The sequence below is a fragment of the Silene latifolia genome, chromosome 4, assembly GCF_048544455.1.
Source record: "Silene latifolia isolate original U9 population chromosome 4, ASM4854445v1, whole genome shotgun sequence".
NCBI lineage: Eukaryota > Viridiplantae > Streptophyta > Magnoliopsida > Caryophyllales > Caryophyllaceae > Silene > Silene latifolia.
In genome coordinates, this window is record NC_133529.1 from 580,883 (window position 1) to 721,440 (window position 140,558).

The 140,558-nt window shown below is 36.7% G+C and overlaps 17 protein-coding genes, 1 non-coding gene and 1 pseudogene across 25 annotated transcripts in view; 10 read left to right on the forward strand and 9 right to left on the reverse strand.

Moving 5' to 3' along the window:
• Positions 1-6,576: 6,576 nt before the first annotated feature.
• Positions 6,577-10,955, reverse strand: LOC141652446 (dihydroorotase, mitochondrial-like). Its single transcript, XM_074459912.1, has 9 exons — positions 10,752-10,955; positions 10,297-10,373; positions 9,731-9,876; positions 9,451-9,632; positions 8,516-8,652; positions 7,611-7,776; positions 7,381-7,497; positions 7,039-7,199; positions 6,577-6,921 (listed from the first exon to the last, which is right to left on the reverse strand). The coding sequence occupies exons 2-9, from the start codon at positions 10,324-10,326 to the stop codon at positions 6,730-6,732; spliced, it is 1,131 nt and encodes a 376-aa protein (XP_074316013.1). The 5' UTR covers positions 10,327-10,373; positions 10,752-10,955; the 3' UTR covers positions 6,577-6,729.
• A 1,309-nt stretch (positions 10,956-12,264) lies between these two features.
• On the forward strand, positions 12,265-17,052 carry LOC141652445 (uncharacterized). Its single transcript, XM_074459911.1, has 4 exons — positions 12,265-12,418; positions 13,002-14,045; positions 15,261-15,338; positions 15,575-17,052. Exons 2-4 carry the CDS (start codon positions 13,176-13,178, stop codon positions 16,793-16,795), a joined length of 2,169 nt encoding a protein of 722 aa, XP_074316012.1. The 5' UTR covers positions 12,265-12,418; positions 13,002-13,175; the 3' UTR covers positions 16,796-17,052.
• Positions 17,053-20,351: 3,299 nt separating this feature from the next.
• Positions 20,352-24,714, forward strand: LOC141652447 (peptidyl-prolyl cis-trans isomerase CYP21-4-like). Its single transcript, XM_074459914.1, has 8 exons — positions 20,352-20,611; positions 20,836-21,030; positions 21,900-21,939; positions 22,124-22,165; positions 22,354-22,439; positions 23,440-23,577; positions 23,675-23,825; positions 24,211-24,714. The coding sequence occupies exons 2-8, from the start codon at positions 20,879-20,881 to the stop codon at positions 24,298-24,300; spliced, it is 699 nt and encodes a 232-aa protein (XP_074316015.1). The 5' UTR covers positions 20,352-20,611; positions 20,836-20,878; the 3' UTR covers positions 24,301-24,714.
• Positions 24,715-26,237: 1,523 nt separating this feature from the next.
• Positions 26,238-29,155, forward strand: LOC141652449 (zinc transporter 6, chloroplastic). The gene is made up of 2 exons (XM_074459916.1): positions 26,238-27,063; positions 28,669-29,155. Exons 1-2 carry the CDS (start codon positions 26,386-26,388, stop codon positions 28,981-28,983), a joined length of 993 nt encoding a protein of 330 aa, XP_074316017.1. The 5' UTR covers positions 26,238-26,385; the 3' UTR covers positions 28,984-29,155.
• Positions 29,135-32,520, reverse strand: LOC141652448 (pentatricopeptide repeat-containing protein At1g02370, mitochondrial-like). Of its 2 annotated transcripts, XR_012547204.1 has the most exons (3): positions 32,166-32,520; positions 30,169-31,478; positions 29,135-29,463 (listed from the first exon to the last, which is right to left on the reverse strand). XR_012547204.1 is itself a non-coding variant. In XM_074459915.1 (2 exons), exons 1-2 carry the CDS (start codon positions 32,448-32,450, stop codon positions 30,249-30,251), a joined length of 1,515 nt encoding a protein of 504 aa, XP_074316016.1. In that variant the 5' UTR covers positions 32,451-32,520; the 3' UTR covers positions 29,966-30,248. The 2 variants fall into 2 exon arrangements, 1 of the variants encoding a protein (XP_074316016.1); XM_074459915.1 differs by lacking the exon at positions 29,135-29,463 and having other exon boundaries at positions 29,966-31,478.
• A 6,452-nt stretch (positions 32,521-38,972) lies between these two features.
• LOC141653867 (sugar carrier protein C-like) lies at positions 38,973-41,947 on the forward strand (annotated as a pseudogene).
• Positions 41,948-42,625: 678 nt separating this feature from the next.
• Positions 42,626-46,946, reverse strand: LOC141652450 (pentatricopeptide repeat-containing protein At4g01990, mitochondrial-like). Of its 3 annotated transcripts, none has more exons than XR_012547206.1 (3): positions 46,569-46,946; positions 43,840-45,147; positions 42,626-43,038 (listed from the first exon to the last, which is right to left on the reverse strand). XR_012547206.1 is itself a non-coding variant. In XM_074459917.1 (2 exons), the coding sequence occupies exons 1-2, from the start codon at positions 46,851-46,853 to the stop codon at positions 43,918-43,920; spliced, it is 1,515 nt and encodes a 504-aa protein (XP_074316018.1). In that variant the 5' UTR covers positions 46,854-46,946; the 3' UTR covers positions 43,649-43,917. The 3 variants fall into 3 exon arrangements, 1 of the variants encoding a protein (XP_074316018.1); XR_012547205.1 differs by having other exon boundaries at positions 42,626-43,305; positions 46,569-46,945; XM_074459917.1 differs by lacking the exon at positions 42,626-43,038 and having other exon boundaries at positions 43,649-45,147.
• Positions 46,947-47,038: 92 nt separating this feature from the next.
• TRNAK-UUU (transfer RNA lysine (anticodon UUU)) lies at positions 47,039-47,110 on the reverse strand. Its single transcript has one exon. It is a non-coding gene; the product is annotated as a tRNA-Lys (tRNA).
• Positions 47,111-52,245: 5,135 nt separating this feature from the next.
• LOC141651960 (membrane protein PM19L) lies at positions 52,246-53,531 on the forward strand. Its single transcript, XM_074459646.1, has 4 exons — positions 52,246-52,514; positions 52,664-52,883; positions 52,992-53,037; positions 53,243-53,531. Exons 1-4 carry the CDS (start codon positions 52,388-52,390, stop codon positions 53,363-53,365), a joined length of 516 nt encoding a protein of 171 aa, XP_074315747.1. The 5' UTR covers positions 52,246-52,387; the 3' UTR covers positions 53,366-53,531.
• A 1,277-nt stretch (positions 53,532-54,808) lies between these two features.
• On the forward strand, positions 54,809-59,563 carry LOC141652453 (uncharacterized). 2 transcript variants are annotated; one of them, XM_074459921.1, is made up of 7 exons: positions 54,809-55,138; positions 56,293-56,955; positions 57,410-58,046; positions 58,298-58,398; positions 58,498-58,587; positions 58,675-58,802; positions 59,089-59,563. In XM_074459921.1, the coding sequence occupies exons 2-7, from the start codon at positions 56,359-56,361 to the stop codon at positions 59,234-59,236; spliced, it is 1,701 nt and encodes a 566-aa protein (XP_074316022.1). In that variant the 5' UTR covers positions 54,809-55,138; positions 56,293-56,358; the 3' UTR covers positions 59,237-59,563. The 2 variants fall into 2 exon arrangements, with proteins under 2 accessions (XP_074316022.1, XP_074316023.1); XM_074459922.1 differs by having other exon boundaries at positions 55,103-55,950; positions 56,160-56,955.
• Positions 59,564-63,473: 3,910 nt separating this feature from the next.
• LOC141652455 (uncharacterized) lies at positions 63,474-64,567 on the forward strand. The gene has a single exon (XM_074459924.1). The coding sequence runs from the start codon at positions 63,563-63,565 to the stop codon at positions 64,403-64,405; it is 843 nt and encodes a 280-aa protein (XP_074316025.1). The 5' UTR covers positions 63,474-63,562; the 3' UTR covers positions 64,406-64,567.
• Positions 64,568-65,230: 663 nt separating this feature from the next.
• On the reverse strand, positions 65,231-67,545 carry LOC141652454 (uncharacterized). The gene is made up of 2 exons (XM_074459923.1): positions 66,866-67,545; positions 65,231-65,931 (listed from the first exon to the last, which is right to left on the reverse strand). Exons 1-2 carry the CDS (start codon positions 67,314-67,316, stop codon positions 65,381-65,383), a joined length of 1,002 nt encoding a protein of 333 aa, XP_074316024.1. The 5' UTR covers positions 67,317-67,545; the 3' UTR covers positions 65,231-65,380.
• Positions 67,546-68,691: 1,146 nt separating this feature from the next.
• On the forward strand, positions 68,692-69,287 carry LOC141652451 (calvin cycle protein CP12-1, chloroplastic-like). Its single transcript, XM_074459918.1, has one exon. The coding sequence runs from the start codon at positions 68,763-68,765 to the stop codon at positions 69,126-69,128; it is 366 nt and encodes a 121-aa protein (XP_074316019.1). The 5' UTR covers positions 68,692-68,762; the 3' UTR covers positions 69,129-69,287.
• Positions 69,288-70,559: 1,272 nt separating this feature from the next.
• Positions 70,560-70,922, reverse strand: LOC141653868 (bZIP transcription factor 53-like). Its single transcript, XM_074461736.1, has one exon. It carries the CDS (start codon positions 70,920-70,922, stop codon positions 70,560-70,562), a length of 363 nt encoding a protein of 120 aa, XP_074317837.1.
• Positions 70,923-75,096: 4,174 nt separating this feature from the next.
• On the reverse strand, positions 75,097-83,721 carry LOC141652452 (pleiotropic drug resistance protein 1-like). 2 transcript variants are annotated; one of them, XM_074459920.1, is made up of 24 exons: positions 83,304-83,721; positions 82,601-82,721; positions 82,397-82,485; positions 82,202-82,286; positions 81,941-82,100; positions 81,770-81,846; positions 81,584-81,637; positions 81,395-81,485; positions 80,851-81,152; positions 80,397-80,678; positions 79,990-80,309; positions 79,566-79,726; positions 79,350-79,453; positions 79,095-79,251; positions 78,920-79,015; positions 78,526-78,644; positions 78,021-78,353; positions 77,524-77,814; positions 77,365-77,448; positions 77,144-77,277; positions 76,827-77,054; positions 76,540-76,711; positions 75,863-76,117; positions 75,097-75,418 (listed from the first exon to the last, which is right to left on the reverse strand). In XM_074459920.1, the coding sequence occupies exons 1-24, from the start codon at positions 83,618-83,620 to the stop codon at positions 75,155-75,157; spliced, it is 4,296 nt and encodes a 1,431-aa protein (XP_074316021.1). In that variant the 5' UTR covers positions 83,621-83,721; the 3' UTR covers positions 75,097-75,154. The 2 variants fall into 2 exon arrangements, with proteins under 2 accessions (XP_074316021.1, XP_074316020.1); XM_074459919.1 differs by having other exon boundaries at positions 78,526-78,656; positions 78,902-79,015; positions 83,304-83,699.
• Positions 83,722-89,439: 5,718 nt separating this feature from the next.
• On the forward strand, positions 89,440-92,132 carry LOC141651961 (sphinganine C4-monooxygenase 1-like). The gene is made up of 2 exons (XM_074459647.1): positions 89,440-89,798; positions 91,457-92,132. Exons 1-2 carry the CDS (start codon positions 89,568-89,570, stop codon positions 92,021-92,023), a joined length of 798 nt encoding a protein of 265 aa, XP_074315748.1. The 5' UTR covers positions 89,440-89,567; the 3' UTR covers positions 92,024-92,132.
• Positions 92,133-103,335: 11,203 nt separating this feature from the next.
• On the forward strand, positions 103,336-113,388 carry LOC141652456 (vacuolar protein sorting-associated protein 51 homolog). Its single transcript, XM_074459925.1, has 20 exons — positions 103,336-103,739; positions 105,144-105,283; positions 105,592-105,646; positions 105,755-105,862; positions 106,594-106,692; positions 106,804-106,881; positions 107,678-107,755; positions 107,871-108,020; positions 108,669-108,769; positions 108,881-108,948; positions 109,552-109,625; positions 109,760-109,826; positions 110,228-110,346; positions 110,456-110,722; positions 110,803-110,919; positions 111,301-111,372; positions 111,469-111,519; positions 111,912-112,145; positions 112,223-112,399; positions 112,948-113,388. The coding sequence occupies exons 1-20, from the start codon at positions 103,557-103,559 to the stop codon at positions 113,065-113,067; spliced, it is 2,358 nt and encodes a 785-aa protein (XP_074316026.1). The 5' UTR covers positions 103,336-103,556; the 3' UTR covers positions 113,068-113,388.
• Positions 113,389-113,890: 502 nt separating this feature from the next.
• Positions 113,891-120,609, reverse strand: LOC141652457 (DNA replication licensing factor MCM7). Of its 2 annotated transcripts, XM_074459926.1 has the most exons (15): positions 120,419-120,609; positions 120,253-120,320; positions 120,067-120,126; positions 119,614-119,837; positions 118,028-118,205; positions 117,775-117,897; positions 117,519-117,608; positions 117,109-117,251; positions 116,723-116,900; positions 116,055-116,246; positions 115,718-115,890; positions 115,406-115,609; positions 114,910-115,075; positions 114,558-114,779; positions 113,891-114,254 (listed from the first exon to the last, which is right to left on the reverse strand). In XM_074459926.1, the coding sequence occupies exons 1-15, from the start codon at positions 120,459-120,461 to the stop codon at positions 114,150-114,152; spliced, it is 2,169 nt and encodes a 722-aa protein (XP_074316027.1). In that variant the 5' UTR covers positions 120,462-120,609; the 3' UTR covers positions 113,891-114,149. The 2 variants fall into 2 exon arrangements, with proteins under 2 accessions (XP_074316027.1, XP_074316028.1); XM_074459927.1 differs by lacking the exon at positions 116,055-116,246 and having other exon boundaries at positions 120,419-120,578.
• A 19,722-nt stretch (positions 120,610-140,331) lies between these two features.
• The window catches only part of LOC141651962 (uncharacterized), a 1,899-nt gene continuing 1,672 nt past the window's right edge, over positions 140,332-140,558 (reverse strand). For both annotated transcript variants that reach the window (XM_074459649.1, XM_074459648.1), the window contains one exon: positions 140,332-140,558. This exon is cut by the window's right edge and continues 211 nt beyond it. The gene's annotated coding sequence lies outside the window, so the exon portion shown is untranslated.

Genomic DNA, 140,558 nt, shown 5'->3' on the forward strand with positions numbered 1-140,558 from the left:
TCTAGATTCTTAGCGTATGTAGTTATTGACCAAGAATAAAGAAAACAAAGGTAGTAGAAAACAAAAAAAATAATGTAAGGTAGTCTTTTTACAAATACCCTTAAATATAAGGTAGTTTTTGACAAAAAATCCTAAAAATATAAGGAACAATAAAATTAGAATAAAAAATATTAGTTTTAAGCAAACTATTAATTCATTTAACTGGGCCGGATATACAACTTAATCCATAGTCCATTATTATACCATATAGCAACTCATTTATATAGATCTGCATCACTCATAATTTAAAACCTTAAAAGTGTGTTTGGATTGAGGGATTTGAAGGAAAAATAAAGGAAGGGAGAGTAGAGGATTTAAAATCCCTTATTTGGATAGAGAATGGAGGGAAATGGAGGGGGAGAGATTTGGAGGGATTCAATTTCCCTCTTCTAAGCCTAATCAAAATCTCTCCACAATAGGCAAGATTTGGAGAGAAATTGTATCCAAACAACCACACCTCATTCCCCCTCCCCTTCCCTTCTCTCCCTTTCCCTTCCCTCCTTCCCCCTCCCCTTCTTTTCCTTCCACTTTTGCTATCCAAACAAACCCTAAAGCTTCTTCACCTACGACACCATTTTTTCCATATGCTAGCTACATGCCTCTCTCATACCCCTCTTCCTTCATCAGTTCATCACTACATCATCTTTATAGAAATCTTAAACCAATCAGCCAATGTCATTTACATCTTTAATGCAATCTCCAACTTTTTTTTTTAATTTAGTTTTACAATTTCTTAAACACAAATGATATTGGTATAAGTTCTATTCCCAAACAGTGATAATCTACAACCTTTTTTCCAGAACCAATAAATATTATTGTTGTGATTTTTTTCCCGATTTTGATATGATTCTCTTAATATCGATTTCTCAAGTTTTTTTTTTTCTATTTATCATATAAATATATGATTAATTTTTTAAAAATTTAAATAATTTCTTAAAATATATAAATGCCAAATTTTTAAGGATATATTTGTTTTCAAACTTTGGATTGAAGTGGTTTTGTTCTAGTTCAAGTACAAACACACTTATACACTAAATTTAATTTTATCAAGTTTTTCCTTTTCGTTTTTATTTCTTTTACAAAAATTTTAGGTATCTGAATTTATTATTTTTAAATTTTAATTTTATTATTTATAGGAAAGAATTATACTATAAATTTCAATTTTATGTACTACTCTCACAATTTATGAAATGAATTGTATTTACGTTGAATTGTATTTACGTGAAATTTGATACAGAGTAATCAAATAAGTATGAAAACATGGAGGGTCCTACCTAAAAAACACTTTTGCAAGCCCTAAAAATCAGGAGCCAATGATAAACCAGGAAAAAACCTAGCTTTTATACTATGTAGATAGTTCATCTTAACTTAACTTAAATCTATACACTAATTAAGCTAAATTCAATGTAGTTAAGATAAATTCAATTTAATTTCATTAAGTTAACCTTAGTTTAAATTTAGTTCTGTTAAGTTTAATTATGTTTTATTCACCTTAGCTTCATTTCATCAACCCAAAAGACCGTTTGTATGTTGCTAAAAAGTTGGTATTTGGAATAACATTTTACTTTAGACTCTATTTGGTAAGATATTTTAGGTAGTTTATTTAACCAAAAATTTATTTACATAATTTTCTCGTAAGTGTTTGACAAGTAGCTTCTTTAACCAAATAAGTTATAAAAAATAAAATTTTATACTTCGTATAAGTATATGGTAGCATTTGAAAAATAAGATATCTTGTTTATGTTTTTTTTCGTTTTTCAAATTATTATGTGGAAGATAGAGTTAGTAAGTGAGTGATCGCTTGAGTTTGAATTTGTTGATCAAGTTGATATGTATCTTAACCAGTTTGTATAAATTATTAAACTCGTTTATGAGCATGTATCGCGTGCGCCGAGTAGGAGAGAGTGTCTTCCACATAAGTTAAAAAGGAAAAAAAAAAAAAAATAAACAAAAGAGATTACCACTACCACAAAAAATAAAGTAAAACATGTTCATAAAAAAGCAATAACACAAAAATATACCTACAAATCTAATCATCAACACAATTAAAAAAAAATACTTTCTTGTCTTCCCAAATAAACAAGAGGGCCATAGACTATCATTTTTTCTACCATCCACATTCAAGATAAATTCAAAGAAAACTAAGATAGTATAATCTTGAACAAATAATCATACAAATGAATAATATTGTATGAGGATACTCTATCAAGCTTTACAAACAATTATGAGAAGAACGAAAAAAACAAATTTAAAAAATTAATTTATGTCCTCTCGAGAAGAGCATGCCAAAACATCAACCATAACTTGCATGACCCTAACCCTCATTTGTAAGGACATAATGTAGGTTGCTGCATCTTTGAACATTTCATCCAAACCTTGTGTTTTGCGATTTGGGATCAACCTCTTTAGGGTTCGAATCCTCTTCTCGATCCCATTATCGTTCCTTAAACCTTGTCTTCGACGAGTTATTCTCCTTCTTTTCATCATCAATACCCTTTTGTTCTTCTTCATGTGCATCTGTTTCTTCTTCCTTTGCCTTAAGTTTTCCCTTTGAGTTTCCATTACATTACTATTCCATAATGTACCATTGATACTATTATGTGACAAAATGGTACTTCTACTAATTTTAGTAGTTGTATTTTGTGCTTCATTATTTTCTAAGACCATGTTCTTTTTACCAAGGGAAGCAAATTGAGAATGTGAAGGTGCTCCCATAGTAATAAGCACTTTCTCCGTCTTAATCAAATCAAAAGTTATCTCTGTTTGAAATTCTCTTCACTTAAAAGTCAAATAGATAACTCTTAACTGAGATAGAGAAACTAGTAATAACTCGATATATATGATAATAATTTGATAAATTGAGAAGGATACACTTTGATGACTTATTGAGTTGGTTTATATGAGTTGAGAGGAAGCTAAAATGAGGTGATTTTATAGGAGTGCATGGGTAGTGAGTTAGTGAGTAATGATTAATGAGTTGTAGGTAATTATGGATAAACATGAGGGGGACCCGTATAATGAAATGGTTCATATAATGGAGCTTCCACGAAAATAGGATAAAACAATGAAAATATGCCATGTGTATATAATTAGAGTAAAATTTTATAAAGTTAAGGATGTGGATTCTATTTTATTTCTATAGTTTTGCTTTAAGAGGTTTGGGCATGTTCTCCAACTCTAGACCACATGCTTCCACATGAAATAGCTTCACTTGTACAACTTAAAACGTACTTAAGCACCACTCCTTCGCAAGCCTACTTCTTTAGCATTAGCCACCTTCATCATCTCATTGAAACACCCTGGATTATTCCCTTTAACACTTCCATATTCATTGCATATACATCTTCACATTCAAGAGGAGATGGATTTTCTTTTCTAATCAACCATTGATTAATTGAGAATATATATACCTCGTATTAGGTTTGCCGGTTAGAGATATATGTAATTGTATTATACATATGCGAATGCGACTGCAAAACATGCAAGGCAATATGCATGTTCTTTTCAGCTAAAACAAACATAATTGAACTGAACCAAATAGAGTGAAGTTGAATTAACTGAATTAAACTGCACGAAGCTTAATTGAGCAGGACCGAACTGAATGGAGCTCCACACTATAGAGCCAAATTAACTAGAGCTAAGCAACACTAAATTGAACTAAATAGAGTTAAACTGAACTAAACCAACTATATTAAACTAAAATGAAGCTACAATAAACATGCCCTAATAAGCTAAGACAAGCTAATAAGTCAAGCATGACGGGAGAATGAAATGTAAGTCCCAATAAGTAATACTCCCATACCTAAATACGGAGTCAAATTTATGGTACGTATATGATTTCGTTGACATTATTTTTAAGATTGTGTTTATAACTTCTTTTTACGCCAAGAAAATTACACCTAGTTAAATTAAAAACTCATAAATATCAAATGATCAAACATCAAAGTCATAATTAGATCAAAATACTCTCATTAGGATATCAAATAATCAACAACTTTATTAAATAAAAGGAATGGAGAAGATAAGATATTATAACATGCATGGTACACTAGCTAGTAATGTAAAAGTACAGTAGTTAATATTATGGAAGTGTCTTGTATTATACGTTGCATGGCAAAAATGTCAGAGTTGATCAGAAATGTATCAACAAAATGATGGGCGTATTAAGGAATTCCATATCTCTTCTTTTTTTTCTTTTTGTCTTTAGATAAGGAAGATAAGATACTGATCCTCTAATTAATGAAATACATTCATGAACCCGTACGTTGATCTTGACATACATTTTTTTTCCTTCAAAATTTGTATACCCTACTTCATCTAACTTCTTACCAACTTCATTGATTGCAATCATTTATCATCATATCATGTTTCGACATTAGTAGTGAAATACTATTATCATGACCATTGACATACAATCTTACAACCCATATTTGTTTTATGTTCTCATTTATGCTTAATATAATATTACCGAGTAATTAATTGATCAATTATATATGAGAATTAAAACCTTGAAATCTGGTTGATAATGTGTGAAAATTTTGCTCTTTTGTGTCGAATAGTCTTAATTGAGTGATAACCAAACAAACTCTATTTCGATAATAATTTTTTTTTTTCCAATATTATTTAGAAAAAAAGGTTCCAATATAAAGTATGTATCCCACTTATCTTGGGATGCTTGTTTCTTAGCAAATTGGGGGCTTACGTAGAAATGATTTGTTTTTGTCAAAAATACAAAAGCGTTTTGCTTCAAGTCACAAACATGCAAGCGACTTGTCACTTAACATGTCTCCCAAGTTTTAGAGCGAAAGAACATGCAAGCACATGCTCAACATACATTTGTATATTCATTAATTATGCATGTAACATATGTGCTCAACTTTGATCATGAACATTAAAACTTCAATCATCAATGTGCAACCACGACAAATGAATATACATTACGGCCGAATTAAAAAAAATTATCTCTTTTTTTTTTTTTTTTTTTTTTTTTTCGGCTGTAAATTAAAGTTGCACAAAAGAGTTTGATGCTAACGTGTTTGAAACCCGAAATATGAGTAAGGCGGCCATGTAAAGTAAAATTACTACTTTGTTCGATATTAAATGTCTTTAAAATGTTAAATTGATACCCATCTTTCATAAACGGGTGTAAAACCACGATATTTTACTATAATAATTCCATATATATAAATGAAGTATGTAGAAATAAATATACTTCTGAAAAGTGAATACATGAATAAAATATCATAGTTTCACAATTAATTATACTACACGACTCCTTGAGTAATTCATAAATTCTCATTTAAGATGGTACTATTCTTCTTAACTTACGACAGATCAAGTATCCTAGCATTTATATATTAGTGTCGTCTTAAAGGAGACGTATTGTGCTTTGTTTGGGGCCGGGGTATATCATATATGAGAGAAGATTTTAGGAGTAATAAAGGGAGTAGTTAAGTAGGAAAGGTTGGAGTGGAAGAAGAAGTGACGGGCTTTAGAAAGCAAGGCCCATAAATTGGTTACCTAAAATAGGAGAGGGAAGTTGGTGGTTAGTAAGTCTAATAGTAGGGCTGCTGCTGCTGAAATAAGGAAATAAGGGAAATAAGGAAATAGTGGTGCAGCAATTACAGAGAAGTAAGATTCCAGGTTTGTGCGGGAATCTAACGCCTCTCTTCTCCATCTCCATCTCCATCTCCAGCTCTATCTCTTCTATACTGTGGAATTATGGATGGATCATGGATGTTGTTGGAAAAGCTCTTCTTAGATTCACGCACAAACTCGCAATCTCTCTTCTCTTTTCAATTCTTGTTTTTTATCATTTCCATTCACCGACCAACAAGGATTTGCCGTTAGGAGGTGAACATTTCCAGGTGGGCCAATTCTTAATTGTTCACCCTTGCTAGCCCTCCTTAATCTCACCACTCTTTCCACTTGGTTGTCATTCTTATTATTCAATTCCTTATCTTTATTTTTCAACGTCTCATTTCCAGAGTTGGCTTCATCATTGTTCTTCATTTCTGGTTTGGATGCTAAAATTCAAATGCTATATTATGCTTATCTAATATTATTCTTATTCATCGCAGCTTTCGTTTCATGTTTTAACTAATCTACCCACATCTCCAAATGCTACCTAACTAAATTGCGACTCAGGTTGAGTCATAGATCTGTGAGATGTAAGGTGATTTATCAAACAAGTCACTGTATTCAATGTTCCATCTGCCTTCGTCTATGGCTATGCTGCCGTTTGAAGGAATACTGGCATGCTCTTTTATCAGCCCTTAAAAAGGAATACTGGCATGCTTTTTTTGATAGATGAACCATCTCAACCAAAACCTAAGGCCCAACTATTATAAATATTCCTATTATTTTTATCATGGTTTCTTGTCTTTCTTATTTGACCACAGTTTACATCTTGATTTAATCTCAGAAACTCTCTCCAAAACCAGGGCAGGGATCTTCCACAATTCCCTGAATAGTTTGGTTTAATGTAGAAAAGAATAAGACCATCCAGTTCCTTGATGGGAATCAGAAAGAATCCTAGCCTCAAAAAACACGACTTTCATCGATACCATTGGAATTTGGAAGTAAGGCAGCCTTAAAAAATCATACAGATTCTGTAATTTAATGATTCAAGGAGCTACAATATCCTCAGGCATTCAACAACTATGGAAGTAAGGAATGAGCCTTAAAGAATCAAGAAGATGTTTGCCAGTCAAGTGTTTCCCCAGCAGACATGGGTACAATCTCTCCAAAATTAAAACCCAAATGCTCCGGTACCTTCCACGGTTGTTTGGCTAACGTCACCTTGCTTGTATTCCGTGGAAGACCGTAGAAGTCTGGTCCATTGAAGCTTGTAAATGCTTCTAACTTGTCAAGTGCACCAGCCTATATTATCAAATTAAGCAACATAACATCCGTTAATGCTATGACAAACAAACTAATGAAGATGCTGTTACAAAATCAAAGCACTTTTACTAGTTACCAGCATTCCTCAAAAATTACCTCTTCAAATATTTGGGCATATAATGATAAAGCAACAGGAGCATTGAAAATTCCTGCACATCCACATGAAGATTCTTTCCGCCGTCTCTCATGAGGTGCACTATCAGTCCCAAGAAAATACTGTTTACTCCCACTCGTCACCGCTGACACAATTGCCTGTCCTACATGAGCCAGAACCATGTACAATTAATTCATGCAAAAATTAAAAAGTTATGATCCACGGCGGTCTTACTTAAGTATTATTGTACTACGACAATGCTGATAGATCGAAATATCCTGTACAAGTGTCTTATTTTATGGTTTTACATAAGGCTGACTTGTTAAGGTTGTCTGGCAACATACTGTGAGTTTCTCTTTTGAGCACAGGAAGACAGTAGTTGTGCGGCTGTAACCCGCCTTGGAAGAGAGAATTCCTATTAAGAATGAGGTGTTGCGGCGTCACAGTTGCAGCTACATTTCCTGAGAGTAATGGGATGTCCATATCATACACTGAAAGCCAAAGGGGCTGGGGAAGAAACTAAACTAAACCAAAAGGCTAGATGTCAGTAAGAAATTAGTCCGTAAAAATTTACCTTGTGTGCATGATTCAATAAAATTGACAGCATCAGCTGTAGTGATATGCTCCATCACAATTTTCAGTTGTGGGAGCCTTTGGATCAAGGGTTGTAAAACTGTTTCAATAAATACCTTTTCGCGATCAAATATATCGACATTAGAATCTGTAACTTCACCGTGGACCTGTATCGATAATACAAAGATCATCAGTCTGAGGTTCGACTCAATCAGTAAGAGTAGATTTGGATGTCTAGAAAAGGTAACTTTGTCAATCATCTAAAAATTACAAGCCCGTGACTTATTTTTAAAGAACATACTCCTGTGCAGGCATGAGTAGTTGATGACAGTCATCACAAATGTGTCATCAAAGCAAAATAGAGGTTTCACTACGCAGTAATCCGTATAAACAGTGGTCACTTTGGGAAGTGACTAACAATCACTCCGTTGTTTGTCCCTTATCAAGTTATAGGTGCACCAAATAATAATTAAAAGATTCAAAACCCTAACCACATGACAAACATCTTTCATGGTTGAACAAAAAGAGTCCATCAGCCATGTCTTGAAAGGGGAGAATGAAGACACCCGCAGTGAGGCATAAAACAAGGGACATGAGTACAACAGAGAAGATCAAAATATTGGATAATGATGATGAATGTCAAGTATATACAGGTCAATAAGTCACCATTTAATTGCAATTTGCAGTTAAGAAGCCCGTGACAAAAACTAGGGAAGTATACAGATGTTAAACATCCCAATGTTTGAGGTCCAATATTAACATGTAAAGAGGTAATAACAGACAAAATGTGTGTGGAGTTTGAGTAATAAAAGAACAGTCAAGGGGAGAGACAATGCTAAAGAATGATGACAGATGGAGCTGATAAAAATTCTCATCAGTTGAAGAAAGAAGACATTAAGAACTTACCAACAATGGCATATTTTGCTCAGCCATCTCTTCGAGTACAGGTAAACATTTTCCGAAAAGATCCGTAACACCATCTTGTGAATTAGTTGTTGCCCCAGCAGGGTACAATTTGACAGCGTAAACTACGCCACTTTCTCCTGTCAAAATAAAATTTTGTACATTGAGGCCATTGAGCATAACTGCAGAGTACAGTTTGGTTGATCATAACTACTTATAAAAGGTCTCTTTATCACTCCTACAAAAATGTGCTGAGTACAATTGATGGAAGGCATTTGTTTCACTGGCATTGAGCTTGTAGACCAAGATACTATTTTCCTGCGAGACACTATTTACCTATGAGGCACTCTTTACCTTTATTTGTTTTCTTGGTATTAAAATGTTACAGTGAAAAATTTAGCAGGTGGATGAAGAGACAGATTGAGAGTTAGAGTTAATGACAGTAATTTAAGTAGTACTCCCTCTGCCCCGGTCATTTGTTGTCCTTTTCCATTTCGGGGTGTCTCAGTCAATTATTGTCCTTTCTATTTTAAGAATGAACTTGATGAACAATTTGATCATTGACACTCAATTTATTCCACTTGTCATTTAATAATTGCCTCTCTCCTCTTTCCTTAATTTTTGTGCCAAAACCAAAGGACAACAATCGACCGGGACGGAGGGAGTATAATAATAGAACACGATATAGGGGATTGTAAACTAAAAATCTATAGTTGAATTTGCTCCAGCATCTAGAAGTCTAGAACTAAGGAGTACTGAGGTAGTATGTATAGTTAGCGTTCCCTCCCCTTCCCTTTCCTGCAACCCAACCTCGCTAGACACCACCAAGAAGAAGATATAGAAAGAGGTAATTTTACCCTTTGACATACAAGAAGCAGCAAATTAGTCTGAAGAACATGGTCAATAAACTTTTAGCTTAAACTAAAAGTCACACTTACTCGCAAGTTTGATCTCATCAGGGCTCATCTTATCAGTCAAATAGAGGGTCATAAGGGGATTGAAGTCACTCCCACCAGGCACGACCTTCATGATTGATTCTCGGTAAGCGACAGCAGCCGTTGTAGTGGTAACAGGCGGCCTCAGATTTGGCATGATAATTGCTCTTCCAAAATGTTTAGCACTGAACAGGAGAAGGATACAACACGTCTTACATAAGCTATAAGCTACATTAGTCTAGTACACATAGCAAGGTCCATCATTCTTCCTATCATGAGTTACCTGTAAGGAGCAACTGCAGCTAGAAGGTCTCCATCACGAAGATGCAGATGCCAATCATCAGGACGTGTTAATGTGAGTTCCATCTTTTCTGCCCCAAAGTTTGTCTTGCTAGACCTCGGAATTTTGAGGATGGGGTAACTTGATACCTAAAGAAGTTACCAGGAGATGAGCCGTAAACTTTAGTTGGAATTATAGGTATAGAATGAAGAATGAAGATCAATAGGTAAGATACAGTGAAATCAGGTGTCAGTAACTTGATACAAGTATGACTACAAATTCTCAATCCCTTGAGCTCACAACCAAAGTTTCCGCCTACAAAGTTACTATCTTTCTCAACCAAAAACTATATATCCGACAAACCCAATTTTTATGGAACTCCGAAATAACAAAAGCTGTTCCCTTGAAAATCACATTAATAGACCCTCTTACAGAAATTGTCTCTGAGACATATTCATCATGAAAGAAGATACTCTACATACAGTCTACACTACAACAATGTCATTCTGTGAATTACGCCATTAAAAGTTCAAGAAATCAGCAAAAGAGTATAAGCAGGTATGGCTTACTTTGCATGACAAGACGGAAGCGTTTATCATCTGCAAATGCTTGCAAACCCAATGCAAATGCGATCAGAAATATCCTCCTACAGAAGCAAGTGTACACATTAAGCTAAAATTACAAATATAAATCCCACTCTAATTGACATCAAAATTTGTCAAAGGTGAAATGTAAAGATAACCAAAAATTCATAACCCAAAATATCAACGATTTCATATCATTACTCAAATATCTAGAATGAATTTCCTGGTATTAATCAATTGACAGAAATCCAGAATCAAAACAAAAACAATGGTAAAACCAGGAATGACACAGTACCGCAACTAAAATGAGAAAATTCAAGATTACAGGAGAAAGAATTGATCTTTGATAAGAAATGAAGAAAGTTGGGTGCATTGGTTGAAAGCCCCATTTGCAAACACCTTAATAACAGCCATCAAAATTGAAAAGAGAAGAAACATACCCCGTTAAGTAGGCAAGGTTGAGGTACTGCAGTACTGCTGCACTGGAGTTTTCACGCTATGTTTTTGGGACAGATGCTTCCAAGCAACTCTGTATGTGTATTAAAGGAGTTTCGAACCCAGATCTAATAATCACGCTACTTTTGATTAATTACTTACGGAGACCTAGACACACAAGGTGTTCAAATACACATAGGCACGATCATAATTCCTTGATAATTAAAGCCGTTCTATAAAATACTAGCTAATAAAAATGCACAAATTCTCATTTAAGAGTTAAGGCGGGTACTATGTTTGTCCCGCTCATTTGTTGTCATTTTCCATTTTGCGTGTCTCAGTCAATTGTTGTCCTTTCTATTTTAAGAATGCATTTGATGAACAGTTTGGTTATTCACACTCAATTTGGTCAACATGTCATTTAGTTATTGACCCTCTCCTCTTTCCTTGGTCTTTGTGCCAAAACCAAAGGACAACAAATAACCGGACGGAGGGAGTATCAAAAGTTTTTGTCTTTATTACTACCACGTGGCAGTATTTATTATTCGTCTTAAAACTTAGTAAATACCAAAAAATTTGTTTTTACTATATATAATACGGGATAATATTTAACCAATTTTAAGATTTAACACCAATACTAGTTTTACAACCGTGCAAAAAAATGCACGGGTCGTAACAACAGATGTTAAGTGTTCAATATCGTAATAATATAAATTGTCCATAGAGACGGTATCGAATTTAATCGGGCCTCTTATTTATTATTGTAACCACATATAATGAATTGAGCTTCTTTATTCAAATGTTAAATTCAAATGACGGTATTGAAATTGTAAATATGATATTGTAGATGCCTGATTACTAAATAAATGTTTTTGTCTCATAATAATGCTTTGTAAGACTTCTGTTTTTTTTTAAGATAAGAAAATTAGTGCTGGTACTTTTTTATAATCATTAAAATCTTTATCATGTGTATTTTTTTTAACATTATAATTATATGAATCTTTTTCAAATTTTGCTAAATTTTGTATATTTCTTAACATTATGAATTATAATTATATGAATGTGCTTTAATTCTTATCGAGACTTGCATTTTTTTTTGTATAAGAATGTTATTTGGGTGCCTATCAATAAGAAAACCAGTACAAATAATTTGTAATTTTATTCATTTTGTATTTTTTTAATTGTTTTCGTTCAGATGTATTCCTAACATTTTAGGAAAATATATATGTATAATATGTATATGTAATTATAAAAAAAAAGTTAAAACTAAAATTAAAATATCATAAACTCAGTAGTATGAAAAGGAGTAAAAGAAGAACAAATCAAATCAAATATAGGAGAGAGGGTTATTAAATGTGTAGGATGAACATGGAGAGTCCTACCTTAATTTTTTTTCTTTTTAATCTTTAAAACCATGGACCAATAAAAGAGCTTTATTGGCTTCAGCTTTTATAGATAAAGGATTCCATCTTAACTCATCTTTGGTGCCAATTAGCAAACATAGGTCAATAGTAAAGTATGACCTTACCGACCGTAGTGTAGTACGCGCTCTTGTGTGTCAACTGTTAATACTGCAGCCCTAAAGTAAGAGCTAGACAACACAGAAGTACACAATACCTTCGTCAAAGAAAGCTCTCTTTGTAAACGCCTCCTTCTTTGCCCCCATTAACAGGTACTTCTTCTTCTTCTTTCTTCTTCTTCTTCTTCTTCTTCACTTTTACTGTCTCCATTTCTCTTTTCTTTTCCTCTTCTTTTTTCTTTTACTTTTTGTGTTTCTACTTGTTTTATATTCTGTTTGCTTTTATCTTTTGAATATTCTGTTGTCATACCATGTTTCACTAGTTCAACACATATACTAGAATATACTAGAATTATTTTGTCTAGAGGCTTATATGAAAACACAGTGTTTCCTGCAAACTGTGACAGAGTCAAGATTCGATGTTTAGAGCTGAAATATTGGTAATGCAATTGAGAGACTTTGAAACAATATCAAATACAAATGTTACTCCATCCGTCCCAATCATTTATTTACCTTTGATTATTTAAACTTCATTCTAGCCTTCTTGGTTTCACCTTTTGTCTGTAAAGATGTTAACTTTAATTGGATATCGAATGCTATTCAACTCTCTTTATGTCCAAGGTTGGCTTGGCTCTTTCAATACTGTATCCTTCTTGGTGCACTTTCCCGAATTGTAGTGGTAGAAAGATTAAATCTTGCCCCTCAAAATCTAATTGGGTGTTTTTGGAGATGATAGGTTTTTTTCTGTGAATCTGCTGGTGAAGAGACAGACGGAGTCGTTGACCATCTGAAGAGCAAAACGTCAGACTAATCAGAAAGATATTAGTTTAGTCGTGACAGTGTTCGTTTCTCACTTGCATCTATTGAACCCTTTGTAGATTTTGACTGCATTAAGGATTCAGTCAAAGAAATGGACGCTCCTGATAGTATAGAGCGCAACAAAGCTGAAATTGGAAGTAATCTTGCTGACAATGGTTGTTTTGCAAATCCAATTGACAAACTTTCAGCTCAAGATATGAATGAGAAGGAAAATTCAGAATCTTTGAAAGTTGAATGTTGTGGAACAGATGGGCTTGTAGTGGAACATAGGGATGGACCAGTTAGTATAGTGAAATCAAATGGATTAGAAGATTCTAGTATGCTTAGTTTCATAAATACTGATTTAGGCAGTGCTGAAACCAAAGACAATCTAGACCCAGGTGTCATAACCTCAAGTGACAAAGTTCAAAATGGGTTTGGCGGTGGCATAGTTGATGATAAGAGTTGTGGCAAATTGGGGAGTCTGAGTTGCTCTATTGAGAAAGGCCTGGAGAAAGTTTCTTTGGTTGCTGAGGATAGGTCGGCTGCTGGAAGGGACTTGAAGCTGAACTCCAGTATTGTCAGTGATGATCCGGAGTCAAATTCAGAGTCAGAATCCGAGTCTGAGAGTGAAACCTCTTCATCATCAGCAGCGTCATCTTCTTCTTCGTCTGCAGCGTCCTCGAGTAGCAGTGGAAGTGACGATGACAAAGATGAGTTAGTTAAAAAGGAGGCACTTTGTAATTTTAAGCAAGATGGCATTGAGCCGAAAGGTGATGTGCAAATAGGTGAAGTATTGGATACTGATGTAGAGAAAATGGTTTCTTGGACGGGTGCCAAGAGTGATGACGATGACGATGACAGTGACGATGATGTGAATCAGGAAGATATTGCAGCTGGGTATTGTCATGATTTAGAACTTGGAAATGATATTGATGACGATTTGCCCAAGGAACCTATCAGGTCAAAGAATGAACTACAGGTAACCTAAGTGTTCTTTTCATTCTTTGCTTTTGTTCTTTTTGCCCCATCAATGATGAATGCTTGTTCAGAAACCTTAGCTCAATAGCTTCAGTTTATTCTAAAAGAATGTACAACTCGTCCAGGAGTTTTATTTACCACCTGCATATTCCATATTAGTTTTAAGAGATGAAAATAAATATGAATAATTCAAAAGAATGTACTACTCGTCTAGGAGTTTTATTTACCACCTGCATATTCCATAGTAGTTTTAAGAGATGAAAATACATATGTGAATAATTTGCTGTATAAGAGCAAAAAGTTCTGTTTTTTTTCCTTTTTACTGCGCCTGCTAAGTGGTGAAGGCTCTATAAGATAAAATAATTTGTGTTCAGAATAATATTTACCCTCTGAAATATGTGCATTAATATCCAGTTTATGTATATGTAATTCTATATTAGTCCGCAAACTTCTCATATGGTTCACCTAGTCCGTTGATTCAATGTATGATTTGGTACACGTACATTATTTATTAATTTGCTGTGACTTGTCGTACTGTTTAACAATAATCACGGAGAGGGGAAAAAATATCGTTTTTCTTCTGAACATTTCCTGATCAGCCCTGAGTCCCCTGAGTCCTGACCATACTGCCGGAGCATACTTCGCAAGCTCTTCATCAAGAAGGATCTCCTTTCATCATTTGTGTGGCCATGTCTCCAGACTTTGTTCTAATGTTTACTTTTTATCACGAAACTTGATTAGTTTTCTGTATTTGTTTAATACTTGTGACACTACCAGAAAAAAACTTGACTCAATTGCTAGTTTCAGATAACCTGCAGAGCTCTGTGCCTATTGAAAGTTTCTGTTTTCTTCTGATTGTAGACCTGGAAAACTTGATTGCCTTGCTCAGATTTTGTCTTAAATTCTTCATGCAGGATACTTGCACCCATCCTTGATGCGTCTCTCTCTTACTGTTCCTTTTTCTGTAGATTGATTTTTAGTTTGCTATCAAATTTCTATTTGGATTTATTTGGTGCATAAAGTTTAATGTCAGCCCCTTTGCCGGTCTTCTGGAAACAGGCTGTTGTCTTGTATGGGGCTGCATATATTTTGTTATGGAATGTACTGATGTGTGACCGTTTCTAATCCAGTTACATAGGTTATATGATTTTATTTTTCTTAAAACATTCATGATTGTCCTAAAGACTTCGAAATTGGTTTTTATTCTTGATTTCAGGTTCTTCCTCCAGTTCCTCAAGTCACAGTCAGTTTGCAGCCAGACCACCAAATATTGCCTGTGGGAGTTGTCTTATCGGTAAGATTCACAAGTCCTAACCTTTGATGTGACCTAGATTTTAGCTGTATGTATACTAGGAGTCTGGTACAAGTGTACAACAGTTCCATACTATGATTCTTGTTAGCCGAGCCTAAATCGTCTTCGACTAAGGCTTGTTATTGTTGTTATGTGTAATGGCATATTTTTATCCCTTCTATCTCCCAGCTTCAGTTATTGTCCCCCTACTAAATGTAGTTGTGTCTAACATTTGTCAGGTTTTGGGTACTCAAGTAATTGTTGAAGGATCAGAAAAGCACAATCCGCTTAGTGAAGGGTCAATATTATGGATAGCTGAGAGAAGGTTGCCGCTAGGCATAGTAGACGAAATATTCGGGCCTGTGAAAACTCCATACTATATCATTCGTTATAATTCAGAAAGTGAAGTTCCCTCTGATATTCAAAATGGCTTGACGATAGGTTTTGTCCCGGAGTTTGTTGACCATATACTCAATGACAAGAATCTTTATAGGAAAGGATATGATGCTTCTGGTGAAAATGATGAAGAAATATGTGATGAGACAGAGTTCTCTGATGACGAGAAGGAGGCTGAATACAAGAAAATGTTGAAGAAGTCCAAGAGAGAGAACAACAACGAGAGTGAACGGCCAGGGAACAAGAAGAACACCAAAAGTAGAGAAAACTCGTCGACTAATAATAATCAACCGTTTATCTCTCAGCCTCCTACAGTCAGACATCCACAGCCTAACCAATTGCAGCAGCAGTTGAGGCCTCCATCACCGTTCTTCAGTCAGGGTAATCAGTCCGGTAGACCCACCTTTGTGCAAGGATTTTCTGGTGGGCCTTGTGCACAGTCCTTAGGTCACGGCAATCAACAGAGCCCTGTTTTTCTTGGTGGGTCTAACGCAACTCCTCAGATGCCACCGCTAGCTCAGCTTCTGTTAAATAGCAATTGGGGAAATGGGATGCCATCACATCACCCAAATATGGCCATGGCCTTACCTAATGGCTTTCAACCCAATTGTATGCCATGGCTACAACAAAACCAACAAATGTTCCCTACAGGAAATCCGGGACAATTTCAGCAACAGTTTGATTTCAGCAGCAGTCAATTAGTGACTGGAAATAATGGTTCCTCTTTTGGTCCTATGAATTTCAATGCCGGTGCCCCAAATTCACCTTGGCCAGGCATGATGGGTGCAAATCCTTCTTTTCAGGCTCCATTTATGGCCGGTGCTCCAAATTTCAATGCCGTTGCTCCAAATGTTCAGTTACCCATGTTCCCAGGATTCTTACCTAACGGACCACAACAACCAACGAGGCCAGGCTCTAATTTTTCCCCAGCAACTAGTTTTCCTGGAAATGAAGAGGCTTCCTCACAAACTCGCCAAGGTGCCTCTCCTGGCAGAGGCCGAGGAAGGACGTCTTTTCAACACAGAGGAGGCCGTTTCGGAGGTGGAAGAGGTCGACAGAAATAAAGTTGACTGCCGTTCACCATGTTTGAAGCTGTGACATGTTTAATGTGCCTTGCAATTTTGTCAAAATAGAATTGTACTATTGGCAGAATAGCTGCAGTTTGTGTTTCTAGTGTATTTTCAACGTTGGCGTTGGCACAAGTCCTGAACTTTCTATTGCAGCCCTTTTTGTATGGTTTTGTGCTCTGCGACTGTTTAGATGTCTCAACTTATTTGCTATTCCGTATTGTATCCATATATATTCATAGACCTTTTGGATCTGTTTGTATGCAAGCACATCAAAATGGAGCAGAGCCGTAGAGGCATTACAAGGACAGTGAATTTATACCAGTCAGTTCGTCACATGACCATACAGTTCATAAGGAAATGAGAGCAAAAGAGATGTACTAAAAAAAATGTTCCTGAATATATACAGATATGTACAGTCAGCAATCGAAGCATAAGTTTAACCGAAGAAATTTTGAAAAATTGAAATGAAAGATGGGATAATCAAGAACCATCAAGCAAAATCAAACTAGGAAGGTCTTTAGAGTATGGAGCACTGTCCTGTATCTGATGAAACAGGGTACCTTACAGCAATAAGCTGGCATTGGTTGCAGTATGAGTTATTGCAGCAGGGCGGCGCACATGGAGCTCCTGGACCAGAATACCAAGTAGGTTGCTGATCGCTTTGTGGGCGGCATAAGCTACACCAACAATTAGGACTGTGTCCTGCCGGCTTTGGCGGTCCCACACTCATGATTTCTGGCTTCACTCCAATCTTCTTCAGTGCTTTAAATATCGGCACTGGCTCGACCTCCCCTACCACTGTAAGGACACCCTTGTTGCTATCCATTTCCAGCTTTTCTACACCTGTTTATATATAAAACTGTTATAGAAGTACTCGTAGCAGTTACATACTTATAAACTGAAGTACTGAACCAAGCTGAATTGATAAAAACTGACGTACCTTCGATTTTTGCCACTGCAGTGAGTATTTCCTTCTGACTTCTTTTTCCGCCATTGGTTATTTTCAATAGAGTTCTCTACATCACCATACATTAAAATAAAAACTCGAAAGATTTTTCTAAGATGCAAGATTTCAAGATAAACAGTTAAGTACCTTCTTCGCCATGCCTGTAATAATGCGCACCTAAGTCCAAAGCCAGCAGTAGGAATGAACTGAAATTTTCTGTGATATTTTTGGACAAATTGAATGAGAAGTCATTTTTTCAGGACTACATTATATAGTAGTATTCCAAAATTCTAGAATTGAATGCATTACCTCAACAACCAACGACATCGTCAAAACCGGAAAAGAGAGGAATCAACTGTAACATCGGAAGATTATTACAGAGTAATTTCTTCCTAGGTGTTGGGAATTTTCTACCTTGTATCATCACTATGCATTATAAAACATTCTAGTCAGATAATAGATGGCGAGTTAAAAAATATACACTAGTTGATTTTTATAAAATTTCCGAAACCCATCAGTTTATATTTTAGTTAAAATTTGACGGTAGAGAGGTCTATTATAAACTTATAATAAGACTTTCTCAAGGCAGTCTCATTCCTGGAAGAACATAAAACTTAGTGGGGAGGTTGTATGTCTGATGATTATATCCCAAGTTGAGCATTATATAATTCGGCTGATTGAACAATTCTTTTGCGTAAACTGTTGGGAATAAGGAAGAAAAACCAGTCTTCTTGACTTGTAAAAAGTCTTTCACTTGTTGCCCACGATTACATAAAAATATTTGAAATTTTTTGATGAAATGAAAATGAGATACAAACTGAAAGGCAAGTAGAGCAGTAGCATTGTGCAGTTACTGTCAGCCGTATGCAGACCGACACAAACCTTCATGATCGAACACTGGGATAATAGGATGTATTGTTATGCTACAAGAACCCAATGCAACTGCTGCAACTGAAAACCCAATGCAACTGCCCAGTTTCAGTCACCTTCATATTTTTGGAGGGCATAAACTTTTGTTTAATGAGTGTTTTGCAAAAGATTTTTTTTTTCCTTGCTAAAAATGAAAAAAATGTACTCTACTTCGTAGTTCGTATTACTATTTATCCATAATCTTGTTATTCTACAAGACGGAATGATGTTGCCATCAAATTTTGCCTGGGCTTTTAACCGATTAACAAGTTTCAAGGAAGGTTCACCGAAATCTTTGCTTTCCTTTTGTCCGGTTGCTAAGGATCCTTTTTTTTTTTTTTTTTTTGACAGCAAACTTATAACAACTTAAGGCTTGTAATTGTACCTTAATCAACAGATACAGACTAGCAAAATAACAAGACTTCACAAAGTTGTAAGTAAGGGCAGTAGCAATAGAGGTTTGTCAACGGGTTTGTGCGATGATATATCCTCTATTTTTCAGGTTTGTCAACAAACCTCTTATTGCTAGACATGAGTGTTGAGGTTTGTTGTTGAGAATGGTTACTAGGTAGTATACGAGTTTGTAGAAAGAGAGTGTGAGAGGAGTAATAATATGTGTGGGCCATGTTATGAACCTTGAAAAAGTTTATCTATTGTTGGGATGGGGTTTGTAGGTAGATAAGTATGTATCATAACTTATGTGGCATGAGAACAAACCTCTTGCAGGTTCGTCTATTGCTAATGCCATTGAGATGACCAAAAATTTAGTAAGACACTCACTTTGAAATAGACATAAAGCAACAATTTAATATTCCTAATAATCTCGTACTCCATAGTAAAGTATTTTAAACTGTTGTTTTTTACACTTTGAAATAGACATAAAGCAACAATTTAATATTCCTAATAATCTCGTACTCCATAGTAAAGTATTTTAAACTGTTGTTTTTTATTTGTGTCAAATGGAGCGCAAGGCCAGTATAATACTTTCTCTGTCTCGATCATTTGTTATCTATCTATTTTGGCACAAAGACCAAGAAAATGAGAAAAAAAGAGAAAAATAATAATAAATAAAGGAGCTATCTCACGTGTCCACTTGCCCATATCACATACCCCACTTGTCCACTTGCATAAATTTACCAAAATTAGAAATAAATAACAAATGAGTGATACACCCTAAAACGGAAATAAATAACAATTGATCGAAACGAAGGGAGTATATGAGAAGCGGAATTTAACCCTGTACTTTATTTTCATAATACCTCCATCTTAGCTAGACCTGACAAACAGATCGGGTCGTGTCGGGTTCGTGTTTGTGTTACATGTAAACGGGTCACAAACCCTCCAACCCAAACCCGACCCAATTAAATATCGTGTCGTGTTCGTGTCGACCCACTTACATAAATGGGTCATCAAACCTCAACCCTAACCTGTTAATTTCGTGTCGGGTTCGTGTCGTGTTTTCGTGTCATATCCATATTTGGAAAGTTTAAGTATATTTATGTGATGGAGGATCGGAAAAATTAGGATTAATTTAGTAAACAGGTCATTCGTGTCGGGTTCGTGTTTAGAGAGCTCAACCCAAACCCATTAAATATCATGTCGTGTCATAGTTTGCCAGCTCTAATCTTAACCATCGGCCTAAGACCTCTTCGGTATGTATATACTATATATCATGGTTCAACCATCAAACGAAGAACATTTGGAACATCACTATTGAAAAACGAACGTATGTACGTCAGTACGTACCAAATCCAATATGCCACCGCATCATCAGTTCATCGGCCAACCAACCATTACACATTGTGTAGAATTATACGCTAGATGCACAATTTTTATTTATTTTTGTGTTCTTTTATACTCCAAAAAGAGATGCACAAGCGTGGAGATTCACCCTTGTCAAAAGGACACACTTAGATTTCATTGACCCACATTTTCTTCCTGAATTTCCATTTTGGGTACGTCTCTAAATCCCTCATCTTTATGATTTTCAAATCCAATTATGTAGAGCCAGAATTTTTCGTAAACAAATCAAATAGCTAACAATCGAATATTTTCCATTGTTTGGGTAGCGTCCCTAGCAACTAGCCCCCTAGATCCACCACTGCAATCATGGGATACTTTAAAACGAATTTTTCTGATCGTATTGACTGATGAAACTTACTTTGTTTTGAATTTTTAGGTAAAAAAGGTTTACAACTTTTGGTGTATAGTAATAAAGGAAGATGGCAAAGATTAAGCCACAAGCTTTGTTGCTGCAAAGCAAGAAGAAGAAAGTCCCAAGTAGGATCAGTCCAACTACAATCATTTTGTTCAGTTTGATTGTTTTCATGGTTCTTTTCTTCATCTTTTCCACTTACAGGCATTTTTCCAACAGGTTTCTCTTCTTTTTTTACTTTTTATTTGAAAAGTTTGATTCTTTTTTGGTATTTTTACTTCATTTTTGTATGTTTTGATTCAATTGCTTGGTTTTCTCTACTTTGGTTTCTGGGTAATTTGTATAATGGGGGAAAGTTCAGTTCTTGAGTGCCTACATCCGACTTCCCTTACCCCGCAATTTATGATGGTTCTGATTCAGTTACTTAGGTTCCTCCACTTTTGTTACTGGGTAATTAAGTAGGAAATTTCAGTTACTGGGGTCTGGGTCATTCGAAAACAGCCTTTTTGTGCTGCTAAGACGGGATAAGGCTGTGTATATCCAACTCCCCTTACCCTGCAATTTGTGGGTGCCATTGAGGCAGTAGGGTAATGTTGTTGTTGGGAAAGTTCAGTTCTTGGTGAATAGCTGTACAAGTATGTGTATATTAACTTTAACTTGTTACATTCCTTTTTGTGTTTATTATACCGTTGAATCTAGAATTTGGTCAACTAGGTGATGCACTGTGTAATTGTATTTGTTGTTAAGGTTTTAATTTGGAGATTGCAATACTAAGTTGTGGTTGTTTGTTGCTCAAGTTATGGAAAAGCCAGCTTAATAGTGTACTTTTGGAGCTGTTTCTGATCTGGGAATGTATAATTTAGGTTACATCTCTCGTTGATCAAGTATGATTTGGCTTAAGTTCGGTAGTTATCCGTTACGATTAAAATTATGATTGCGTATGTGCTACTTTTAGATTTACAGAATGGATGCTTTACTGTAGGGAGTATATTGCAACATGTAGTATGGTGTGGTTTGAATTGAGTGTGCGTGATTTAGCAGGAGTTTACCGGTTCATAACAGTTGCTTTCTTGTAAATCTATGTGCAGATCAGTTAGCCAAACAGAGCAAATTCATATGGGACGGAAGGTACAAATGCTAGCATTTATACTTCATCTTGACATTAATTAGTATTAAACTCGCTGAATTACTGCTTATGTAAAAGCTAGCTGCAAACTGGCATCATTTTTCGATTATGGAAGCCATATTTATCATGCGGTTGATGCACTTAACTAACTCAGTTTCATTCAATCTTTGCCTTATTGTCCAATAGGATCTTAGTGATTCCAAAAATCCTGCTGTTCCCAGTTATGCGGTATGTACTGGATTACCTCTTCTATGATTCTATGTAGAGCTATCTAAGTGTAGTTTGTTTGTAATCTCTTGCTGTCTTTGTTTTGGGTGATTGGGTCTCTTTTGTTAGTACATTACTTAGTTCAGTGTGTAGTTAGACTCTTTTCTCTTTTTAAACGGCTCATTTTTTTTCACATCATCATATGCCAGACCCTTCATACTTCAAAAGGCTTGATAGTGGTTGAATTGTTAAAGGACGCATCTCCCGAAGTAGTTGATAAATTCATCGAGTTCTGGTATGTCAGCTGGCTCATATAACTTGTTTTCTTGCGTTCTGTTAGTACAATAGCACTTAGCTGTTGGTCAGTGTGACAAATTATCGTATACAACCTCTTTTTTGTTCTTATATGTTTCAGTTATATCCCTTTTTGAGGTCGGACACATTTTCCTTGCATGTGCTCATATAGTCCCCACTGTGTTAATAAGTAGTACAATTTTTGTGTAAGTTGTTTGTCAGACTTGTAATATCAAGATAATTTCTAAAATGAATTTCAGAACAATCGCAAGTCATCTATGAGTTATGACCCTGAGATCAGTGGCAAAGGGGGTAGCAGGGTTTGCCGCCCTCCTAACCAACATAAATATGAAGAAATTCAGTTTAAAAAAATTCTAGTAATGCTTATCAAGACAATTTGTAAAATTTGCAGTCATCTATGACCCTATTGCACTAGTAATTCTCCCTCCCCCTCAAGTTCATAATCTATATATTCTAGCCCCCTACCTTCGAATCTCGGCTCTGCCACCACTGAGATGCTATTGTTCTGCCCTACTGAATGCTCATCTTTGACAGCAATTGCAAGTTGTCATCCTATATGTGGTTTTAAGAGTAATGGCTCGATGTAGATTAACACTTCCTCATTTCCCATCCCCTCACAGTGCCTTTCTCTTACAACCCTGCAACCTTCAGAAGGCTATTCATTTAGTTCAGTGGTTTAATGACTAAAGTAGTTTTCCGAAAATCTCGATGGACTTGTTTGAGGCGAGGAACCAAAACCCTTTGTTGAATTCGCATAGAGAATGTGATAATCTGGCCATTATTCTTGTCTGGGCAACTGATGTGAACTGTCATCCTGTAGGTAGTTTCCTGGGTAATTGGTGTAGTTAGATGAGTGCAATGAAAAACATATATGCAATCTTTTCGAATTCCCTTCCCCTCACAAATGAAAAAGGCAATATAAATTGTTGGTGAAAAACAGAAGCATTATTAGAGGTTCACTTGGGATGTTACTTCTGCAGTCAAAAGGGCCACTTTAATGGGATGCAATTTTATCGGGTGATAAAGCATTACGTGATACAGGCAGGAGAGGTCAACAGTATTGGTGCTGCTGAAGAATGGACCCTTAGGGGGAAGCACTACGACCGACTCGATAAAAGGTTTACTAATGTTTTACTGTTTATTCAGTGCTTTAGTGTTTGTTGTTTGTGTTTAGTCTAGCATGTCTATATAAGTGAACTTTTCGTGCATATGCAGTGTAAAGCACGAGGCATTTATGGTTGGTACCTCTATTGCAAAAAAAGATCTAACGGGTTTCCAGCTTTACATAACAACTGCACCTATTTCGGATCTCAATGAGAAGATCAATGTATTTGGAAGAGTGGTTAAAGGAGAGGATGTCGTTCAGGTAAATGTTTACATTTGATCTTGTATTATGCTTCCTTCAAATTTTAAAAGCTACAATGCCGAACTTGTATTTTTATGCATCTGAAGACCAATACTTCCTAGAATTGCTTTTAGCATAGTGGGCATAAGCCATGTACACACATAAATTTCATTGAGAGTGATAAGTTTACAATTAGTTGGCTCAAAAATTTTCACTCATGTAAAATTAACAAGTAGAATTTTCCGTCTCTTGCCAATGTATATTATCTTCTTCCCTGCATGACAACCTAAATTTAAGAAACCCACAACCTTAAGCTGCCAAATAATTTCATTATAATGTAAATCCAATTAGTACATGACTACGTTCAGTCGGGTCCCTTGATAAGATTAATGGTTGTTTCTGGCAGGAAATTGAGGAAGTGGATACTGACGACCATTATGTACCCAAATCTGCCATTGGCATCATGGAGGTAACCCTTGAGCAAAATACGACGTAGCCAGTTTTCTTACTTTTTGAAGACGACAGTTGAACTTTGTCCCAGTGTGTCACAGGAGGTCTATGTTTGCTGTTGATGGTGAATCCGTTGGTAGGTGTACAACCAACTAATTAATTTCTTTATGACATGAGTTTATAACATGGTTAGTACTTAGTGGCTATTGTAGACACAGAAAGGCCTCATATTTGGTCTGCTAATAGTCAAGGTTATGATTTCCAAATGCTTGGCCTTAACCATGCAACCCTTTTATTGACTGCACCTTCGAATCTGGTCCCTTTTTGTGAGTTTCGTATTTTGTTCTATTATCTTCACCAGTTCACAAGCGTAGCGTTCCTGTAAGTACATGGGTTTGCTTGTAATATCTGTAGTAGACGCTAATCTATGCATTTGCAGTGTTTCTGACTCTTAAGATAATGGTTGAGCATTTGGTTTTGTAACATTTTTGGGATTATTAAAGTCGACAATGGATTTTGTTGGTCATGCTTATTGTCAATGAGCATCGAGCAAGGCTTACGCATGAGTAATGAACAAAATTAGTAACAGTGCTTTCCCCCAATGTTGATAGTTGAAACACAAATTGTTTAAATATAGATTGGGCCTTCTTGCCTCCATGAGTTTTGATTTCTTAATTCTTACCAGTATAAGCCCAGAGGAGCAAAGTCTAATAAATCCAACACAAATCAGTATTAGGTACACTTTCCTATGAGACTATCTTATTGGAAGACGAGCGTAATAGGTTAAGTAAGCCCAACACATAAAAATATACCACGAACAAGATAAAGTGGAGAAATATGAGAGTCTGGATAGTCTTCAAAAATAAATTATTATGAGTAGATTTTAAGATCCATTTTGAGTTTAAAGAATAAAAGATAAGCCTAAATATAAAATACTTTAATGAGCGGCAAGGATCAATTTTTTGTGCATGAAACAATTTGGTATGCTCAAATATTTGTCTTAACCGTTTTATATAACAATCTTATCTTTATTAATTCAGAAGACAATGCTGAATGCAGAATGTGCCACGTCATTTGTACATTTTTTTTTTTTTTTTTTTGAAATTCAGGTTATGGTGGGACCCGTTGGTGTGCAAATAATTAATTTCTTCAAATCGTCCGCCAATACAAACATGCGACAATTTTCGCCTTAGCAAGAATACTATGAAATAATTTTACATTCGGAATAAATGAAATTAATTTAGACCAACTACATAATTACAATAGAAATGTAAAAAAAAAATGCATCCAAAAACATTAATACCGGCCTAAATAGATACCCGTGCAATTTAATTGCTGATTTATATACCAACTAGATAATTATAATAGAAATGCAAAAAAAAAAAAAAAATGCATCCGGCCCAAATACATACCCGTGCAATTTTGTACGGGTTTAAAACTAGTTATTGTAAAATCACAAACTAATCATCAAATAATTTTACAAGTAGTTACTATAGAAACACGATTGACAAAAACCATATTCCCACGAATTCTGTAAAATTGCTACATTTTTCTTATTTTACATAGTCAGTTGATATTATTACATTTTTACTTTGTAAATTGTGTATAAAATAACATTATCTTTTTGGAAAAATATTACATTCATCCAGTCATCCTATGATAATAACTAATAAGTCGATAACATTCTATAAAATCACCATACACAAGACGACTTGGTTTTATATCAGCTACTCTTGCTATAGACGGATATATTCGTCTATAGCTAAAGACGGGTCAAATAACTTGAAAGTGGTGTCATTTTTGGTCCCCACCACCTCACTTGTTGTTTGTCCTATAAGAAATGTAATATTATATTTGATTTGGTCCGTCTTTAATTATAGTCGGATATAACCGTCTATAATGAGATTGTGGTTTCATATTATACCAGATCCTCTCCAAGTCTCCCCCGTATAAAAACGGAAATTGACTATATAATACACTTGCACAACCACACAAGTGATTCCTTAATAAACGTCTACAGAGACATAACTTAGACTAGTCAGTAGTCACTCCTCTCTCTCTCTCTCTCTCTCTCTCTCTCTCTCACAAATTTCCCCAAATTCCATTGTCAGTCAAATCAGTGAGTCAGCCAATGCCGTCGTGCGGCCTCCCAGACGCAGCAGCCCACGAACTCCTATGCCGTAACAGCACCGCCGCCACCCACGTCAAAACCGCCTCTATCCTCGTCATCTTCCTTACCAGCGTCATCGGTATTTCCTCTCCAGTCCTCCTCGCCAAATCCTTCCACGGCAAACCCCTCTACGACAAAGCTATTCTCGTAATCAAATGTTTCGCCGCAGGCGTAATTCTATCTACTTCCCTCGTCCACGTCTTACCCGATGCTTTCGACGCGCTTGCTGACTGTGCTGTCTCCACGCGCCACCCTTGGAAAGACTTCCCCTTTTCCGGTCTCGTCACTCTTATCGGCGCCTTGCTGGCGCTGCTTGTTGACCTCACCGCGAATTCATCCCACGCGCATATGCACGCGCCGGCGGAATACGAGAAGTTGGAGAAGATGGTGGTTGTGAAGGGTGACGTGGAGGAGAGAGAGTGTGAGAGGGATGATGTGGTGGTTGATGAGGTGGCGGCGGAGAAGGCCAGACAGAGGATGGTGTCGCAGGTGTTGGAAATTGGGATTATTTTTCATTCTGTGATTATTGGTGTGACGATGGGGATGTCTCAGAATGTTTGTACTATTCGTCCTCTTGTTGCTGCTCTTTCTTTTCATCAGATTTTTGAAGGCATGGGCCTCGGTGGTTGCATTGCTCAGGTTCGTTTTAATCTCGCCTTCTCTTAGCTAGTTCAGTCGATAAAGTCATGAATAACGTCCCCGTTCTAATTATGATTTCTGATCATAATTAGTTATAGTTCACTTGATTAAGTCATGAGTAGTGTACCAATTCTGACCATTGACCATTTTCTGATCATTCTATCACGTTATATGTTTACTTTTGATTAAAATATTCTGAGTACTAGGGATTTAACTTTGTTATATTGGATTATGGTGTTAATCACAAAATGAAGAATGAAACAAAAGTTAAAAATGGTGGAATCTTTTGTAAATGAGAGTGTCAACTAATATATTAAAGGATAATAAGTGGATTTTGCACACCTAATTTGGCTTTTGTCACAGTGATAAATAATGGTAATGCATGATTGGTAGGATTACTTGTGAATGTATCACTCTTTTAAAGTATAAGGTGGATTTAATTGTGGAATTGAAATGCTAAAAATCACAAGATTACAGTTGAGTAGTGGAATAGTGATAGTTGTCATTCTTTTTAAAGTATAGTGATTAGTGAACCTAATTTTAATGGAGTGTATACATAATTTGGGATTTATGAGGCTAAGTTTGGAATGTTGATGTGGATGGACTTGTCATTAAAGTACCTAGGTGTATCCAAGTGCGGTTGCTACTAACTTGTGACTTGTGAGTCATCAGCCCATTATCACGAGAAAGTTGGGATTCACCTTCCATTTTCTGTGGGACATGCTATGTTACTCTGACTCGGCCGCAAGTGTCGAGTATGATACGGTGTTCCAGTGTCGGATATGTTATTTTCTGCAATTTTTCATTTTTTTTTTGTCTGAAATGAAGTGTGGAAGTGTCGCAACAGTTGTCGATCACTTCAAGTGTTTGGCTGTGTTGTGGCGCAAAAAATAAAAGTAAAACGAGTCGAACATCATGTATAAGGTTACGTTTGTAAATGGGAATACTAAAATGGATATATATCAATATATGTTTGTTAGGCTGAAGTCATTTTGTAAGAAAGGTAGGGGGGAGAATAAAAAGCGCTTGTGATGTGAATTGTTGAAAGTAATACTAGAACAGTAGAACTGAGGATCTTTGCTACGATATGCTGTTGCGTATAAGACGCATCAAGCATTATAATCTTCTTTTTTTTTTTTTTTTTTTTTTTTTTGGTGCGAAGTATTATAATCTTTTATTAGCCTTTTTGTTCCTGTCATGACAAAGTTGTGTGGATCACTGACTAGGTATATGTCCACTAATTTTTTGTTTTAAAGAGAAGTATAGGTGCTCCACGAAATCTGCCTTTTCTGTACTCTGAGTCACTTTTAAGGACGTTTCCCGTCTTCTACCAACCTATTCTTTATCTAATGGTCATGGCCTGGGCTTGTGATTTTAGAGATCTCAAGTTCAATTTCGTAACAAGAACTTGGGAACAGGCGTCTCATTACTTTCATTAATCCCTTACTTCAGAGGGGTTTGAGACAGAGTTACATCTTACGAGTATTTGCAGGAAACAGTGAGATTATCCCGCGCATCAATGGGCACGTTATATATGAAAAAGTGTTGTTAGTATAAAAGTTTTAGAAGTGACAATCTTGATTTTTTTTTTTTTTTGCTAAACAGGCGGGTTTCAGCTTCAAGACAACGGCGTATATGTGCTTCATGTTCTCAGTGACAACACCGGTGGGCATAGTTTTGGGGATGCTCGTATTTTCAGTGACAGGGTATGATGACAGTAGTGCCAATGCATTGATTCTTGAAGGTTTATTAGGGTCTCTTTCTTCTGGAATACTCATCTACATGGCTCTGGTCGACCTAATTTCCGCTGACTTCTTCCACAACAAAATGATTAGCTCGGAACCAACCCTGAAGAAGGGCTGTTTTGTCGCTCTAGTCCTTGGGTCGACATCTATGTCAATACTTGCCCTTTGGGCTTAATTGTTTGATCCTATTTTTGTATAGATAGTTAATCAGAAACTACTTTAGGGTAGTTTGATCTATATTAGAAATGAAGTTACAGTAAAAGCATGGATTTGAATCATATCATGCTGCTTGTTTGTGTGATGTATGAAAACCCTGATAAAGATTAATGCAAACAAATTATCATAAATTCTTACATCCCTTCAGAAGATAAGAACTTTATGCATAAGATGAATCATAACACAGTGCTGTAATCGAACAATCAATGTTACACAAACGGAAACGAGATCATCAACTAATTAAGACTGCCTGCTAGGATTTATTCCTGAAACCTAAAATGCAGTACTCAACATCTGCAATGTCACATCTGCAACAACAGGGTCCCAAACCTATAATACATCATCGCTTGAAAATCTCAAACCACTTGCTTTCCGATTCAGCTGCAAATCTGCAATTCTGCAAACCATGATCCCTAAGAGTCCTACGCCGGGCCATCATCTGAGACCAAAGCAATCCGCATTTATGAAAGATACCAAGACTACCACTAAAAGCATAAAAAAGGGATCACATTTCACACACAAGATTTAATGATTCAGCTCGAAATACTTCTGTACGCAAAATAAGACCCTAGAGAGATGTCCACAGATTTTGAGCAATTTGAAAAAAGGTGTCCTGGTGAAGCCATTTGAAGAGTGAACTATTAAGTTCGACCATATATCAGGCAATCAGGCATCTATAAAAAACAGAAGGTTGAGATGTGTAACATTATTGACATCTATAAAAAAACACCCTTGTTCACAACACTGCCAATTGTCAGAGCAATCGAGTCTACAAGACCTAAGACTATCATGTAGCATTATTCTATAAGAAATGAACTTGACATCGTTGATCAAGGTACCGACTAAAGAGTGGTCGAGCATAGGAGACAATATTAGTAAAAGTTGGCGTGCACATAAACTATACGGCATGACATTTTCGAAGATAATTGACACTGGCATTCACTACTGTATGGAAATCACCATATTCACAGCATCTTGCTATTAAAGAGAATTGAACATACAATTTCATGAAACTGATAACTAGATTCAAGAAATTCATGTTCCTGCAAGTTCTCAGTCCTACTATAGATTATAGAATCTAAGATGAACTACCACGGAGAAAAAAGCTAAAAAACTTAGTCCGCTGAGTTAGTCAGAAAAGTACCACGGCGAAAAATGTTTGTTCTCCTTATTTGAACCTAACTGGAACTCCATATCACAGATGCTGTTGAGTCACCCTAGCAGTCAACTCCTGTCTATCTTGCTGAGCAACTCCTCATGTTCAGAACTGATATTTATACCCTCTTCCTCCATCCTCTGACGTAATCCGGAAATTTCTTTGCCAGCAGCTACATAAGTCTGAAGCAGCCACAGGTAGGATTTTGAATCTAAAGCCTGAACATTCTTTAACATGTTGCATAACTTTTCAGCGCCACAAGTATCTTTCTCTTGTACGAAATGCTCAAAGAGTGAATCGAGCTTATCTGAAGACAATTTCCCCCCATTCGAGTAAGCTGCTTCCATATGCATTAGAGCAGAATCAAACTGTTTTCTCTCCAGGTAATAATTCATGAAACAGATATGAGGATACCACAACTTTTGTCCAACATTACGACTAATAGTTTCTTTAAATAGCAGTTCAGCAGCTTCGAGCATTCCATGCATCAAGTAAGCATGGATAAGAACATTTGGTAACCTAATATCATAGCTCTTGTACCTAGATTCCCACTCCGCAAACACCATTTTTAGACCCTCAATGTCGTCTAGTTTTGATAATGCTTGAAGCATAATGAGGTAGCTTCTATTGTGACACTCCATAAATTTTGATTTAAGCTTACCCCATGCCTGAAAGACCAAGTCTTTGTTACCAGTTCTGGCAGACAAGCTAATCAGATGAAGGTACGTAATGCGGTCAAGGAAGTTTGAATAATCTAAAATCTCTTCTAGCTTTCTCAAAGTTGAGACAGCTTTTTCAATTTCACCGAGATTAATATACGCTGTGGCAAGACTGCTATATATTTTCCAGTCATTTTTCAAAAAGCTGTGTTTTTCAACCTCCGCCATAACTTGTTCTAATCCCCAAAGATCCTTCAGATGACCACAACTCTGCAGCAAGATATGGTAAGAGACATTGCTTAGGGGGATGTTCCTCTGCTTCATCTCCTCCACAAGAGTACGCACCTTCTCTGGCTGACCTATTTTCATGTATAGACTCATAAGATTGTCAAAAATCAAACTGCTTGACACAAGGTTCATCTCATCCATCTTTCTGAAAAGAGCCAATGCTTTAACAGGCTTCTTACTACTGCAGTAGCAATTAAGCAAAGTGCCATAAATGAAAGGTCTCTTCGCTTCTGGAGGAAGATCAAAAAAATATAACTCGGCTTCCTCAATTCCCTTAAGGTTATATATTAAATTTAGACGTAACGCATGGTCTCTCAAGTGAATTGAACCCTTCTCCATCCAGTCAAGAATCTGCGTTAGGCAAAGGTATAACCGTATAAGATTTGAGTACACAACATCAAGCAGAAAGAGCTTCCCAACATAATTCCTTGGTTGTGAAGGATGGTTATACACAAGATAGACATTTATATACAGACAAAATAGACATCAAAATACCATGAACATCTAATTTAAATGTATGACATGGCGTCCATGCAGTAGGTTGGGTATCTCATAATGCAGAAATTAGAATCCTTCCAACAACATATTTTATAATCCCAAAATGATTTGAGATCGGCTGACATGAATCATCCTTTAGAACCGTCCATGGGTGAACGCACACCTCAGAATGCGACATTACCCCTTCCGATATAGAAAACATTTGGAAGGAAAACGACATTACCCCTTCTCTTCTCTCTCCTTCCCCAGCCTTGCCCTCATATCATTGTATTTGTATCCAAACAAATTCAAAGGCGTTGCTGTTGCTCATAATGCAACACCAGAGCCTTAATCCCAAAATGATTTGGGGTGAGCTGACATGAATCATCTTTTATAACTGTCTATGGTTGAACCACAACTCAAAATGTATATAAATAATAAATCCAAAAATCGCAATGAACAATCAAGATAAAAACTTTATGTTCATTTGGGCAGTAAACAAACAAACAATCAAGATACAAACTTTATAGAGATCGAGAGTCTGAAGATAAAAAAGCAAACCTCAAGGCAGTGGTTATAACGGCGATACTGACGAAGCTTCTTAAGACAGAAAATAAGGTCGGCATTATCAAGCTTGAATCCATCAGTTGTTAAATTATGCAGAACATCTGTCACTTTTTGACCTGTTGAACCCACCTCTGATAGTTTACTGTATAGTTGTACCTTGTTGATTTTAATGGGATTTTCTTGCCATTGTTGCGGCGGCGTTGCGGTGGTTGAGAGACGGCGAAGTAGCCCAAACTTGCCAGAGAGTAGATTGGTGGTACTTCTAATTGATAGCTTCATTTTTCAGGGTTGTGTCTAATGATACCCGGCAAAACCAAAGAATAACAATTGACGAGACATATGAAGCAACTTCTATGCACCCTTTATATAACATGACCTTCTAATTTGTAACTAACACACTAATCTCTAATATAATCCTAATTTACTACTCCCTCCAATTCACAATAAACCTCCCATTTTATTTTGGCACAAAAATTAAGGAAACAAAGTACTCCGTATCCTACCATATAATTAAATTTGGACAACATAAATACATTACCCCACCATACAATTAAATTTGGACCACACAAACACTTACCAAAAAAAGGAAATAGGGAGGTTATTGTGAATAACCGAAAAAAAAAATAGGGAGGTTTATTGTGAATTGGAGGGAGTACTTTTTTTTTTTTTTTTGAGAGAGAGAATAATTTATTAATAGAACGTCATACGGCACTTACAAAGAATAATTATAATCGAAAATAAATCTAATGGAAACTAAAGAAAAGAAAAATAATTTTCTTATAAACTAGGGATCTCAAAACAGCATATGACAATTCGGCTCGTCCTATTATCGCTATCTTCATGTAGCTTTTGAGGGGATCCTTCGTTTGATTTATGAGATAAAATTTACCTCTGACTGGTTCCAAAAATCGTTGACAAATTACTTTTACCCTTTGAAAGAACATGCTGCAAACCATCAACGAATTACTCTTGACTATATTACTGATGAAACTAACACCATGAATAAATGGAAAAACCCCGAAATAAGGGACGGAAAAACAATTCTCCCCAAAAGGGAGACTTTTATTGAATAGAAAATAGATATGCATACTATTGATTGAAATTTGAAATAATTTTGGGGCTTACTATCGATCGATTGATAATCGATGGGAACCCCTTGTATAATATGATGGAAGTTAGGGTTTGTCTTGGTCATTATCCATGGTAATTTAGTTAAACTCGCATGTCATCATAACTATAATTTCTAAGTACTTTGTCATGAGACAGTCTCATAGTTCAGAATGTTATATATGACTGGTGTGTCCTTTAATTTTTGAACTTGACAAATACCGCAAATCAGTAATTATAATATTATAATTATTAGTAGAAAATATATTTCCGTCCTAATAAATTTTATGAGTGTATTTATGCGCACCTAAGGCCTCGTTTGGTTGCCCCTTCTAAATCATGGGAGTTGTAAAATCCCATGAATTAAAAAATTGCAACTTGTTTGGTTGCTCATTTTTTGTCATGATGTGGTAATTTTATTTTCCAAGGAGTTTCCAACTCCTCCATAATGGAGGAGTTGGATTACCTAGCCCCCCCTAGGTAATTGCAAACTCCTGTGTAATTGAACTCCTACATCAGCAACCAAACGGATTTAGCTAATTCACGTGAATTTGATGTGGGAACTTAAATCCCATGAATTCGATATTCCGGTGGAATTGTATTCCAACGGGCAACCAAACGAGGCCTAAGTTTAAGTATAAAAAATTAGATGATAGACATAACCAACTTTATGTTAGTTGCACAGAAAACCAACTCCAATACTTCAATTTTTAATATAGGAACTAGTTTTATGACTGTGAAATTCACGGGCTGTTTTGTTTTTAGGGTGATATTTTTGGTGTTTCTAAAAATTGTAACTTTGTAAAATAGCAAACCACATGGTAAGATCACCTCATGAATAATTGATGATAGATCGTGTACTTAAATAACGGGAATTGAGATGTTAACGTACATATCAAAGTCGATAAGTTAAATAAGTCAAGTAGGTGAAAAGTGCTATTTTTTCGAAGGTAAAATGATGAAAAAATCCAACAAATACCAAAATAAATCATACATTTGAAAAAATTAAAGAAATTATTAGTCACTCACGTTGATGTCGTCAATCTTGTAGTTAGTCTCTAATATATATTTGTTTAATCAATCCTATTATTTCACTTCTACATATCATCTTCGTTCTCCAATGAATCGTCCCTATGAAAAAAAAAACTCAGTAATTAGTACAAATTAACCAACAAAATAATTGTGTTTTATTAGAATTTTGACGTTATTTTTAAACGTAAAATTGAACACCAATGTTTAACTTTGATTATAAATATGTAACAAATTCTTGCACAAATTACGATATATAGTACAAGACAATTACGTCTTTTTTAAAAAATATAAATAGTTTGAATTACGAAAACAAATATTTTTTGTGTTAATTATGAAACAAGCATAAGACTATGAAATAAATTATTGTTATTTGAACAAAATTGTTATTCCAAATTTGTTCCAGAAACTTTCCAACCCATTGACAATTGACACAAAATATGTGCTCTTTTATTTGAGATTATTTACTAATAAACAATACGTTCATAACTTATGAGTTTATACCTTACATTTTATTTACCTTTGAATTTACCTCATTTTTGTGCCTTTTGTATTTCTTTCCTCTTCAAATTACCCACATGATATTTTGCTTATCTGCAGTCACATACATTTCATGGTACTTTAAAGTTTATATAATAAAAATAAATGATATTGACCAGAGTGTAAAATATTAACATGACAATAACTTGACAAACGAATAGTAATATTGTCACATGTAAATCATTTAAAAACCAAATGAAAAACATGAATTCAGATATAAAGCAAACAATTCATAAAAACCAAAAACATAAAAATTAAAATATACTTTGTAGGACTACACCACCACCACCACCACAACAAAAACAAAAACAACAACAACATACAAATATATGTTCTCATCATAATCAAATAAATAAATTAAACCATAAAATATATAGCTTACAACTTAGAAAATGATGGGTAAATAGAAACACTAAAACTTGGGAGAGACGGTATTAAATAAATTATTGAAGTGAATATAAACTATTACAGGTATTATTATAACTTTTATAGCCATTACACAACCATAGATTCTAATATTTAAATTTTATTTTTAATTTATTTTGTGATATGGTTGAATAAGATAATTGAATGCCAAGAAACTCAATAGGTGAATTAAATAAGAAAAAAAGTTAATGAAAATTGTGGGGTTAAGCAATCTGAAAAGTTTTAATGAATTTATTAACATATTTTATTATAAAATTAATTAAATTAAATAGGAAAAAATATTAATTAATTTGGTGGGTGTTAAGTATTATGAAAAGTTTTAATCAATTTATTAACATGTTTTATTATAAAAATGAATTAAATAGGAAAAAAACACTTAATAAAAATATTGGGTGTTAAATAATATGAAAAAATTTAATTAGTCTATTAACATGTCTTATTACAAAAATGCCGAGAAACTCAAGAGGTGAATTAAATAAGAAAAAATGTTAATAAAAATGGTTGAGGTTGAGCAATATGAATAGTTTTAATGAATTTATTAACATATTTTATTATAAAAATTAATTAAATAAGACAAAATATTAATTAACTTGGTGAGTGTTAAGTATTATGAAGAGTTTTAATCAATTTATTAACATGTTTTATTATAAAAATTTCAATTAAAATGTCAATTTTAATATAAATTATGAATTTTGATGTAAACTAGTTTTAAACCCGTGCAAAAAATGCACGGCGTAATAACATGTGCTATCATTGGATATAGGAGTATATAAATGTGCGTTATTAAATGTGAATGCCGTGACAATGTAAATAAGTCTTTAATTAGAGATTCAACGTACATGTAATTTAATTAACGTTAAAGGTAATATATATGAAAAGAGTATATGACTTTTACAATAAATCTTTCTTAAGACGGCATTATACGTCTTAAACTTAAGACAGGTTTAATACATATCACTTGTGTATATAAGAATGCATAGGATAAAAAAAAAACATATTTGGCTTATATATATACTCAAGTGGTATTATACTTGACCCGTAAGACGGATAATGTCGTATTAAATGAGAATTTACGTGACGTTTATACTATCATTTAACGATAAATTAAATTTTATGGGTGTTTCTGTATAAACACAAAAAAATGAATATTGATTAAATATGAATTTTATATATAAATTAATTTTCAAAAATATTTGTTTTCAAATTTTAAAATGATAAAAAAAATAAAAAATAAAAAATCCTTATTTGCACCAACTCGTTGCATAAACCCAAGCCCATACACTCAACTTGTTGCATAACTGCATGAAGCTAATTTACCCTCTCCAATTTATTACTCTCCTTATTAAAACCCTAAAGCCTCCAATAAGTCTAATTAATACACTGGAATCTTTCATTTGCATTATGGAAAGTGACCCAAAAAAAAATCGTGTCATTCCACACATCTCTCATTAAATTTTCTCAACCTTCATTTCATCCTTACCACTACGTCTTCTCTCTAACTCGTCTACCGTCTCAGCGTCTTTACATATTTGGCTTCAAACTCAGTTCTCAAGTATCAAAATTGTTGTTTTTGTAACGAAAAAAATGTGTCCAAGCATGTCAATCTAGTGATTCTTTTGTAAGTAATAGAGCTTTAATTTGTAAGTATGTTTTAAGCATGATTCGTTTTAAATTTGTTGGATGATTTAAAGTATTGTTTACATTAATTTTAGTTTGATCTATCATTTTTATCATTATATTTATGCATTGTTTGATTCGTATTTTTTTTATTCAAGAATTCCTTTTTTTTCGAAAAAAGGTTGTTAAATCTAGCTAAATAATTGCTAGATGCAATCTTTTTGTCAATATTTGTTTAGTCATTTTAAAGAAAAATTGGAACTTTATATTTTTTTTATTTATGATTCACGATTAATTGATAAGATTTTCTCACTAAATCTAATGTTAGATTTAAAGATTTCTACATTAATTATCCTGTCAATTAAAGTTTACGCTTTTTTTCACAACAAACACAATAATTTTTACAGTAATTTTAATGTTATTATTACTTATTGTACTGCCATAAATTCTTAAATGGGATTATATCATGGTAAATTTAGATTTTATTCAATTTAATTTTATGAGCACATAATTGATGTGCACTTATCATTAATATAATTTGTAAAAATTATTTGCAACTTTTTAACGAGAAAAAGGAACATACATCGGATGTACTACATCCAACTTTTTTATTTTTTGAGCATATATGTATTTTTTTTTGAGCTTATTGCCTCAAACTTTATTTGTTTTTGAGCATATGTATATTTCTTTGAGTATATTAAAGTTTATAAGTTAGATTTTAATATTTTTTCCGTCAAAACTCAAATTTAACTAAACTAATATATGTAATATTTTTGAGTTTTATTGTAATTTTTTAGAGCTTAATTTTTAAGTGAATAAACTCAGAAACTTTATAGTAAAACTCAAAAACTTTAAAATAAAACTCAAAAACTTGATTAGAATACTCAAAAACTATAGAATTGGAGGTAATACATCAGATGTATAATCCTCTTACTGCTTTTTAACGTTGAATGAATCTTTATTAGCTTAATATTTGTAAATTATTTGTGAGAGACAAAAGCAAAATTAACTAATAATTAGGATGAGAAAGGAGGAGAGAGACTAATTAATTAACTTAACAATCATGGAGGGCCCTACATTCAATTCACTCCCTAAAATTCTGCAGCCAATCAGAAGCCAAGAAAAGACCTGGCTTTTATACTATGTAGATTTGTAAGGGTTACATAAATTTTGGAAAATAATATATTTAAATTAATGTCATGTAATTAAAAGTTGATAATGCATGTCATATTTATTCGCCATGTCCCATTAAAATTTGTCATGTCATGTGTAGTAAGTGACGTGGCTTTTTGTTAATGCTATGTGGCATTATATACGTGGCTTTTTAAGTTCCCCTTTTAATAATATTGTATAGATGAACTTTGATGTAAATTTGTAAGGGTTACATAAATTTTGGAAAATAATATATTTAAATTAATGTCATGTAATTGAAAGTTGATAATGCATGTCATATTTATTCGCCATGTCACATTAAAATTTGTCATGTCATGTGTACTAAGTGGCGTAGCTTTTGTTAATGCTATGTGGCATTATATACGTGGCATTTTAAGTTCCCTTTTAATAATATTGTATAGATTTAACAGCTAAGCAATTGAACAGACCTATTAAGTTCATGGCATAACAAAGGATGTGAAAAACATGGGTAATATTTTTAGGTAATTTGTAAAAAGAATACTCCGTATCACCGAATGTATGAAGTAGTTAGTCCTTCTATTTCAAAAATATTTTCCTTTTTTTTGTATGAAGATGTCGTCTTTCCAAAATCTTCGTATTTTAAAAAAGTTTAGGCAACTTATATACTAGGAAACTTACCTTAAAAAAAATTAGGAAACGGTAAAAAACTAAACTTGAAAAGTAGAAACTTGCCTTAAAAAATTTAGGAAACTGTAAAAAAAACTAATATTGTAGAAAACTTGCCTCAAAAAAATTAGGAAACTGTAAAAAGTAAATAGGAACCTACAACAACTATATATACACACCTTATACACACAATTTTAATCATCTAATCTCATTAGTATTCTCAACTAATATTATTCGTATATTTCTTTGTTTTCCTGAATCAAATACAAGATAAGACCGAAAATGGGAGGTGGTCTAATGTTTAATGGTAAAGAGGGTAAGGAATACCCTGGAAACTGACTTGTGTCTTCCTTTCTTGCATAGTAGCTGCCATGGGTGGCCTGATCTTCGGTTACGACCTCGGATGGGGAGTGACATCCATGCCAATGTTCTTGAGTAAATCTTCCCGGATGTATACCGAAAACAGAATCCAGATAAAGGTACAAACCAATATTGCAAGTTTAACAGTGTACCGTTAACTTTGTTCACATCGCCTTTGTACTTGGCTACTCTATTATCGTCCTTGGTTGCATCAACTGTCACTAGAAAGTTCGGTCGAAGGCTGTCGATATTATCCGGAGGTCTTATATTTTGTGGTGGAGCTCTAATTAATACCTTAGCTTTAAACGTTGGCATGCTTATTCTCGGACGTATTTTATTTGCTTGGTTTGGGGATTGGATTTGCGAAACAATCGGTACCACTGTAACTATCAGAGATGGCTCCTTACAAGTATAGAGGAGCACTCAACATTGGTTTCCAACTCTTGATAACTATTGGCGTCTTGATTGCCAACGTGCTCGACTATTTTTTTTGCGAAAATCGATGACGGAGATTTAGTTTGGGAGGTGCTATAGTACCGCTATTATAATTAGCATCGGCGCCCTTCTCCTTCCAGACACTCCAAACTCTTTGATTGAGCATGGAAAGCATGACGAGGCTATCATAAAGCTTAAGAGGATTCGAGGGGTTGAAGATGTGGAAGCCGAGTTTAAGGACTTAATGGCCGCGAGTGAGACGTCTAAGCAAGTTGAGAATCCATGGAGGAACCTTGTCGAGAGGAAGTGATACGTGCAATTTATATAGACTTTTTAGCCTCTTATTACACGCATTTCTATGCCTTTTTGAATCGCTTTGTATTGCAAAATTCCCCGAATTGGCTACTTTGGTTTATTTTGTCTTAATTGCAGAAATGGACCCGAAAGTAGCGGAATCGATCTTTATTCGTCCTATTTAGCATGCATTGTAAGAGACGGAGACTTTGGAGCAAGAGTCGTACCTCGGGATGCGTGAAGGGTGGTCAAAAGAAGCTGTCATGACGAGTTTGTGGCTGATGCAATGGATTTCCACTCGATCGAGATGTTTTGGAAGTCGATCGAGTGGTTTGGCAGGCTTTAGAGGTCGATCGAGTGGTTCCTTTTACTCGATCGAAATGCGTTTTTGAGAAGTTACTCGATCGAGAGCCTAAAGTGCTCGATCGAGTACATTTGTTGGAGAAGACCTCGATCGAGTAGTCTGAAAGTACTCGATCGAGGGGTTTGCTAGTTTACACGGGTTATCTTGATCCGCGATAGGTTTATTTATGTTAAATTACACTTCCCTATATAAGGGAGTCATAATTAGGTTATTAAACACCTCTTGATACTTTTTACTTCTCTTTACACTTTTACTGCTTAACCACTATTCTTTACTGCTTAATCTCATACTTTTGCTCTTGCTTTTGTGGATTGTTCTTTACGACGGATTCTATTAGATTGTAATCATTCCTTTCTCTTTAATCTCAATACTTTATTTATTTCAATTTCTTGTTCTCTTGTTGTGCTTTATTGTTATTCCTTTATTATGCCTTCTATTAGCATCATCACTATTGTCATTGTTAATTTCAAGAACATGAGTAGCTAATTCCCTTTATGTTAGGACGGGGGATCCATGGTAGAATTGTGACGATGTAGTAAATAGACTAGATAATTTACATGTGAGAATCTGTCCCCATAGCAATATAACTGTACCATATTTAGTTGAGTGCACGCTTCTAAATAACATTAATCTGGTTAACTTTGTTCCTCGATCGGAAGATTGGAATAAACGGACCTGCTATGAATAGTAGACTACCCTAATGAGGACGGAAGTTAAGTTAGTGGAATTCTAGGGTGGATAGCGGACCGGAAGGACCTCTCCCATGCCCTTCTCACAGTAGATTGCCTAGGCTATTTGCAACTGAGTCGATAGACTGCCATGGTGAACCGAAATCCTGACATATTCTCTTTTCACTGATCACTCATATCACATTTTCTCACTTTACTACTCTTACTTTATTTCTCTTGCCCTTAAACCTTTAGTAGTTTAGAAAACCAAACTAAAACCCCCAACTGTGACCTAGATAGACGGACTTACAGATAGATACCTTGCCTCCCTGTGGAGATCGAACCTACTTACTGCTAGCTTCTGTTAGTGTATTTAGGTATTTATTTTTGGTACAGAAACGATCGTATCGATCAGGAAGTACCGGCCTCATCTCACAATGGCTATCGCCATTCCGTTGTTCCAACAACTCACTGGTATTAATGTCATCATGTTTTACGCACCTGTTTTGTTTAAAACAATCGGCTTTAAGGACAATGCTTCTCTTATGTCTGCTATGATTACGGGTGGTGTTAATTTTGTGGCTACTTTGGTGTCCATTTATGGTGTCGATATGTGGGGTCGAAGGTTCCTTTTTCTTCAAGGCGGTCTCCAAATGCTTATTTGTCAAGTAGCTGTCACAATTTGCATTGGAATCAAGTTCGGAGTGAGCGGAGTCGTAGAAAATCTTTCTGAATGGTATGCCATTGTTGTCGTCCTCTTCATTTGCATCTACGTGGCTGCATTCGCTTGGTCATGGGGCCCACTAGGATGGTTGGTGCCTAGTGAGATCTTCCCCTTGGAGATCAGGTCCGCAGCTCAAAGCGTCAATGTCTTCGTCAACATGTTCTTCACCTTTGTAATTGCGCAAATCTTTTTGATCATGCTCTGCCACCTCAAATTCGGATTGTTTATATTCTTCGCCTTTTTTGTGGTCGTCATGTCAGCCTTCATATACTTCTTCCTTCCCGAGACCAAGGGGATCCCCAACGAGGAAATGAGCACGGTTTGGAAGACTCATTGGTTCTGGCGCCGGTACATACCTGACGACGAAGACCCTAATGCTCTTGCTGCTCTTGAAATGGGCCTCAAGAATTGATTATGCTATAACAATAATTATTCTCTTGATTATCATTGTATATACAGTTATAATTAAGTGAATTAGATTTTATATTTTACGATATATAATCCCACTCGCCTTTCCGAACTTTGCTTATCCCTTCTATTTTTTTCATTATTATTCTTATATACGTCTCCAATTATTTTGGGAATCGACCTATTCCGTTAAATAATTAGTGAAAATCGCCCATTTTAGAAACGGATTCGGAATTACAAGCTTAATTTCTGTCATTTGATTGTGATAACAAAAAGTACAGCCACAACACTAAATTGATTTATGTATGAATTATGAACGAATAGAGCAAAATGATACTTTAACTTGGGTAACATTGTAGTTGCGCGCTATTTTACCTTAACTTCCACTCGACTCGACTACATGGCTCTTGTTGATCTAATTTCCACTGACTTCTTCCACAACAAGATGATGAGCTCGGAACCAACCTGAAGAAGGGCTGTTTTGTTGCTCTAGTCCTTGGTCGACATCATATCCTGCTGCTTGTTTGTGTAATGTATGAGGACCGTGATAAAGATTAATGCAAACAAATTATCATAAATTCTAGCATAATTAGCATTACAAAATTCTTGACGGTTCAGCAGACCCCAAATCATTTTGGGATTAAGGCTCTGATGTTGTTGCTGTTGTATGAACTTGTATCCCTTAAAGAAAAGAATTTTATGCATAAAATAATCATAACACAGTGTTGTAATCGAACATTCAACCTTATACAAACGGAAACAAGATCATCAACTAATTTGGATTGCCTGCAAAGATTTATTCCTGAAACCTAAAATGCAGTACTCAACATCTGCAATGTCACATTTAACTGGGTTCTTTTTCTGTTCTTGAAACAACAGGGTCCCAACATCTAATAATACATCGCTTGAAAATCTCAAACCACTAGCTTTCCGATTCAGCTGCAAACCATGATTCCTAACAGTGACACCGCCTTTGATACATGCCATTGAGGGCATGCATGCGGTACACTATGACAATTGCAGTGAGCACCCAGTTACGACTTTCGACAGAATTCAATAAATTCCTTCACCATGCTCCCAATAGTGGTTCTGCGCCTGCGCATTTAGATTCTACCATGTATTTTATTGGCACAGAGGACACGGGTTATATACTTCGTGATAATTGTGAAGGTAAAAATACCGACCCAGGCTGCTCTTCTAAGCTCTTATTAGATCAGTTCAGACATAAATGCATGATACACAACTATTAGGCACGCATGTGTACAGTTTATTTTGCATCTTTCAGTGATTCAAAACTAGTCATATATCATGAAGCATCACTTATCAGTTTAGTAGGCATTATTCATTACACTTCAAAGGCGCCTGCAAAAAAAAATTAAAAAGGTTGAGACATTGACTACCTTATCAGTTTACAATTTCTGGATGCAAGGTGTTGATACATTATTGACATCTATCAAAAACACCCTTATTCACAACACTTCCATTTTCAGAGAAATCGAGTCTACAAGATCTAAGACTATCATGTAGCATTATTCTATAAGGAATGAACTAGAAGTTGTTGATCAAGGTACCGACTACCAAGCACTCGAGCATAGGAGACAATATTAGTAAAACTTGGCATGCACATAAATTACATGGCATGACATTTTCGACGATAATTGACACAGTCATTCACTACTATATGGCTACCACCAAATTCACATCATCTTGCTACCACCAAATTCACATCATCTTGCTACCATAAGAGAAGTGAACACACAATTTCAAGAAATTGATGACAAGATTTAAGAAATTCATTGTTCCTGCAAGTACTCAATCCTTCTATAGGATCTAAGATGAACCATCACGGAAACAAAAGCAAAAAACCTTGATCTACTGAGCTAGCCAGAAAAGTACCTTGAATGAATTTTTGTTCTCCTTGTTTGATCGTTACTGGAACTCCATATCACAGACGCTGTTTAGTCACCCTAGAAGTCAACGCCTGTCTATCTTGCTGAGCAACTCCTCATGTTCAAAACTGATATTTATACCATCTTCCTCCATCCTCTGACGTAATCCGGAAATTTCTTTGCCAGCAGCTACATAAGTCTGAAGCAGCCACAGGTAGGATTTTGAATCTAAAGCCTGAACATTCTTTAACATGTTGCATAACTTTTCAGCACCACAAGTATCCTGCTTTTGTACGAAATGCTCAAAGAGTGAACCGAGCTTATCTGAACACAGTTTCCACCCATTCGAGTAAGCTGCTTCCATATGCATTAGAGCAGAATCAAACTGTTTTCTCTCCAGGTAATAATCCATGAAACAGATATGAGGATACCATAAATTTTGCCCAACATTACGACTAATAGTGTCTTTAAATAGCAGTTCAGCAGCTTCGAGCATTCCATGCATCAAGTAAGCATGGATAACAACATTTGGTAACCTGATATCATAGCTCTTGTACCTAGATTCCCACTCCGCTAACACCATTTTTAGACCCTCAATGTCGTCTAGTTTTGATAATGTTTGAAGCATAATGAGGTAGCTTTTATTGTGACATCCTATAAATCTTGATTTAAGTTTACCCCATGCCTGAAAGACCGAGTCTTTGTTACCAGTTCTGGCAAACAAGCTAATCAGATGATGGTATGCAGTGCGGTCAAACGAGTATGAATAGTCTAAAAACCCTTCTAGGTTTCTCAAAGTTGAAACGGCTTTTTCAGTTTGACCAAGATTAATATATGCTGTCGCAAGAGTGCTATATATTTTCCAGTCATTTTTCAAAAAGCTGTGTCTTTCAACCTCCTCCATAACTTGTTCTAAGCCCGCAAGATCCTTTAATTGACCACAACTCTGCAGCAAGATATAGTACGAGACATTGCTTAGGGGGATGTTCCTCTGCTTCATCTCCTGCACAAGAGGATGCACCTTCTCTGGCTGACCTACTTTCATATATAGACTCATAAGATTGTCAAAAATCAAACTGCTTGACACACAATTCATCTCCTCCATCTTTCTGAAAAGAGCCAATGCTTTAACAGGCATCTTATTAATGCAGTAGCAATTAAGCATAGTGCCATAAATGAAAGGTTTCTTCGCTTCTGGAGGAAGCGCAAAAAAATATGACTCGGCTTCGTCAATTCCCTTAAGGTTAAATATTAAATTTAGACGTAACGCATGGTCTCTGAAGTTAACTGAACCCTTCTCCATCCATTCAAGGATCTGCATTAGGCAAAGGTATAAGATTTGAGTACACAACATCAAGCGGAAAGAGCTTCCAAACACAATTCCATGGTTGTGAAGGATGGTTATACACAAGATAGACAATTGTAAATAGGCGAAGTAGACATCAAAATACCATGAACATCTAATTTAAATGTATAACATGGCATACAAGCAGCAGGTTGGGTACCTCATAATCCAAAAATTAGAAACCAAACAAATTAGAATCCTTCCGAAGGAAAACGACATAACCCCTCCTCTTCTCTCTCCCTCCCCAATCTTAACCTCATATCATTGTATTCAAACAAATCTTATGGCCTTGCTGCTGCTGATAATGCAACAATGGTCGATAAATAATCATGACATCTATATAAATGATAAATCCAAAAATTCCTACTTACTATCCACTGAAATTATGATAATTCACAAATCCCAGTCCAAAACTAAGTGAGATCAGCCAGGAGAACACGAAGCCTCGAATCATCCAAATTCCAAACATTCTGTATGAACTCACATTATGATTTGGAAAAATAAGACAAATCCAAGGCATTAAAATATGCAATGAACAATCAAGCTACAAACTTGATGCTGATGCAACCACGGTCGATAAATAGTCATGACAATGTACTCCCTCCGTTCCAACCATTTGTTTGCCTTGTATTAAAATACCCCCTCACAAAGAATAAAAAAAAGGCAAACAAATGATTGGGACATAGGGAGTATATAAATTCGTAAATTCCAACTTTACTATCCACTAAAATCCTGATTTATTCGCAAATCCTACTTCAAAACTAAGTGATTAACCAGGAGAACACGAAGCCTCAAATCCTTCAATTTCCAAACAATCCACAACAAGCCGCATCATGATATCAAAAATATGAGACAAATCAAAGGCATAATGATACACAATTAACAATCAAGTTACAAACTTTATGTTCATTTGAGCAGTAAACAAATGAAGTCTGCAACGTTACCCGTGTGCCTCAATATCTCCCACAAATTGCACAGGTAAGGGCGTGGAATGTACACTGCCTTACCCTTTGTATTACAAAGCCTCAAATCATCCAATTTCCAAACAATCAGCAACAATCAAGTTACAATCAAGTTACAAACTTTATGTTCATTTGGCTAGTAAACAAATGAAGTCAACAACAACATTACCCCAGTGCGTCAATGGCTCCGGCAAATTGCGAGATAAGGGGAATCGAATATACGCAGCCTTCCGCAACAACCCACATCATTAAAAATCGCAATGAACTATCAAGATACAAACTTTATGTTCATTTTGGCGGTAAACAAATGAAGTATTCCCTTTGTCCCCATCAATTGTTTACCTTTTTATTCCTAGTCGAAATATATTAATCAACGATAAACAAATGACTGAGACGGAGATCGAGAGTCGTATGATAAAAAAAGCAAACCTCAAGGCAGTGGTTATAACGGTGATACTTGCGAAGCCTCTTAAGACAGAAAACAAGGTCGGCATAATCAAGCTTGAATCCATTAGCTGTTAAATTATGCAGAACATCCGTCACTTTTTGACCTGTTGAACCCACCTCTGATAGTTTCCTGCATAGTTCCACCTTGTTGATTTTAGTGGGATTTTCCGGCCATTGTTGCGGCGGCGTTGCGGTGTATGAGAGGCGGCGGAAGAGCCCAAATTTGCCGGAGAGTAGATTGGTGGTACTTCTAATTGATAGCTTCATTTCACTGTTGTTTACTGACCTGTTGTGTGGTTTCGGGTTATAAAAACTTAAAATGTCGCTCCAAAATATATTTCCGCACTTTAGATTTGGAGATTGAACCCGAAGTTCTAATTGATAGCACTTGTCACTTGTGGGCTTGTGGCCTTGTAGACTTTCTTGAGTTAAGTTTGAAAAAATAACAACAACGCCGTCTGTGGGGATCAAACCAACGACCACGTGGTTAAAAGCCACGCGCTCTACCACTGAGCTAAGACGGCTGGTTAATTTTTAAGTCAAGATGTATAAATATAATCGGAGATGCAACATTGCATCCATAGTTTAAAAGCCACGCGCTCTACAGTGAGCTAAGACGGCTGGTTGATTATTAAGTCAAGATGTATAAATATAATCAGAGTTGCAACATTGCATCCATAGTTTCATGTCTGCAACATGTAGCTCATATAGGGAACCATAGTCTATATGAACATTAAACAGGCAAAATACCAGCATATCATTATATCACTAGATATTATAAACAAAAATAAAACAAAAAATATTGTACTCAACTCGGTCACAGGAATTTATTTTAGGCAAAACAATTAATTAAGTATTTCAATTGTATCAAATAAAAAAGAAAAAACGGAAAATTCACGTGGTACTCCTAAACTTTGCCAATTTGCATATAATACCCAATATTTTAAATTTGTGTACATGTTACTCTTCACCTTTGATTTTTATGCACAACATGTATTTTTTGTCGCTCTAACAAACTTCAATTCAGCATAATCCATGCATCGGAATTCGGAATCGACATTTTTTTTGTTCTACACACATTTTCTTGTCATAATCTACGATTTGAGGAAAACAAATTGTCGCATGACATTTTCTGCAGTTTTTTCTCACGAAATACCTAAAATCGATCATAACTTCGATCTAAAATTTCGAATGACCATTTTTGTTTTATTGAAATATAGATTTCGAAGAAGTAATCAATTTAAAACATAAAAATTGGGCATTTCCATTTATGGTCTACAATTTATGCTCAATTAAAGATTCGAAGAACGATAAAAAGAGCATGTTGTCTTTCAAAATCAAACCTCAAGGTTATCATGTGCTCAAACTTAAAAGGTTGGGTTACCACGTGCAAAATGACATAGTTTAGGGGTACCATGTGAATTGCCCGAAGAAAGAAAGATCTTGGTGATTTCGTGAAGATATTGGACCCGATTATACCATTTAAATATTTCATTAACTAAACGCTCTAAATAGCATATTCGTAAGTCAAACATGCAAAACCTCTTTAAATATGCTAAAATTTGGTCAATAGCCATTTACCAAACAGAACTTATACAATTTCAACTATAAATCAGCTAGGTAGCACGGACACTCCTAACTAGTCATCCCGTGTCCGACACCCGACACTCATCGGACACACGCCTAAACATGTTATAGTTTACACGAGGAATAAATTCTCAAATAAGATTGATTAGAAGATTTGTTTGGGTGCGAAATTATAATTAGTTATAGTTAAGGTCGAATTTTACCTTCAATTACCTAAATTTAGTATCAAATACGTTAAATTTAGAATCAAATACATTACAATAATAAAATCATACGTTATTTATAACCATAAAATATGTTTTTTTATTAAATTTAAATAGCGTGTCCCGTGTCCTAAATTTCATGGGATGCCGTATCACGTGTCCGTGTCCATTTTGTTGCTACCTAGTAAATCAGTACTTGTGGCTAATAAATTCATGAAATCATTAGAATATATTGGCTATTAAAACGGTATTTATAATCTTAATATTACATCTAGATATCATCATTATACGAATAGTTATTGATAAAATCTTGACATTATTCAATTTTCATCACGATAATCAACTTCATGTGTTGACTTCTCTCATTTGTTTTTCTGAGCTTTATCCTTTTATTAATATATATAATGAGATTTATACACGAGCTTTATCTATGTTCACATCTTCATCTGTAGTCTTAATGTTTCCCGCCTTTTAAAGTTTCTAATAATCGTAATACAATATTTTTCATATCACTGGAAAAAGCTAAATAAAAGATTCTATATATCACCAACTAATTTGTGTAGTATTTCCATCGGGGTACTGGCTCGATTGCATCTCTCCGCAGGTATGTTTTTTTACAATAGACTGAGAGCATCTCCAATGGTAAGCTAGTTGCTACTAGCTTACTTTTGGCACATCAATTTTTTAAGCTACAATTTGCTCCAATGGTTAAGTCAATTTACTAGTAGCTTGATTGAACCCCACTCAACACACATCTCTATTTATTTATTCAATTCTCAAATTTCCAACATAAAACTAAAACTTTATTAATATGACCACTATTTTTCTATTGGTTACATTTTTTTTGTGGGTCCATTTGAGCTACTAGCTCCATGGAGCAACTAGCTTAATTTATACTAGTTCATGTAAAGTGTTCTATGGTTAAGCAAATAGCTTAAAATCTGTTTTATTTGCAAGTAAATCCTTATGGGTAACCATTGGAGATGCCCTGACATTCTAACACTAGTCATAATAGTTAACTTTCCTTGCACGCCAAGTTCATCAATTGTACAGGGTAGTATTTTTACGTGTATAACATCGTCGTCATACACAACAATTTCCTTCATGATAACCAAAAGCATTTGGGTTATGTACTTATGTCATGTGAATTAGAGGAAGAAATTTAAATCATGTTATAAATTAGCACATGAACTCAATTCTTTTATCACAAAATCTCATTGAAGACGGGCGATATCCGTCACAAGCTTGTGATGGATACCGTTTTCTCTCATAAAATGCCCATTGAGAGGTGAGTGGGAAGCACATGGGGGTGCCCCACCTTGTCCCCTCTCCCTTTTTATGAGATGTCACAAGCTTGTGACGGGATTAGCCCGTCACAAGCAAGACTATCCGTTCTTTTATATATGATTCACGGTTCTACCCAAGACTAACCGGTACATGAATAGTAGACTAGTGTGAATTGTCTTTAACTTTCCTTGCGGCCCAAGTTCTAGCCCAAAGAAATAGTCCTAAGTAGCAATTACGTGCATTTTTTTCTTTAATTTAGAAAACTAATCTGACTCGGTCCATTTGTTCCGTACCGAAATTAACCGGTCTTTAACCGAACCAGACGAAAAACCAAATCTTTAAAAAAATGTGAACCAGACCAAACCTAACTTAATTTAGTTCGGGTTCGATCCAGACCATATAATCTAACCAATTCATTTTTCCGATCCAGACCTAAACTTGATCAGTCCTAACCCCGAGTATCAAAGTGTCCCAACTAAAGTAGGGTTTGTTTGAGCAGAAGAAGAAATTTCCTATTACTATTCGGTTCGGTTTATATATAAAAACTTTCCATAAACACAAAATATACGGACAATCCCTATTCCCTTATTCCCTCTATATATAGTCATAAAAATAATACTCATCACCTCTACACTTAGGCTTTCGGTTGTTCTTCCCTAAACCTTTCTCCCTCTCTAAACCCATCTATGATCCATCTAATAATAAACTGAAATCTAAATGTCATAGCATTAATTTCAATATTTTTCGCGTTGCCTTTAGGTATGCGAATTCTCAGCGGCGGTCTCATCTACAATTTCACCGTCTCACAACTCAACCACAATGTTGCCCCCACTCCGCCGCCTGACCACTTTATCATCAACTTCCGCTTTCGCAAATCAAACGAGATCGACGCCCAACGAACTTTACAAATTCCACGTGTAAGCCAACGATTCGCGTCGATCATGTCTGATTTACTCGGAGAATTCGAGGTTCCAGCTAGTCCTAAATCAGACATGGCGGCAAACTTCAAATTCCACCTGGACCGGCTTATTAGGATTGGATACCGAGGTGATACTATCGAGGTGAAACTAGTGGCGGAGGCGGTGACGTCAGAAAGGGCCGGGATGATGCAAAACAGAATGGATAATAACAATAATAATCGAAACCGATTGGTGAGAAGAGTGAGGGAGGCGCCGGAGGAGGCGATGATGCCAGCGGATAAAAAGGCGGTTGCGGCATTGGAAAGAGTGAGGATTGGTGATGAGGAGGAGGAGAAAGAGTGTGCTATTTGTTTGGAAAGATTGGTGAATGAGGTGGAGGTGATTAAGATGCCTTGTTCTCATGTTTATCATACTGGTTGTATTATACGGTGGCTTGACAAGAATCATTTTTGCCCCTTCTGTCGTTTCAAGCTACCTTGCTAACTCACTCGAATATCCGATTGATTAATTGATTGATTGATTGTTTAATTGAGTCATTCTTTACTTCTGTTTTTGTAATAAGTTGTGATACATTCATTATATGATAAGTGTAAGTTTGAATGTTTAATTGAAGCAAGTTTAATGCTATTGCAATTCATATAAATCGACTAGTCTTACCAAAGTTGTAGAAGTTTGGATTGCGAAATTATGATGTTGATGAAATTCGAACTCAATTCATGAGTATAAGCGCTCGCCTAACTGATATCCGCAAACATATGTGAGAACTGAGAATGTGGTGATGCTTCCGCGTAAATGAGTGAAATCAGTTTACAGTAGTTAATTCAAATATTATGTAACAGTTCCAAAACTTCAAATATATCTGTTTCTAATCCACAAAATAAGTTTGTTATCTGTCACAGCCTCAATGTGTCCGGCTGTCTCTTTTTCTAACTCTTGACCTGCACGGTTATAGAGAAGACGGTACTGTTAGTATCTAAGTTTACTAGCACCAACTCTTGTTCATTCTGTATCCTAATTCTATGCTTAATGAATTACTCTTACATGTAAAACCATTTCAAATACAGTAAGTTTTTGTGAACATAGTCAATGAGGTTACCTCTAGCCAGCATTCTGTGCTGAAATTTGACTACCAGGCCGGGCTCCCTCCAGAAGCCGGTAGTTCGGTACATAATGTGTTAGGGAGGGCCTGTTTTAATCAACCTGGATCGTACCAGCAGCGACACAGCTGAATAATGCCAGTTTTTTAAGGGCTTGGTATTTCTCTTCCCTCGGGTTTGAGCGTTTGAGGATGTTGGCACTTGCCACATCCTCTTTTTTCATGACCTTCCTTCCACCTAGATTCTCCATGTATCACCTATGCCAAGGTCAGTTCCCGAAACCTTTACATGAACAAATTCTTTGCCATTTGATACTAGAGACTCCCATGTGAAACCGACTCAAATATTTATGTATTACTGATAAATTGGTCTCACACATATTGCTCAACTATTGGAGATGCAAATTCTTTGCCATTTGGTCAGGAAAAGCCGAAACCCAAATGTAGGAAAACTCATTTTCTTGTTCTGAAGATACTGTCACCAAACAATTTGATAAACAATTCCAAAAGAAATGACATGAGATTCTATTTCAGCTTTAGTTTCCTTCCAAATTCTCCTTTTATGCCAACAACTCAAGCAAAGAATTAAGTGTTACCTAGCTATTATATATACAACATAACATAAAGTCCCTCTTTTCATCATCAGATTGATAACAAACAATATAATCTTTTCTCCTTAAACTTGCTTAGGTGCTAATCCGTATACTAATGGCGTCTCAAGGTCCTAAATCAGCAGCTATGCTGCTTTTGGTCGTCAATCTAGCTCTCTACTTCATAATAATGGTAATTTCTGGATGGGCTGTCAATCACGCCATCGAAAATACTCATGAATCTGGTAAATCCCTCTTATTTTTTTCATCTGATGCCCTTACCCTCCTTGAGACGAGCTTTTTTAAAGCCAGCATAGGGTTACCGAGGCTTATTTTAGGTCAGGTCATATCAGGTTTCTATGATGACTGCTAACACTTAATGCTGATGCTGCAGCCTCAGTACTGACGATTCCTGCAAGGATATTTCCGATATACTTTCCCATAGGGAACATGGCAACCGGCTTCTTCATCATCTTCTCGCTTCTGGTGGGTGTTTTGGGCATGGCAGTTTCACTTTTGGGAATGTACAATGTAATGCAATGGAGTGCATCTAGTTTGTATGCTGCTTCTACCTCTTCTCTGGGCATTTGGGCACTTACTGTTCTTGCTATGGGGTACATATCCTTATTTTAGTTACTTCTTAGTATCTAATGATTTACATGTAGCTGATACAGTGAAACGGAGTAATTATTAATGATGCAACAACATTGTTTGTTTTGCAGATTGGCGTGTAAGGAAATTAGTGTCGGATATACAGGTTCTAACTTGGTAAGCATTCATTCAATTGCTTTTCAAAAGTCGGTAGTCATAAAATCAGGCCATTCTCGTCCTTCTTGTACCTCTTCGACCTCCTTAGTCCTTACACTACATATACAAGCGCCATAACTGTAAATATTTAGCGTTTTGAGCACAATGTAAAATTGATGTTTGGAAGTGATGGGAGTAATAATTAATGAAAAAATGATGAAAACAGAGGACATTGGAGGTGATAACGATCATAGTAAGCGGAACGCAGTTGATATGCACCGGTGCAATTCATGTAAGTGCTGATAGTGTTGCTGCAAATGCAAGAAGGATGCTTGGTGGCCGAGTCTGAATATATCCCTCATGTCTTGACAGAGCTTCTTTTCTTGAGGAAAAAAGTGTTACAATTGACAAACTTTATGTGTATATAAAGTGTGAGATTGAATTATGTTATCAATTTTTAATGTTAGTAAACTATATTATGCATATATAAAGTGTGATATGAATTATGTTATCAATTTTTAGCTTTGGTCTACGTGATACAAATTTAGTAACACTCGATTGATCCAACTTGAAAATAACCTACTCGACATGAATAATTAGATATAAAAGAATTGAATAGTTGGAGGTAGAAAAATGTTGCCATTAAATTCCTTACGAAAAGCTCTTTTTATACATATCATAATATTTATTTAATCTTATATTTTAAGGGATATTGAGGATATAAGTGGATGTCTCGAAATGTGAGAAAGTTGTACGGATTACAGAAAACAGAAGGAGTATCAATTTTTAGGATGGAGACTCGAGAGTATACTCGACAAGAGAAATAGGCATTACAAAAATAAACAATTACATACTCCTTGTTTTGTATAGGGCGGCCTTGCATATAACGGATCCAATTGATAACTACCATATGGCTTTTATGGATAATTTTCATATTTGTGGGACTTATTTTGCACAATAATAGTGTAAAATCACATTACAACGACCAATTAATATAAACTGTAAAGCCATCACCAAGAAAACATTAATCACAAGAAAAATGAAAGGGAGAGGCAACAAACCGTTACTTGTAACAATTGGTCTCCCTTGTGACGGGTTACCATTTATGGCGGATATTTTGTGAGATTAAATGGTAACAAAATGGATTAGTGGAGAAAGGGGACCACATGAATAGTGTTGCAGAGAGAGAAAAAGTGGGTACTTTGTGAGGTAAAATGGTATCCGTCACTCAAGAGTGACGGATATGTGCCGTCACAAACAAGAATTTGTGTACTTGTAAACCCGACAAAGCTGACATGACCCCAAAAATCTGACTGGACACCTAATTGAGGACCCGAGCATGACTCGAAACCTGAATGAGTCCGATCCGACCTGAATACTTATTGTTACAAACCAAACATTTTTTTTTTCGACATCAACATATTAATATAAATAATAGAGAAAAAACAAAACAAACCGAACATTGTTTCTAAATAACTTGATAATAATAAACCCAAGCCTGAAACGACCTAAATCCAAATTAACCAACCTCCCAAATCCGTCTGAGTTGAGTAGTTGACCCGTTTGGCGGATCTAGTTACAAAAGGGCCTACAAGAATTATATAAAGCCCACGAGGCAACGATTTATAGAAAAAGAGTGAAAATCCGATGCGAAAGTCCAAGTCCGAAATCCAAAAGCTTCAACAAACAAACCAAACAACCCTGACAAGGCAACAGCTCCCAACTGAAGAAACTGTAGACGCGGGAGTTGTTAAACTGAGAATCCAAGAAGACTCGAGAATTCCTTTGTGTTGTTTGTTTTCCTTTTGGGTAAATTAGATTACAAAAATAAAAGCAGCATGGCGAACTTAATTACGGGTCCCCTTCTTCTCCTCTTTAATCCCATATACATATACCCAAATCCAATTACCACTTTAATCTCACCTTCTTCTTCCTCCTCGTATTCCTTTTACCCTAATCAATCAAAGTTTTTACCTTTTACCTTTTATTTTTTTATTATTTTACTTTATTTTTTATATATATTATTTTTACCTTTCTTCAAGTCTCTTTCTTCTATATTACTTGCCCCCCTTATCTCCTTCGTCACATCCTCTCCCCTTTTTGCCCCTCTCTACATCTCAAGGTAATGTTATTTTCTCTTTTATTTTATTACTAATTTGCAATTAATAAATTTGATAGTTTTGTTTGATTTGATGGGTTTATGAAATTTTGATGTATTGGTAATTTGTTTGATTTGGGTTTTGTTATGTTGATTTCAGTAATTAGTGTTAATTAGATGTGTTTATTGCAAATATATGATCTGGGGTTTTTGATTCGAGTAATTTGGTGGGATATTATGAAATTCTTTGCTGAATGCTGATCAATTTGTTTTTACTTTTTGGGTATGCTATTGCCCAAATTTCAGAAATTGCTTCAATTAACCTATTTCAGAAATTGCTTCAATTAACAGACTGATGGCGGCCACCAGACGGTATTACGGTACTGAGTCTCAGTACCACCCTCTCACATAAAATGGAACCTAAATAGGGCTATGTAGAAGTTGGTAGCGAGTGATAGTGTAGTATTGAGAGTTGGCATCATCTGGTGGTGCCTTATCTCAGACCGTTTGAGACTATTATGCACTTATATGATCTTTTTTGACAAATTTCCGATTTTATTTTTTGTTGAGCTACTTGAATTGCACCTGGCTATAGTTGGATTTGAGTTGTTCTTGTGCAATTTTACGAATGTAGTGTTTGGAATCATACGTTAGCTTCATTGAATTATGTTTCAGTTGTCTATGATCGTAGGAGTCTTATGAACCGGGATAGGACTCAGGGGTGGCTACCGACCTACCTTGATTTTGTACTTCCTTTGGTTCATTTGATTGATACGTTTTCCGAAATATGCAAGGGAAATGTTGAAAAATGTATACAACCTACTGGAACAAAGAATGTACTCCCCCTGTCCCGGTCATTTGTTGTCCTTTTCCATTCTTGGTTGTCTCAGTCATTTGTTGTCCTTTCTATTTTAAGAATGAACTTGATGAGTAATTTGATAATTCACACAATTTATTCCACTTGTCATTTAGGAATCGGCCCCCTCCTCTTTCCTTGGTCTTTGTGCCAAAACCAAAGGACAACAAATGAATGGGACGGAGGGAGTATCTATTAAACAAAGAAAGATTTGATCTTGCAACATTAGTTGTTGTACTTTGATGTACTAGAATTTTGTCGTCACAGATGCCTGTAGAATTTTTCTTATTACCGAGTCTGATGTATATAATTTGACTTGCAGTGGCTTGTTGTATGAATTTTTCGTGCCCGTGTTCCTCTTGAAGCTATCAGTAAGTAACTATTTTGAATGGAGGAGCTTGGTTCCTCGGGATTTGAACGTATTGGGAATGCTGTGAGGAAAAAAAGGACTCATACTTTTCGTCGTAGACCTGAGTCTCAGTCAGTTTCTGATGGCCGTGATATCTCAGAGGATGTCAGGGCAGGCTCTAGTGATGAGAACAGTGGTGGTGGTAGCTCAAGAAGGAAAGAAATTAGTCTAAGTCAATGTGTATCTAGGTTTCCTGGAGTTAGTGGCTCAGAGAGTGAGAACACTGGGAAAAGGAATAAAAAGACAGATGTCGGACTTGACGAGTTATATGGAAACACTTCTTTTGATGGTGCTGAGCAAGGACGAAGTAGCGAGGGGCCACCTGCTCCTGTTAATAGGAAAAGCACTATTAGGATAAAAGGTAGTTTGGAGCCTCACAAGACCATGGCATTGAATACAAAGACTGAGGAGAGTTCAGGTCCATCATTGGATGGTTTGGCAACTGGAACCGAAAATAAAGTCAAGAAAGTCAAATTGAAAGTCGGTGGTGTTACACGTACAATTGATGCCAATTCTGCTTCAAAGAGTTCCCATGCTTTAGATTCTACGAGTTCACGTCACAAAACAATCAATAAGGTAAGCACTCCTGCACCATGTATTAATAAATAGACACATATTAGCAGTTTGATGGTTTCGTCGTATTCTAGTTGCATGTATTGAATTAACTCGAACCTCTCATCAAGTGGTTTGACTAATCCATAAACTATGTAGTTGTTGGAAATTATATACAGAAAGATCTAGTGATCTCTTTATAAACCTCTATCTTGCATTTGCGTGAATGCAAGTGCCACTGTAACTATGACATTGCTGTGCCGCAAGGCTTTTAGGGTTTCCACAAACGGTAGGGTAACGACAAGGGGATGTCCAATGTATGCAGCCCTTTCCCTTGATAAAATTGAGCCGAGTGTGGTTTAAAAAAGTTTAGTAAAAAATAATCATTAATTGACTACTAGTTCATGATAAAAGGTAAGCATTACTAGTTTACCTTATTAATTTTCATCTAGGGTGATTATTGATCAATGCCTCACAGGGTGTGTTAGATAGTGATAACTCACAACGTAGAGAGAAACGAAGTGGACTACAAGGGATTCCTTGGAAGGATTTCTCGAAAGCAGGGGTTAGTCTTGGAAGAGAGGAACCTGTGGTAGCAAAGAGTGCTGGAAAGAATGGCTCTGGAAAGCAAGCCGAGAGGCCTGATTCTTCACGTAAGAGTCGAAGGGCTTCCAAGAAGCGTGCAACTCCTGGTTTGGATGATGATGACGAGAATGATGATGAAATCAGATACTTGGAGAAACTCAAGAATATTAGGCTGTCATCTGGATTTATAGAGGATGATGAAGAATCTAGCAGAAAGCATCGTAGATTGTCCAAGTTCGCTGGTAAAAGTCCTCAAAATTTGGAAGGCACGTCAGTAGCCAAAGATGGAAAGAAGAGGTCCCCTTCGATGGATACGGACTACGAGGAAGATGAAGGACTAATTTCTGATGCTGAGCCCGATGGTAGAAAGAGGAAGAAAGCGAGGAGGGAATCTGTCGAATCACCTGTTGAACCTAAGCGGGAACTGACCCTAACAACTCGACAAAGAGCACTTCAGTCAGGCAAAGATGCATCTGGTGGAAGTGCGGCGGTGGAGTTTCCAAACGGACTACCTCCTCCGACATCTGGAAGTATGTATCATTCATTACTCCCTTCTTTTCACTTTTATGTTGTACTCTCTCTGAAGTCTGACCCAACCAATAGCTTACACATTGCATTTGGCGTGTCTCTGCCAATAGTCCACTTTTCTGTTTTATATATCAAATTTGCACTGGAGAATGAGTGTGGGACTCCTTAGACAATGTACGCGTGGTTACATAAAAACTGATCCATAAAACAAGCATAAGCTATCGAATGGTCTTTGATGTAATCTGGTTCGCAGAACCAAAGGAGATACTTACTGAAGTAGAGCAGCAAGTGAAAAGAGCCGAGGCTGCTCAGAGACGTAAAATGCAAAATGAGAAGGCAGCTCGGGAATCTGAGGTTTGCTCAGTCTTTTTTGCTATCATCTGTTCATGTAGCCTTGTAGACATCTATCTATACAGTACTTAAGTTTGATTTGTGGGTTTTTTTTTCATAAAGGCTGAGGCAATTAGAAAGATACTTGGTCAAGACTCGAACAGAAGAAAGAAGGAAGATAAAAAGAAGAAGCGCGTGGCAGATCTTGCCCAGGTAAAGAATTCCTCTTGTTTCAGTACATTCCCTTGTCTAGCATTTATCTACATTGCATGAGAATATTAAGACGCATCACGCGTGCAGGAGAAAGCAGCTGATGAGCTTTTGCGTGCCTCCAATAGTGTGAGATTGGTGATGGGGCCAAATGGAACAACTGTTACCTTCCCGAACGAGATGGGTTTGCCTAGTATATTTGCCTCTGGACCTTGCAGGTATACATTTTGCATGGACCTATCCTTCTGTATTACTCATATTCAGTTGGATATACCTAAAGTTACGTGTCGAACTGTGTGACTCAGCTATTTAATAAAAAAAAGCCTTTTCTTCTGCCTTGATATCAAGTACTAATGAAGGTATCATACCTGTGTCGGAGTTAACATAACTCGCCTCTCCTTTTTAACTCTACATGTCCAGTTATTGTCTTATTTCTCGTCTCCTTCTCATTTTGCCTTCATTATACCTTGGAGATTCTCAGGAATAGATTTTTTTTTTTTTCAGTTATCCTCCTCCACGGGAAAAATGTGCCGGTCCATTGTGCTCAAATCCGTACAAGTACAGGGATTCCAAAACAAAGGTGCCACTGTGCAGCCTGCAATGCTACAAGGCAGTTCAGGGAAATGTAGGGAGGGAAGCTGCTACCTGTTAAACTTGGTGAATGCCTCTGTCAAAGTGTCACAATGTATGTACATCACTTCCTGCAGCAGGTACATCACCTCCAACTCTTGTTTGCTCCATTTTTCATTTCTTCTTTGTTAGTGATACGAATAAAATAATCGTGTAGTTTCTATAGTGAGTTACTCTGTATACGGAATAATAAGTAGGCGCTATTGCAATATTTTGTCGTGATAATCATGTAGTTTCTATAGTGAGTTACTTCGTATAGGACTATAGGGAATAATTAGGCACTATTGCAATATTTATCCTGTAAAAAATAAAAATTTGATGGTATATTGAAATGATTTGTTGCCATTTACTTGTGACGGGTTGATGATGATGCTACATTCTTTTTTGTTTTTTGCTGAACGTTTGAAGTTAGGGATGAATGCGGTGTCATTTGACATCATCACCGTAATTTTTTGAAAAATCCAAACCACAATAATCCTTGGGTTTCGTGTTGGGTAATGTAGTTCTTGGATAATCCGGTTCAAAATACTTTTGCTTATTATTAGGTTGGATAATCCGTGATTATTTTAGGATGGAAGGCGTAGTTACGGCGGATGAAGACTCATTCAAAGTACTTGACAGTATGTATGAAATCATTAGGCTCGGCTCCCTTGTAGAGGAAACATGGGAACGAAAGTCGTGTCGGACCGATATTGAATTGGGAAATCATTAAATGGAATCTTCATTACTGTAAACATAGGATTAAAATAAACTTGATACAACCTTCTGTGTACTAAGAGACAAGCTGGTCCAACAACATAATCAAATAATCAAACAAATTAGTGCTACTTTAGCAAGTTACACCCTTCGTATAAGTAATCATTAGTTATTAAATAGGTATTCTTAATTTAATCATGTTTATCGTTGAGGATAATTAGGATTAGAGTTGACCCGTTTAACAAGTAAGGTTATATGACCATCTCAATATATCGTGTTCTTCGAATGTCTTTGTTTCTTGTTGTATGTTCAACGTAATGTGTAGATAAGCTACTAGTCGGTAAAGCTGATAAGTGAATTTTGTGATCAAAGAATCGTTTTGATTTGAGTCTTCGAGGTGAAGTCGTATAGTGTAATGCACACATTATATAACGACTTGTATACTATCCGTGATTACATGTGAACTATCAGATACACCACATATGTCGTAACAATTGGCCTCCCTTTAAAACAGAGGCGGAGCTAAGATTAAAAATTTGGGGTAGCGAAAGTAGCGTGAAGCCGTGAGCACAGTAACAACATAGAATTATAACAACTACACTTTCAATTTGCAAATATGAAAAAAAATGTTTTAGTGATAATTGACGGGAATGACGGTGCCTCAAATCCTAGGTAGTTAAGGACCTTTCATTGAGCATTTTTTTTTGCTCAAGCTCGGGCTCACCTCGAAGCTCGTCGAGCCTAAAAAATTGAAGCTCGAGCTCGTTTTGTCATTATATGTTTTCACTTTATTGCTTATTGTAAGAGTCGAACCCGACTTTCCTGAGAAATGTACTTATACTTTACCACTGGACCATATTCATTCTGATGCTATCTTAGAAACGTATTATTTATTTATTAGCGATATATAGAGTAGCGAAATTTCATCTTCTTAGTCAAATTTTCGGATTTGAGGTAGCGGCTGCTACCCCATGCTACTAGGTAGCTACGCCACTGCTTTAAAATGTCCATGTCTCTTAAGGTCCTGTTCTTTTGGACTGAAACTTATCTGATCTGAACTGAACTGAACTGAACTTATAGGATCTGAACTGAACTTAACTTAACTTATAGGATCTGAACTGAACTTATTGGATTTGAATCGAATCGAATCGAACTTATAGGATTCGAATCGAATCGAACTTATAGGATCGAATCGAACTTAAATTAAGTGAGGTATAGGATCTCGAATCAACTTATAGGATCTCGAATCGAATCGAATCGAACTTATAGGATCTCGAATCGAATCGAATCGAACTTATAGGATCGAATCGAATCGAACTTATAGGATTCGAATCGAATCGAATCGAACTTATAGGATCAAGTGAACTTATATTAAGTGACTTTAAGTCAAAAAAAACAGGCCTAAGGCCCTGTTCTTTTGATTTGAAATTGTCTGAATCGAATCGAATCGAATCAATTGAATGGAGTGAATTGAATCAATCGAATCGAATGGAATCGAATCGAATCGATTCGAATCGAATCGAAATAATAATAAAAAGATTATATTAGTAATAATAATAATAATACTAAATATTATAATAAAAATAATACCAATAATAATAATAATAAATATTATTATAATATTATTCATTAATAATAATAATAATTTAATATAATCTAATAATAATAATTTAATAAGACATATAAAAAATAAAATAGTAATATAATAATAAATAATAATAATATATTAGTAATATAAATGATAACATTATTAATAATAATATAATATATTAATAATAACTAAAAAATAAATAATAATATAATAATAATAGGTCTAATATAATAACTTATTAATATAATAATATTAAATATAATAATAATAAATATGTGATTAATAATATTAATAATAATGAGCATATTAATAAAATAATAAATATAATAATATTAAATATAATAATAATATTAAATATATTATCAATAATATTAATAATAATGAATATATTAATAAAATAATAAATATAATATAATAATAATAATGATAATAATAATAATAATAACAATAGTAATAAATATATTAAATATAAATATAATAATATAAACAATACGAATTAATTATTAATAAATATAATAGTAATATAATAAATATAAAAATAATAATAATAATAATAATAATAATAATAGTAAATACATTATAAAATAATAATAATAATATCAATAAGAATAATAATAGTAATGTTGAAATAAACTAATATGAATCGAATCGAATCAATCGATCTCGATTCGAATCGAATCGAATCGAATCGAATGGAATGAATCAATCGAATCAATCGAATGGAGTGAATCGAATCGAATCAACTTATTAGAACTGAAATTAAGTTCAAAAAAACAGGGCCTAAATGTTAAACGGGTCAAATAATATTGGGATAAAAGTTTGTCATTACCTAAGCATTCTGTTTTTTTTTTCATCTATCTATTTGACGTGTTCCTTGTTTAAGACCGGATATCAAAATTGGACAAGACAAAATTTAGTTTATGTATGTATTAACAAATATCTGATTGTATACTGAGATTTGAGAGCGAAGCCATTACAAAAAAATAAAAGAACAGATGAAATATCTCCATCTACTTTGACTAGGCTACGCATAAAACCTTGTGTTTCACGTAATCTAACAACGTATATGGAAAAGTATTAGTTATATTACGAGGCCTGGTTCATTATTTTCGAATATTTCATATTCAATCAGAGTCGGTCCCCTTTAAGATGATTATATCTGTTTTAAGTGTTAAACAGGTCAATATCATATAGACAAATGAGATAAGAATTTGACATTACTTGAGTATTTTTTCCCAATCTATTTGCTCCGTTTTATTATTTAAGACGAATATATCTGTCTTAATCAAGAAGTTGTGATTCAAGAAAAGCAATGATATTATTGGGCCATATACGTGACTAAGCGCAAAATAATGCACCAAAACTTCTTGAATTTGTCCTCTAGGATAACTTGATAGTTCATGCCATAAATAATTGATGTTTACGGTATTTTATTCCATTCCACAATCAACACCCTTTCTCCACACTAATTAATCGTTCCTTATTCAAGACTATTAACAACATTGCTCGTAAAGCATCACATGATTAAACTAATCTTTATTTTAATCATAACCATATGATTAATCTATGATTATGCATGTGGCTTCAAACTCTTGCCTAATCTTCTGTTCTACAACCGCGAATGACTCAACACTTCATCCATCCAAAAATAATACTCATATTATAGTATCATTGGTTATTACATAATAAAATACGAGTCAGAGTACTCCTTATATGAGCTAAAAGATGAGACACAAAATAAAATGAAAATGAGAGCGAAATCATCATCAACTAATCAAAATAGAGCAGCTAACAAAGTTGCTAGTTGCTACCAAATAATAATATTGTTTGTTACGTTAATTATAGAGTATAGAGTTGATTAATTCAAGTCAACAACTATAATACATAATCGTGACAACTACTAAACTACCTTACCTGCTCTTTCCCACCTACCTTCACATTTCATATATAATCTTTTACATTTCATATTCCCTTTTGATTTAAACAAGTTTTCTTAATGTTCTAAACGTCAAATAATTCTTCTTCTTTTTCGATATCAAAACTACAAAAAAAACTAAAAAAATGGGATGGCAAAAGAAGGAAAAGATCATAAATTCCGAAGTTATTTTCGGTTATCCGAATTTAGTTCGACCATTTTACATAATTTCTATTACTCTTCTTAGTCTTTTATTACCTCTGTCATTTCTTCTGTTAGCAAGATTATCAAGTGCTCGTTATCTTATATCATTAGTCTCAATTACGCCTCCGAAAACATTTCTTTACTCTCTGTTCCTACACACTAATCCAAATCTCCTACATGCTCTTCTACTAATTGTTAGCTTAGCCGCGTTAATCCATGGGTTAACAGGGAGAATTAGCCTCTTAACCGAGTTGCCGGGTCCAATATTTCGTCCACGTATCCACGCAGCATGGATATTACTATGCACCTTGCAAGTATGGGTAGGGTTAGGAATCGAGGCTACGATAAATGCAGGAGTTGATGGTGCAGGGTTTGGTGATGGAAGGTCAATGCTAAGTAAGTTGGTTTTCTTTGTTGGCTTACATGAGACCATGATTCATTGGTCTAGGACAATTGTAAGGCCGGTAGTGGACGACACGGTGTATGGCGGGCCTAGGGAGGAGAAATGGGCCGAGAAGTGGGCCTTGGCCGGTTGTTTTGCCTTGTTGTCCTGGTTGAGGTTGAGAGATGAGGTGGAGTCTTTGGTGGTGGTTGTGGAGGTTAAAAGGGATATGATGATGAAAGTTGGTTTGGGTGATTTTCTTGGGTTGTGGTTGTATTATTTGACCGTTGCGATCGGAATGACTAGGATTTTGAAGGGTATTATGTGGTTCTGTATGAAATTCTTTTGTAGAGATGTAGTTGATGAACAAGATTCTGTTCTTGAGGCTGAAGATAAAGTTTGATGCACACCCTTGTTTATTTGTCTTAGGTTTTGCCTCAATCTCTTTTTTTTTTCTTTTCTTTTTTTTTTCATATATTCATCAAATTTTCTTCTGCTAAATATTCAGATTTGTACAATCACACTTTTGAATAGTCATAATTGTAAGATGTGAATTAATACAAATATAAACTGACCCCGACTTCGTCTGATCACAATTAGTTTTCTCTGTTCTTGCTTCTGAGTATTACCATGGTTGCATTCGCTAGATTAACCTTTTGCCAGTTGATGTATGTGATCGGGCGTTGCTATAACTTCTTATAGAAACGGTCAAATTGTCTAGTTGAAGCTCCGAAATTGGTTTGTTTGAAATGTCGTCGTCTGAAATTGAGAAATATGTGGTAGGGTGAATGCTAAGAGTAGTAGTTGTTGGTTTGGTAAGGAATGCAATTAGGACATTAGGTAGAGGCGTAGAGCAATAATCTGATGTTGTTGCTGCCGATTGCTGATACGCTTATTCAGAGATTAAGACTGCAGCAAGTTCTAGTCAAGGATGATCTGCCTTACACTTTGATCCTCGTCTGTTTTCCTATAAAACCGTCTTTCTAATCTGCTTTCGACTCTTTCTAATCGAACTGTAAGTTCAAATTAAGGCTCCTTGATGATATGCGGCTTATGTTTCCGTCTTTTCATTGTTTACGTTTTTCTTATATCCCTAGGAGTTCTAATGTGGTGGCTCATGACCTTGCTAAAAGTGTCATGAGTACCTAGTTGTTTTGTTTCTTTTTGTAAACCTTTCTTTACTGCTGCAAAAAAAAAAAAAAAATCAATCAGAGAGAGCGGACCAATAAAAACCGAACACAAAGCAACCTAATCACTCAAAACGAACAGTATGTGTCCCTATTAGCTCATACAGTACATTGTATATTTGTATGTAATTGTCATGATGTTAACTAAATTTAACACATTGTGACACTGTGATTCGTAATTTCTGATGAATTTAGTTACTGAATTCCGCTTCCACAATGACATGTTTTCTCTTAGGGTAACCCAACCCAAACAAACAACTCAAGTACACTTTCCCATCCTTCACTGTCGCTGCTGTGGTAAGCCGATGCACAGGCCCCCAAAATTTACCAGTCACTGAAGCAGTCTCCCAACCATCTGAGCTTTCTAGCAACCGCCCTGAGGGGTTCCCAGCAACGACAAGCTTACTCGGGGACAAAAGCTCTAGACCGTCTCCTAACACGAGTGACCCGGTCAATATTTTGACCAACTTAATTGACCCGTCCCCTTTCTTTAGGTCAATCTTGTACAATGTCCCGGAAGTCGTGTGAATTACGAGCAAGTAACCGTCAGGGTGGTACACAATTCCGTTAAGGGCTATTAAATTTTTGTACCATTCTTTGAAAGTGAAAAGTGGACTTGTTATAGTTGACAACAGTTTCCCATCAACATTCACCTTCCAAATCTTGCTTTGTTTTGCGTCGGTCACGTAGGTGTTACCTTCATCGTCTACCGCTACATCATCCGCCAGTGTTTTTTCGTCACCTACACGATATTTTACAATTGTAAGAAAACGTTCCTTATCAATAGCATTGCACTTGCACAGAATCGACTCAACATGAACTGAAAGCACACAACAGGTTGAGCAGAGTAGCCAAACTGCCAAATGCTAAATATGCAGGCAAACAATGCATGTCTCAACCACTTTACTCCACAAGTAAAAACAATATGATTAATTATCATGGGAACAAGTATTCATGCACAATTAAGGCAGCGTTCTTTTGGACTGAAACTGTTCAAAACAAGACCGTCATTTTGAAACAGAATGAGTTGAACAAGTCTCGACCAATTCTTTGTGATCACCTAATTGTGAATCTTACACATCTCATGTGTATGTAACTCCATAGGCCATACTTCGTATTTTATACAGCAACATTTTGATTTCAACTACTCCGGTGTTACGCACTTTAATCATAAGTAAAAGTTATAATGTTAAATTTGTCGCATTTGATTTATCGCGCGATGCTGTGTAAAATAATTCTCATGACACGGTTAAAAAGGTCCAAATCAAATTTCATGCTTAAACTAATTACTTCCTCTTATTCAGCCTAATGCTCCCCTTTTATTATAATACTCGTCACATATATTAGAGAAAGGGGAACATATACTGTAGCCTACAGTCCTCCACCAACCATGCCTTCAACTCGATAATGTCGATTATGACTGGTATTTTCTCACAATCTATACTAATAAAGTTGTGATCAAAACCTAACACCCGTTAACCATCAAAATCAAATTGAACAAAACAAATCCAAAACTCTTGAAAAATGTAAAACATAAAATGGACGTATATTTCGTTAAATCATACTGTATACAATACATAAATATATTTAGAAAAACAAATTAATTAACGATCAAACTTCGCATTGGTTGATCACCAAAGTCAAATGTACGTATCAACAAGAAAAACCATACATACCAGGGCCACTGAGGTGAGTAATGAACAATCTTTGCCAAGACGAAAGATCATACGCAGCAAGTCCACCGTAACGATTCCCAATGACATCCGCCACGACAACCAGCAACCTGTTGCGAGGCCGATCAATGACAATGCCCACAGACCCATTGCCTGCCAAGTCAGCATCTTTAACGACCGTGATTTCATCGAGTACAACACGATCAGAACCTTTCTCCTGCTGGTCAGGAACGTTGACCACCCCTACTCCTCCCTCCATGTAGGAGACAATGAAGCGATTGCCTAGATGGTCCCACTTGACACATTCTCTGAGCCAGCTGTTGCTATGGTATTGGTACACATGGGTTGAAGGCGGGGCCCTCTCGAGGCCGATGAGGATGCCTATGGGAATGGCTGAGAGTAGGAGGATTGAGAGCAGGAATTTTGTGGAGAATATGCAGGATATGCATCCCATTTTTCTGTTGTTTTGGACTTTTGGTGGTGACTGACTATGTTGCCTCTGTTTGGTCTTCTCTAGTAGTATTTGTAGGGGGGGAAACTTGACTTTGAAATCGGGTTATGGAGGAGCAGTATTCTCTCGTTTTCTGTGGAATTGTTATACGGAGTATTTTTTAAAATAATGAGACGAGAATAATGTGGCATCAAAAGTCGTGTTATGTAACTAGTAATCTTTGTCAAATTATAATGACGTGAAAACATAGTGCTACATAACTACATTCTTTATCATGAATACTATCGCTCATGCTTTTATCCTTTTAAGTTAGTTGAATACAGAGTGCATATTTATATGCTGATTTGTTGTAAAAGAAACGGATTACTTTCTATACTCGCAAATCAAATATACACTTAATCTAGCAATTGTATTTTGTGTATAATATTTTTCTTTAATTTCTTAAAAAGTAGTTGTAGATAGGTGAGGGATTCAAGTGATAAGTTGGTGATTATGCATTTTAAAATGTGAAATTTCGAAGTTATTTGTTTTCAAAGGGGGTAGTTTAACGTTGTTTACTCACCTATAAGTTAAGTGAAGTTTGATGGGAGTACAACCAACAGAGAAATAGTAGGAGCATTAAAATGGTTTGATAAATTGGTAAAGTTTGGTGCATGTTGGAAGGAAATGGAAATGAATATGCAAAGGACCATAACATAAGGATGGAGATAGTGTGGATTGTTTTCCACAATTAGGTTGATTTTATAACAAATTTGTCATATTAGATTATTAGGCACAACATGGTCACATGAGTCTTGAATATTGTGGATTGTCTTCAAAAAGAATTCATTGTTGTGCTTGATTTTGGCATGTGAGATGATATTTGCTACCTAAATTTGTGGAGGTAGTACATATAATATCACATGTCAAAATAACCGTATTTAACACATCGGTATCATTTACGCAAGGGAGAAAAAAATACACGAGCTAGTAATAAAAAAGCTATGTTACTCTGACTCGTATGTGAAGTGTCGTGTTTAATACATATTGGTGTGTCAAATATGGTTATTTTCCTTCAAATTTTTACTCATTCAATCTAAATTGAAGTGTCGCGTTAGACATGACACGCAGAAGTGTCGGACACGCGACACGTGACTAAAGCGAAGTATCAGAGTAACATAATTAAAAAAATATAGAAAAATCAGTTCAATTAAGGATTACCACACCTAGATCATCCAAAACCAATGCAATGAAAACAAAACAAAAATCAAACACTAGATCCAAACACAAGACAAAAATATCATCCAAACAATCCAATTAACCACAACTTGTAATGAAGATCATATCCACCCGTTTCACTCCCATACCACATATATTACCAAAACTTGTATCCTTTCATGCCTTCTTAATATATCCTCATAAAAAAAACTAAATCCCCCATTTCAAAGCTAGAACAAAAAAGAAAAAAATATGGGTAGCATGAGCATTTTTGCAATGAACCCAAAGGTGTTGTTACCAAGCAAGCCAGCTTACACAAATGTTGAAGCACCAACAAGGTTAGCTAACATGGTTACGTACTCTAGGAAGGTGCGGTTGGTCGCGGTTCATGCAACACCAGATAAGATTGCTGAGAGTATTGAGCAAAGCATTAAGACGGCTCAGGAGACGTGCTCAGAGAATCCTGAGAGTGGTGAGTGTGTTGCGGCTTGGGATGAGGTTGAGGAAATCAGTGCCGCGGCTAGTCATGCTAGGGATAAGACTAAGCCTAATGACCCTCTTGAGACTTATTGTCAAGATAATCCTGAGACTGCTGAGTGCAGGACCTATGATAATTAATTTCGCGCATTTATCCTGTTTTATCATATCGTTGTATCATATTGTATACATTTATGTGTTTTATGTACTACTAGAAACGCGTTAATTTGCGACTGCTAAAAACAGTTATATTTACAAAATCGGTTGGAATTCAGTATAAAAAAAACAGTTTAGTCTGTATATGCTGTTCTTGCTCTACCTTACTGCATACTGCATACATGAATTTTTATGGATGATTAGTTTGAACTATGCTTATGATCGATAATGTTTTCTATGATTATTAACGCGCATCTTATCACAAGTTGTAGGAGAAACTTCATTAAAAGAACCTGAATTACAAACAAATAACTGGATTATAAACGCTCAGACAACCTATATTCTAGCAGTGCTAAGTTTTCCTACAGAAAGAAAAAACAGGAGAACTTCCTCTAATGGCGACCTACCCATGTACAGAAAAAAATGTGGTTTTGGCTGACAATATCCTCGACAAAGCAAATTACCGGATAAAAGGTCGACTTATCCTGCTATATGAGAGATTTTTCCTTTTGCTGTAGAGCACTGATTATGAATGCATTCTTCCTTGCCTCGCTCTCAAAAGCTTCAATGTGCTGCTTCTTTTCCCTCGCCTTTTTGGCTGGCTTCCGCTTGGATATTCTGCATCTCATCAGCTTTGCCGTGTCTAATGAGCTGCTCACCTTTTCTTGCTGCTGTCACCACATCGCTATTGGTGCTAGGATATATGGTTATAGTTAAAAGTCGAGTTATTTGATGTAAGAACTGTGAAGGGAGTTGATTTTTAGCTGGGTTTCGTTTTATAATTGTAGTAGTATCAGATTAACATAGGTTTTGGAAGATTGGTGTGGCAGCTATCAGATTGATTACATTCATTAGATGATATTTGGATAATGGTTTCCTCATCTGTGGTTAAAACCAAAGACCTTGGTTCGGAACTTATCAGCATTAGAACAGAGGATAACGATATTTACAGTGCAGTTGATTATGTGCCTGACCCGCGACAACAGTGTGACATATCGAGAACACCTGCTTATGTGAGAATCAGTAGACATCAAACCATCCACAGGTGCATTCAACAATATTTGCAACACAAGTCATAGTATCCGAGATCGGACATCGAAAAACACACAATCATTCATTCATATTAACAAATTACAACACCAATCCATTGAGGCAACAACTAGATTACATTACATAACATTAAATCAAACACAGGAAAAAAAAAAAATCAAATCTAATACGGAGTACTTAATCTGTTCCCTTCAATTATACACATTATTTAAAATATAGGATCAGGAAACGCATACAATTCAATGGAACGGGAGAATACTAACAACAACAAACATTAACTTAAAATCACACAATACAGTAATACACCATATCCTTAAATAAACTACCATCAATACAACAATCAATATTCCACCATTAAAATTAAAATTAAAATGCATTAGGAACAGGCTGCACAGGGAAAGGCAGCTGCCACGGTTCGAGCAAAGCGTCAGGAATCTCCGGAATTTCCATACTCAATCCGCTAACTTCTTCAACAATCTGCAGTACGGAATTCAGAGAGCATAATCGATCAGTCAGCTCCATAATCTGAGCTCTCAACACATTATTTTCCGACTCGAAACCTGCATAAACCTGCGACACCGCATCAATTCTCTTCAACAGCATATCATTTTCAACCTTGAGATTGTTCGTTTGCTCGATCAACTCCTCCATATGTTGCTGCTTCCTCATCCTCGATCGACGTGCTGATTCTCGGTTCGATGTCATCCTCTTTCGCTTTCGATCGTCCATTTCGTTAATCGTAATTGATCTGATAGTCAAATTAATTGCTTTTTTTTCGTAAAATTAATAAAATCTAGAAATGATGATTATACCTAAATCGATTGAAACGATTAATTCATGAGAAAACGTAGAAATAATGGAGGAAAACGACGGAGAAAGAATGAAGGATTCGAATCCGACGCATCTGGATTTGGTAACTCATGAAGGCTGATTAAGAAACATGAAGATTGAATTGTAATCGAATTTAATTGAATTGATTTCGAAGTATGTAGAATTGGGGATTTTGATCGAAAAAGTTGTTGATGAAGAGAAAGAAGGAAGGTTATCTTAAAGGGAGGAAAATTGAGGAATATGAGGGCAAGTTGATAAAATGCGGAAAGAAAATCCGGAGTGGTATGTGTGTGGTTTTATAAAAACGGGGATGTGTGATTACAGGGTGGTTTCATGGTTTGTGCATCTTTTTCTACGGAAGATGCCAAGAAGGGTCATATTGGTGATTAGTTGGGCTAACGTTATCTGCACTTTAAAGTAAACACGTTATCTTTTGGTCACCATTTACCAACCATTATTAGGTCGGGTTTGGACTTTGGAGACGGGGTTGAATAGATGTAGTGTCTTCGATATACTTCAATTTGAGTCGTTCGTGTGCCCATACCGACTACCGAGTCGTGTATCTATTTCTCTCGGTTTGACTACTGCGTGTCCAGAGTCGTTTCAAGAGTTACCCTATTCAATTTCAACCCTATATAAAAAGTATTAAATAATTTTCATCGAGTATCCGATTTTTGGCCGAGACAGGTTTATCGCACACCGACGGCCATAAATGTCATCCATTGCTCCTCAAAATTTGTGAGGCCGCTTTGTCTAACCTCAGAAATTGCCTGTGTGATTTACGAACATTTTTGTTCTAGGGCCCTACAATCCCGAAACCATGTATTATACACTTCAGTTAGAGCCGTTTGGAAAGCCGTACCGGTTATGTATCTTTTTCTCCCGCTTTTTATACCACGTGTCCAGGGTCGCTTTAGGAATAACCCCATTCGATTTCAGCCAAATAACAAGTATTAATTTATTTTTAATGAGTATTCGATTTCCACCCCATACTAGTTTATCGCACACCGGCGCCTTCAAATGCACTTTGTTCCTCCTTGAAATTTGTGAGGCCGCTTTGTCTGACCTGAGAAACTGTACATGTGATTTACAGACATTTTTTGTTCTGGGACCCTTAAATGTCGAAAACCGTGTATTATACACTTCAATTTGAGCCAATCGTGAGGTCGTTTCGGGGGTCGTGTTTCTTTTTTTTTCCGGTTTTCTACCACGTGTCCAGGATCGCTTTAGGAGTCCCCCCATTCGATTTCAGCCCAAAATAACAAGTACTAAACTATTTTAACGAGTATTCGATTTCCGCCACAGACTGGTTTATCGCACACCACCACCTTCAAATACACTATTTTGCTCCTCAAAAATTATGGGGCCGCTTTGTCTGACCTGAGAAACCGTCCATGTGATTTACGAACATTTTCGTTCTGAGAACCTAGAATCCCAAAACCGTGTATTATATATACACCTCGACTTGAGCCGTTAGGGAAGTCGTACCGAGTTGTGTTTCTTTTTCTCCCGGTTTCTACAACGTGTCCAGGGTCGTTTCAAGAGTCACCTCATTCGATTTCAGCCTAAAATAACATGAATTAAACTATTTTTAACGAGTATCTGATTTCCACCTCAGACTGATTAATCGCACACCAACACCTTCAAATGCACTCTTTTGCTCCTCAAAATTTGTGGGGCCGCTTTGTCTGACCTGAGAAACCGTCCGTGTGATTTATGGGCATTTTTGTTCCGGAAACCTAGAATGTCGAAAACCGTGTATTTATACACTTCAATTTTAGTCGTTCGGTAGGCCGTACCGAGTCATGTTTCTTTTTCTCCCGGTTTTCTACCACGTGTCCAGGGTCTCGCTTTAAGAGTCGCCTCATTCGATTTCATCCCAAAATAAAAAGTATTAAACTATTTTAAACGAGTATCCGATTTCTGCCTCAGACTGGTTAATCACACACCGACGCCTTCAAATAAATGCACTATGTTGCTCCTCAAAATTTATGAGGTTGCTTTGTCTAACATAAGAAACCGTCCGTGTGATTTACGGACATTTTTGTTCTGGGACCCTGGAATGCCGAAAATCGTGTATACACTTCAATTTGAGCCGTTCGTGAGGTCGTACCAGGTCGTCTTTATTTTTCCTCCAGTTTTCTACCACGTGTCCAGAGTCGCTGCAGGAGTCACCCCATTCGATTTCAGCCCAAAATAACAAGTATTAAATTATTTTTAACGAGTATCCGATTTCCGTCTCAGACTGGTTTATCGCACACCGGCACCTTCAAATGCACTTTGTTGCTCCTCAAAATTTATGGGGCCGCTTTGTCTGACCTGAGAAACCGTCCGTGTGATTTACAAACATTTTTGTTCCGGGACCCTGTAATTACTAAAACCGTGTATTATACACTTCAATTTGAGCCGTTCGGAAGGCCGTACGGCCGTACCAGGTCATGTTTCTTTTTCTCTCGGTTTTCGACCACGTGTCCAGGATCGCTTCAGGAGTCACCCCATTCAATTTCAGCCCAAAATAACATGTGTTCCGGGTGTAATCTCGGAGCAGTGTTGTTACCACTTAAGCTTGTTGAATGACGCCGTTGCTCGTCTCTTCCTTGTATTCTCTTTCCTGTTTAAGATAAACAAACTGAGGACTCGGCTTGGGGCCAAGTGTACTCACTCCGACGCTCAAGTCAGTAAACTTAGAGAGATAAGTTGTATGTTACTTGGCGAAGTATATTGTAGAGAGATAAGGGAGTCTATACCAGATTATGTGATTTGTGAGATAGGTTTGGGGTCCTTTTCTCGTTGAGAGAAGTGGAGTATTTATTGACTTTCACCTTTTGTCACGTAGTGGCCAAGTGGCAGAGCAGGTGGAAAGACTGTTCTACCCTCGGCCGGGTGACCCATGGCAGGCCGGCGGGCCGTGTTGATTCGGCGCCGAGGGGACTGGATGTGAGTACACAGATATGTCTCTCGGCTGGCTAGTTGCCGAGACCGAGACCCAAGTGACAGGCCGGCATGCTTCGTCGGCTAGGCCGTCCTTCTTGTTGACTTGTTGTCTTTTGGCATTGACCTTGGTCAAGATGTTGACTCGGTCAGCGGGTGCAGAATATGCCCCATCAACATGTATTATTCTATTTTTAAGGAGTATCTGATTTCCGCCTCAAACTGGTTTATCGCACACCGACAACCTCAAATGTACTCTGTTACTCCTCAAAATTTGTGAGACCGCTTTGTCTGACCTGAGAAATCGTCCATGTGATTTACGGACATTTTTGTTCCGGGACCTTAGAATCACGAAACTGTGTATTATACACTTCAAGTTAAGCCGTTCGGGAGGCCGTACTAGAACGTGTTTCTTTTTCTCTCGGTTTTCTACCACGTGTTCTGGGTCGTTTCAATAGTTATTTTATTCAATTTTAGCTGCAAATAACAAGTATTAAACCATTTTTAACGAGTCTGATTTTCGCCCAAGATTGATTTATCGCACACCGACAATCTCAGATGTCATCCGTTGCTCTCAAAATTTGTGAGACCGCTTTGTATGACCTGATAAACTGTCCGTGCGATTTACTCATTTTTTTTGGGAGCTTTGAACCACAAAAACGTGTATTATATTTCAATTCGAGCCGTTCGAGAGGCCGTTCCGGGTCGTGTTTTTTTTTCTCATGGTTTTTCTACCACGTGTCCGGGGTCGTTTCAAGAGTTATCCTTTTCAATTTCAGCCCTAAATAAATAGTTCTAAACCATTTTTAATGAGTATCCGATTTTCGCCTCAGATTTGTTTATCGCACACCGGTCCGTTATTCCTCAAAATTTGTGAGGCCGCTTTATCTGACCCGAGAAACCGTTTGTGAAATTTACAGACATTTTTGTTCCGGGACCCTGAAATTACAAAAATCGTATATTATATACTTCAAATTATAGCCTTATCTAGTATTCTTTTGTTTATGGAAGTTTGGCTTACTGCGACGTTAAGAAGAGGGTTTTTTTCAATAATTAGTCCCAAAGTTCCAACATGTAACCATGTCTCACTTTAGTGTTAAAACCGTTATACGTTGTACTATAAGAGAAAACATTACCAAAAGAAGTAAATTTTACTCTAAATTGCAAAATTTGTATATGTACACTTCTATAGACGACCATCATCGTTTTTGATAGTTGAAAACCTTAATGGATAGGGCGAAAGTAAGCACAAATAAGACAGCAAAACCAGCAATTACAACAGCTACTACACCCAACAAGTCATGCTTGAAACCGAAGTAATCTTCTAGGTATTCTTCAACTGTTTGCCCATTTTGATCCGATAGCTTACTCGTCAAATCTCCAAATTGTGATGTGACTAGCCCGTATAATGTCCATGCTAGGGGGGACGTCCAGTAATACCATCTCCACCATATCGGTATTCTCTATTAAAAGCAATGAAGAACAAAGATGCAGTGAGAAATATAAGCACTACCTTAAAAATAACCGCGCATACTTGTTACTTGTATATATGGTATTAAATCTGGCCTATGACATCCCATCATGATCAAGTTATAAAGGTTTAAAGTTTAAACATTATGGCAATTGCAATTTGAGGCTATATTGGTTACTTTGTGGTACAACAGTAATAGCGGCGACCAATTCAGAGATCAAGTCTCAAACCAAGATTTAATACCATGTCTATATTAAAGGCAAAAATATTGGGTAAAATGATCATACAATAGCGTCATTGGAAATTCAAGGTTTAGGGCGAGTTTAACATTTAGTAAGTTAAAAAGTACCCCTAAAACCCTAAATACTCACCTCATACAATATCAGGATATCTTATCCAAAAATGTCGTAGGCTAAAGAATAGAAAGAGGACATACTGTTATAGGGATGATGAAACCGGAGAAGATGTTCCACAAAGCGTAAAAAGCGGAAGCAACAATGTTGGCAATGTGATGGTTTGGTGTGACTGCCACAGTCATCATCCCATAGTAGGTGAAATACAGGAAGGTGAAGAACATGAAGTATATGTACCATAAGAATTTCACAATGCTCCATTCGAATCCTATCATTGCATAGACTATTACACCATAAACTATCGCTTGAATCAACACATATGGTATCTCGATAAAAGCCTGAAACACACGGATAAGAAACAAACATCATTAGTGAACTGATCACCTGGAATCAAACTGTCAAACAAGCTCAGAGGCAGTTCCGTTGATGGCACGATAAGAGGGATAAAATATAAGCAGGGAGCTTTAATTGCATATACTACGAGCTAAGTTAAGCTGATGATGTCATTGAGGGATGGTTCTCATAACCTAGATTTCTAACCTATCGGTATCAAACTTGCAATTTTATTGCTCTATATACCCAATGAAAAATATGTACTTAACCGTCATCCAATATTCTTGTCCTAGGTAGATTTAATTTGGTAGCTAGTAATGCTTTCTAGTTTTGTAGAAATCAGCTATAATCTATCTTCTTTTTTGTTCTGTGACCGACATCTAACTTACGAAAAACCGATAAAAGGTACGAAGTACTAAATATGTACCTGTGCCAGTGCATATGGCAAAGCCGAGTACAATCCGGCTGCTTTTTCTCTATAGAAGACTGTTCTTTCAACACCAACTACTGGTCGGATCGAAGATGCGTTTTCTACCCCAAGAAATAAACAGGCAGCATACATAGAACCCATGGCATTAAACAAATCTTGTGAATCACTCCTGCAATAAGATAACAGACGAATCGATAAGTACATTGTTAGGTGATTTGAATTTGAATATACATACATCTATACATGTTACATAATCTTGATTCTTTTTATTATGAGAATCTTACGTATTCTTTCCAAGGTCCCAAAACATTGAGCCAAACATAACAGCAATCCCTGTTGTGAACAGAAGTCTCACTGCATTATAATGAGGATTGCGCCAGTACGAACAATGTTGTTTCCATAAGCAAGCCATGACCTGGGTTTTAAAAGGTTTTGCATATTTGGTGGCAAAGGAGAGCTCTTGTGAACCAGCTCGAGGCGTTGCCAACTCGCGAATTAGTCTCTTATTACTCCTACAAAGATGCAAAACATACAATATGATATACAGTATTATACATTTATGGATAACAATAACTCTTCTTTTTCAAGATGCTTGACTCACTCAAATAAGGTGGAGTTTTTGTAAATTTCTGTAAAATCAACTCCTAAGGCCATTTCTTGTGCATTCGTTGAAATATCCAGCATCCAAGTTGCCGGATTGCATCCGTCTTTGATTTTTTTCACACCTGGGATAGCCTATAAGACACCAAAACAAAAGTTTGGGGCTAAACATCATAGGTCAAAATCTAATGTTGGTTTAATCAAGTCAAGTATAATCTTCACCTCAAAATACTGAATAAGATGACATGAAAATTGTCCCAAGGGACCAACATATATTTCTTCTCCTCCTCGTTTCAGCAAGAGTAGCTGCATTCCAATTAAATTCGTATTAGCTCATAGAAAGTGTATTCCTTGTTTGGTTCATCTATTTAACAGTTTTACCTCATCAAATGCTTCAAAAATGTCGATGCTAGGCTGGTGAATGGTGCACACGACTGTTCGCCCGGTGTCAACTGTGTTCCTAACTGTTCTCATCACAATGGCAGCAGCTCTTGCATCAAGCCCTGAGGTTGGCTCATCCATGAATATAATTGAGGGGTTTGCCACTAGCTCTACCGCAATGGTAAGTCTTTTACGTTGCTCAGTAGATAAGCCGCTCACACCTGGAAGCCCCACGAGTGCTTCTCTTAAAGACGTTAACTCAACAAGCTCCATTACCTCCTCAACAAACATCTACAATGATACATTCCAGAAAATAACAGTTAATTGATATGCCACCAAAGTTTTATAGTTATTGCTATATATTAGGCTTTTGAACTTCCACAAACTCGCAAACAGGCCAGACTCCATTTACCCGCGAATATATGGTGTATTAATTTGAACCTTACCTTATTAATAGTAAATGATTCATAGACATAAAGTAAATACGAATTTCAAACCTGCCTAGTCTTGGTGTCAATATCTGGTGATAACCGAAGCCAGGCCGAAAAAATCAATGATTCATAGACAGAAACATATGGAGAGTGAATATCATCTTGCTCACAGTATCCAGAAATGCGAGCAAAAGTTGCGTGTTTCTTTGGGTAGCCAGATATTCGAATGTCTCCTTCTATGTAACCAATAGTTTTTCTCCCGGCTAAAACATCCATCATGGTGGTTTTACCAGCCCCACTGACACCCATAAGAGCAGTAAGAACACCAGGCCTGAAAGCTCCACTTATTCCTTTCAGAAGTGTTAATCTATCTTCAGCAGCACCTTGGTTTTTCATTTCCTGCAGGTTTAACCTCAAATCGTTACTTGATCAACACATCTCGATCAGAATATCAATCAAGTTGTACATTTTGTACCACGTCTGCATCAAAATTTACTGAATATGTATCTAAACCACAACTAAAACATTTCAAAACAGCTTGTTTAAACATGTACACTCTTAATTGCTATACCTGTGGCATGTCTACAGAATATACGATGTCCTCAAAAGTAATGCAGTGCGGTTCAAAAGGAAGAACCATCCCTCTACGATACTGAGGTGCAGCTGCAAAGCCTGCAACAATACTCTCTCCTTGTTTTGCATCTGTTAGATGACACCAACAAACACTTCAGTTAATCTCCCAAGAGGATCTCGGTCTCTCACATACAAAAATTGTGAGACAACATTAATATACATTGAATTATATGTACCCTTCGATAATTAGTGGATAAATGAGCAGTCTCACATAAAAAATTTTGTGCTGGACGGCTATGGAGACTTGGAGAGTACGTTGTGCAGACTGAAAAATAGCATATGATCTGAAAAGTTTAAAAATGAGAAACAATTACCTGTCGATCTTTCTCCACCATCAAGGGGAACACCTTGGTTAGTTAACTCCAAAACGCGCTTCCTGTTATCTGTATCACCTCCATCAAGAATAACAGCTCGAGTTCTATCAAACGCTGCAAATCAGTTTACCGTGTCAGCACAATGAAGTTTGAACACACTATAGTATTCAAGTATAGGAAATGAGGTACTAACGGCTTAGAAATGTAAGAGATAGAATGTATAGAATGTTGAATAGGAGCACAAATCCGAGCAACGCTCCTACTCCAATCCAATACCAGTAAGAGTGTGGAAAGAATGATCGGTGCTTCATAATTTGTACTCCTATTGTTTCATTACTACCTGGCGGAATCTGTGGAATGGAGGAATAAATTTTAACAAGTATATTTCTAAGGTAAATAAGATGGTATGGCATAACAACACTATTATATACAAACTCCACTAACTTACATAGCTCCAACTCTTTCCGAGAAATTCATTCGCAGCAATAGCATTCTGTGCATACATCATTGGAGATGACCAAAAACCCCATATCCACCATTTTTTCATGTCCCCTGTTTGCATCAGGAGGAAGTTAAATCATCAGTCTCATTTTCTAATCGCATAAATAGAAATGGAGACAATACATGGGATATAGAGAATACAATTTAGGTACTTAATTCTTACTATGTGCAAGGATGAAGCCGCTCAATGCAAAGAGGATAAGCAATGTAGAAGAACCAATTACACTTGCAACAACCATAGTCCTGCCAACTGCAGCAATCGTGCGAAACAATGCAGACGCCATCTGGTTTAAAAGTACCAATAGAAGGTATTGTTTGAACAGCCTACAATGCAAGGGGGAAATGGAGGGTTAGACTAGTTAAAAACTTCAAATTTGCAGTCAGTATCAAGGGATACATATAAAATGCTTCAGATTTGACTTTTTCCTACTTGTAAGTTATTTTGTTGCCATTATAGTTTCTGGCCTACATCTTTCACCAACTTTCATTTCCGTCCAGATATTCTAATGCTTTTTAATTTCTGTGCAAATTAAAGTAGGAATTTTATTGTTTGGGCAGGAGTCAGGAGTACTCAGATTTTGTTGTACCTGCCAACATCCGGGTCAAATCCGATTGCATAATATGTGATGAAAACCCAAGCGCCAACTTCAACAAATGTAATTGGAATCTGAAGTATCCAACTAGGAATTGCATATGCCCATGATGGAAAAAAGAGGAGATCTCGGTGCTTGTAGAACACTGGAAGTTTGAGTAAAGTCATAGACATCTCTGACATTCCATTGAACATAATCATCATAACCGTGTAGAACAATGCGCCTACATAAACTGAACCACCAGGTGAAACTGTTCTCTTGTCCATATGGGTGCGCAAAAATATAGTCACTCCAATGATAGCCATTATGACAAGCTGAGTTACATAAAAAAAAATATAAGAGAAACCCCAACACAGTTTGAGAATAATAACAAACACATTAAGCGCAGGTTATGAACATACTTGTAAGAGTTTAAAAATGAAGACAAATGAATTCCTCTTCATCAGGAGAAACTCCCTCGATATGCATGCCTTAAGAATTTCCATTCTAGCAGCCCCATATTTTTCCTTTGCTAAAGCGGCTGGATGACACTGTCTTTTATCAAATGGGGTATTCAGCTCATATCCAAGCTTTTTCCCAACATGAAAAGATTGGAATGCGTCCGCAAACTCTCTAGCAGTGATGTAACAGTGTGGGTCATCCGTACGCACCCAATACTGTCCTTGATCCTTCTTGGAGGTCACCTTCATTAGATAAGCTTTAATGGTTAGTTCTTAAGAACTAGATGTTCCATCAATAATACATTCTGTCAAAACTAAAGAGACCTAAACTATATATTTCTATTTCTATTCAGCAGGTGCTGTATAACCCCACTTTACCGAAAGCATTAGAAACAGTAATTTTATATGGACTTACTTCTTGTAAAAAATCTGCAACTCCTTTTCTTTTAGGGCACCGAAGACCCATATACTCAAAAAACTCCAGTATGTGTTCTTTGGGACCCTGATATACAATATAACCGTCTGAAATTAGAATAACATCATCAAAGAGCTCGTAAGTTTCTGGTGCTGGCTGAAGGAGGGAGATGACCGCAGTTCCATTAAGGATGTGGATAGCTTGACGGATTGACTTCACTATCTGAAACGTTGTTGAGGCATCCAAACCATTCGATATCTCATCCATGAAAAGTGCATTTGTTGGTCCAACTAGCATCTCGCCTACAATGGAAAATGAGAAACATTAAGCACAGGTCAACAGAGCACCCTCAGCGACTCTGACTAGCATATAGTAACAATATTTAGCTTCATTAATTCATTTGTGTCCAGTAAATTTAGCAGGTAAATGTAAAGTCACTGATGGTACAGAAATTAAAACCCGTCAACATTAAAGCTGTCATGTGGCTCCATTTACACCAAAAACAAATAAACAAATTAGTTATAGCTGATCATCTTAAGTTCACCTGTTGTCACACGCTTCCTTTGTCCTCCAGAGATCCCTCGAGTCATTTCATTTCCTACTACTGTATCTGCACATATTTCTAGCCCTAAAAGCTGATACATCAAGGACTCAATTAGCTTGTACAAAAAGTAGGAGACCAGAGATGTTGAGGATTAAAGGATCAACAAGAAAGATGAGAATGTATTGCTACCTTCAAAATATAATCAGTCACAACAATATCTCTTTGCCCTTTACTAACCGCAGCCTGATAAGATGGTACATGCATTTCATAAGTCAATATGAATTGGACAATGAGATAGAGCCACCAAGGTAAATTTCGCTAGCAGGCACATAATAGACTTTCAGCTCAAGAAATAGACAAAGTGTAAGACTATACCTTCATGAAAAGATCAATGTCAGGATCAGGTTTAATATTAGCCGCTTTCTCTCTTCTGGTGAGCTCAGACAGCATGTCTACAATCAATCATCACCAGTAAGGATTGAATTTTAAGTAGCGCCATCAGTAATCTATGGACAAAAGAGAGACAGGAGAGCAAATTATACATACCATATAAATAACCAACCCCTTGAAACCTAGCAGAGTAAGACAGAGTTTCTCTCACGGTCATCTCTCCAATATGAACATCGTCTTGACTAATGTAAGCTGCTGTTCTTTGCGGCACAAACTCATTCATGTCATGTCCATTGTAAGTCACTCTTCCTGAAACCTTTATATGCCAAAGTATAGTTTCAAAGCTCATTAACAATCAATCTAGCACATAACATGTAAAGGATGAAATGAATCTCCATGTGTGTTCTACAACTATACCTTCAGCGATTTATCAAGTTTTCCAGCTAAAGCCAAGAGGAATGTAGTTTTACCGCAACCAGGAGGACCTAAAAGCAGGGTCAGCCTGCCAAATTTGTTTCATAAACAATACATCTATCAGTCGCCTATGATCATGGATAGCTCAATCAAATATGAAATATTAACACAATTAAATTGAAATTGCAGATATTAAACCTTTTGGGCCTCACAATTCCACTAATATCGTGAAAAATCTTGATAGACTTCTTCCGACTTGAGAGTATGTGCAGCGAATTCAAAAGCCCCTACACACAATTATTTTCGCAAGAACACAATTAAGAGCGTACATGTAAATACCCCATGTTTTCAATCAGCTTAATATATCTTGTAGCACTAGTGTAAAAAATGTTGGAAGCTCACCTCTATTAAGTTAGCAGTGAAATTAACAAGGGTAGGCGATGCTCTACTTCCGACATAAGCTTCAGCCTCAATGTTCAGATGCTCAAACCTCACTTCAATTGTGGGGATATCAATTCCAACCCTTGTAAAATTCACACCAACAAAAACAAATAAATACTCCGTATCAATATGTAAGCAAGAATGCCTTAACCTGGCAAACCTGACTCAGCTCGTCGCGCTAGGGGCTAGCAGAGGTGTCTCCCTCTCAAACAACGTACAATTTCCGAATTTTATTCTAGTTTACCTACTGCAATTCCATCACTAATTCACCTTTCTTAAAATTTCCGCCCCCTAACTAAATATCCTGGTTCCACCACTGCATACGGACTATGACAGCGTTAATTAACACAACAACTATGATCAACCGGGGTGTAACTAATCAACCTAATTACCGGAACCTGAATTGACTCGTTTACCAGGTCTAACTATACTTCAAATACCACCGCGGTGAATCAACCTAATGACCTGAACCTGAATTGACTCGTTTGCCAGGTCTAACTATACTTCAAATACCACTCGACAACGTTAATTAACCTAACAAGTATGATCAACCGCGGTGAATCAACCTAATGACCTGAACCTGAATTGACGCGTTTGCCAGGTCTAACTATACTCAAATTACCACATTATGAAAACAGAATAACTAACAAACTCGACTCCATACCTTTGAATTCTATCCTTGAGTTTGAACAAGAACTCGGAATTGTTTTCTTCAACATGACGAAACAACCTTAGAGCAAGAGCCTTTCTTTCTTGCAACCCAAGGCAATCAATATCAACTTGATTAGGCAAATTAACGGTACTAAATTCTTCATCATCAGACGTTGTAGGAAGTAGAATTGCCTTTCTAAGACGATCAAACGTCGGAAGCCGCTCAATTGCGGCCCAAATTAAAGCTTCTTCGTCGTCAACCCCGCCGCTTCTCCGCGATTCCGACGCAGAAACTGTTGCGTCATCGACACCACTCCACCTCCTTGACATTTCCCGCCACCACACTGTTTACTGTTTACTGTTTTACTGCACAATTAATTTTTAAAAGAAAATATCGGAAGAATATTAAGTTGAGTTAAAGCTAACTTGGGCCCACCTGATGATTGGTTTTTTTTTTTTTGTGGGTAAACCGGGTTGTCCACGGTCGACAATAGTGTATAATTTCCTCGCCCGTGGCACGAATAGGTGAAGGGTTGACCAAAGAACCCACTTGATCCCCAGTATAATTGAACAGAAGGAGAAAGCTGAAATAATTTGGCTTGTGACTGGAATAATTTGAACCTTGACCAGTCAAATTAAATACGTAAATGTAATCCTACTCCGTATACAATACGGTCGCGATTTTTTAAAAAATTATTTGTTTATTGAAACGGTTTTACCCTAGTATGATGTAAAACAGATTTATAAACACAACCACCTCTATCTTACACAAACTCTGGAATAATATACCGAATTTTTTTGATAGGGGGGTGCGTTTTTAAAATCGTTTTCGTTATTATTATATGAACAATGTATTTATACAAGTACAATCTCAATATTTATGGAAAACTACCTAAATTTAGGAAAGCTAACAATATAATTACAAGATATACAAATTATACCATAACAAGAATATTTAATTACATTCTATTCTACTAATTTGAAACAAATTTCAATAGTGATTAGGAGGTTGTCTTAGTAATCTTTTTGAGTCTATGGTAAAGACTTTTCTAATTAGTTATCCTTGATGTTTTTTGGATCTTATTAGTTTTAAGTTGTACTTGTTTATTAACTAGTTTTCTTGCCCGTGCGTTGCACGGATATTAAAATAATGTGTGATAAATTTCATAATAAAATGGAATATAGACATATAGTACATCGTTCATGTCTACGATTTTATGTATGCCGCATGACCAACAAATAATTCACGTTAACATGATACTGACATAAGAATAAAAGAGGGTTTGATATAAAATACCTTTTTTTAGGAAAATAAAGATAGTTTTTAGAATTTGTTCATTAATACTGTTTGTTTATCAATTGGTCAAGGAAAACAATAATATCTACTCTGTAAATCAACTCAATGATGCAACAAATCTCCTTCTTTCAAATAACAACCATAATTTAATCATTACTGGATCGAATAACAAATCTCTATTTTTATTCCCTATTCACACACATAATCTAAAACAATCTCATCCTTTGAAAGATCGATCCTTGTCTCCGAAACTTAATTATCTCAAATTTATCCAACCAAGTGAAAAACTAAACTCCTACTTCTAGAAAAATCCATAATCCAATGGAAACTAACCCTTGCTCTCGACAATGTTGTTAGAATTAAGATTTTACTTTAATTTGGATTGATGGGGTCAAGATTAAGTTTATCAGTATGATCTTTTGAGTTTTCTTGTTATTATTCATGTTACCTATATGTTTTAATGCAAGCAATATTTTTGCTGATAAATAACCTTATTTATTATCACTATCCTTGTTAAACTCATCACCCTCCACAAATGCACCCTCCCTCCACCCCACTAATTTACCCGCAAAATAAACATCAGCCACTGTGATTAGTTCTTACTACTTGAAACAACCTCCAATCCACTACCACTATCACTAACTTTCTGCCACGTTTTACATCTAAGAAGTCATAAATCACATTCAGCTTCATGAAACGCCAATCTTTACTCTAGATGATATGGATCGATCCTCGTCTCCCTTATCGAAGACAATTTATTTCTCCTTCAACAAAGAAATATTTAAGAAGAAATTTTTCCTCTTATCTCTCTCCCTTTCTCTTCCTAGTGTTTTTCTCGTCCCCTCCCCTACCTCTATTCCAGATACTCAAACAAAATGTTTGATGTTTGGGTACTATGTTTGTAAACTGAATAAGTTTGAATATTATATATATAAACACGAACTTTGCTATTTATTTCATTTTGCATAAATAAATCTTACTACCTCCATCTCATTTTTATTGTTCTTTTTTCTTCAAATTTTATTATCTCATAATTATTATCCCCTTTCTAAATCTAGAAAGGAAAAACTTTAGTCAACCAACTCGTCGCAATCAACCTCATTCCCACTCGAAACAACCTTTAGCCCACTACTTAATCCCTTCGGTTCACACCTAAAACGGTCTAAAATGCAAAGCTTTCATCTCTCTCTCTTGAAAAGTTGATCTAACTAACAGAAAACTAACCGCTACTTTCTGAACTTCATCATTTTTACATCCCGTAAAGATCAAGTTGAACATGACCAAAAAAAAGGCAGAAACTTTGGTTTTGTTTGATAACAACAGATTGAACATTTTTCTTAGCATTTTGAGAGTTTTTACACAATTTAAATAACAAATGTGATATTTTGAGTGTTGATCATCGACATATTGAAATAGTAGATTGTGGTGTAATTTCTTGTTTTACATTATGATCTTTAATTAGTATATTATAAGAAAATAAAAATTGAGTTTTTTTTCTCTGAGGAAATTAAAGATCAAACTTTATCTTTATCATATTTATAATTAATATTCTTCACTTAAAATATATAAATTTAAGCAAGTTCAAATAAGTTAGCTAAAAGTTATAAATCACAAATTGTACGAAGCAGTATAATCATTTTTTTTATTAATATGAAATAAATGTCATAAACTTCGAGAAAATATTAATGCGGTAGAGAACTATAGAAGAGTTGGCAAGTACCTGACCCCCTTTTAGGTTTAATTTTTTTCATTTATTATTAAATTTTTGCCTAAAGGTGGTTAAAGCATCATATTATGCATGCCGAATATGTCTCACCCTTTCCCAGTTCGTATCTCTCCCTAAATTATAGTGATGATGTGCTCAATTTACACACACAAAAAAAAATTTATAGCATCAACAATAATTAGTTTGCTCCATATAATTGAATAGTACCGTTTTTTATGCATGTAAATTTGTCAGAAGAAAAGCTTGAGAGAGACGGTATTCACTATATTAGGGAAAGACTACTCTTACACTTTTATGTGTTTATCATGACTTTTTTTTAATGTTGATCGTTGCTTGAATTGAATCTTAACCTTATACATATTTCTATTATAAGTGTATCTAATTTACCTTCAAGCCTCATTCAAATCTATTTTATTACTCGTGGTACCATTTTTACTTTAAATTGTAAAACAATCGCACAATAAAGTTTTTCAAAACATTTACTCGTTTGTCATAATATGATATTTCGATTCGCATATTAGCAGCAACTTTCTTTATCTTTTAATACTCCTTGAAAAATAGATATCAAACTTTGTACTTATCAATAATTTGTGAATATCTTATTTAAATTTTGATTAATATACTTTTATATAAGGGAAAATGCACATGGTGCCCTTGAGGTTTGCCATTTTGCACGATATACCCAAAATTTTGATTCGAAAAACTTTAAAAGGTCATAACTCGTGTTTAAGAGATCGGAATGTGACGGTTTTTTTTCAAATCGATCGTCTTTTCGAGAACTACGATTTGGAAAAAACAATTGTCGCATTTGGATCCTGTGGCTAGGAGTTTTTGCATGTCAAAGTTTTTTTGACCGAACAAACTTTGAGTAACCATATCTCTTGGTAATGAATTCCAAACTCAAATGTATTTTTTTTCAAATCGTAGCTCTCGAAAAGACGATTGATTTGAAAAAAAACTCGTATAAAGTATGAAAAAAGCCCCGTATAAACTTTGAGTAACCATATCTCTTGGTAATATTTCATTCCTAATTATAATAGAAAAATTGCAAATAATTAATTATCTCCTAATTGTAATGCTAATAGTATAATTAGAAAAAAAAAGCCTCCTTTAGTTATATATATTGATTACAAGTTAGGTCAATTTCCGACTTTCCGTGGATATAGTATTAGTCATTATTCATTAGCTCTTCCTAATACATACGAACAGTCTTCCTCTCCATAAAATGAGAGATGCATCGAAGATGTCTTAGTCTAGTGATTAAGACGGAGGTATTGTAAACAATAGGTCTCAGGTTCGAATCCTCTCTTCCCTTTATTGTAATGCGACTATATGCGCGCTTCGTGAGACCCAAAAAAAACGAGAGATGAGAGATACAATATTGTTGTTGAGTTGTTGCATGTAAAGCCTAATTAAATAGGCTAGCAATGATAAAAGTCGTATACTTTTCAGCTCAGTTCAGCTTCATTCACTTCAATTCAGCTTCACTCAGTATAAATCAGTTTATCTATTCACAAATTAACTCTTACTTTAATACGGCTTCATTAAGTTCACTTCAACTTCATTAAATTCAGTTTAATTTAGCTCAACTTTATTAAATTCAATCAAGTACAACTCTTTTCAATCGAAAAGAACATCACAACCGTTCTAATTTTACCAAATGTTTTTGGAACACAGTTTAACACAAATCCGGGATGAAATAGATTATAGAGACTAGAGAGTGACATATGTTAATGTCATTTAACGGGCCAACATTCGTAGACTTTCCTCTACAAGACGACTTTGACATTTGACTGCTCTTATTATAAACCGCGTGGTCAATTTTGTGCATAAGAATGACTACTTTGAAGCAATCAGAAGTCAAATAAATGGATTTTTAATTTCTAATGCCACTTCAGTCTTGACTTCCATGTTTTTTTTACTGCTTCTGTTTGCCATTTTGTCCACTAAATTGAGGAACTTTTTATCATTATAAGTAATGTAGTGTCGTAGTGACATTCTTCTTTTGATTTTATTTAGGCAGTTTTCTTCTCAAATCATCCTTTGACTTTTATAATGGTAAACAAAATAATATTCTAAATATCATCCGTAATCATTTGGAGTATTGACTAGAAAAAATGAAATTCCATTTACTTATTTGTGTAAACGAAAATACATTAGCTATTTTTAATGTTTATCGATGGTAAACTCAAATAAGAAATACGTATATATACCGGGTATATATATCACACTTTGTTACAATCTAGACATTTAAAAGTTTTTATTTTTATTCTATGTGTTTATTACGAAAACGAATGTTAGCTTTTTTATTCTTATTGGTTAAGTGTACGATAATGTGGTGAAACTTAATATATATATATATATATATAAGAAACTTTGATCAACTCAAATACTATTTCATTGTTGAGTTAACCATGCAAATATCAACGTGAATTGAAACATCTTAAATGGATGAACGACTAATTGACAAAAAAAAAAAAAAAAAAATACTTTTCCACACATTTTTCAAAAATTATCATATAAATTTTCTTCCAACTTCTGTCTTAGAGTATACATTTCAAACAACTTACCAAATTTGATTTTGGGAAGAGTAAAAGTCATCATTTGTCATATACTACGAAGTATTAATCACAAAATAGCTTACACCTTCTACTAAAATAGTTTTTAAAGCTGTGCAAAGATGAAGATCGCTCATAAGCAACATTTTTCACTTAAAGTTGTGTTTTTATTCCCAAAATTGATTGTTTGTAGGAAGTGTAACATATATTATTATTAAGATAGTAGGAGTTTTAAATTATTTTATAATGTAATGTATATATAAGTTTTTTTTAAAAAAAAAGGTTAATGTTCCCTTTGCTTCAACCATTTATTTACATTTGATTAAAATTCTCCTTATATACAGTAATAAAAAAAATGATAAACGAATAAATGAGAAGGTGGGAGTAGAATGTTGTTGAATAATTTTTTTTTTATTAAATCGTTTTGACTTTTGATAATGACTAATTGGATTAAAAAAATTAAAGAAATAGTTTTAAGCAACATAACAACAAAATTTATCACCTTCAAGCCCCTTTAAAAGGGGGACACTTTCAATCATGCATCCATCCCACAACTAAACACAAAACATCTATTCCCTTTAGAACCTAAATAATACACTTTCTTTTATTTGTTAATTAAGCATTTTGAGTAATATTATATTCACATTTTTATTACTTATACAGTTATACACAAGAAATTAATAGGAAGAAATAAAAATGTTCATAATAAAGTATAATATTCCGGATGAGATTCTTGCTACAATAGTACCTATACTTGTATATTGGCTTTATGCTGGTCTCCATCTCTTGTTAGAACCTATACACAAATATCGATTACATCCTAAGAAAGAAGAAGATGAGAGAAACTTGGTTCCCAAGTCTAGTGTTATTAAGATGGTTTTACTTCAACAAATCATGCAAGCTTTTATCGCCATTGCCGTCTACAAGGTACGTGTTTCGTTTCATTTTTACGTAGCTATATTTATCATTTATGTCTCAGCTACGTTACTATTTTGGTCTAACTCGGGTATCCACAATCGACAACAATAACAATCCTTTACTTATAGCCATTGCTTTCCAATTGAACAACTAATTAACCAAACAATACTCAACGAGGCCGCTTTGTCTCTACTGTTATTATTTTACCGTTTTTATCTTTTGACACATCATCTATTCATATTTATATATAAAATTATGGGACGTTTCTATTGTTGGACTTTGATAAGAACAGAAAACCCGGCAAGGGGTTACGCACATGCATGCAGCTAATAGGACAATGATGAGAGTCATGTACGTGTGACCTAAGAACTAGGGATCCTTAATTCCTTATAATAAACAACGTTTTTGTGTTCAAATAAACACAAAAATGTTGTTTAAGACGAAATATCACTCTTAAAAATGGAACGAATCAAATAGTAAGTTGTGACGACAAAAGGCAAAATGTCAATATAAGTTAGTATTTATCCTATTTTAAACTTAAAACGGAAATGATCGTTAGATTGATTAGAGATAAAGTGCATACAACCTAGGTATATCTCCAGTTTCCTAGGAGAATATATTATAAGTGTAGTTGTCACCGTATCATCATGCAGGCTGCAGCTGATCTTTGGTCCGAAATTTTGAAACTCTTACGTAGATCGAAATGAAAACAAAGTCAAATTTTCCATGTTGAATTTTGACTTGATTACTAACTACTTAGATTATTTGACCGTCGCGGCTCCTAATTGCTGGATAACGTGCATACAACTGGTTACTAACTATTTAGATTGATTAGAGATAACGTGCATACAACTGGTTAGAATGCTTCCTGAACATTATATAAAAAATTCAAGTGTCTTTGTATTGGAAACTTAATTAATTAATTCTATTATCCCCTATTCCCCTCATATGTCCATCCTCTAAAATTACTTTTTGGTACATACTAAGGATGATATGGAACATGACATGCATTGGAAAATTTAATTCTCATTTAAGACGGAATATAATTCTCTTTATTCTACTTGTCTAAAAAGAATAAATATATATGTTGTTATTTCTCAGATATTTCACTTTTATTTTATTTAACATATTTGACTCGTTTTAACTTTAAAACAGATATGTCATTCTAAAGGAAAATTAGTTGTTTTGAAAAATACAAAGGACAAAAACTTATAGATTAGTTTTTTTTTTTTTGGTACGAATGAGGTGCAAAGCCCCGAGTTTTAACTACTAGCCATTTTTTACCATTTTATATTGACTGAATACTTCAAATACCCTTTTAATTAGATTGTATATGCTAATAGGGAGTAATTTGTACTACAGACATGTGGAAAAGGTTCAATCAGGAGTGGTAATAAGTTTTAGTATCATCGTGCTCAAGCAATTTTAGAGAATATTTATCATTTATCATTATATTGTGATTGTTGTATTATACAAACGTCTAATAAAATAATTTCTCCTAGTATAATTATATGGAAACACAATACTACTCTATATCATCCATATAATAAAATCATAACCTATTATATACAAGTATTATCGAATTTGAAATTTCTTGTTAAGCTGCTATTTAATATGAAGTATGCTTTATGAATTATCGCCCCAACATAACATATTTTTTTATTCAGGGAACACAAGACAAATCAAGAATCGAAGCCACGAAAGGAAATCAAGATCAAACTAAAATCGTCACAATCATTCTTCAATTCATTGTAGCAATGATCGTCCTAGACACATGCCAATACTTTGTCCACCGTTACCTACATCACAACAAATTCTTATACCAAAATGTACATTCAGTACATCATAAGCTCTTCGTACCATACGCATATGGTGCATTTTACAACCACCCTTTTGAAGGTTTACTAGACATCATCGGAGGTGCATTGGCACATTGGATTTCCGGCATGACACCGAGAACTTCAATGTTGTTTTTCTCATTTACCACCATCAAAGCAATGGATGATCATAGCGGATTATGGCTTCCCGGAAATATATTGCATGTTTTCTTCAACAATAATTCGGCGTACCATGATGTTCACCATCAATTATATGGGAATAAATTTAATTTCTCACAACCATTTTTTGTGATGTGGGATAAAGTTATGGGAACTCATATGCCTTATTCTCTTGAAAAGAGGAATGGTGGTGGTTTTGAAGCTAGGCCCGTTTTTAAGGACCAAAAGATTCATTAATTTTCATTAAATAAGATTTATTATATCATTATGATCATTAATTAGTTGTTATTACTTCCACAATTTAGAGAAGTTTGAAATTATTTATATGTTATAAAGTTGTTTTGTCTTATGGATTTGATGTAAATATGGTTTGCTTGATTGAAATGGCTTGCTTTGATACGAGCTTTGCATAATAAGTGTAGTTTGTTGGTTTTGATTATGTAGGCCACATTTCTCATCCATAACTTCTGAACCCAATGCGTTTTTGAAACAACTCTTTTTAATAATTAAGTTATTATCTAATTGGTCATAATAAACATTATATATGTGTTTTAAGTTATCCGTTTTACATCATTTTTGTGTAAGGCAGTCTTATGGTTGAATATTTAACTGTTGCTTACATTATTGTTCAAAATTTGCTGAAAATTTTTATGTTTAAGAAATGGTACAGTTTTTGATCCTAGGTAAGATTGTGAAGTTTATAAAAATATTACTCCCTACTTTCAAAGTCAAATACATGTTCACTTATTAGATTAAACATTTTGAAAGTTTAAATAATATAACCATGAAGGTTTTTCTATCCTAGTTAGGATTGTGAAATTTGTATCGTTATGATAATTATATTATATTATATTATATTATATTATATTATATCCCTTCACATTCACACCATAAGTTACATTGATTTTATCACACACTTGTCGAGGCACGCTGTACAAGTCACTGTTTATATGACGGATAATCTGTCACATTAAATATATTAAGCATTTATATCAATCTTTTTTGTGATGTGGGATAAAGTTATGGGAACTCATATGCCTTATTCTCGTAAAAAGAGGGATGGTGGTGGCTTTGAAGCCAAACTTGTTCTTAAGGACCAAAAATTTCATTAATTTTTCATTAAACAAGATTTATTATATCATTATGATCATTAATTAGTTGTTATTACTTTCACAACTTAGAGAAGTTTGAACTTAATTATAAGTTATTTAGTTGTTTTGTCTTATGGATTTGATGTAAATATGGCTTGCTTGATTGAAATGGCTTGCTTTGATGTGAGGTTTGCATAATTGGTGTAATTTGTTGATTTTGATTATTTAGGCCATATTTTGCTCATCCATAACTTCTTATGTAACAACCCAACGAGTTTTGAACAGATCGTTTTAATAATAAAAAAGATAGTAGGAGTTTTAAAATCAATTAAGATAGTAGGAGTTTTAAAATATTTTATACAATATAGTTAGGCTAAAAAAAGTAATACTCCCTCTTTTGGCTCAACCATTTGATTAAACTTTTTCTCATGCAATAAAAAAAGGTAAATAGATAAATGAAATGGTTAGAACATTAGAAAAATATAGAGTAGGTTGTTTATGAGAAATATAGCCAATTACCCTCATCAATCAATCAATCAATATTATATATTAATTCCAGAAACCAAGGGATTTCAATGTAATTAAAGAAATTTATACAAATTAATTATACTATATAGTTTTAAATCAATAGCACCGTGTGATGGACCTGAAAAGGGACATCAATGTAAATATTATATAGTTTTGGTTAAAAGTATAATATAAAGATGTTTTGATGAAGAATATTTATGGAAATTACATTAAATTAAAGTAATTAAATTTAGAAAACCCAAGAATATAGTGATTTTCCTTAAAATTAGCATGCCCCACTTATATAATTAATTAGTATTATCATAGAATTATACATCAATCAATCAATCAATACTATATATTAAATTCAGAAACCAAGGGACTTCAATGTAATTAAAGAAAGTTATACAAATTAATTATATTATATAGTTCTAAATCACTAGCACTGTGTGATGAACCCGATTAAGGGATCTCAAATTCTCAATGCAAATATCATATAGTTTGGGTTATAATTAAATTATATAGAAGTTTGGCAATTTTCCTAAACATTTGTAAGAGACCAAAACATGGTCAATTTCCTTAAAATAAAATAATTAATTAATATGGTCAATTTCCTAAAAATAAAATAATTAATTAAGATGCTTGGTAATTTTCCTAAATATTTATAGAAGACTAGAAGATGGTCAATTTCCTTAAAATAAAATAATTAATTAGTATAAACATGCACACTTATGGTATTAATTATTATCATCATAAAATTATATATTAAATTTAAAATATATACAATCTTATTAAACTTTATAGTTTATTAGATGTATAGGATGTTAATTATTTAACATACAAAAATATAATAAGTAGGTTATAAATAATTCAAGTTAGATTCCATAATATATAATATTGCATAATTTTTTCGATTTGATTTAATGCATACATGTTCAAATATTTTTTTTATTTTTTTTGGTGAAAAATGTTCCTAATATGAGAATTGTTAATGATTTTACATTGAAAAGTTACATGACCAAATTTTAGTTTATGCTAAAATTGGTTCGCATTTTTTATTGAATATATAAATATTATATTTAATTATTTAAGAAATATATTTATAATAGTTTTTATAATAGAAAATAATACTGTAGGTTTTAGTTAAAAAATGGTAAAAAAAACTTGATTTGTACTTAATTGCACATTTTTGAAAGGTAATGGGGCTAATTTACTACAGGTAAAGCTTAAGGGGGCTGATTTGCATATAGTTCATAAGTTATGGGGGTAATTTGCTACATCTCTGGGTTTTTTATTAACCATTTTGACAGTGACTAACTGGTAATAAATAAGGCAACGTTTACAAAAGATGCAGTGGCAACCAAATACAGATGAAGAAGACCGCATAATTAAAATGGTGAGCTAAATAAAAAAGAATAAGGTACAAAAAAAGGAGGGTGAAGAATATTGGAAGATTAATGAAATAAAGATTGAAGGATGAATGTATTATATAAGGGAAGTAAGTAATGGAGAAGTTATGGAGGAAAAAAATAAAAATAAAAATAAAAATGGAGGGAAAAGTTTAGAGGAAGAAAGGAAAGCCATGTTGGAAATCTCATGCGTGCCATGTTGGCCCTTAACGCTCACATTTAACGAAATAGGGTAGATTGGGCACGGTTGGGAACAACTAATTGAGTTTAGGGGTACAATTAGTAATTTGTGATACGTGAGGGTACAACTTAGAAAAGTGAAAAGTCCAGGGGTATAAGAGGGAAAAAACCCAATAAAAAATAGCTTTCCGTTTTTACAAAACCTCGTCTGATGACAGGTTTAAATGACAGTTTGCCCATACACCCGTGACACTTGTATACGCATATACATTATCATCGTTTTTTATAGTTGAAAACCTTAATGAATAAGGCGAAAGTAAGCAAAAATAAGACAGCAATTACAGCAGCTACATACTACACCCAACAAATCATGCTTGAAACCGAATTAATCTTCTAGGTATTCTTCAACTGTTTGCCCATTTTGATCTGATAGCTTAATCGTAAAATCTCCAAATTGTGATGTGACTAGCCCTTATAATGTTCATGCTAGGGGGATGTCCAGTAATATCATCTCCACCATATCGGTATTCTCTACTAAAAGCAATGAAAAATAAAGATGCGGTGAGAAACATAAGCACCACCTTAAAAATAATCGCGCATACTTTTGTATATGGTATTAAATCTGGCTTGTAACGGTGCATCATGATAAAGTTATCCTTTAAGTATAAAAGTCAAGTTTTTTAGAGGGATATGATTGGTCCTTATAATTTTTAGTAGGTGGGCTCCACTATAATTTCTCTTCTCTTCTTTTCATTTCCTCTCTATCCATGACACAATCTTCTTGATTTCATTATTTTCCGGATATTTCTAATTTTAGTACTCTCTCTCATTCATTATAATGTTCTCATATCATATATGCACAATACTTTAGGAAAATTGTAAAAAAATGAGGAAAGGGTTGGGTGGGGTTTGGTGATAGAAGAGATGGATAAATAATTATGAGTTAAATAAAGAATTATGGGGCAAAACATTAAGGAAAGTAATAAAATAAAGGATTATTTAACAAGGATACTCTAAACTATTGGTCGTCTTCTCATATTAATCTGAACTACATTTTAACTCACAATAAAACGTACTATTATCCCCTCTTCTCATAACAATCTGTATAACCGGCTACCTATTTTACCGGTTAACTAACCTCCATTATTTTGTTTTTCTTGGTCAATCTAAGTTATTACCCTAACAATCACAATCACACTCACCATTGCACCACCACAACCACACCCACTCACAATCACAGTTGCCCAACTACTGGTGGAGTAGTGGCGGTCCAAGGCAGTGAAATATGATAGTCGTTGACGCCGGCGCACTGGTAGAGACCATGAGGCTGGAGTGGAGGTGGATCTGATACTTCCGCGGCTGTTGAGGATTCGTATTGTTGACGGAAAAATAGATGGTGGACTGGTGGTGGGTTCGACAAATCTGATATTGATTGGCGACTCCCATGAATTCCATCTTTAATTTCATTAGTTTTCTCGTATTCTTTTTCAAAACCCATTTCCATTTATTCATCAGCCCCACTTTGTTTTCTGGGTTTTTGTGGATTTTTCCTAAAGATTTGTTGACAGACCAACATTTATTCCATACAATTAAGCCATGAGTCTTACTTGATTCATCAGCCTTACCTTGTACTCTTAAATCTCAATAATCAAAGACACAGGTCAGGATTTGTGTGGTTCCAATTTGATGAGATTAATTAAACTATTGGCAAATGTCCTTACTGCAAAAGGATGGTTTTGTTTTTTAATTGAATTTAGAGTAATTTGAAGTGGGGTTTTCTGGTTTTTGACGGATTTTTTTAGTATAGGTAAGAGGAAGGAGATGAAGATCATCTCTAATGAGAAAGGTGGGGCACTTTTACCTGCTATTACAGGTTAATAAAGAGCAAATTCTAATAATAGTGGAGGGATGTAATAGTTGGTTTATTGGTAGTTAAATTAAAGTTCAAAGTATTTTGAGAAGTAGCTTAATAGTTTGAAGTATTGTCATTAAATAACCCTAAAATAAAAGTAAAAAGTTGCGTGAGGTTTTGTGATAGGAGAGAAAGATGAATAAAATAAGAGTAAAAGTTACCAAAAAAAGAGAAACATTACTTGAATAATCCGTTTTGGGAAAGAGAGAACATTATAGTGAATGAGAAAGACTATACAGTAGATATAAAAAATATGAAGTATCGACTTCAAAATAAATGCAAACAAATATTAAAAAACCAAATATAAGTGACGGATCGTATTTACATGAACATATTTTTGTCTAGGCGATATAATTATCTAATACTACATTTATATTTATGTCGAGTTTCGAAACTATCTAAATTTTCAAATGGTAGATATATTTTTATTTTATTCAAATTCTTGCATATTAAAACCTGTACAATTCTATCCGCGTTAGCTTCATTTATAACAATATATTACGTTATTTAACATGATGCATACTTGCATCTGGTATAACCAAGTCATTGGATATGTAGTGCTCCGAATCACAAGGATGTATAAGTTAAAGAAAAACTCTTAAATATGAAAAGCGTATAATAATATTTTTTATTTTTTAAATCTAAAACATGGACAAAATAGATAAATGCGTGAAAGATATCTTTTTTTTTAGACCTGACACAAATAAATCATTCACGGACTTTCTCATTATAGATCTCAACCATCTGAACTTAAACCTCGTACAAGATGGAGGTTTCTATAATTTTACGAAATCTGAAAAAGATCCTGCAATGTTTTGTAGTTCACCCATCATTCTTTCTTTGATGTCATATTAGGTGCAATTTACATATAAAAAATAAAAATAAAAATAAAAAGAGGAAAATGTGAGATAAGCAAAGTGAATGGTGGGTTTAATTATGAAATGTTGCCTCTATTTTTTCAATTACTGTGAATGAGAATGTTTTTGCATAATTTAAAGCCATGATAATTATTTATCTTATGTAGAGTTGTTTTCAGTTTTTCTTTTACCACTCTGATTTCATAATCACGTTTTACCACGTCTTGCGCAACATGTCAACATGTTTTTTCTTTTTTTCTAATTTGGATTTCTCCATCTGAAACAGAAATCAGGGAAAAATATATTTTACAAACAATTATTAGTTATATGTTTGTAAACAATGAGTACTTATTTGATTCAATAGTATTCGCATGTTCTAATTTCTCTTTAAATGATATCTCGTAACATTTATTATCCATTGTAATAGATTTATACAATATCACCAGAGATACCTCGCTTTCTAGAACAGCTCCAACAACAAGTGTTTCAAGAGCTTTCACGTTAGACTAATAGTTTCATTCACATACTTTGTACAAATTATTTTGCAGCAAACATTTCAATCATGAAAAAGTCTGTGATGGTGTGTATATACATTTATTTAGGGGCGAGCCCACGTATAATCAAGGTGTAGCAGATGTTACACCAAAACCAAAAAAATTCCCTTGAAAATTCCTTCTTTGCTACACCATTAATTGCCTTTGGCTGATTAGTTTTTTGTTACTTTAATGCATTTTCCATTTTCCAATACCTTATTCCCAATACACGGTGCATTCTCTACCATTAAATACTCAATATTTAAGTATTAGTTGTTGGTTGGTTACTAGTATGAATTACTTGTTTTAATCGTCTTTCTAATTTTTCCAAGTTCTAACAATTCCCATATTATTAAATACGGAGTACAAAGACAAATAATAGAGGCTATATATTGAGTATTTGTGTGGTAATAATAATAAATACACTTAACATAGAAGATATATAATAAATTGTATTCCCTCCGTATATTCATTTCTTTACGTTTTCTATTATTTGTGAAAAAAATATTTTAATTTAAGATAAAAAAGTGATTGAAACGGAGGGAGTAGATTTACATTAAATACTATGAAGTATTTTCTATTGACGCTATTTTGTGAATTACTCCGTACTAAATAAGATTTATATTTATTATACTTTAGCTTGAACAAGTTATGATGAATCTTAAATCTTAAATATCATAAGATGTCGGATTTGGGAAAACTATCATAATAACATCAAAGTTATTGGCTACAAATAACAATTCACTTCATTTATTTTAAAGCAACATACATCTGCTACTCAAATTTTTGGCTAAATTTTAACGAAGATTTTTATTTGTTTTTATTTAAAAATATTCAATTTATACTTTGACAACTAGATATATATGTGGTAGCTAACAAAATATATACTATGGATCCGCCCACTGAAAAAAATTCTTTGGTGCGTTAATATAATAATATTGCTACACCATACGAAAAATTCTGGGTTCGTCCCTGCATTTATTGCAAGTTTTTTCACAGTTTATTGTTATATATTACCACAATATATTTACATTTTCTACAATTTATTATAATTTTGCCACAATTTTTTAGTATTTTATCACGATTATTGTTAATTTTATTATTAGTAACTTAACAAGAACTAGTGTAATTATTTTTTTTCTCGTAATTCATACTCCCTCCTAGTCGCGCATTTCTTCCTCTTCCATTTTGCACAAGAAATAAGCAATTGATTTTAGACCACACAAAACACTCTACCCCACATGCAAATGAATTCAGACCACACAAATCTTTCCAAAAAAGGAAAGAGGGAAGAAATGAGCGACTAGGAGGGAGTATTTTGTTTCTTTTTTATTAAATTTATTAATAACTTATAAATATTATTATTAGTATCTTAGCAAAAACGTTTCACTTTTTTTTTATACGAACATGGTTGTGTTTTAAGATAACTAACTATCTTGGACACATCTCGTTAGGAATTTTTTCATTGATTACGCTGTAAAACATTATACGTTGTATTACAAGAGGAAATATAACCAAAAGAAGTAATATTACTCTATAAATTTTGCAAAATCTGCAGATAGTTTATGTACACTTATATAGACGACGAGTAAAGTATACAGTAAGGACCTAAAGTATTGAGAAATGTAGCTTTAAGGACCTGAACTATAAAAGTTAATCATTAAGGACCTGGGTTGTACTTTCCGTTAAGTGTCCGTTAACCTTTTTTATTGTTTGTGGAAAAGCATTGAGAAATGTACTAAAAGACTTAAAAATTATTTTGGCTGACATGAGTAGTGGTAGTTATTGTTAGTATAATGGAACGTTGCTCTCGGCTTCTGGTGTATTCTTGATCATGCGATAAATAAAGCTTGTCTTTCCTCAATACTCATAAGTCATGAGTATTCGTTGAAGTGCGGGTGTTACCAAGTCCATTTAAACTCGAGCTCGAGTGAGTTTAGAATAAGCTCACAAACTTGAGCTTGCGCTTGCGCTTGGAATCGGCTCGTAATTTCCCGAACTTAAAAAAATAAAACATGGAATCGGCTCGGATTAAGCTCGAGCTCGGTTAAATCGTTATTTTCTCCAAGTTTTATATCAAATTAATAAATAAATATGTTTTAAGAAAAATAGAAATATAAATTTTTACAAAATATAATAAATATATTATCATAAAAGCTAAAATAACATGTTATTGAGAACACAAACAATTGTAAAAAGCCAAGGTTACTTATGAAATTATAAAAAAATAAAACGAGTGTAAACGAGCTTTCGATTTGAGCTCTACTAAGCTTGGAATCGGCTCAGATTTGGTCCAACATATATAGGGTCGGAAAAAAATTAATCCAACCCGATTTGGCTAATTCGACTCATATTAAACGGTAATGTTAACAAGTGAAAAGAAAGTATAGTTATCAGGAATTGCTAGTTAAAAGAAAAAAAACACAAATTGATTAATACTTTCTGATTTTTAATTACATAAGTTATTAAAAAGTCACATATTAGGAAAACTGAAGTTCTTAGCTAAAATATAGACATGAGTTTAAAGATTAAAATTATATCTATCAACATCAATGAAACAACAGAAAATGAGAATAATTAGATCATGCTTTCATACGTAACAATTTTGTAGTACAGGCGTACAACATGCAAATTTGGAGAAGTAAACGTGAAATTTTGATGAAAAGAAAGGGAGAATAATTTAGGCAATGAAAGTTTTAGAAATAAACAAGTTTCTCCTTTATGTTCCTAGGAGTAATAAATAAGTTTGTGATAAACTTAAGGATCTATAGTACTCTGTAGTATAGTATCATAGGGGAAATAATAAATCAAGGGCAAATTAGTCTATTTTCACTACCGTTTAAAAACTAACAGCCAACCTTTTTATAGGTCCTTATTTGCTTCTTTAAATACTTTAGATCCTTAAAGCTACATTTCTCAATACTTTAGGTCCTTAGTATATACTTTACTCTATAGACGACCATCATCGTTTTCGATAGTTGAAAACCTTAATGGATAGGGTGAAAGTAAGCACAAATAAGACAGTAAAATCAACAATTACAACAGCTACTACACCCAACAAGTCATGCTTGAAACCGAAGTAATTCTCTAGGTATTTTTCAACTGTTTGTCTGTTTTGATCCGATAACTTACTTGTCAAATCTCCAAATTGTGATGTGACCAGCCCATATAATGTCCATGCTAGAGGGGACGTCCGGTAATACCATCTTCACCATATCGGTATTCTCTATTAAAAGCAATTAAGAACAAAGATGCACTGAGAAATATAAGCACTACCATAAAAATAATCGCACATACTCGTGTATAAGGTATTAAATTAATCTGGGATGTGACGATGTTCATGATTAAGTTATAAAGGTTTAAAGTTTAAACTTTATAGCAATTGCAATTTGAGGCTATATTGGTTTCTTGTACAACACTAATATAGCGGCGACCAATTCAGAGATCAAGTCTCAAACCAAAATTTAATATCATGCCTACATCAAAGGCGAAAATATCGGGTAAAATGAGGGTCATTACTCATTAGTTATTCAAAGTTAGGGGCGAGTTTTTAACCTTTTGGAAGGACAAAACGTAACCCTAAAATCTTAAATACTCACCTCATCCAATCGTAGGATCATCTTACCCAAAAGTGTTAGAGGCTAAAGAATAGAGAAGAGACACACTGTTATAGGGATGATGAAACCGAAGAAGATGTTACACAAGACCTAAAAAGCAGAAGCAACAATGTTGGCAATGTGATGTTTTGGTATGACTGTCACAATATCATCCCATAGTAGGTGAAGGTACAGAAAGGTGACGACATGAAGTATATTTACCACAAGAATTTCACAATGCTCCATTCAAATTCTATCATTACATAAACTATTACACCATAAACTATTGCTTGAATCAACACATATGGTATCTAGCCTGAAACAAACATATAAGAAAATCATTAGTTAAATAATTACCTGGAATCAAACTATAAAACATGCAACTAAGGGTTAAGACCAAACGACAGCTGTAGCTCAGACTTCAAAGAAACTAAGCAAAGCAGCTATAAGAGATGACAATAAACAACTTTAATTGCATATGTTAGCAAAGCTAGTTGATGAAGTTATTGAGGGCTGCTACTCATAAATTGGATTTGTAACCCGTAAATAAAATGATGGCCCTAACTAGTAATGCTTTGTAGTTTTGTAGAATTCAGCTATAGTCTAATTGGTTATAATAAACATCTTTGGAAAACTTCCTAATATTTTTTGTCTCAATTATATACGTGTTATTATCTAATTGGTCATAATAAACGTTATATACGTGTTTTAAGTTATCTGTTTTACATAACTTTCGTGTGAGGTGGTCTTATAGTAAAATATTTAATTGTTGCTTACATTATTGTCAAAATTTGCTGGAAATTGCTACGTTTAAGAAAATGGCACAGTTTTTGATCCTAGGTAGGTTTGTGAAGTTTGTAAAAATATTACTCCATATCTTCAAAGTCAAATACCCCGCCCATTTCTTACATTAAACGTTTTGAAAGTTTAAATAATATAGCCATGAATTTTTTTTATACTAGGTAGGATTGTGAGGTTTGTATCGTTTTGATCATTATATATTATATATTATTATATTATATTATATCTTTCATATGCACACCAAAAGTTACACTGATTTTATCACATTTGTCGAGCCACTTTGTGCAACGTGAATAAATGTAGTTATACATTATAAAAAATTATAAAAATTTGATATTTTTATTACACGCATGACGATAAATCAAATAAGATTTCAAATGACTATATTTTTTTCTTATAGATTACAAATAATACCAAAAAAATTTCTACCACCATAAATAGTTCCAAAAAATTAATATCCGATTACAATTATCATCATAACAGTTAACATATCAAATTATCAAAATAAAATACAAAACAACTAAAATAAATATGTAAAGAGTATATATGTTTAGGCTCGTCTGACCGCAATACGGTCTTATATTGGCAATTTTTTGGGCTTCCAAGTCAATTAATCATCAATTTCCAAACACCAAAACATGTTCTCTTACCACAACAAGCCCAAACTCAACAAAAAGCAATCTAAATCACACAATCATTGCCAAAACGACACCGTATCACAAACAACAACAAACATCTCTCCCACCCTTTCAACAAAATCAAACTCTCAGTTCTTCCTCAAATCACGCCATTAATTCTTCACAATTTCTGGATTTCAATATCTAACAAGTTAATCAACAAATTTGAAGCAATTAAAAAGCTTGAACTAAATCAAATTGATAAAAATGGCGGCAACGGAAGAAGTACCGTTAGATGATAAGGCAAAGAGAATGAGAGATCTATTATCGAGCTTTTACTCGACGGATCACACTAATTCAAGTAATTACGGCGTCGTTTCATCGAAATATGCTACTTTGGATACTATCAATTCTCCTTCTTTTGATGCTGATCACTACATGAATCTTCTGGTACTTTCTCTTTCTCTTTTTTTTTTCGCCGAATTTTGTAATTAATTATTTTGATCGTAGCTTGTTTAGTTAATTTAGAGCTAATGTATTTGTTTTGGTAAGAGTTTTCGGTTAATTACTTATGATTTATTCGATTTAACTAGTGTACGCTGGTGATTTTGATTGATTTTAGCTAATTTCGTCGTAACAATGCTGTTTTTAGTGAGAATTGGCTCATTTTGTGAACCGTGCTTGCGATTTTTGTGAAATATTGTTATAGTAAGATTGCATTTTGAATATAAGATGAAGGAATGGGAGGGTTTAATGAGTTAGAAGACGGACACGTTGGTGGCGAATTGAGAATACATTCGAGATGTAGGCGGATATAGTGGTTCTGTTTTGGTTGGGGTTTAAACTTGTGGGGTGAGATAGGTGAATTAGTTTGAATTTAAATGGAATAGGTGGTAATGTACCTAAGGAATTGTTGGAATATTATGATGGATCCACTTACAAGGCGATTGATCATGTGGTATAGTGCTTTTTCAGTGATGAATTTATCGGTGTAGGAATCGTGGGAGACATGTGAATAATGTAGGTTCTTGGTTTGCGGGTGATCACATTTACGTCTTGTGTCTCTGGCTATGTACGCTGGGATACTCAACCTTGTAGAATTTGAGGATTCCCTATTCTACCTTACAAATGGTTCTTTTTATGTAGCCGGAGTCAAGTGCACCATTCTCTCAGAAACTTAAAAATGGTTCCCTTTATCTATAATATTACTCTTGATAGCTTGAGGGCTTAATCTTCTCCCTCTCCATACTCCATTTGTGTGTGGGCTTCATATTTGGTGTTTTTGTGTACGTGGGTGTCATCCTATTGACGTCCTTTCATGTATATCCTATATTACTTTTTAAAAAAAGGGAATACTTAAGTCTGCATTAGGATACAAATGAATAGAGAGAAAGAATGACAATGAACCATGGATAGATAGCCTAGAAACTTGATGTAGGGCGGTTTTCCTGTGGCATAAGCAATAGATGTTATTTTGCAAGAGTTTTAGCCCACATGATATGTGATGCTTCGAAGTTGTATTTGTTTATATTTGTTTGATGTAATTGCCATCAAAGTCTTTGATCATGTATTGGTTAGATCCTAGATCATTTACATGATTTTTGTTATGTGACCCGCCTTAGGCCACTTATTGCAAAGGCGCTGTCCCACTGCCACCGCTGTTTGGTTATTATTTGTTGTTGGTTGCCCTTATGGAACATGTCTTTATTTGACTAGTTTCTAGTAGATGATCTATCATTCTTTGTGGGCTAGTAGCTGAATGCCTAAATGACCCTTTCAATTTTTATCATCAGTTATATATCTTATCCTGATGCGCTAATTTATACTTCTTGATTGTTTTTAATACCTTTACAGGTACAAAAGTCCAACATGGAGACGTTACTGCAACGGCATGTTGAAATGGCAGCTGAGATAAAGAATCTTGACACGGACTTGCAAATGCTAGTGTATGAGAATTACAATAAGTTTATTAGTGCCACAGATACAATCAAGAGGCAAGTAATGCATCCATTTACATTAGTATCATTCAGAACTTTAGATGTAATAAGGCAGGTTTCTGGTTGTTCTTTATGTTCTGTTAATGCCAAAAAAAATTGTACATTCTCATTTCTCCATTTCTCTGCATCTTTTTCTTCAAGTTTATTAGCTAGAGCTTGTATGGATGAATGCCTGGATGCTTATGTGTAAAGGCTAGCATAGTGAACTAAAGATTTGTTTAATTATGCTGTGGTTGCATGATCGGATCTTCTGTATGATAGCTATTTCGTGCTTGGCATGATATTTTTCCTTCCTAATGTTGTAGGATGAATAACAATATCGTGGGCATGGAAGCAAATATGGAACAACTACTTGACAAGGTCGTTAGATGGTTTTGCTAACCTTCAAATAGAACTTTGCTGCTCTTTTATATTTCCAGTAATGAACATTTCGTTTATGAATCTTTTCCAACCTGGGACACCTTGCAGATTCTGTCTGTCCAGTCTAGGAGTGACGGGGTCAATACATCACTTTTTGAGAAAAGAGAGCATATAGAAAAAATGCATCGTACTCGAAATCTTCTACGCAAAGTCCAGGTATTTTTGTAGACGATTTATTTATATTAGCATCAATTGGATGTTATGAACCCGACCGTGGATAGGATCTACACAAGTTAGTTTGCTGTTGATAATTTTATGTTAAGGTCTTCTGTTAATGCTACTCCTCTTTGGTAAAAAGTGACATTTTCTTTCATTTTCGAAGTTGTATGCCATATCCTCAAGGTCTTCGATGGAACCAGAGAATCGTTATTCTTTGGTTCTGGATTATGATGGAATAAAGTAAAATAACTCAATAAACTGGTTGCGGTTATTGTATTGCAAAGTACTAGTCCTTCGATGCAAGTCTCGACGGAATTTTCAATGGATCATCTAAAAACAGTCTCTTTGTTTTGCTAACATAGAGGAAGGTTAACATGTCCGCTTCCCCCCCCTCCCCCCCTCTCCTCCTCTTACCCTGCAATTTGCTTAAGCCCTTCATTGGGGTATTTTGGTATAATTGTTGTTGTTTCAAAGTTGTATGCCATTACTGTAACTATACAGGTTCCGATATTATTTCTATGGAACCTAGTATATGTCTTTTGGTAGGCTGTAGGATTATTAGTTGTTCAGAGTTCATGAATGTACATCATCATATCCCATGGTTCCATAGTTACGTATTCTAGTTTTCACATTTTAACTCTGCTGTTATTTTAGAAGATTGCAGAATCGACTTTGGTTTCTAAACTGAAACAATTTGCTGAGTTTTATTCATTTTTTGAATAGAACAGTTCATTTATGATTTACCGGAAAGGCTTGCAAAGTGCATAAAATCAGAAGCTTATGCAGATGCTGTCAAGTTTTATACTGGAGCCATGCCCATATTCAAGGTTTGCTCTCGTTTCTCATTGCTTATGTTCAGTGTTTTCTAAACCCCGACTCTTTACTGTTGCCTACCAGTGAAAATGTTGGTCGGGATGATTTAATTTTGTTTTCATTAGGCATATGGAGATTCATCATTCCAAGATTGCAAGAAAGCTTCTGAAGAGGCAGTGGGGATTATAATTGAGAAACTTCAGGTAATTTAACGTGCTGTGTCTTCTGGAGTGAGCTTATTTAGTGAAACATCGATAGCGAGTTAGGTAGTCCCCACGGATTGGATAAATGTTGATTTTTTCTATGGAATGCTGCATTGGTGATGGGAGTGGAGTGCCTGAACTGAAAAAATTATACATCATGAGGTTATATTCCAGGGTATTGTATGCTATTGTTTTGAGGATTTGCATTTTGTGAAGAATATGAACTGTAGAACGGCAGACCGAAATGTAGAACCTCTTATTAAAGATGCACACTTAATAATTTACATGAAATTAAATTCCTGTTGCAGATATTGTTGTTATAGATCAGTCGGTGAAATGATATAAACTACTTCACGTAGTATATGATATGCTGTGGTTGTACATTGAGCTTTAGTCTGACTCATATTTGAACTTTTCTATGGTTGGCTTGCTTCGAGTGGGTTTTGGGTCCAACGTGTTTTCCTAGTTTGCCATATCCTAAGATCCCCCAAAGCTGAAAAGAAAAGATAAGGAAAGAAAGAAAGGGATGGGTAGAACCGTAGAATGAGGGAGGAACCAATCGTCTGATAGGTATAGTACAAAATCTAGGGAGCAGCACTGCATTGCAACCGAATTATCAAGTATAGGCTGACTTCATGTAATGACCGATATCATGCTGCAACAAGTCGACAACTAATCTCGAATATCATGTCTTAAACTGAGATCTGATATCACGACTCCATACTTTGTTAGCCACGGAGTATGTGATGATAAGGTATTCGTTTCAGTGTTCATGCTCCTTTTCTTTTGTTCTCAGGGAAAGCTTTTCTCAGATGTGGAGTCCATTCAAACCAGGGCTGAGGCTGTTATGCTTTTGCAGCAGTTGGATTTCCCGGTGTGTTCTTCATTTTTTCTGTTACATCTGGTTATTGTTTAGCTGCATGTGTTTGCAAAATTTAGGAATGTGTATTATTGCGCAATATCATTGACCGTTTGCTCATATTCTACAGGTAGATAACCTGAAAGAACAACTATTTGAGAAGTTGGAGCAGTCCCTTGGAGATTTACAACTTGATTTCGATGAGAAAGCTTCTAATCTAGCCAAATCAGATGAGTTTGGAAAGCAAGAATCACCAGATCAAATTCCTGCTGCTCATGAGGTAAGCTGTAGTAAACAACAATAACATTACTACAATGCCTCAAGCGTTCCCACTTATGGCAGAGTATGGAGGGGGTTTGGATGTATGTAGCCTAACCCGTGTGTTAATGACACACATAGATTGTTACTGAGTGACCCATGATAAATTACATCAAGGATGCATTTTGTTTTTTTTTGACTTCCAATCTAGAGGCTTGGCCCAAAGAGAACACCCTATAGTTAGACCTACAAGGAAACTCCAGTTACATATGGAGTTGTGCCAAACTGCTTTTGTATCTTATCAATGATATAGCCTATAAACTGCAATACTCTGGAATTTGTTCGGACAAAGTCTCCGAAATTCAAATCCTCCAATAAAGCCTAGAACAATAAACCATGTTGTTTGTTGTTCAAGATTTTGATATCAGAATCTGCTATTCAACTGAACGTTTGGTGGAGTTTTGTATGCACTTTGGAATTCCTTTCTTTTGGCTAGTTAGAGATGATATTCGTATGTAGTATTTATTGTCCTAGAAATTTCGATTGCCAACATTTCTTTTTTGGCCATTTTACTTCTCATTTCATCTCCTCTGATATTGTCCGTTTCCTAAATTATTGACTGGTAGTTGTGTATGCATGCCTTTAACTTAGTTAACCATTGTTTTATCAGCTCTCAACTCGTGAGTATGTGGAGGCTGTCCGTGCTTATCGAGTGATCTTTCCTGATTCAGAACAGCGATTAATTAAAATCTCACATGATCTCGTTACAAGGTAATATAAAGCCTGAGTTACCTTGACAGCTAATATATTTTTATAATGCACATGAAGCTTAGTGTTTTACCCTGCTATCTGATGTGTGATTACTGAGATCTGTTGCTTCAGGCACTTTGAAACCATTCAAAAGCGAATAAGGATTCATATTAGCTCAGCAGATTTGTTACACAAGCTAAGTGAGTCTTCTTCTCCCAAATGATACTTGAAATCGACCTGTCACTTCAATATATTTGGTTGTTTATTACTTTGATGGCTAATTCTACTTTTTTTTATTATTCATGGATACACTGAACTAAGGACCTGTAATTTCTCTTTCCTTGACACTTCTGTTCTGAATCCTGGTCTTAATAGCAATAGGACCGTAGGTCACTGCACCCATTGTGTTTTTATGCCTGACCTATTCGGGCATGATTCTAATCTTCTGAATCGTTCACCGCCTCTCTAACAAGGAGCTCTAGAAGTGTTTTTTTGGGAAAAAAATGCTTTATTTGGGCAAAGTGGTAGCCTATGGGCTATGCCAGAATGTGTGTATTTTATTTAGTTCAATGTTCATTATTAAAGTTGTGTTTAAATTGGGACCCCCTGTAGTGGCTGCAATGAACTGTACTTGAGCTCATTAAAGTCTGACCTGCAGATAAAGCTTGTAATTTGTTTTTCTTAGTGAAGGGAAGTGTTGTTTGTTTTTCATTTTCCCAGTTCACCTTTTGTTAAGCTTGTGAACATAGGCTTGTTACTTGTATATGCTTTACGGATATAAATCAATATGTTTGCTTATTCAGGGCTTATATGGGAAGATGTGCTTCTGATGGATGAAGTGCTACCTGAAGCACGTGTTGCTGATGTTTGTTTGGAGGTTTTCCCATTGACCTCCTTACTTTTACAATAAAGCATCTGCCATTTTAATTTTTGAGATCCAATGCCATTATATTTTTATCATGTTAATTGTAAAGGATCTTCTGCTAAATGTTACTTATTTCTAATAATCAGGCGACCAATCATGCTGTCAAACAGTACATTGCTAGCGCCTTCTCTCATCTCTTGCAAGATATCGCTGGTAATTTATGTTTTGGTTACCTCTGGGAGGAGAATTAGTTTGAACCATTTACTTATTTCCATTGGTCTAATTATGGTCTGGATTGATGTTTGAGAGTGTGAGAAGCTGGTCTTCAAAGAGCTGGTAGCATCAATAACATATAAACTGATTATCAGAGACTGATAGATACACTATATAAACCTCCTGAAAAAGGATTTCTGAAACCCTCTTTGTAGTTCCTATGGGTTTTTTTTTGTTACTTCAATTGCTGTAAAATTACTATTTTTTCAATGATAGATTTCAATACTTTATGCTTGTAATATAGCAATCAGAAAAATAAAACTGCTTACTTGGAACTTGGAAGGTAGCAACTAAATCATGCTGTATGTGAAAGTGAGATGCAATTTTTTTTACTTGCGCAGATTCACTGATCAAAGTTCAAAGTGGCCAAAAGGAAGTAATGAAAGAAGATCATCCTTTGCAGGCTGTATTAGAGGCCAGCAAGAAGGCAATGATTCAAGGGAGCATGGGCGTCTTGCTGGTATTGCAGAATTTCTTGCATTTTCATGGTAGTTCAGAAGGAAAAAAGTGATCTCTCCTTTTGCTTTTTCATTTACTGTGTTTGTAATCTATTCTGTTTCTTCTAACAGGAGTTCCGCCAACTCCTAGACGACAACCTGGCACTGTTGGTCAGACTGAAAGATTTGGTTATTGTTTGGGTTCAAGAAGGATTTCAAGACTTCTTCAGAACACTTCATAATCAGTTCCTGATTATATCTGGGAAAACTGATTCAGCTAGTCAACAACTTGCTTTCCCTGACAGTACACAAGGAGACAAAACTGTTGCTGGCCTTGTTCTTGTTTTGTCTCAGCTCTCTGTCTTTATCGAACAAAATGCGATTCCAAGAATAACTGAGGTAAGATTACTTGATTACTTGATTCTTCTTAGGCTTGTATAACTATGGAGTATGGTGGATAAATCTCTACTCGTTTTCAGGAAATTGCTACTTCATTTTCTGATGGCGGTGCTAGAGGTAGTGATTCTGGACCTGCATTTGTTCCTGCAGAAATATGCAGAATATTTCGGTCAGCTGGTGAAAAGTTTCTGCACCTTGTAAGAGTTTCTCTTATTGTAACTTTCCGATTTCACTTACATAGTAGTTACATATGAGCAAACGGATGATCCCTAGGCTTGGAATTCTAGGATTACTATATTTCTAGTGTTGCTTTCTAGTTCCTACTAGCTGCTACGTTCATTGCCTGCCAGATGTTCTTTTAGCAAGTGTGAGACTGGAAGAGCTATTCTCAGAAGTTCTAAACCTTTTTTTTTTCTTAACGCGAAATAGCAGCGAATGCATTTGTATATCATTATTAATTCTGTACCTTTTTGCTTACGCACAGCCGCGCTCTCTATATCATCTCAATGTAATTCCTAATTTCCTTATTTCGAAAGACATACTGGTTCCAATTTATTCTTTTCCCCCTCTGTTTCCAGTATATAAAAATGAAGACAGAAAGAGTATCTGTTCTCCTCAAAAAGCGGTTTACGACTCCTAACTGGGTCAAGGTTAGTACTGTTTTAGTAGTTAGTCTCAGTCTTTATTACAGATTCTATAATTATGGTATGTAAATCTGTAATTAATATAACTGGTGGTTTTTGCAGCACAAGGAGCCCAGAGAAGTTCATATGTTTGTTGATTTGTTCTTTCAAGAGGTTTGCTTTCTCGTTTGGTCTTCTCAATTTTGTCACCTGAACCCCATATATGTTACATCACATCTTCCAAGAGAAGGCAAAACAGACTTGTTTACGTCTATTCTATAAGAAAGAGTTTCACTAGTATTTCTCTAATGGTCTACCAACTCAACATTGTGTCTACGAGTAGCTGGTCCTTGGCTGGAAGTAGTCGTTTTTCAGTGAGTATTGTATGAGACGTTTTCATATGTGAGGCCAACCTAATCAGCATCAATTCCTCATTTAATTATGAGGTTAATGGCTTGGCCCCCCATGTAAGACCCAATCTCATATGCGGAGTAGCTTTTTTGGGGTCATCTTTGGTTAAATAATCTACCAAACTCTACTCAATTTCATGGTGATTTGTCCTGTAGCTGGAAGGAGCACTGTCTGAAGTGAAGCAGATTTTACCACAAGGCACTAGCCGTAAACATCGTCGTGCCGATAGCAATGGCAGCACTGCATCTTCACGTAGCAATCCATTGCGTGATGATAGGTTGTTAACTCGGTCAAACACCCAGAAAGCAAGAAGTCAACTCCTTGAGACCCATCTGGCTAAATTATTTAATCAAAAGATGGAGATATTCACCAAAGTTGATTCCACACAGGTATTGTCTGGAACTTTGTATGCTTTTGTCAAGCTGTTGCTACTTAGCAGCTAATATTTGGGTAAATCAAATTTCAGGACTCCGTCTTAACTACAATTGTGAAACTTTGCTTGAAAAGTCTGCAAGAGTTCGTTAGACTGCAGACTTTTAACCGAAGCGGATTTCAGCAGATTCAGTTAGATGTGCAGTTCTTGAGAAATTCAGTGAAGGATAAAGTTGAAGATGAAGCTGCTGTAGACTTTTTGCTGGATGAGGTAAGAAATCTTTTTTTCTTCGATTTTTATTCAGGCATGAGAGCCACAAAACTATGCACAGAGAAAACTGCATACGGTATAGTTTACAAGAAAAAAGAAAAGCAAATAGGAAGCCACAACTTGGGAAAGAAAAACAAGACCAAAATCCTCGGGACCTCCAAAACTCCCTACTATTGATGAAGTTCGAACCAAATACTGAGATAAATGTGACTGCAATTATTCCTTTGTCCAATTCGTTTCATTGTATCAAATTTCCTTGCTCAGTTATTGCTAGAATACTGAACTTTTGCCACCCTTGAGAACCGTTCAATATCCCATGAGTCACATCAACACTCTAAAATCATTTTTTGACACACTCCCATGTTTCAAATGACCTCAACCTTCTTTTTTTTACTTCGACATTCTGAAATCTGAAGTGAGCATGTCTTTATCTTTGAGTTGCTGTAGCATCAAGAAAGTTCTTATTATGGGCATTTGTGTGTCTGTATATATGTCAATATTTTGTCGTTTTGATACTTTGTCTAAATTATGCTCTGTAAATGTTTCAGGTTATTGTCGCTGCCGCGGAGCGCTGTCTGGATCCAATCCCATTAGAATCCCCTGTTTTAGACAGGCTTGTTCAAGCCAAGTTGGAAAAAACCAAGGAACAATCTTCCCCCAGTTCATAAGAATTACTCTTGGGGGTGTGCGTGCAACCAACACAAGGCCATATTGGCTCCTGCACAGTAGACGTGGTTTCCAGGGTCGTTCATGTGAGCTACACGATGAGGTCCTGGATGGTTCGTGCGGCCTAAACGAACAGGTGATGAGTGGCTCATGTAGCCCATACATGGAGGCGTCGTGATGGTGGTTGTACACTTGGATCTGAATTTCAACTCATTTCCTCTTTAAATTCCCCTGATTCTCATTTTGATCTTCTGGACTGTTGTAAACGTGGTAACTGCTTTTTCAAGACAAATTTATAGAGTTTGTCACTGTATTAGTTCCTTGAGTAAGTCTTGCTTAAAACGGGTTGGATTTTAAGACGGGTTGTTGTGTGAGAGAAAATGGGTAGAGGGGACAAAGGTGGGACCTCCCATGTGCTCTCCACTCACCCTAAATGGGTATTTTGTGAGAGAATATGGTATCCGTCTTATTAATAAGACGGATACCTTGGTCTGAAATAAGAATTGGTGTAGTTCCTTATATTTCTTTTTCATTTGTAATTCTCAAAATTGCAAAAATGGCAGCTCAACTGACCTAGGCACTCTCTTTTATTTCCACTGGTCAGATTGCTACTCCCGATGTGGCTCAACAGACCTATCTGTTTTGTATTATCTACCCAAATTAACTAATAATCATTGTTGAACATTATGACACATAACGAGTCGAAAACCATCTCTCTAGTTTATGTGGGTTTTATAAGCTAAATAAAAGTGAAATTAACGAGTCGAAAACCATCTCTCTAGTTTATGTCGAAAACCATCTCTCTAGTTATGACAAAGGAATAAAGTTGCATAACATTAGCTATCCAGAAGATGAGGTAAGAAACTAGAAGTCAATCAGTGTACTGACAGAACCAATAGTACCAGATGAAATCATGATTTTTCGGTAAAAATGAAATATCTAAACAACGAAAACTACATAAAATTACATCAATACAAATGGCATTGGTATATCAGCGATTAACCAAGCATTCGTTCCTACGACATAAACTGCAGACATCCAGCTCCCGGCTTCCCTCTTGAGCATGATCAATGGCAAACAGGATTCAGACATCAATAAATCGAATATCAAAAGTATTTGGATGGATCTGCCATACGTTTAGAGCTGCGTATTCTTCCAGACATTCTTTCAATTGTGCTTCACTGTAACCCTGCAAACCCATCACATAAATATGTTAAGCACTATGTATCATTCTAAATTCAATTGTTTTTCTGACGGGATGAAGTTCCGACCAAAACAGCTACTACTGTTCCCAACATTTTTATTTTTTTAACATACTAGATACGAAAATGCAAAAACCGACTTTAAACTCTGTTTTATAGTGTGTCCATGCATTTACGACATAATTTCAATGTGTTATCCGGAAACAATTTTTATCTTTATTAACACACAGATTGCTGTAATAATATGCACAAATTCTGGTGAGAGACTCGATGGTTACTCAACAACAAACCTTTCTAGAAATCCAGTTGAGAGCATGAGCGTAGCTGATATCCATCTTGTTAGTTCTTGCAGCTTCATCTCTCAAGATAGAATAGATGTCAGATATGGCATCGAGACCAGATTTCTGGCGATCATCAGAGTACAGGGAGAATTTTGACATCTGCATCAGCCTAAGGGCCTCATCCACATCACTTTGAGCCACAGTGTTTGAGAAACGGAGTCTTGCCAAGGCCTGTCAAAACCATACCCGTTTTGTTAAGAGTTGTGAGATGCTCAGTGAACAATTAATATACCACTGTAAGAAAAAGTATTCAAATTGATTTAATAGTGAATTGGTAAGAAGTTCTCGTAATAGGACTTACAGCTGAGAGTCGAAGAATGCTGAGCAGTGTTCTAATAGTTGTATAGGAATGGGGAGTATCTGATCGTGCTTCTTCCTGTCGTATACTAGAGTATGCAGTAGAAATATACTCTTCTAGCTCTCTTGGAACGGACGGAGATACTTTTCTTGCTGAAGCAATGTATGCCCTACAAATCAATTTTGGTAGCAGAAACATGAAAAAAGAGAGACCAAAATCATGCAACTGTTATAATAAAGTCAAGGAAAGAACGTCACAGAGAAAAGCAAGACATCAAATCTTTGTACACTAGGGGAAATGTTAGTCGCGTATGTTGACAGACAGTTAAAACTCGTCTTGATTTATTAATTAAAATTTTTAACTAATGCTATTATAAGAAATTATTGGTCAAAGTCAAATAGCGACAGTTAAAATAGGATGGAGTGTTACACTAATATAGAAAAGCAAATTGCCTTTTTTCTTATCTGCGGCTCCAAAGAAAAGCAAAAGGCATACATACCTTAGAACGGACGGCTCCAATGGAGTAAATCCGAGCGCTGGAGATTCCCTATTTTGATGGACATAGACCACATGCCTTGCCAGTTCTAGATCTGTATCCATGTCTGCCTTGTCTAAGATCAACCAAAGAAGATCAAACCTTGACAAAAGAGCTGGAGGAAGGTTTATATTTTCAGCTGGAGTTCTCCGAAGATCATATCTTCCCCTGAAAAATTTTAGTGGCTTCGAGGTGAATTAAAGAATCAACAAAATTAAGCATTTTAATATAGTGTATACATGTCATAAATTAGTGAGGGAAAAAACGGCATCTTACCAGGCTGGATTAGCTGCAGCAAGAACAGCTGTTCTCGCATTTAGTGAAGTTGTGATACCTGCTTTGGCAATGCTTACTGTCTGCTGCTCCATCACTTCGTGTATTGCTGTACGATCTGAGTCCTCCATCTTATCAAACTCATCAATAGCACATATACCCATATCCGCAAGAACCTAATAACAAAAAAACAGTAAATGAGCACAAGTTTACCTGATTCACAAGCAATACGATCAAATTCAAGGGATGTTAACTGAAACTGCTTAAACTTTAATAAAAAGGGATCAATAAAAGGGTTGTTCACTGAAGCAAACTAAAGAACTCTAAAAGGAAATATTACCAATGCGCCACCTTCAAGGACAAACTCATTGGTGACTGGGTCTTTTTGTACTGCAGCTGTCAGACCAACTCCACTGCTTCCTTTCCCAGTTGTATAGACACCCCTCGGTGCTACATTAACTATGTACTTCAAAAGCTGACTCTTGGCAACACCAGGATCACCCATCAAACAAATATGGACATCTCCCCTGATCTACAGTATAAAAAAGATATTATCAGCACAGAAAGAAACAGGAAATAGAAAAATAGCAGATAACTTGCCACTTTATCCACAATAATGTAATCTGGTTTCGAAAGAAAGCTAAAGACCATATTGACACTTTAAATTGCTGTATCAAAAGTCAGGACTTTGTGAATCCAAAGCCTCCTGCCTTCACTAAGCCCACCAAGTAACTTCAAATATTGATGAAAAGCCAAAACAGAAACTTGCACAGAATCGCTTGATGAAGTAGGTGAGAAAGGAAGTCACTTCATAAGGAAGCAAAAGGAGAAGGGGGGATAAACGGTAGTGCTAAACCAAAACTTATAATTAATATAACACCAAAACAGTGTGCGCCCTCCAGTGACAAGCTTTACAGAGGTAACGATGTACCCGCAGCTGTACACCTGACGAAGGAAAGTTCTCTATCTTTTCTATCAAATCAACTATAGATGTGGAAATTTGCTTACCTGCATTCCATCTTTTAACTTTTTGGAGGGAGCGCCAACAAGAAGCAAAAGCAGAGCTTTCTTGACATCTTCATGCCCAAAAATTTCAGGAGCTAACGATCGTGCCAGCTTGTTATATATATCTCCATCCTCGGATAAGCGGGTAATTTCTTCTTCTTCTTCACTTCTCAGCTCGTACCTGTCAAGAAGAAGAAAAAATATTATATCATTTTCATAGTGACTCTTTAAGTCCATGACCTGCAAGTTCAAATATTGACACAAGAAAGGAAAGATGAGGAAGGAATAAAAGCGATTTTACACATACTAAATTGTGATAAGATAAAAGAGTTCAAATTCTCCGGGATAATTGAAAAACTTAATAGATTACAAAAGTGAAAAGAGCTTACTCTTCATATTTTCGTTTAAAGTGAGTAACAGACATAGCCTCCAAGTATGTATCTGCCACCAAGCCCGCTCGCATTGCTCTAAAACCAGTATAAGGCATTGGAAGAAATATTCCAGACAACTCAACAACATCACCAGGAGAGACCTGGAAACATTTTTCAATATAACTTTTTAGAATACGACAGATAAATTGAATAGATATTGCATCCTCCCTGCTTGAACAATCTAGCAGAATCCATATATATATATATTTGGATTTGAGGAGATACATATTATCAATTTTTATACAACCTACAATGCTGTTTTAAATTGAATAGATAATCGTGCACTTCAACGAGTCAACCAATGAAATTATCTAAGAATATTTTCTTAACTTCCAAATTAAAATCATGCACGTATAAAAGACACAAACCTTTCTTGTTAGTTCACCTCTGAAATGAACAGTCATGGATCTCGGGATATGCCCTTTAGGAACATGTTCAGCTAACTCTTGAATCTTGGCCTGCAATGTAATCAGAACAGTTAGACCACTGAATAAGTAAATAATAGGGGAAGTAATGCAAAGCAATTAGAATTAAAAATATAAAATATAAACTACTCTGTTAGAGCAAACTGATTTCCTATGTTTGGATAAGTCACATAAATGGTTAAATAAGTGGTGTGACAACCTCTTGAAACTTCAGGAATTTTGATGCTCTGAGTTGAAGAATGAGATTTCCCTTTGTGTTGTTCATTTTGCAACGTTTTGATGGACATTCAAACAGCGGCATGAAGACTCTAGCCGTTACTTCCTATATAAAATACAAAATAATTAAAAAATAATAGCACTAGAAGAGTAAATTTTTCGCCTCAAACAAGGTTTTCACATTTGCAACATTTATTCATTTATCCATATTACATATTCTGTAATAAAGTTATTACCTGATAGATCTCAAAACCACAATCTTCACAAGTATACACAGCCACCTGCATCAAAGGCTTTACATCCGAACAGCGAGTTACAATCCCAGATATCCTAACAAGCTGTCCTATGTAAGAAGCCTTCACTTCTCGGATAGTAAAAGGTCGCTCCTTTGAAGACGCTCTTATGTAAACTTCACTGCATTATGAATTTATAGAGCATTAAAAACAGCATATGTTTTTACTGATACCCAGTATCTCATTAATATCACTTGAAGCACTTCACAGATGAAGAAAAAAAAAGTCCATGACAAACACTCAGGAACAAATCCTTTTCGTAATAACAATGATGAAATCAACGACGTATTGGTGATCTTTTCATGACAGACAAACTCATAACAAGTTGACAGCTTACTTGACCGTAAATACAGACACTTCTAATATGGAGCTCACTTGATTCCTTATCGTTCCTCTCACTGAATCAGTTACACACAATTGGGCGATCTAGCTTATATATTTCCACGCAAACACCTTCCCGAGTTCACTTGTGAAGTTTCCACAAGCTATCTGCTAACGTAATTCACACGTGTTCTTACTTCTTACTTATATGCTCCACTTAGTTTATCATTCCAACCTTATACTCCGTAGTATTCACTAAGTCATTAAGCATTTTAACAAGTTTACTTGAGGCATCAATTTCTTTGATACTCATCGTACAAAACAAACACACTTGCTTAAGATAATTGTATTCCTAACTTCTACGACTCTATTTTCCACATCCATAATTTACTCCGCAGCTTTAACATAACAACTAAACACACTGCTACAACTCTATTTTCCAAATACATAAGTAACCTTTGAAGATACCCTTATGTAAACTTCACTGCATTATGAAGTTATAGAGCATTCAAAACATGCGTATTGACTGACACTCCCGTATCTCATTACTGTCACTTGAAGCACTTCACAGAGAAGGAAAAAAAAGGTCCATGACACTCCGTAATAAGCAAGATAAAAGGTTACTTCACCATAATGAATTGGCATTAAAGCAGTTAATACAAAACAGGTCATGACAAGTTAACAACCACTCAAGAACGACTTTGTTTCCTAATAGCAATGATGAAGTCAGCACTTTAACAATGCATCCATGATCTTTCCATGACAGACAAACTCATATAACAAGTTGACAGGTTACTTGACCGTAAATACAGACACTTGATTCCTCAGTATTCCCCACTCCGCAAAAGCTACACAGTGCACTCTAGCTTTCCGAATTCACTTGTGAAGTTCCGACAAGCTATCTACAAATATAATTCGCGTGTGTTCTTACTTCTATGCTCCACATCATTTATCATTCTAAAATTATAGCACTCAACAAGTCATTAAGCATTTTAACAAGTTCACCACCTCAGGCATCGATTTCTATGATACTTGCAGTGCAAAACAGACACTTGCTTAAAATAACTGTATTCCTAACTTCTACATTTTCCACATACATAATTTTCTCCGCATTTTCAATAGCTAACATAACATCTAAGCACACTACAAGAACTTTTCTCCAAAGCATTCAAGTAACAATAATGATTAATTGGTAAAGGAAGCATTACTAGAAGCGCTTAATTTCAGCCGGCATTCTCTGAAGTGGATCAGAACCATCAGCATTATCAGCGCCTTCTTCAGACCTCTGAGTCATCAAAATGTCATGATCATCATCAGGAAACGGCTCAGTTGGCTCCGGCATCAGCTCATCAATCGCCTCCGCAAAGATGCCTATGTACCTCTTTGTGTTATCCGTAACTTTCCTCACAAACTCGTCATCCGCATCCTTATACTAATAACAAACAAACAATTCTCCTAAAATTAAAACCTCCAAACTGTGACACAAATATATGAAAAAATACGGAAGAAAATGAGAAATCATCTATTGCATTATCTTCGTATTGTCGTTTGTATCGTCGATTGTATCCTAACCCTAGCTTAAGTAGCGATTAATGAAATTAACAATTTTCCTAATTGAATCGAGTAGATATACACAAATAGAGAGAGAAATTGAAGCTCACATTGAACAAATCTTCTAGATCTATCTGTATAGCTCGATAGCGGCGATTCGCTACATCTTGCTGAAACAGGAAAAGGAACAACAACAAAAATAAGCAATTTAGGTATCAATAAAACCCTAGAAATCCGAAATTAGACAAATTACAACAGAAATGATGATAATTAGTACAATCGAAGAGAATAATTACGAGAATGTTGATGTATTTGGCGTCGCCATGGATGTCGGCGAAGTTGAGGAGGAAGTCCTTCGCTAGTGCTGCAAAAATCAATAAAAAAAATATATAAGATAAGGAAAATGAGAAAAAAGAAAGAAGGAAGAAGTGAGAGGAGAGAGAAATTAGGAGGAAAACATACACTGGTGGTGTTCGTAGAGAGCTTCGTTCGCCATGGAATCCATTTTTGCAGAAGAAGAGGAAGAAGATTTAGAGGAAGAAGATTTAGAGGAGGGTATGAGTATTGACGGCGAGATGAAGAGGGAACTGTGTGTTGCAGACTAAAGGGATTCTGTTTTGGCGGGAAATGGGAGTCTGGAGCGCGCCAAGATTATTAACTTGCAAATTAGTCAAATACACGGGTTTAAGACTTGATACGGGTCAAATATCATTAAAATTTCTAAATATAGTACAAAGGTACTTCCTCCCTTCTCTAATTTCATACTCCCTCCATTCAACTCCACTTTACATGTATTCCATTTCCGTCCATTCAACTCCACTTTACAGGTTTCCTTATTTGGCTAAAAAAATGACAATTATATCCTTATTGAAAATCTTTATTTACAAAAAATGCCACACATACCCCACACTAACCACCATAAAACCCCACCTTTATGTTTTTTTAATATTTTTAACCTCTTCTTTCTCTTTCCACATGTACTTTTAATACTTTTTTTAATCCGCTCTTTAATATCCATGTAAAAACCAAAGTTGCAAAGTGGAGTTGAATGGAGGGAGTAGTAGTTTCACTAGTTTGGTCATGTTCTTTTCGGTCGAAAAAAAATTAATCAACTTAATAAAGTTGAACTAAATTAAATTTAATAGAACTAACTGAATTGAATTAACACTAAATTAACAGTAAGAGATAGTTTGTAAAGATTAGGGATATCATGGGGCGGGTGGTGGTGGATATAGGCTCACCCGTACCTGTATCCACTGAGAAAAACGCATACACATGCCCGCCCCACCAGCCATGGTGGGTACAAATTTTCAAAACCATACCCGGCCCAACGGGTGAAAATATAAAATCGTACCCGCCACTTTCCCATTACACCATAATTTTATTTGATATTTTTTTTGGGGGGGTTTCTATATGGTGACCCTGAACTTTTTCAGATCCCACATGGTAACCCTGCAAATTAGAAAAGAAAAATGGTAACACTGAACTCTATTAATTACAATTAACGTGACCCTTAAGTATAATTCCGTCAAATTGGGACGTTAAGTATCCTATGTGGCATATGGAATTACTTATGTGGTCTATGACTTGGCTCTTTATGTGTCTTCCCTCTTTCCCATTAACACTGTCATCCAACCCAACCACTGCCACCACCCACCCATCTTATTTCTGCTCGCCACCGCCGACCCGCCAAGACAACAGTATGTCGTCGGCGTTCCAACCCCACACGGTATAATCAGATCTAAATGGAAGACCTAACTCCTATGTAGGAATTTTAGTTTCGATAAATTGCACTATAACTTTGCAGGCAAGCGTTTGAATAAATTGCACTATAAATTCAAAGTACCAGCACAGTATAAAGCAAATCAACAAAAGTCCACACACACCCATATTACAAACTCAATAAAAATCCAAACTTTATCAAATACAACCCCATTGCAACCCAAAAAAAAACACCCAAAACTACTAAAGGTAAGAAAAAAAGATGAAAATTACCATAAACTCTAATAAATTTGGAGCGAAGATGAGTTTCCATTATTGAATTGATTAGAAAATATCAAAGCGTGGCGCAAAAACACGGAATTATAAGTGGGTTTGGAAAGTGCAAGTCTGTAAATGTTGAAAGGGAGAGACATTGAAGGTAAGAAATGGGGTTTAAGAGTAGTAAAAGGGGTAAATCGAGGAAGTGAATATGGGTATCATGAGATACCGTGCAGGGTTGGAACGCCGGCGACAGGGCGTCTAAATAGGAGCCTTCGCTCCTCATATTTCTCACGCGAGTGTCCGCCCTTCTCTTCTCCCTTTGCATTCTAGACCTTTGTTCTTACTTTTTGGCGTCTACGTGCTTGAACATTCGACCACGTAAGCTCGGATCTTTCTGAGGACCAGCCTCGTTTGCATGACCGACCAATTTGACCAACTCCACATCAATCAACTTAATTAATCTAATCGTTTTCCTCTTACGAGGGCACTTTCGTTACATTCGAGTCGAGCATCGCTAATCGATAACTTAGAGGGCGTCACCACCAACGCCAGCCAAGTCGGCCTCCCTCTCAGCCTCAGAAGGCTCCCTGAACATCGTCCTAGAAGGATCGATGGGAACCGTCAACACATCCCGAGAGCACTGACGAGCCAAGCGCTCGCCCAAGTACCACACAGGACCCATCGACGTCCTCAGCAGCAGCCGACTCGAGCTCCTAGGTCGAAGGACCTCAGCCACAAAAGGAGGCGCTCCAGCGTACTCCGCCCAAGGCCTAGGCACCCACTGGGACAAGACAAAAAAGGAATCATTCTTATGATCAATTGAAAGCAATACAGAAGGAAATGAATATAAGTGAGATGCTCACGCTGGCCAGCTGAAGAGCGTTCACATCCCGCCGGTAAACGCCGTGAGAGGAACGCTTGCTCCTCGTCTTGCACATCACCCAATCCCTCACCACAGGATAGGCCTTCTCTAGCGGCTCCGTCCTCTTGGGCGAGAGGCTCGGAAAGTAGGAGTACACCCACGCCTGTAAAGCAATATAGTCAATGACGATCTTTCGTAATTTGATAAGAAAAAGAATTTATTTTAGTCTAAATGAAGGTGCATACCTCCAACAGTAGTCCAGGGCCGACAACACCAGGAGAAGTCCCCTTCTCCATCAACTCCGGACGAACCATGGCCCTCACGAAACGGATGAGGACCGCAAAACCAGCAGTGACCCAGTCCCAACGCCCTAGGGAGCTCAGGTCAGAAAGGAAGGGAAGAAGCTTCGTCGACAGCCTCTCTCCCTTGTCTCCGAGGTAGATCGAAGACAGAAACCACCAAAGCCACAAACGAGCCCTCTGCTCAGCTGTACAGGGAGGAGGAGCCGTCTCTCTCCCGTCAATCACCACCGACGCCGGGGTCTTCCCCGCAAAGTAGTCTCGAACATAAGAACTGGGCACCAAACCAGGCACCGTAGCAGCCCTCGGCGACAAGTTCCAGCCGATCAACCTCCTAGCCTCGGTCGAGTCCACCCTCATGGCAGTCTCCGGCCACTCCACAGCCTCAGTCCCACACGGCTGACCAGAAATCATGTCGTAGTCCTCCAGAGTGACTCCCACCTCACCAAAAGGCATGTGAAAAGTGGAAGTCGTATCCCAGAATCGGTCCAAGGAAGCGCGGACCAGGCTAAGGTTAGCCCGCAGCTTCCTCTTCGCGATATCCCTTCAGGCCTGCACCAAGGCACCAAACGCTCCACGATCGATCATGGCGCGCTCCTCCGCCGACAGCCTCTCGTAGCACTCCATCGCTGTCGTGTAACCCGAGAACGACCTGATGTTCCCGGCCTCCTATTGTGATTTGAAACAAAAAGCTATCTTTAGTTTTGAATGAAAGTTGGATATGGCATGAGCAAATAAAATGAATGAAAGAAGAAGGTGATGAGTAATGAATTCCTATTTACCAAGCTCTACACCATCCTGTAGGACAGGTGACCCTCTGCAGCCCAAAGCAGGTACCTGCTCTCCCAGGTCTCAGCCCACGCAGGAGCTCCTCTCAGCTGACGACCTCCTCGCCCAACGTTGGCCCGCCTCGGGGCCTCCTCCTCCTCAACAGCCTCCTCCTCGTGGACCTCGTCTCAAGCAGCCATCACCGCGGCAGTGAAAGCCTGCTCCAAAGCCTCCTCGATAACAGCAGTGTATATCTTCATGTGAGCTCTCCCAGAAGTAGAAGCCTCATCACCTGCAACGTTTAAGTAATTTAGGCCGTGTCACGTGACGACAAGCCTTAGTTAAGGGATTTTCGAGCCTTTGGAAGCTCTGAAATCGCTCTTTTCTCGCCATCTTTAGCCATATTCTCACAAACCCGATCGCTCATGTGGTAATTAGGGTCAAGTCAAGTCTAATTTGAAGCCTAGTTCCAGGTTCGAGTCGAAATTTCGGCAGCATTTCGTTATAACGGCGATTATGCCCTAGAAAAGTGTCCTGAAAAAGCGGTCACAAACCAAAATTCCGATATGGTAGGAAGTTTACCCATCATCCAAGGATCCCAAATATCAAGTTTCATCGCAAATGGGCAATCCTAAGGCTATTTTCGAAGCAATTTACGGTCTAGCTGTGAAACCGTCTCAATTTCACTCAAATGCTCAAAACTCAACGAAAATTCGAAACAAATACATGGTTATGTTCCTTATATTACCAATTATCCGTTTCTAATACCAATTTTACAAGGCAAATCCATTTGGGAGAAAAGCCCCAAATTTTCGAATTAATTGGGTTGAAAACCCTAATTTTTTCGATCCGAATTGAGCAAATATAGAAGATTAATGCAAGAATGATATACATACCTCGATTAGTCATGTTGAATGCAAGTTTTTGGATCAAATTTTGGCGGAAATGGTTGAAGTTTGAGAGAGAAATGGATGATTTGCGTTTCGAATAAATGAATTGAAACCCTCTGTTTATCGCGTTTTTACGCAGAAAAAGACAACTCCAGGAACAGACGTAGCAGGTGCTGCGCCTCTTCCAAGAGACGCAGCTCTTGCTGCGCCTCTTCCTGAGGTTCCCTCCATACGAGTTTTCGAAAATTCGTTATGAGTTCGTTATTTGTAGGCCCATCTTTGGTGCGCCTCTTCCCCGTTGCCATTTTATCTTTCTTGGTCCGTTTGACGATCATTCTTCGTCAAGACCCGCGTTTAAGCAAATAGCAGACTATTCACACGTTATTTATCGCTTTCAAGACTTTGCTTGTCACAACGAGCAGATTTTCCTTCACAGGTGTTTCGACACTCCTTCATTATGTTCCCCAACGAGAGTAAACGGATAGACTTTCCCTCTCGAGACATGGAGATCAGTTCCTGATTACGTTCCCCAACGAGAGTTCACGACCGACAGTCACTTCCTCTCGAGACATGGAGATCAACATCAACCCCGAATTCTTCCGAAGTTTGTTTGAAGACGACCCAAGCAGATTTTCCCCAGCAGTTCCCGCCTGTGTCCTGCTACTCACAGTATTTCTTGTTTCCCCGCGGAGTTCGACGAAGGTGTCGTTCTCAAGAAGTTCCCAAACCGAAGCCTCCTTCCTTAGGTTCGTAAACCCGAAATTAGGATTCTTAACCCTAGGATCCCAAATCCTTTTAGGTTCATAAGTCTTTAAGTTACCAAACCAAAAGAGTTTTTTACACCCAAGCATTAGTTACCCTTAAGTTGAACTTATATTTGGCCTCTTTCCCATTGATGCTTTCCTTTAGGGCCCCACACCCTAACACAAATCCTTATATATCTTTTAGGTCTTACCCTTTAGCTCTTACGCTTACCCTTAGCTCTTACGCACCTCCGGAAGCATCTCGAGAAAGAAGTCTCAGGTATGATCTCTTCTTATGGCTGGCGAGCTTCCTTACGTAGTCTAATGGACTTTAAACGACCCTCCCCGATAGTCGACAGACTCTAAAATGTTCCCGACGAAAGGTACTTGGTTCAGACCCCTTGAACCGCCTCGCGTCGCCATAGTCGTCAGGTTGTAATCTTCGATTGACCTGATGGCTATACTTTGACTTTCGCCTTGTCCAAGCCTCAGTCAAAGTGAGGGCTCTGTAGATACCTCATTTCTGCACCTCCCGCAAACCACCCGGTGATGATTGGGCCGCATGTTTGGTACGCGGAACGATTTGTGACAGTTTGTAAGTTTATCGTCAAGTGATCACTCAAACACTAATGTCTACCTCTTATTTGTCATGTACGCGCTGATACGGTCGTTTTGGCAGTAATTAGAGTACATTTGGAGTCCGGGCCTAAAACCGTCTTCATTTTCTGATAACCGTTAAATCTCGAGTCAGAATGTTCTGGAATGTTCCGGATATTTCTATTCCATATTTTATAAATATTTCATAATCTTTATTCTTTGGTAAACAATTTCCCGTAATATTCATACAAAATATTAAGGAAAACCGAATTATCCCTTTATTCCATAATTTAAAACACGGAAATCTTTCTTCCGCATGAGGAAACCACTTGGGAACAGACGCAGCAGGTGCTGCGCCTCTTCCAAGAGACGCAGTGCCTGCTGCGCCTCTTCCCAGGTCCTTTTCTGCGTATTTCTCGTATCTTTTTCATATCTTTCCGAGATTCACTTCCAAAGTCTCTCCGAAAACCCTATTCCTTCACGTGATTAGTATAAATAGGAGCCTTCGCTCCTCATATTTCTCACGCGAGTGTCCGCCCTTCTCTTCTCCCTTTGCATTCTAGACCTTTGTTCTTACTTTTTGGCGTCTATGTGCTTGAACATTCGACCACGTAAGCTCGGATCTTTCTGAGGACCAGCCTCGTTTGCATGACCGACCAATTTGACCAACTCCACATCAATCAACTTAATTAATCTAATCGTTTTCCTCTTACGAGGGCACTTTCGTTACATTCGAGTCGAGCATCGCTAATCGATAACTTAGTTCATCTCGTTTCGTCAAACATGTAAGTCTGAGGGTGTAAATCCTTATTTATTTATTGTTATTTACTTTTTGTATCATTAATGTAAGGTTTATGTCGAGAATACCTCTTAAAACCGATTTCTAAAACCATGCTTTAAAACCCCTTTTCACGGATTTCCAGAAGACAAACCGTCGAGAAAGGACGCAGCAACTGCTGCGCCTCTTCGAAGGAGCGCAGTACCTGCTGCGCCTCTTCGTGAGGCTGCCGCAGTTCGCTTCCTTTCTTCTTCCTTCGTCCTCTGCAATTCGTTCGTTTTATTTGTTTTGTTCGTTAATTCTTTGTTACAATAACTTATTTCGCATGTATATTATTTATCACTCATTAACATGTATAATTCATCATTAATTCCGACTTAAATCCCAAGTAATTCATATTTGCGGGTTTTCATCATTAAAATCAATCCGGCTTTTAGAAGTTCAATTCATTCATATTGAGTTTCTGGAATTCGACCTTTGATATATTTCCATCTGTCTATTGTTATATCCATTGTTAATCCATCATATTTAACTTAATTTGTTTGTTTAATTCGTTAATCTATCGTTCATTCATGTAATTAATTCGTTTAATTCCGTCCCATCCATGTTTTATTGTTTTTATGACTCATTCGCATATAATTAATCCATTAAATCACTTCTATCCGAGTAAATATTATTAATCGATCATTAAAATCACCAACGAATATTAACGACTTGCAATTCCGGCTTCACAGCCAGAACTGAGCCAAGGAACGGACGCAGCAACTACTGCGCCTCTTCCAAGGGACGCAGTCCTGCTGCGCCTGTTCCTGGTTGAATTCTGCCTCTGAACTCCCGTTTTGCCTTGACCCCTAGTTATTAATTACGTGTATAATTAACTAGTATCTGTATTATCGCCTTATAATCTGTTCGTTAATTCATTCTTTTATCCTTTTCTCAAATTATCCGTTTTAAAGGTATTTTCGACATAAATCGCCTAATCCAATGTAATTATTGTAATTTTCCTTTATTGTATTTATCATTGTATTTTCTATCGCTTGTATGCTTTCACATGTAGAGGCCGCTATCGAGGCGGGCGGGATTAGGTGTTCGATCAAAAGAGCTTCCTAATACGTACCCTCACCCCTTACTCCAGATCTCTGTGAACATCCATGTTCATTGGCATCCACGAGAGTCATTCTAGACATAGAATGCTAAGGGTAACGAGTTCTTGGTGTTCATGTCACTACTTTGTGTCTTGACATGACACGAGGTATTCGAACGGTTCCAATTTCCCATAAAAATTGGTGGCGACTCCACAAATGCAAACGCTTGTTTCCCAAGCGCCCCCGTGGCCCGCGTCCACAGTAGGTCAAATAATGTGGTCATGAATATAAAAGTAATATTTATACGTGTGACCTAGGTCGTGACCTTTTATTGATAAAAATGGTCTAAGTGCAACTTGAAATTCACAATCGTCGTCACCTAGGGAGTTGGAGTTAATACTGCTTGATAAATAAGACACGACTCGCAATCATACGGAGTAATTCATTTATCTCTTCAAATGCGACACACATATATACGAAGTATGTATTTCATTTATCCATCACTTGTAAAAACAGTCCCTCCATTGTTTAAAGGCTTCAAAATTTGGTCATAGGACTAATAATGACTACAACTACTCGAGAATAAATCAAAGAAGCACAAATACACTTAATGGTCGGTCACTCATACAAGTTGAGGCTTGTTGCTCATAAATAATTCAAGCATTAAATCGCATATACTTATTCACAAGGCAGAAAGGAAAGAGGCACATAAACTTAAACTAGCCCTTACTTTATGCAGTTTAACTACGACCTGTTTGCCAGGCCTACTCTCCGCAGCCCAAAGCGAGACTTGGTATCTTATGCAGTGTAATGAAACAAGTAATTGTTGAGCATTGAATTGAATTACAGTTTGAAGGATACCCTGCACCCACGAAATCTAGGCATTCATCAAGACTTTAGTGAAGAACAACCGATAATTGGCCAATATACAAAATGCAATTATCGAAGTGTCGGTATTTAAAACATCACTTGATTTAAAGAAACTAGCGAATAGTCGTGCCTCTTACGCCAAACATGCTACAGGTTCATGATTTTCTAATTCATTGAGGGAAATAGAATTGTTGCTAAAACATAATCGTGCAAGAAAATAAAGAGTTATTTCAAGTGATAAGAGATCTCTTATCTCAACCATAAAGTTGGGACATTGATACAAAAAAATAAACCAACATACTACTCGTGTAACCCTATTAAAAATAATTTGTGACAAATCTCTTTAAAATAATTTTTATAGAACCGTGCAGCCTTGAACGAGTTTTAAACTAGTACATAAATATAGGAAATAAAAAAGGAATTAATAATAAATTAGAGTTGAATATATGAAATAATAAGAAAAGGTGTATGAGGGCTAGATACGTTATACGATGATGTAATTTTACTGCAAAATATATGAAGAATACAGTTGTTCAATTTCAATGAAAATTAATAGGTTTAAGATCAAATAAGAAATGGAGCACTGTACAATAAGAAAAGCTGCCCTAGTGCATAACTCTGCCAATGCCTACACCTTAAATCGGAGAAATAGATATTTGAGAGTGAGGAAGTATACATGCGTATGATTGGCTCATGTAAATAGTAAATTTATTTCATTTGGATGGTTCACGTAATCATGAATCTCGGACACTGTGCATCTACTACTCCTTGTAAAGCTTTCGTTTCATTTGATATTTGGAGACCTTCACTAATCAGTAGTCACTATTCTTCTCTTTCCTTATTACGTTGACCATCAACTATTCTTCTCCATCAATGTCATGAAATTACCAATAGATATTAAAGACGCAATTCACAATCACGATTGAGGCCTAAATACATGATGACGAATGATTGTATAAATGTATGACCATAGAATATAACTCAGGAATTATAAATACTACTCGCAATAAGTAAGTAAATATGAGTATAGTTAAGACCATCATTATCAAGCTTTTGCATGACCGGTCAAGCAATTAAAGGAGCCAAATAAAAAGGAAAAATAAGGGAAAATAGGCGACCGGTTGAGAGAAATGGTTCTCTGATGACCAGCTTCACCACTTTCTTGAACGCCTGCCACAACCGCCATATGGCATGCTCTCATTTGATGTCTAAGCTAGCCATTAAGTACAGGCCATGTGTCATTGTTTTCATTGGTGGGCTTAATTCATACTTATTTTTAATTTTAAAATGCATATAATTTAATTTCTACATATTAAAAAAATATAGAAACTACATAAAATTTCATAACTTTTTATTCTCTACACTTAGAGACCATATATGATATATTTTGGGTCTTATTTTATTTTATTTGTTGTTCCTTATAAATTCTTTCATACACTAAAAAATATATTAAAAATATGTGTTTTACACCTTCCATCTAATTGAGCATATTTCTGTTGGCATTATCTTAGTTTGGTGTATGTTTTTTGTGATTTTTGTTCCGGGTGTAATTCCAGAGCAGTGATTAGTTACCACCCGTGGCTTGTAGTATGATGTCTTGAGTTGAATCCTTCTTGCTTCTATCGTCCCTCGCGGCCTTCCCTGCAACAATGAACGAGGCGAGGGCTTGGGCGTTTGTGTGCCAAGCGTACTCACTCCGACGCTCAAGTCAGTAAACTTAAAGGATCAAGCTGTGTAACTTGGCTAGGTATATATTGTAGAGAGATAAGGGAGATATTACCAGATGAATAGTGTATTTAGGTTATAATTGTGAGATCCTTTCCTCAATGAAGGTTGAGGAGTATTTATAGACTTTCACCTTTTGTCACGTAGTGGCCAAGTGGCTAGCAGGTGGAAAGACTGATCTACCCCTCGGCCGAGGGACCTATGGCAGGCCGGCGGACAATGTTGACTCGCCGCCGAGGGGTCTTGGATATGAGTACGCGGATGTGTGTCCCTTGCGGGTTGTCACGCCGAGACCCAGGTGGCGAGCCGATGGGATGCATCGGCTAGGCTATCTAAGTCGTTGACTTCTTTGTGGATATCTTTGACCTTGCTCGGTGTGTTGACTTGGTCGGCGGTGCGAGAATATGCCCCATCAATTTGCCCCCAGGGCGTAGTCTATGCCGTGGTATGGGCTCCGATGTACGTTGAGCATGTATTCTGCACAAGTAATTTCTAGAAATTTTCTACATCGGCTTCTTCTTGTGCATCGGCGTGGCTCTTGCTAGGCCGTGCCGTATACCATATCCCCCCTCCACATGGATGCGTAAAGGGCACTCGATGTGGAAAAGAATATGACGGCGGCCGTGACCAAGGTTGAGAGTGCCGGTTGATTTTGATTGCCCCCGGCCGGTGCTTCCTAGCTTGGTTGATCGGGTGGCGGCGGAGACCGGATACCTAGGAATTTGTTGAGGAAGATGAATAGTTGAAGGGATGTGAACGGGCGTGTTGAAGACGCTTGGTCACTGTTGCATTGATTGACGTTTAACTGTTGCGACGATTGACATTCCGTGGTTGCATGCTCGACACGTGTTTGCTCGTTGATTGGCTGTTGCTTCATGGGTCTGTGCTCGATTGGCCCTTTATTATGGGCTTTTTCCCTATAAATAGGGCAGTTTTTTCGTGATTTTGGTCACTAATTTCATTTTCTCAAATTTTCTTCAAAATTTCATCTTGCTCAAGTGAAGGGCTTCTTTTTTCTTCCAATCTTCAGAGTTTTTGATCCGGCTAGCACTTTTTCCTTTGAAGGTAAACAAACGAATTTTTCTTTTCTTTGCTAGTAATTTGTTGTGAACATGTCTTCTGCCGATCTTTGGACCTAGTGGGCCCGTGTCGGAGGGTCCTAGGTCTCCTTCTCCGGAGGTTGATCCTCGATTACGGAGGAATGGGAGGATGAAGATTCTTGTGGTGATTTTGGAGATGATTTTGGTGAGGAGGAGGAAAGGCCTCGTCCTAATGAGAGGCAGTACGTCATGGATCACGGTGATGCCTGTAAGGTTCGCCTTGACCGTGTTTGGTCCCATAAGCTTACCGGTTGTTCGGTGAGAAACTTTTCGAGGGCCATTTTTTCTTCGGTAGTGGATACGAAATTGTCATCCCCGGGAGGGTCGGTCGTCTGTTGTCCTCCGCCGGGCCACACCCGGTGTGTACATGCGGCATTTGGAGTATGGTCTCCGGTTTCCTCTGAATGGGTATGTTATGGCCATAATTAAGGCTATGAACGTTGCCGTTGCCCAACTGCACCCGTTGGCCATGAGAACCATAATCGGTTTCGTCTGGCTTTGTCTCTTCAAGGGAGAGGCTCCGACGGTGAATTTATTCCGTCGACTTCATTATCTGAAACCATCAATCTCTGGCCGTGTCGGGTGGTACAGCGTGCAAACGGAGCAAGGTTACGTCTCTGTTGACAAGCTCTCTTCTAGCAAGGAATGGCAGGGTCGGTGGGTGTACGTTAAGGTACCGGACGACTATCCGCCGCGCCCGCTCCTTCCAAAGACCAGGTTAACTTGCGGTGTGAGACTAGGGCGGAGCATGACAGATGGGTCACCCGGAAACATCTGAAAATGGATGCCAGCAGGTCCATCCGAAGGAGGATGAGAGGTTGGCGATGAGGCTCTTCGAGGTGGACAAGAGTGGGGTGCCGAAAAGATGGATTCCCCGACGAGATCATTCTCCGGGATGAGCCACTTTGCTACGTCGGCCTCATACCGGCCCTGGCGCAGGGTGAGTGGGGTCGGTGTGAGGCCCGTCACCGCTCTCAATGCTCCTGTTTTCTCGGACTTCGATTTATTTCCTCTTCTTGATTCTTTGTTTCTTTTGCAGACCACTTCGGACCGGACCTATCTGAGGATCTTCTTCGGAGAATGGGCCGCATAAAGACAAAACCGTTGCTAACTTGCATCCCAAGGCTCGGCCCATGATCGCAGGGACGTCGCCGAATGACCTCATGGAGCAGCGGCTGAAGGGCTTGAGCAAGGAGGAGGCGCAGCCGGGTGATTAGCGGCGTAGTGCGTCGGACGCGGAAGACGGCGTCGAAACCGGTTTCAACTCCCGTCCTCTCCCCTAAGAAGGTGGAGATTGTTGATATTCCTGATGAGGGGGACTCGATGCGAGAGGGATCTCCCCTTATCTCGTAGGAGGAAAAGGACGGCTCTCTGCTGGCGGCAAGGAAGTGCCTTCTCCGGCCAAGAAGGCCGGACATGGTATCCGTCTATCCCGTGGTTTAAACCTAGCCGTGCCATTAGGTGTTCTGATAAGTCGGTTGATACGATGCTTTAATTGAATTTTTGCGAGATCGGCCGCGATCGGCCATCGCTCACGTTGGGCGGCGGCGGTGGGCTTCTCGCACGAGCTCGCGATCGGGCGCCACCGTCATTTCTTCATCCCCAGAAGGTTTCCTTCTCCCGGCCCTTGCAGTGGTGGCCAAAGTACCACCGCCGTTCCCCCCCGGAAGGCTTCCGTCTCCCGGCTTATAGAGGAAGGCACAAAGCGATTAGGGGAGTGGCGAGGTGGAACGTGGCTACGGGGCTCGCCTCAAGGAGCAGGAGAGGGTCATTGCTCGAGCTGTTTCCGAGTGTAATGCCACTAAGCAGGTGGCTGCGTCGGCGAAGCTGAGTCTCCATAATGAGCAGAAGCTCAGGGGAGATGCTGAGAAGGCGCTCTTGGCTGAGCGAAAGCTCCGGGAGGACGCCGAAAAGGAGGTCCTTGCTGAGAGAGCTAAGGCCGAGGCTGCGGCAACCGAAGCTGCGAAGCTGCTGGAGGAATGTAGCCTTGCTCAGAAGCGTGCTGACCTCTGTCTCCAGCAGAAGGATCAATACGGGGGCATGTTTAAGGCCCAGCTGAGCTGATTCGTGGCAAAGAGGCCATCATCAAGCAAAAGGAGGCGGACGTCGATATGCTCCAAACCGTCATGCTCCCCAAACTGTGCGCCGAGTTCCGGGACTTGGCCGAAGATCTTTGCCGGGGAAGTTATCGGGAGCTTTTCCCTCTTGATGGCTCCTTCCCGTGGGACGGGTTCGACGTCTTCGCTTGATGACGAGTCGCGGCTAAGGAGGAAGCCGCGGTGGAGGCGGCCAAAGAGGCGGCGAAGGCGAAGATGGAGGGGGAGGCGGCCGCGGAGAAAGCGGCTCTTGCTGAGAGGGCTAGAGTGGCTAAGGAGGAGGCCGAAAGGATGAGGGCAGCTGAGGATGCCGAGGCCAAGGCTGAGGCTGCTAGAGAAGCTGCTGGGTTGCCTACTGGGGAAGATGCGGCCGCCGATACTGATGGCAGGCAGCAGCAGGCCTAAGAGAGCAAGTTCACAGATCTGTTTTGACTCCTCACTAACATGTCTTTGCTTGATGAGAACAAGTTTGGTGATCGATTTCATTTGTCCGTGGGCCAATTACTCGGCTCTTCCTTCCCGCTATCTCTTGGTATAATCGTAGCCTTTGCTTTTTGTACAACTTTTAGTAGGTTGTGTCTCGGATTATCCGGGGACACCGTCGTCGTATTCTTCTCACTTGTAAATCTTGTAACTTATCTTCTAATAATAATTCGTTTCTTTCGCCTGCGGCCTGGCCGTGGTCTTTATCTCACCTCTATCAGAGTTGTCTTCCTGTACTCTTAATTGAGCGCCCTTCTTGTTTTCGCCTCGGCTTGGCCGGGGCCGTTTTTGAGTACGTATCTCAACTGTGTTTCAACGCTTCCACGACACTTTGAATGTTTTTGCGAGTGTAATGTGCGATGGCTCTTGTTGGATTGACCGGGGAAGCCGGCGTTGGTTCTTAATAGCGTGTTACGTGGCGTCTACCACTTGGGTAAGCTGCGACGGCGTCGTAGTTCTTCGCAACGACCGCCGCTCTTGTCGGTATGACAAAGTGTGAGCGGCGTCTGTTTCTTGATAGCGTGTTACGTGGCGTCTACCACTTGGAGTGACTGCGACGGAGTCTACCTCTTGGGGTGACTGCCGTGGCGTCTACTACTTGGGGTGACTGCGACGGCGCTAATGTCTTCGCAACGACTGCCGCTCTTGTCGGTATGACAGTGTGAGCCGGCGTCGGTATCTCGATAGCGTGTTACGTGGCGTCTACCACTTGGAGTGACTGCGACGGAGTCTACCTCTTGGGGTGACTGCCGTGGCGTCTACTACTTGGGGTGACTGCGACGGCGCTAATGTCTTCGCAACGACTACCGCTCTTGTCGGTATGACAGTGTGAGCCGGCGTCGGTATCTTGATAGCGTGTTACGTGGCGTCTACCACTTGGAGTGACTGCGACGGAGTCTACCTCTTGGGGTGACTGCCGTGGCGTCTACTACTTGGGGTGACTGCGACGGCGCTAATGTCTTCGCAATTTGATCGCCGCTCTTGTCGGTATGACAGTGTGAGCCGCGTCGGTATCTTGATAGCGTGTTACGTGGCGTCTACCACTTGGAGTGTCTGCGACGGAGTCTACCTCTTGGGGTGACTGCCGTGGCGTCTACTACTTGGGGTGACTGCGACGGCGCTAATGTCTTCGCAACGACTACCGCTCTTGTCGGTATGACAGTGTGAGCCGGCGTCGGTATCTTGATAGCGTGTTACGTGGCGTCTACCACTTGGAGGGCGACGAGTCTACCTCTTGGGGTGACTGCCGTGGCGTCTACTACTTGGGGTGACTGCGACGGCGCTAATGTCTTCGCAACGACTGCCGCTCTTGTCGGTATGACAGTGTGAGCCGGCGTCGGTATCTTGATAGATAACTGATGGGAAAATTTCGCTTTGATCGAAGGCTTGATGGTTTCTCATTAGGTGAAAACATGCGTTGGGGTGTCCACAGATATTTTGGACACCTCCGCGGCTACATAAATTCTTACGAGATTACCGATGCCCCCTAGGCTCATTACGGGCGCACTTCCTCGTCGGCCCCTAGTTGTATCCATTTGGTCGTCCTCCTGCTGCAAGGACGGACTCTTCCCTTTTTCGGACTTTCTCGCCTCTTTGAGGGACTGCATGTTGCATCCTCGGGCAGCTATCTGGACGTTGATCACCTCATCCTTCTCGTCTTTGGAGACGAGCTTATGCGCTTCCCCCCGGTCCGAGACGTACATCAGTGTTAGGGCCCGGATGGACATCACTGCGTCGGCCTCGCTTAGGGTGTGACCGGCCTATGAGGACGTTGTACGCGGACGAGCCGTCGATGACCACAAACTCGGCTAGGACGTTCTTGGCCGACGCGTCTTTCGCCGAATCTCACCGGGAGCCTAATTGACCCCGGTGGTACCGGCCGGCCCCTGAAAAGCTGTATAGCGGGTTGGTGCAGGGGCTTAAGTCTTTGATCTTCAGGCCGAGGCCGAGGAAGCATTCTCTAAACATGATGTTCGTGTATGCGCCTGTGTCAATCAGGCACCTCTTGACCAGGTGGTTGGATATGTCTAAATTGACTACGAGCGGGTCGCTGTGAGGGGCGATGACCCCTTCGTAGTCCTTTCTTCCAATAGTCATGTCGGGGATGCTTGCGGAGGGGATCCCTGAGTTGGGCACAAAGTTGATGGCCCGATACGGCTCGTTTAGGTGTCGTTTGTGCCCATGAGCGGACCCTCCGTTCTCGTTGCCCCCGATGACAACGTGAATCACTCCTATCCGTTCGAAAACGGACTTTTTATCCGAACCGCCGGCGTCGGTCTTCGGCCTTTGCGACGTACTTGCCGAGGCTTCCTTCCGGATCGGTTCCTCTATGGCATTCTTCGGATGGCGGCGATCGTTGGTTAAATGGCCGGTGTGGCCGTGGTACTCATCGATGGCTCGTGTCACCGTCACTTTTTGGCTTGGGGGTCTCTCCCACTTCTGGCCCTCGTTTTTGCTCAGGGCGAAGACCTCGGCGGGCGATACGACGAGGGGGTTTTTTCACTATACCGCCTCGGTGGTACGTTCCCGAATTCCACCCGGCGCCCACCGAGTCTTGCCTCCGGTCGGATCTGTCCGACCGTGATCTGTTATTCTCACGGCGTTTTCCGTCGGACCGCGAACCGTTGTTGTCGCGGCGTTCTTCGTCTGGTTGTCTGCCGGTGACTCCTCTTTTTCGAGTGCTCGCTTCGCTGGGATCTACCCAGGTCTTGTGATAGTCTTCTACCTTGATGGCCTGGTCGGCCGCCTCCCGGCGCGCGTCCCGGCCTAGGCCTCCGCTCTTGATGAGCTCGTTCTTTAAGGCTCCCCTCGGGAGGCCCTTCATCAGCGCGAAGGCCGCCAGCTCGGGATTAATTTCTCGAATCTCTTTGGACCTTTCCATCAAACCTCTTCACGTAGCCGGAGAGACTCGCCCCCTCCCGTCTCGATAGTTAGGAGGTCGGAGGTCTCTACGGCCCTTCTCTTATTGCGAGAGTACGGGTTAGGAAAGCGCCCTTTAGGTCGGCGTAGTAGTACACCGAACCATCGGGAAGCCCTTTGTACCGGCTCCGAGCCATTCCATGCGAGTTGTTGGGAAAATTCGACACCGGACCTCGTCGGGCTGCTCCCATACCGACATGTAAGACTCGAAAGCCTCGGCGTGGTCGGGTGGATCGCTATCCCCCTTGTATGATAGGGGTGGCGTTTTAGCTTGTTTGGCACCGGGACTTCTAGGACGTAGGCGTTGAGGGGTTGCCTGACCACGTGTTGAATGACACGTGGCGATCGGCTCCTCGCATCCCTATCCCGGCTTCTCCCTCGTAGCGGGAGGGGCTCCTTCTTCGACTATGACTCCTTCTCCAACTCGCCGAGTCGGACTCCTCGGCTCCTTTGGGGTATGCCTCGTTCGTGTGGCGGGGACGCTGTCCTTCCGCGAGTGCGGGAAGGACTTAGGTCCACCGCGCCCACTTTGGGCTCCCCCGGCGTCTTGACTGGGTCAACTTCTCCTAGTGCTCCGTTCAGATTTCTCGGAGTCACGTTTTGGGCCCTGGCTTCCTGGGTGGTTTCCGCCGCTCTTGTCGGTGTGACAGTGTGAGCAGACGCATTGCTAATTAGGTCCAGGACCATTTTCAGTTTTGCTATGTCAACCACATGTCCCATGATGGTGACCTGGTTGGCTGGCAGCGGTGCATCTGGTATTATCGGCATCCCGAACTCCGGTTGGATTACTCCGCCGGTGGAGGGCTGCTCGACTCCAGAATTGTTGAAGGTATCATCTGGGTGGAGGGGCTCGTCGGTTACGAACACCTCTTGCTGTTTCGACATTTTCTTAGCTTTTTGGGTGGGTTTTTTTTTTTTGTTTTGGGAATGAATGTGACTAGCTTCTAGTGTCTCTCCCCACAGACGGCGCCAATTGTTCCGGGTGTAATTCCAGAGCAGTGATTAGTTACCACCCGTGGCTTGTAGTATGATGTCTTGAGTTGAATCCTTCTTGCTTCTATCGTCCCTCGCGGCCTTCCTCGCAACAATGAACGAAGGCGAGGGCTTGGGCGTGTGCCAAGCGTACTCACTCCGACGCTCAAGTCGTAAACTTAAAGGATCAAAATTTGTGTAACTTGGCTAGGTATATATTGTAGAGAGATAAGGGAGATATTACCAGATGAATAGTGTATTTAGGTTATAATTGTGAGATCCTTTCCTCAATGAAGGTTGAGGAGTATTTATAGACTTTCACCTTTTGTCACGTAGTGGCCAAGTGGCCAAGTGGCTAGCAGGTGGAAAGACTGATCTACCCCTCGGCCGAGGGACCTATGGCAGGCCGGCGGACAATGTTGACTCGCCGCCGAGGGGTCTTGGATATGAGTACGCGGATGTGTGTCATTTGGCAGGTTGTCACGCCGAGACCAGTGTGAGCCGATGGGATGCATCGGCTAGGCTATCTAAGTCGTTGACTTGCTGTGGATATCTTTGACCTTGCTCAGTGTGTTGACTTGGTCAGCGGTGCAGAATATGCCCCATCAATTTTATTTCGAACAAAAAAAAAATATTATAAAAAAGAAATGATTTTTTTTATATAAAATTATGATCCATGTACTATATATTTTCAATTTTTGTGAAATTTTTACATGAAAAATATATTTGATGGTAAAATAAAAGGTAAGAAAGAAGTTTGAGTAAAAAGTAAGAGAGAGAAGGCAGGTTAAGTTGGTCAAGGTGGTCATTTATTTTATTTGGGTGGTTCACGTAATCATGAATCTCGGATATTGTACTGTGTTACTAGTTACTACTACAGTAGCTTATTTTACAACTAGTCAGCTATACATAGAGAATCTTTGGGATAGTTGTAGTTTGTAATAATGGGACGGTAAATGGTAGATTGATTTATGGTGGATTATTAAGTGGGGGTCTGCCACATATTTTGGGTCAAATGGGTCTGCCATTTTGTATTAATTGGGTCGGGTTTGGGTAGGGTTATTTTGGATCAGAATGGGTCGAGTCGAGTCGGGTTATTTAGGGTTTCGAGTCAATATCGGATGTACTGTTGTCGAGTTATTTCGTGTTTTGGATCATTTTGGGTTGGGTTCACTCGGGTCACTTCAGATCATTCATTTTCATGTATGACTTATTTTAGGTCGGGTCTTTTTAGATCGGTACTTCAAATTTAGTTAATCCGTAAAATATAATGGCTATGTTTTTTTTTTTTTTTTTTGCAAAGTTAGGTACTGAGTAGTGACCATTTTTTTTAATGTCTATTGTTATGAAATATTCTTGTACAATATTATATACATGTCCATATCTTATGATATTTTAGAGTATATTATCTTGTGGAAACTCTAACCCTATTATTTACTTGTATGTGTATATATATACCTCTTAATTCATACAAAAATTTAATTTCATAAGTACGGTATCATCTTCCATGAACAAAGAAGGCGTAATTGATTATATATTACTTGTCGGTATTAATTGTCGGACGGTTAATTTTATTTAATAATCAACTTTAAAAATAGATAATTAACAAAAAGAAAAAATATTTTTTATTATATATTACTTGTTGGTATTAATTGTCGGGCAGTTAATTTTATTAAGAGAGAGGATATTGAGCTTTTATTTTTATATTATTGTATCGAAGATAACATAGAATATACGAGTAATCTGTTAATATTTTTTTTTCTAATTTTTAGAATATAACATAAATATAGACAAAGCTTTCGTATACAAATTGTATACTTTTTTTATCAATAAATCTTGATAAAACGTTATTCAGTCAGAACTTTGTGCATTTTTTTTAAAAATCTTCATTCATTATTTAGATTTTACAAATAAAATGAATGAGTAGATCCGTGTAATTTTTGCACGGGTTTAAATTTAGTAAAAGGTAAACAAATGACCGGAACGAAGGGAGTATAATAAACAAAGACAAAATATTGAAGACAAACAACAATAATAACAAAAATCGTGGCAAAAGACTAATAAACGTAACAATATTCATAGCAAAATATTAATAATTTGTGATAAAATTTAGTAAATTGTGTTCATAAACATAACATATGTTTGACGATATATTATGGCAATATACTATTGATTAATATTTTTTTTTTCTTACGAGTCTTTTTTTTTCCCTCAAGACTCATTGCGATCGCGAATTCGGTTTACAAAACACTATCAACGTAAAAACATAGATAGTCCCGTGAATTTCATGGGTAATAGAACTAGTGCTTTAAAGAAAATTATCATACATTGTATTTTTTAAAAGGGGCCATAATCTACACTTTTGCCTACGGCCCCACAAACCGCAGGACCGGGCCTGTGAGCATGTGATTGTTATTCGCATAAACAATCGT

Coding starts and splice junctions, on each gene's coding strand:
- LOC141652447 (XM_074459914.1), top strand. CDS start 20,879: ATGGCAAAGATTAAGCCACAAGCTTTGTTGCTGCAAAGCAAGAAGAAG. Junction 21,940..22,123: donor AAATTCATATGGGACGGAAG/GTACAAATGCTA, acceptor ATTGTCCAATAG/GATCTTAGTGATTCCAAAAA. Junction 23,826..24,210: donor AAGGAGAGGATGTCGTTCAG/GTAAATGTTTAC, acceptor TGTTTCTGGCAG/GAAATTGAGGAAGTGGATAC.
- LOC141652456 (XM_074459925.1), top strand. CDS start 103,557: ATGGCGGCAACGGAAGAAGTACCGTTAGATGATAAGGCAAAGAGAATG. Junction 110,723..110,802: donor CGATTCCAAGAATAACTGAG/GTAAGATTACTT, acceptor ACTCGTTTTCAG/GAAATTGCTACTTCATTTTC. Junction 111,373..111,468: donor CGACTCCTAACTGGGTCAAG/GTTAGTACTGTT, acceptor TGGTTTTTGCAG/CACAAGGAGCCCAGAGAAGT.
- LOC141652446 (XM_074459912.1), bottom strand. CDS start 10,326: ATGATAAACGCTTCCGTCTTGTCATGCAAA. Junction 9,633..9,730: donor GCTGCAGTTGCTCCTTACAG/GTAACTCATGAT, acceptor TCTCCTGTTCAG/TGCTAAACATTTTGGAAGAG. Junction 8,653..9,450: donor TGATGAGATCAAACTTGCGA/GTAAGTGTGACT, acceptor TTATTTTGACAG/GAGAAAGTGGCGTAGTTTAC.
- LOC141652448 (XM_074459915.1), bottom strand. CDS start 32,450: ATGAAGCTATCAATTAGAAGTACCACCAATCTACTCTCTGGCAAGTTT. Junction 31,479..32,165: donor GTTATAACCACTGCCTTGAG/GTTTGCTTTTTT, acceptor TGCCTAACGCAG/ATTCTTGACTGGATGGAGAA.
- LOC141653868 (XM_074461736.1), bottom strand. CDS start 70,922: ATGGACGATCGAAAGCGAAAGAGGATGACATCGAACCGAGAATCAGCA.
- LOC141652449 (XM_074459916.1), top strand. CDS start 26,386: ATGCCGTCGTGCGGCCTCCCAGACGCAGCAGCCCACGAACTCCTATGC. Junction 27,064..28,668: donor TCGGTGGTTGCATTGCTCAG/GTTCGTTTTAAT, acceptor TTTGCTAAACAG/GCGGGTTTCAGCTTCAAGAC.
- LOC141652445 (XM_074459911.1), top strand. CDS start 13,176: ATGGACGCTCCTGATAGTATAGAGCGCAACAAAGCTGAAATTGGAAGT. Junction 14,046..15,260: donor GGTCAAAGAATGAACTACAG/GTAACCTAAGTG, acceptor TCTTGATTTCAG/GTTCTTCCTCCAGTTCCTCA. Junction 15,339..15,574: donor CTGTGGGAGTTGTCTTATCG/GTAAGATTCACA, acceptor AACATTTGTCAG/GTTTTGGGTACTCAAGTAAT.
- LOC141651960 (XM_074459646.1), top strand. CDS start 52,388: ATGGCGTCTCAAGGTCCTAAATCAGCAGCTATGCTGCTTTTGGTCGTC. Junction 52,515..52,663: donor CGAAAATACTCATGAATCTG/GTAAATCCCTCT, acceptor CTGATGCTGCAG/CCTCAGTACTGACGATTCCT. Junction 53,038..53,242: donor GATATACAGGTTCTAACTTG/GTAAGCATTCAT, acceptor TGATGAAAACAG/AGGACATTGGAGGTGATAAC.
- LOC141652453 (XM_074459921.1), top strand. CDS start 56,359: ATGGAGGAGCTTGGTTCCTCGGGATTTGAACGTATTGGGAATGCTGTG. Junction 56,956..57,409: donor GTCACAAAACAATCAATAAG/GTAAGCACTCCT, acceptor AATGCCTCACAG/GGTGTGTTAGATAGTGATAA. Junction 58,399..58,497: donor AGGCAGCTCGGGAATCTGAG/GTTTGCTCAGTC, acceptor TTTTTCATAAAG/GCTGAGGCAATTAGAAAGAT.
- LOC141651961 (XM_074459647.1), top strand. CDS start 89,568: ATGTTCATAATAAAGTATAATATTCCGGATGAGATTCTTGCTACAATA. Junction 89,799..91,456: donor TCGCCATTGCCGTCTACAAG/GTACGTGTTTCG, acceptor TTTTTTATTCAG/GGAACACAAGACAAATCAAG.
- LOC141652451 (XM_074459918.1), top strand. CDS start 68,763: ATGGGTAGCATGAGCATTTTTGCAATGAACCCAAAGGTGTTGTTACCA.
- LOC141652450 (XM_074459917.1), bottom strand. CDS start 46,853: ATGAAGCTATCAATTAGAAGTACCACCAATCTACTCTCCGGCAAATTT. Junction 45,148..46,568: donor GTTATAACCACTGCCTTGAG/GTTTGCTTTTTT, acceptor TGCCTAATGCAG/ATCCTTGAATGGATGGAGAA.
- LOC141652455 (XM_074459924.1), top strand. CDS start 63,563: ATGGGATGGCAAAAGAAGGAAAAGATCATAAATTCCGAAGTTATTTTC.
- LOC141652452 (XM_074459919.1), bottom strand. CDS start 83,620: ATGTCAAGGAGGTGGAGTGGTGTCGATGACGCAACAGTTTCTGCGTCG. Junction 81,486..81,583: donor TGACTGATTATATTTTGAAG/GTAGCAATACAT, acceptor TTGATGTATCAG/CTTTTAGGGCTAGAAATATG. Junction 77,278..77,364: donor ATCTTATTCAGTATTTTGAG/GTGAAGATTATA, acceptor GGTGTCTTATAG/GCTATCCCAGGTGTGAAAAA.
- LOC141652457 (XM_074459926.1), bottom strand. CDS start 120,461: ATGGATTCCATGGCGAACGAAGCTCTCTACGAACACCACCAGT. Junction 117,252..117,518: donor GAGGTGAACTAACAAGAAAG/GTTTGTGTCTTT, acceptor AAATGTTTCCAG/GTCTCTCCTGGTGATGTTGT. Junction 115,891..116,054: donor TCCTTGAAGGTGGCGCATTG/GTAATATTTCCT, acceptor TTTTGTTATTAG/GTTCTTGCGGATATGGGTAT.
- LOC141652454 (XM_074459923.1), bottom strand. CDS start 67,316: ATGGGATGCATATCCTGCATATTCTCCACAAAATTCCTGCTCTCAATC. Junction 65,932..66,865: donor TACTCACCTCAGTGGCCCTG/GTATGTATGGTT, acceptor AATATCGTGTAG/GTGACGAAAAAACACTGGCG.